At 50.3% G+C, this 136,766-nt stretch overlaps 41 protein-coding genes across 41 annotated transcripts; 24 read left to right on the forward strand and 17 right to left on the reverse strand.

Annotated features, from left to right (window-relative positions):
• Positions 1-1,421: 1,421 nt before the first annotated feature.
• Positions 1,422-2,525, reverse strand: ABOM_003553 (ribokinase; the record flags this gene model as incomplete). Its single annotated transcript, XM_022530683.1, has 1 exon — positions 1,422-2,525. One exon carries the CDS (start codon positions 2,523-2,525, stop codon positions 1,422-1,424), a length of 1,104 nt encoding a protein of 367 aa, XP_022393050.1.
• Positions 2,526-3,721: 1,196 nt separating this feature from the next.
• Positions 3,722-4,223, forward strand: ABOM_003554 (uncharacterized protein; the record flags this gene model as incomplete). The annotated part of the gene is made up of 2 exons (XM_022530684.1): positions 3,722-3,932; positions 3,994-4,223. Coding segments are annotated over 2 exons (441 nt in total), but the record flags the coding sequence as incomplete, so codon positions are not given.
• A 413-nt stretch (positions 4,224-4,636) lies between these two features.
• ABOM_003555 (ribonuclease H family protein) lies at positions 4,637-5,770 on the forward strand (the record flags this gene model as incomplete). Its single annotated transcript, XM_022530685.1, has 1 exon — positions 4,637-5,770. The coding sequence occupies one exon, from the start codon at positions 4,637-4,639 to the stop codon at positions 5,768-5,770; it is 1,134 nt and encodes a 377-aa protein (XP_022393142.1).
• Positions 5,771-6,100: 330 nt separating this feature from the next.
• ABOM_003556 (MCM DNA helicase complex subunit MCM5) lies at positions 6,101-8,436 on the reverse strand (the record flags this gene model as incomplete). The annotated part of the gene is made up of 4 exons (XM_022530686.1): positions 6,101-6,593; positions 6,656-8,058; positions 8,120-8,246; positions 8,300-8,436. The coding sequence occupies 4 exons, from the start codon at positions 8,434-8,436 to the stop codon at positions 6,101-6,103; spliced, it is 2,160 nt and encodes a 719-aa protein (XP_022393143.1).
• A 532-nt stretch (positions 8,437-8,968) lies between these two features.
• Positions 8,969-12,335, forward strand: ABOM_003557 (vacuolar protein sorting-associated protein 54; the record flags this gene model as incomplete). The annotated part of the gene is made up of 3 exons (XM_022530687.1): positions 8,969-9,188; positions 9,237-12,090; positions 12,143-12,335. 3 exons carry the CDS (start codon positions 8,969-8,971, stop codon positions 12,333-12,335), a joined length of 3,267 nt encoding a protein of 1,088 aa, XP_022393144.1.
• A 429-nt stretch (positions 12,336-12,764) lies between these two features.
• On the reverse strand, positions 12,765-13,127 carry ABOM_003558 (uncharacterized protein; the record flags this gene model as incomplete). The annotated part of the gene is made up of 2 exons (XM_022530688.1): positions 12,765-12,935; positions 13,035-13,127. 2 exons carry the CDS (start codon positions 13,125-13,127, stop codon positions 12,765-12,767), a joined length of 264 nt encoding a protein of 87 aa, XP_022393045.1.
• An 807-nt stretch (positions 13,128-13,934) lies between these two features.
• ABOM_003559 (zinc-binding alcohol dehydrogenase family protein) lies at positions 13,935-14,921 on the forward strand (the record flags this gene model as incomplete). Its single annotated transcript, XM_022530689.1, has 1 exon — positions 13,935-14,921. One exon carries the CDS (start codon positions 13,935-13,937, stop codon positions 14,919-14,921), a length of 987 nt encoding a protein of 328 aa, XP_022393141.1.
• A 1,783-nt stretch (positions 14,922-16,704) lies between these two features.
• ABOM_003560 (glycogen [starch] synthase) lies at positions 16,705-19,064 on the forward strand (the record flags this gene model as incomplete). The annotated part of the gene is made up of 4 exons (XM_022530690.1): positions 16,705-17,187; positions 17,246-18,608; positions 18,677-18,872; positions 18,944-19,064. Coding segments are annotated over 4 exons (2,163 nt in total), but the record flags the coding sequence as incomplete, so codon positions are not given.
• A 1,408-nt stretch (positions 19,065-20,472) lies between these two features.
• ABOM_003561 (NMT1/THI5 family protein) lies at positions 20,473-21,697 on the forward strand (the record flags this gene model as incomplete). The annotated part of the gene is made up of 4 exons (XM_022530691.1): positions 20,473-20,507; positions 20,602-20,773; positions 20,829-20,978; positions 21,026-21,697. The coding sequence occupies 4 exons, from the start codon at positions 20,473-20,475 to the stop codon at positions 21,695-21,697; spliced, it is 1,029 nt and encodes a 342-aa protein (XP_022393078.1).
• Positions 21,698-22,319: 622 nt separating this feature from the next.
• Positions 22,320-24,261, reverse strand: ABOM_003562 (arylsulfotransferase family protein; the record flags this gene model as incomplete). Its single annotated transcript, XM_022530692.1, has 2 exons — positions 22,320-23,762; positions 23,857-24,261. 2 exons carry the CDS (start codon positions 24,259-24,261, stop codon positions 22,320-22,322), a joined length of 1,848 nt encoding a protein of 615 aa, XP_022393063.1.
• A 1,224-nt stretch (positions 24,262-25,485) lies between these two features.
• erg20 (bifunctional (2E,6E)-farnesyl diphosphate synthase/dimethylallyltranstransferase) lies at positions 25,486-26,702 on the reverse strand (the record flags this gene model as incomplete). Its single annotated transcript, XM_022530693.1, has 2 exons — positions 25,486-26,409; positions 26,487-26,702. Coding segments are annotated over 2 exons (1,140 nt in total), but the record flags the coding sequence as incomplete, so codon positions are not given.
• Positions 26,703-27,105: 403 nt separating this feature from the next.
• Positions 27,106-29,322, forward strand: ABOM_003564 (anaphase promoting complex subunit CDC23; the record flags this gene model as incomplete). The annotated part of the gene is made up of 4 exons (XM_022530694.1): positions 27,106-27,209; positions 27,274-27,991; positions 28,049-28,232; positions 28,286-29,322. 4 exons carry the CDS (start codon positions 27,106-27,108, stop codon positions 29,320-29,322), a joined length of 2,043 nt encoding a protein of 680 aa, XP_022393065.1.
• A 299-nt stretch (positions 29,323-29,621) lies between these two features.
• Positions 29,622-34,845, reverse strand: ABOM_003565 (ATP dependent DNA ligase domain protein; the record flags this gene model as incomplete). Its single annotated transcript, XM_022530695.1, has 6 exons — positions 29,622-31,539; positions 31,593-31,743; positions 31,807-32,676; positions 33,141-33,258; positions 33,307-34,698; positions 34,756-34,845. 6 exons carry the CDS (start codon positions 34,843-34,845, stop codon positions 29,622-29,624), a joined length of 4,539 nt encoding a protein of 1,512 aa, XP_022393064.1.
• A 256-nt stretch (positions 34,846-35,101) lies between these two features.
• ABOM_003566 (ATP-dependent RNA helicase eIF4A) lies at positions 35,102-36,429 on the forward strand (the record flags this gene model as incomplete). Its single annotated transcript, XM_022530696.1, has 3 exons — positions 35,102-35,132; positions 35,192-36,340; positions 36,410-36,429. 3 exons carry the CDS (start codon positions 35,102-35,104, stop codon positions 36,427-36,429), a joined length of 1,200 nt encoding a protein of 399 aa, XP_022393067.1.
• Positions 36,430-37,604: 1,175 nt separating this feature from the next.
• ABOM_003567 (catabolite degradation protein) lies at positions 37,605-41,394 on the reverse strand (the record flags this gene model as incomplete). The annotated part of the gene is made up of 7 exons (XM_022530697.1): positions 37,605-37,716; positions 37,769-37,916; positions 37,971-38,451; positions 38,501-38,904; positions 38,969-39,063; positions 39,130-40,151; positions 41,344-41,394. 7 exons carry the CDS (start codon positions 41,392-41,394, stop codon positions 37,605-37,607), a joined length of 2,313 nt encoding a protein of 770 aa, XP_022393066.1.
• Positions 41,395-42,705: 1,311 nt separating this feature from the next.
• ABOM_003568 (Auxin Efflux Carrier superfamily) lies at positions 42,706-46,183 on the reverse strand (the record flags this gene model as incomplete). The annotated part of the gene is made up of 7 exons (XM_022530698.1): positions 42,706-42,798; positions 42,850-43,030; positions 43,085-44,177; positions 44,699-44,858; positions 44,940-45,666; positions 45,719-45,747; positions 45,806-46,183. 7 exons carry the CDS (start codon positions 46,181-46,183, stop codon positions 42,706-42,708), a joined length of 2,661 nt encoding a protein of 886 aa, XP_022393069.1.
• An 834-nt stretch (positions 46,184-47,017) lies between these two features.
• Positions 47,018-49,490, forward strand: ABOM_003569 (H(+)-transporting V1 sector ATPase subunit A; the record flags this gene model as incomplete). The annotated part of the gene is made up of 6 exons (XM_022530699.1): positions 47,018-47,482; positions 47,595-47,679; positions 47,746-47,811; positions 47,871-48,412; positions 48,482-49,378; positions 49,434-49,490. Coding segments are annotated over 6 exons (2,112 nt in total), but the record flags the coding sequence as incomplete, so codon positions are not given.
• A 634-nt stretch (positions 49,491-50,124) lies between these two features.
• On the forward strand, positions 50,125-52,628 carry ABOM_003570 (dynamin-like GTPase vpsA; the record flags this gene model as incomplete). Its single annotated transcript, XM_022530700.1, has 9 exons — positions 50,125-50,141; positions 50,209-50,278; positions 50,356-50,450; positions 50,517-51,261; positions 51,314-51,955; positions 52,015-52,026; positions 52,083-52,275; positions 52,325-52,409; positions 52,460-52,628. The coding sequence occupies 9 exons, from the start codon at positions 50,125-50,127 to the stop codon at positions 52,626-52,628; spliced, it is 2,028 nt and encodes a 675-aa protein (XP_022393149.1).
• Positions 52,629-53,035: 407 nt separating this feature from the next.
• On the reverse strand, positions 53,036-54,238 carry ABOM_003571 (carbon-nitrogen hydrolase family protein; the record flags this gene model as incomplete). The annotated part of the gene is made up of 4 exons (XM_022530701.1): positions 53,036-53,373; positions 53,519-53,955; positions 54,052-54,140; positions 54,194-54,238. 4 exons carry the CDS (start codon positions 54,236-54,238, stop codon positions 53,036-53,038), a joined length of 909 nt encoding a protein of 302 aa, XP_022393150.1.
• Positions 54,239-54,783: 545 nt separating this feature from the next.
• Positions 54,784-55,399, forward strand: ABOM_003572 (uncharacterized protein; the record flags this gene model as incomplete). The annotated part of the gene is made up of 3 exons (XM_022530702.1): positions 54,784-55,114; positions 55,196-55,335; positions 55,391-55,399. 3 exons carry the CDS (start codon positions 54,784-54,786, stop codon positions 55,397-55,399), a joined length of 480 nt encoding a protein of 159 aa, XP_022393148.1.
• A 1,196-nt stretch (positions 55,400-56,595) lies between these two features.
• Positions 56,596-57,728, forward strand: ABOM_003573 (alpha/beta fold hydrolase; the record flags this gene model as incomplete). The annotated part of the gene is made up of 2 exons (XM_022530703.1): positions 56,596-56,808; positions 56,874-57,728. The coding sequence occupies 2 exons, from the start codon at positions 56,596-56,598 to the stop codon at positions 57,726-57,728; spliced, it is 1,068 nt and encodes a 355-aa protein (XP_022393108.1).
• Positions 57,729-58,101: 373 nt separating this feature from the next.
• ABOM_003574 (putative peroxidase) lies at positions 58,102-58,815 on the forward strand (the record flags this gene model as incomplete). The annotated part of the gene is made up of 1 exon (XM_022530704.1): positions 58,102-58,815. One exon carries the CDS (start codon positions 58,102-58,104, stop codon positions 58,813-58,815), a length of 714 nt encoding a protein of 237 aa, XP_022393107.1.
• Positions 58,816-60,908: 2,093 nt separating this feature from the next.
• On the forward strand, positions 60,909-63,374 carry ABOM_003575 (potassium ion transporter; the record flags this gene model as incomplete). Its single annotated transcript, XM_022530705.1, has 1 exon — positions 60,909-63,374. The coding sequence occupies one exon, from the start codon at positions 60,909-60,911 to the stop codon at positions 63,372-63,374; it is 2,466 nt and encodes an 821-aa protein (XP_022393147.1).
• A 2,107-nt stretch (positions 63,375-65,481) lies between these two features.
• ABOM_003576 (uncharacterized protein) lies at positions 65,482-65,844 on the forward strand (the record flags this gene model as incomplete). Its single annotated transcript, XM_022530706.1, has 2 exons — positions 65,482-65,592; positions 65,674-65,844. The coding sequence occupies 2 exons, from the start codon at positions 65,482-65,484 to the stop codon at positions 65,842-65,844; spliced, it is 282 nt and encodes a 93-aa protein (XP_022393145.1).
• A 1,066-nt stretch (positions 65,845-66,910) lies between these two features.
• On the forward strand, positions 66,911-68,208 carry ABOM_003577 (glycoside hydrolase family 16 protein; the record flags this gene model as incomplete). Its single annotated transcript, XM_022530707.1, has 3 exons — positions 66,911-67,299; positions 67,360-67,813; positions 67,864-68,208. The coding sequence occupies 3 exons, from the start codon at positions 66,911-66,913 to the stop codon at positions 68,206-68,208; spliced, it is 1,188 nt and encodes a 395-aa protein (XP_022393146.1).
• A 1,593-nt stretch (positions 68,209-69,801) lies between these two features.
• Positions 69,802-71,110, forward strand: ABOM_003578 (kinase domain-containing protein; the record flags this gene model as incomplete). The annotated part of the gene is made up of 3 exons (XM_022530708.1): positions 69,802-69,949; positions 70,023-70,376; positions 70,440-71,110. 3 exons carry the CDS (start codon positions 69,802-69,804, stop codon positions 71,108-71,110), a joined length of 1,173 nt encoding a protein of 390 aa, XP_022393151.1.
• Positions 71,111-71,393: 283 nt separating this feature from the next.
• On the reverse strand, positions 71,394-72,927 carry ABOM_003579 (uncharacterized protein; the record flags this gene model as incomplete). The annotated part of the gene is made up of 2 exons (XM_022530709.1): positions 71,394-72,187; positions 72,234-72,927. 2 exons carry the CDS (start codon positions 72,925-72,927, stop codon positions 71,394-71,396), a joined length of 1,488 nt encoding a protein of 495 aa, XP_022393152.1.
• A 522-nt stretch (positions 72,928-73,449) lies between these two features.
• Positions 73,450-75,120, reverse strand: ABOM_003580 (glycoside hydrolase family 72 protein; the record flags this gene model as incomplete). Its single annotated transcript, XM_022530710.1, has 3 exons — positions 73,450-74,918; positions 74,975-75,000; positions 75,053-75,120. 3 exons carry the CDS (start codon positions 75,118-75,120, stop codon positions 73,450-73,452), a joined length of 1,563 nt encoding a protein of 520 aa, XP_022393040.1.
• Positions 75,121-76,718: 1,598 nt separating this feature from the next.
• On the reverse strand, positions 76,719-78,255 carry ABOM_003581 (acyl-CoA desaturase; the record flags this gene model as incomplete). The annotated part of the gene is made up of 2 exons (XM_022530711.1): positions 76,719-77,857; positions 77,907-78,255. Coding segments are annotated over 2 exons (1,488 nt in total), but the record flags the coding sequence as incomplete, so codon positions are not given.
• A 1,146-nt stretch (positions 78,256-79,401) lies between these two features.
• Positions 79,402-95,726, reverse strand: ABOM_003582 (uncharacterized protein; the record flags this gene model as incomplete). The annotated part of the gene is made up of 4 exons (XM_022530712.1): positions 79,402-81,969; positions 82,038-82,955; positions 83,105-89,653; positions 89,778-95,726. 4 exons carry the CDS (start codon positions 95,724-95,726, stop codon positions 79,402-79,404), a joined length of 15,984 nt encoding a protein of 5,327 aa, XP_022393038.1.
• A 1,220-nt stretch (positions 95,727-96,946) lies between these two features.
• On the forward strand, positions 96,947-101,394 carry ABOM_003583 (ABC transporter ATP-binding protein; the record flags this gene model as incomplete). Its single annotated transcript, XM_022530713.1, has 10 exons — positions 96,947-97,063; positions 97,119-97,199; positions 97,278-97,357; positions 97,425-98,081; positions 98,139-98,745; positions 98,804-99,377; positions 99,458-99,630; positions 99,697-100,226; positions 100,305-101,298; positions 101,359-101,394. The coding sequence occupies 10 exons, from the start codon at positions 96,947-96,949 to the stop codon at positions 101,392-101,394; spliced, it is 3,849 nt and encodes a 1,282-aa protein (XP_022393037.1).
• Positions 101,395-102,539: 1,145 nt separating this feature from the next.
• Positions 102,540-103,407, forward strand: ABOM_003584 (phospholipase D precursor; the record flags this gene model as incomplete). Its single annotated transcript, XM_022530714.1, has 2 exons — positions 102,540-102,759; positions 102,968-103,407. 2 exons carry the CDS (start codon positions 102,540-102,542, stop codon positions 103,405-103,407), a joined length of 660 nt encoding a protein of 219 aa, XP_022393044.1.
• Positions 103,408-106,723: 3,316 nt separating this feature from the next.
• On the reverse strand, positions 106,724-108,841 carry ABOM_003585 (uncharacterized protein; the record flags this gene model as incomplete). The annotated part of the gene is made up of 1 exon (XM_022530715.1): positions 106,724-108,841. The coding sequence occupies one exon, from the start codon at positions 108,839-108,841 to the stop codon at positions 106,724-106,726; it is 2,118 nt and encodes a 705-aa protein (XP_022393043.1).
• A 2,126-nt stretch (positions 108,842-110,967) lies between these two features.
• On the forward strand, positions 110,968-111,345 carry ABOM_003586 (uncharacterized protein; the record flags this gene model as incomplete). Its single annotated transcript, XM_022530716.1, has 1 exon — positions 110,968-111,345. The coding sequence occupies one exon, from the start codon at positions 110,968-110,970 to the stop codon at positions 111,343-111,345; it is 378 nt and encodes a 125-aa protein (XP_022393042.1).
• Positions 111,346-113,032: 1,687 nt separating this feature from the next.
• ABOM_003587 (glycoside hydrolase family 140 protein) lies at positions 113,033-114,707 on the reverse strand (the record flags this gene model as incomplete). The annotated part of the gene is made up of 3 exons (XM_022530717.1): positions 113,033-113,527; positions 113,608-114,215; positions 114,275-114,707. The coding sequence occupies 3 exons, from the start codon at positions 114,705-114,707 to the stop codon at positions 113,033-113,035; spliced, it is 1,536 nt and encodes a 511-aa protein (XP_022393041.1).
• Positions 114,708-115,291: 584 nt separating this feature from the next.
• On the forward strand, positions 115,292-117,077 carry ABOM_003588 (xylosidase : arabinofuranosidase; the record flags this gene model as incomplete). The annotated part of the gene is made up of 2 exons (XM_022530718.1): positions 115,292-116,360; positions 116,479-117,077. 2 exons carry the CDS (start codon positions 115,292-115,294, stop codon positions 117,075-117,077), a joined length of 1,668 nt encoding a protein of 555 aa, XP_022393123.1.
• A 113-nt stretch (positions 117,078-117,190) lies between these two features.
• Positions 117,191-119,719, reverse strand: ABOM_003589 (uncharacterized protein; the record flags this gene model as incomplete). The annotated part of the gene is made up of 5 exons (XM_022530719.1): positions 117,191-118,103; positions 118,172-118,794; positions 118,865-118,945; positions 118,993-119,288; positions 119,347-119,719. 5 exons carry the CDS (start codon positions 119,717-119,719, stop codon positions 117,191-117,193), a joined length of 2,286 nt encoding a protein of 761 aa, XP_022393036.1.
• Positions 119,720-120,262: 543 nt separating this feature from the next.
• Positions 120,263-122,261, forward strand: ABOM_003590 (cytochrome P450; the record flags this gene model as incomplete). Its single annotated transcript, XM_022530720.1, has 7 exons — positions 120,263-120,659; positions 120,723-120,905; positions 120,968-121,302; positions 121,363-121,484; positions 121,548-121,831; positions 121,889-121,990; positions 122,074-122,261. 7 exons carry the CDS (start codon positions 120,263-120,265, stop codon positions 122,259-122,261), a joined length of 1,611 nt encoding a protein of 536 aa, XP_022393089.1.
• A 5,454-nt stretch (positions 122,262-127,715) lies between these two features.
• ABOM_003591 (protein kinase domain protein) lies at positions 127,716-129,190 on the forward strand (the record flags this gene model as incomplete). Its single annotated transcript, XM_022530721.1, has 5 exons — positions 127,716-127,957; positions 128,005-128,351; positions 128,410-128,723; positions 128,779-128,950; positions 129,003-129,190. The coding sequence occupies 5 exons, from the start codon at positions 127,716-127,718 to the stop codon at positions 129,188-129,190; spliced, it is 1,263 nt and encodes a 420-aa protein (XP_022393090.1).
• A 525-nt stretch (positions 129,191-129,715) lies between these two features.
• ABOM_003592 (NAD(P)-dependent alcohol dehydrogenase) lies at positions 129,716-131,226 on the forward strand (the record flags this gene model as incomplete). The annotated part of the gene is made up of 6 exons (XM_022530722.1): positions 129,716-129,926; positions 130,028-130,455; positions 130,516-130,818; positions 130,891-130,941; positions 131,003-131,074; positions 131,149-131,226. The coding sequence occupies 6 exons, from the start codon at positions 129,716-129,718 to the stop codon at positions 131,224-131,226; spliced, it is 1,143 nt and encodes a 380-aa protein (XP_022393091.1).
• A 340-nt stretch (positions 131,227-131,566) lies between these two features.
• Positions 131,567-133,018, reverse strand: ABOM_003593 (phosphatidylserine decarboxylase family protein; the record flags this gene model as incomplete). Its single annotated transcript, XM_022530723.1, has 1 exon — positions 131,567-133,018. One exon carries the CDS (start codon positions 133,016-133,018, stop codon positions 131,567-131,569), a length of 1,452 nt encoding a protein of 483 aa, XP_022393092.1.
• Positions 133,019-136,766: the final 3,748 nt, after the last annotated feature.

A 136,766-nucleotide genomic window follows, 5' to 3' on the forward strand; every position in this document is an offset into this window, starting at 1 on the left:
TGACTCCCAATTGACCGAGTTATTGCCACACTCGTAAGTGGTACAGTACACGATGTAGATCGTCGATGGTAGATAATCATGTAACCTTACCGATCTAATCAGCAATGCGGTAATTTTTATTTCCCCACCTGATACACGCTAATCTTTCGTGTTGCGCCTCCCAGACACGGGGTTCGTCCACAACACGTCTACAACATGGAGGGATGTACTGTACCTACGAACTTCTTCTACCTTGACTCAAGAAGGGTAGATAGAAGAAAAGATTCTGCAGAGAACTGAGCAACCAGGGAATTACAGGTATACCCGCCGACACAGATGAGTACACAAGGTTTGAGCTGGCCGTAGCAGTAGAACTATACTCCGTATATTATAACCGTATATACACTGCCTGGAATATTTAGCGTTCAATAATACTGTATACCAGCGTTAGTAGCCTGGTCAAAAAACTTTGAGATGTCATCATCTGAGGTATAAATATCTTTAATCGTGATGGGAATTGCAAATCCTGAGCTTATCTCGATACCAGCCCTAATACATTACCTACGGTACTCCGTACACGAAGTACTATACGGAGACCATTATGACACCATCCCTGTAACGCGTCTCATCACGACCCTTAAACTCAAAGGCCTCGATTCAAGCTCACCATGCAACTTGACCAAGTCTTGTGTCTTGTCGCGTAGGATCATATTCTCATAGTCTCCCAGCGTCGAACACGTATCCCAACCCTGTTTCATGAACGACGCCACCCATTCCCGCCTGCGCGTTACGACGGCGGCTACAAGGAAACCATGTTATACAGAGTACGAACCGAAGAAGCAAGTAACTTTAATTAACTTAACCGTAGCGCCCATTCTATAAGTAGAAATCGATCGGCCGGCTCTAATTCCAATTTAAGGTTTCTTGGGACTCGGCACGGCTTTGCTCAGCCTGTGTTTCACTGTCACTGTAGCTACCTTGAAACACCGCGAGGGTTCGCGCCGTTTGTCGTTCCATGGTGATTAGGACCTTGGAACTTCGAGACGGCGATCTGCATGCGACTGACGCGCCGAGATTGATCGATGGCGCATGATGTTAGGGTTCCGGGCTGGCATCGCGGGAATGAAATGCCGGGCGCCTGTCAGATGTGAGGTCCAGTATGGGGGGGAGGTTATCCCGTGCACATTCCATACTTCACGCTAACTCGCAGTCCTCGAGGCTTTAAGACATATTTGACGCCATGTTCGTCAACGGGCGAGGCGCTTTCTTATCTATTTTATTTCCGACAATGCTCCATTCCAACTTGTTTCCCTTTACCGTTTCCTGCATACTGGTCGTCCCAATACGAGTGGACAATCGCATCGCCTAAGCTCGTCTATGATAAATCCCTTGGATGTTCTGCAGTAATGTACATTTCATTTTCTCTTCGCTTCCGTTCCTGATTAGATCTCGTCCTCCCACGGAATGCTGTCCATGGCTCCTTGTCGCTCCACGCAGCGTGCTGAGGCCTGTGTCGCCAATCCCAAGGCGTCATCCATGACCTTCTGATATCGAATAGGCTTCTCCTCGCTTGTTAAGTCTTGTCCGGCCTTGCCATCCGCCCGCCGTTGTTCGCGCCACCGGGCCACCGCGACCGCGTATGCGCCGACAAAGGTATCTCCCGCCGCAGTGGTATCCAGCACCCGGGTGACCTTAGCAGCGGGGATCTGATTGGTAAAGCGGTTGACTCTGTCCGCCGGCCCAGACGTCCCGGCATCAGTAGCACTGTACCAGACACCCTTAGACCCCAGCGTAACCAGGACGTACGTCACGCCCAACTGATGGAAATACCGAGCCACCTTGTCGTCACCGCTCAGTCCCTCCGCATCGGGAACCACCTTGAGCAGCTGCTCCGCCGGTGGAGTCATCAATTCGGCCTCCGTCTCGTTCACGATAAAGTGGTCCACCGCCGCGTACACGTCCTCTGGCAATCCTCCCGGTGGGGCAGGCGCAGGGTTAAACATGACATCAGGACCGGCCTCAATACCTCGCTTACCCTCCGCCCGGTTCTTAGCTTTCCAAGCCCCAATGTCTCGGAGTATCCCGACGACACTCTCAACAGGGATCTCTCCCTGCATCACAATCACATCCGGTACTGGGGCTGCCATTGCCATTCCCAACACTGACGGCTCAGGCTGCATCCCTTGATAATTCGCTCCAGGCGAGAAGAGAATGCGGTTTTCCCCGCCAGCCGATGAGTCCACAATGATCACCGCCACTCCCGTATATGCATCATTGAGGATCTTGACTCGCGATGTATCGACACCGGATTTCTCGAGAGTGGGCTTTAATAATGCATCGAAGTGGCCGTCCAATCCCCCGACAGCGCCAACCATCTCCACTTTCACGGAACCCTTGCCCGAAGACGTAGACGAGGCTGATTGTGCACGAGATAGCCGCCCGCAGGCAACCGCCTGGTTCGCGCCCTTGCCTCCAGCGCTAATAAAGTATGATGAGGAGGTGATCGTCTCACCGGCTTCAGGAAAGCGAGGTGTCACCGACACCATGTCGGCGTGAGAGAGCCGACAACGCGAATTGTAGGGGCCATGATGGCTGAACCGGACGATTTGTGACTTCGCGTAGAGGTAGGAGGGGTTTGGGAAATCGCGGGGTGCGGGGAACTGTCCGTAAAAATGTCGTACTCTATTGCAGCAAGCTGGTTCCGCCTCGCTTGCTTGCTAGGAAATTACTGCGTTATTCTGTAGGTCGTTAACGTAATGGCGTAGATATTATTGATCTCGACGTTGTGTTGTAGTGTGGATGTGGTATGAAAAGAGTTGACGTCGGGATCGCGGGGTTCGGTGGGGAGTCTTCCGACTGGAACCATTCACTGCCCTTCGTGATACTGTGGTAGCAATTCCGTAGCTTATGACTTAGGAGCAGCAATGCTTGGGTATTTTCTAGCACCTACTCGTATTTTACAAACCATGAGTTCATGACCAAGATGAGCAAGGTTGAATGTAATGGGATATGTTTGAGTTTGGTACAGCTTATACGTCCCAACTCAAGTGATATATAAAGTCTACTCTATCTAGATCGTCACAGACCTATTTGTAAGACAATCCATTATAGGACAGTCATAATAATTCGTTATTCCGGAAGGCGATATACGCAAAAAGAATCTCAAATAATCTTGAAATACGTGCAACTAAAGTCGAAATGACCCCAATTTGCAGCCCGCCTTGAGGTTAGACTTGCCCGTAGGCTAGACTTGCCGTCAGCTTGGACTTGCCATACGAAGGTGGCTATACTGCCCACGGCCTACCACAAGCATGGAAAATGAACCCAAGGTCCCAATTAGGGCTCTCCTCGCGCACCACCCTTATCAAAACCAACCCAATCCCAAGTAAACTCACCTTGACCCATGGCCCAAGCTTCATTTAACTCCGTGGTCTCCACTCCACTTCACCAACTGGAGCATTTATAATACAGCAGTGCCGAATGCCGGCCCAACTGAAGACTCAGCTTTAACCTCACCTCCCACTTCTGAACATAGAAGTTGTCTGTCCAGAAAACAGAACCTAGGGTAGTTATAACATACAATGTTATACGAAGGCCATTGCATATGCGGACGTATCCGCGTCCTGCTGGAACAGCAGCCTCCAAGCTCACTCGTTTGCCACTGGTATGCCCTACTAGCAGTTGTCTGAGTTTTAGTAGTCAAGTCCATATACTGATCCAGCCACAGTCGCAATTGTAGTAGATCGGGAGGTGGTCAGTCCTCCACCACCCAAAGCATCAGTTTAACCTATTGACAATATTTACCCCCCCAGGCTCCTCTATCAACTATGTCCTCCGCAATGAAGAAGTCACAATCCAAGACCCCCAATCCAGTCTAAAGGTATACGAAGATACGAACACAGTTAGTGGAAATCACATTCAGGTACGACTATCTCTTCCCACCCCCCCCCCTCGTTTTTACCCCATGAACTTATTCTGAACATGACACTAATATATGGATACTGATTGCCGCAGCGCAAATTCTGCTCAAACTGCGGCAGGTTGGTTCCCCCGTCCCCCCTCTTCTTTGTTTGCAGTTGGCTGAGCACAAGCATAGTCCGATTATAACAGAGACCCCCAGCTTTCCGGGGAAGGCTATTGTGAAGGCTTCTTTGTTCGATGTCATCTCTCAGCCTGATAAGGAGGTATTCACGGCTCGAAGACAGGCATGGGAGGGGCCTGTGGAGGGGGCAAAGCAGGAATAGTGTATTGTTAGGTTTAGCGGGGTGGTGTTAGGTGCAGTGTTGGGGTTGATATTTTTGAGATGAAAAGCAGGTTTCTAGAATACAGATATCACAGAATACTGATATACTGTTGCATAAGTAAATTGCTGATCTAGTCATCCGCTACTCTCGGCTTCCTTGTCTACATAGATGATATACTACATATTCAAAGTAACTGTAGTTTCTTGGTTCTAGATATGTAATGATGACCGTGATTCTAGGTAACTCCCTGACTTAAACCCTACGTATATATTCCAAGATCATGGACACCTAACAGGTAAGCAGCCGCCTGATCTCTCACTGTCATTCACTCACTATCCAAACAACCAGCCTCACAGAAAACCTCTCAACCAGTGAATGAAAGACCCAAACAGAAAATCTCCAGCACAAACACCATGCGCGGAATACTCTCCCCCTCACATAGAACATCCGCAACAGGAGTTCTACAGAGCAGCCAGCTCACTATACACTGTTCAGGCATTCGCAAAAAGCACAAAAGTCCAGCCAAAGCCAAGATGATATCCCTGGAGCTTCTGATGGCTTTCATCCGCGACTATATCATCGACCACTCTGCCGCGGTCTCTGAGAACCAGCACCGTGAACAAGAGCAGACTCTCACACCCAACCCCACACAGAATGCTACTGCCACTGCCGCAACCACTATCGTAACTACTGTTGCAACCACCGAATATGAACCCTCCGAATCAGCTGTGAACAAAAGAAAGACACACCCAATAGCCTCACCCCTGACGGCCGCGCAGCAAAAGAGCCTGAAACAAGACCTCCGACTCGAAGCCAAACGGCGCAAAGTCGCCAACCACAAAATCTACCATCACGAGCTCGAGAATGGTTTCTACGGCGACCTCATCTCCCTGCATTACGAAGACGCAATCGCAACTGCGCAGCACGCACACACCCTCCCCCTAACTGAGGGCAAGTATCATTTCCACAATTTCTGGGTCGACGCAAGCGGGTGCCAGGGCTCTGCCGGCGCGGCAATTGCATACAAGGATCCCCAGGACGGAGAGGAGTGGATGGACTTGGGATATGCGATCGCAGACCTTAAGGGTGAGAAGCGGGTGGAGATGTCGGAGCTGTTTGCTATTGGGGCTGCGTTGAAGCTTGCGCTGGCACGGATCGGGAAGAGGATTGCTGTTGCGGAGGGTATGGAGGAGCATGCTGTTACTGTGTTTTCGGATTCAATGTCTGCGCTGGGCATGATTCGGCGGTGGGCGAATTGGTGGTCCCAGGGTGAGGCTGATAGGTCGGCGTTTGGGGAGATTGCGAAAGATGTTTGTGGGCTTTCGAGGCAGCTGTTTGACTTGGGGGTTAAGGTGAGGGTTTATTGGGTGCCGGCGCACTGTGGAGTTTGTATTGCTGGGCATAAGAGGGCTGATGTGCTGTCTAAGGCGGCGGCGAGACATGTTAAACTGCTCGAGCAGCGGGATGCGATGTTTAGTGCTGATGGGGTTGTTCAGTTGGTTGATTCGGGGTTCTTGAAAACTCTTCACCTGCTTGCTGATGAGTGAGATATCTTGGGTGAAGGACGAGTCTGGAGTGTGTGCGTTTGCTACACTACCACTTCTGTTACGGGGCGTTGGTGATGGATATCGTGGCGTGGGTTACCGGGAACTGATGGAATTATGATAAGTTGGCTTCAATTCCGACCTGTGGATCTGTGTATCTTAAAATAAATGCAACGCCGTACACCGTGTTCAACCGCTGTGCCCGAGTCCAGTTTCTATTAAGACATGATATCAGGTAATGCATGCTCCCCGTAGTCAAAAACCATTATTGCCCATAGCCCATACACACTCCATGCGAGCATCAGTCATCAAATTAACAAAGATGAAAGAGAACTATACTCCGTGACGGTACACCTGGGATCCGCCAGAGCGAATGCGAACAGTATCTCTGCGCTGCAAGACCATCAAGGCCCGGTTGAGAGCCTGCTCAGTGTAGCCTCGTCCGTCAACGAACTCGCGGCGGAGAGTGGCGAGACTGGTGCTCCAGCCAATGGGAAGTCTGCGCTTCAGTTCATCTTCGATCTTGCTGACTTCTTCCATCATCTCCTTGCTGCCCTGGCCCTCGCCCTGCGTGATTGCGTCCATTGTTGAGGCTAGGAAGAGACGGATGGCCTCGTCGACGTGTGCCTCCGTAGCAATCGGCGATAAGCTGAGCTTGGCAAGGGACTCGGTGATACGGACGATGGCCTCCAGTTGACGGACCGTGATAGGGATAGAAGAACGTGCGTTGGCGTCGAGCTCTGCGCGGTGAACTTGCTTTCTAATAGAGACGAAATGAGATGAGAGTTTCTCTGCGGCTTCAGGGGATAGACGCGGGGCGCAACGACTGTAGGCGATATGTTAGTGATGCTTTAAAAATTTTAAGTAGCTAGACGGCCAGGAACTCACGTGCGGCAATAGCTGATATAACGCTTCATCTTGTCCAGCGGAATCTCGGCCTCAACTTGCTCTTCAATACCTCGGCCACCCATATGAACGCCCATGACGTGACGTGCGATGTTCTCGTCACGGTTGCGGTCGTGGTCATCACGGACAATGAAAATCATATCGAAACGAGACAGAATGGTTGTCTGGAAATCAATGTTCTCTCCAGGAGTCTTCAGGTCATCGTACCGACCGAAGATAGGGTTTGCGGCGGCCAAAACTGAGGTTCTGGAATTGAGGATGGTGGTAATACCGGCTTTGGCAATCGAAATAGTCTGCTGTTCCATAGCTTCGTGGATGGCGACACGATCTTCATCTCTCATCTTGTCGAATTCATCAATACACACAACACCACCATCAGCAAGAACCATTGCACCACCTTCAAGATAGAACTCGCGTGTCGCTTGGTCTCGCTGTACTGATGCTGTCAGACCGGCTGCAGATGAACCTTTACCGGAAGTATAGATGGCAATCGGTGACACCTTCTCTGTGAATTTAAGCAGCTGAGACTTGGCCGTACCGGGGTCACCAAGAAGCATCACGTTGATATCTCCACGCAGTTTCATGCCGTCGGGTAGAATTTTCTTCGAACCACCCATGAGCAGGCAGACAATAGCCTTTTTGATATCAAAGTTGCCATAGATCGAGGGAGCAATGCTCCTGGCGAGGGCATCGTATAGATCAGGTCGACGGCTGAGCTCTAGGAATTCCTGTTCCTCCTCTTCCGAAAAAATGGCACTACCCTTGACGGTTTGGTCCAGATCAGTGCTGATGCCCACCGCCCTCATATAAGGGTTACGAATGGCAGGAGCACCATCCTTCTTGCCGCCTTTGGATTGATAGATGGAGAAGATACCCATAACTGTGCAGCGGGAACCAGGTACAACGCGATTTGCCAGATAGCGGTCGGCTGAAACGAGAACATGTCTGGGCAGCTCACCCACTGGGACCTGGTCGGGTGCTTCCTGGAGCTTGAGAACTTGCTGATCGACGAATTGGCACTTCTCGTGAGAAACGACGTAAGGATCTAGAGGGCACTGTTCACCAGGGGCATCACCGGGTTGCTGCTGACGGCCGCATCTCCGGGGCAACGAGAGACCTGAGAATCCGCCTTCGACTCGAATGTTTTCGCTATGATCGCAGTTCTTGCAGCGGATGTGAACAACTGTTGCTTTTGATGAGATTGTTGAAGCACCGATCACAATGCCAGGAATGCGAACAAGATGGGAGATGTTTGTCGCATTAAGATCACGAATGGAGATATGTGCTGCAGATGAGTGAAGTAGAAGCTGATGGGATGGGAGCACTATGTCCCTTTGAGAGGGGTAAACGATTCTCTGAGTGCATTGTTGGAGAGCATTCTCGAACTGAATATAGGTGTGATGGTCAGAACCAGTCTGATCGATGCCCAATAGTCGGATTACTCACAAGGGGGATGATGTCTGCAGGTTCAGTGGTGAGCTTGTACGCCAGCTCTTCATTATAAGAGACCAAGTGGGCAATGTCAATGTCACAGTAATATTGCTTCACGAGGACATTTTGCCGAAGTTGGTCGCTGTAGATTAAGTCAGCTTCACAACAGACTTGTTGGTTGTCATGGCGGCATACCGATAAATAAACGCATTATCCAACTGGAATTCCAAAACAAAATCTCGTAGCCTCTGCTGAATTTGTGTGCGGGACTCGTCTGCACCATCTGTGCTAGGAGCAAGAACACTCAGAGTATAAGGTGTACGCCTGTCCATGATGAAGACAGCAATTGGGGAGGGGTGGGTTGAGGGAGAGCGAGGGGGCAATGTGTGGATTGTTGACTATCACCACCGAAGGAGGTGCAAATAACTTTTGCAGGGACACGAATGGTGCGCGTCGCGTCTGCTACACGCGTTAAGTGGTTTTGGCCTTAGGCATCTAGTGTGTGGGTGCTTCGTCCCCAGAAGTGCGGAAAAATAGTAGCACCGTTTCCTCCCAACTGGGACTAGACCCCCTCTTGGGGGCCTGGAGCCTTACCCGATTGGGCCGGCTGTCATGCTGAGGTCCCGAAAGCACGCTCCCCAAGGTTGGATTACTTGTGCTTGCGCATTTGGTGACGTTGCATGTTAAGCGACTCCTGTTTGAAGTCTCGCTCGGGTATCAAAATCGTGATAGCGGGAAATCATTGGAGGAACTCTTGCTCCCGGTCCCACCTGGACTATTCTACAGTTGTCCTCTTGTCATGTTGAGATAACGACGTCTAGCATAGCACGGTGGCCGTCGGAGTCGCCAACTTGGCATCACGAGATGTCCTCTGCGAGCCCACGGAAGTCGATCGACAGCTTAGCTTCGGGTGCATCCACACCTTCGCTATCTCAGTATTCACTCAACCAGCTCGAATCGCCCCGCGTTCCGCCCCAGAGATACCCCCTGAGACGAGGGTCAACTGCAAGCTCAATCGCGAGCATTGGAGGGATTCTCGACTCCTCAAATCGGCATGGATCAATAGCAGAGTCAGGACAGAATGGTACGTTATGACTTGTTACGTCAATTGCTGGTACGCTAATTCACCTAGCCATCTCTACCCTCCTTCAACCTCCGATTGTCCGCACCGGTCTTGTGCCCCATACCGCTGTACCGTCTAGTGGATATAAGCCGCCAAGCTCCCGCGATATCCCTCCAGTTACCCTGACAAATATACCGCGTGTGGACGCCGCTGTATTTGACCCGTACCTATCGCAGGTTGGGTCCTTGTACGATGTGTTCCAACAAGCGAAAGAAAGTGCTGGTGATCAGGAATCGCAGCTGGCACGGGACGGAGGAAAGGCCTCGCCTAAGCCAGATGATAATGAATTCTTGTCGTCACAATGGTCTGCGGAGCGGCGGCCCTCAACATTATCGGTCAATTCCCGCGCGAGCTCGCCTTTCGATACTCGCGGACGGAGACGGTCGTCTGCTCGAGGCCGAGGACATGCAGTGACGCCTCTTTCTACCATCCCTCAGGTATATTTTGATGATGATTTTCATCTCGAGAACCCGCGGACATTCGATGTGGTATCAGAGAAGTCTGAAGTTGTTACCCCGCCGAAGACACCGGGCAAGGATGGTAGATTTGAAAACGGAGCCGTTACCGGACCGTCACCAACGGGAAGAAAGGCACTTGCTACAAATGCGATATTGCAAGAAAAGCTTTCCTGGTATATGGATACGGTGGAAATCCATCTGATTTCATCAATCTCAACGGCATCCAAATCATTCTTCACTGCCCTCGGCTCACTCCGTGAGCTGCATTCGGAGGCTGCTGACTCTGTAAAGCGGATTCAAGTGCTGCGGAAAGATCTCCAGAAGATTGACTGCGAAATGGCCCTAGGTGGCTTGAAGATCGTTAATCTACGGCGCCGGAGGGAAAATGTCCGGTTGCTAGCAGATGCTGTATCTCAACTGCGGGAAGTAGTCCAGTCAGTTTCCCGGTGCGAGGAACTGGTTGAAAATGGAGATATTGAAGAAGCTGCAGATAGCCTTGAAGAGGTGGAGAGACTGATGGCCGGAGAAACTGTGTCTGGTAGCCCAGCAGGCGTGGATCCGCAGGAGCATCCGAAAAAAGCTATTGATTTGAGGAGGCTTAAAGCCCTTGAAGGTGCATCTGATGACTTAGCCCAGTTAAGGACTCGAATTGGCATGGGATATGAGTCCCGCTTTCTGAATGATCTTCTTGAAGACCTGAGACAACATGTGGAAAATGTACCATTGGAAGTGACGCTTCAGCGCTGGGGCTCTTCATTTCAGCGACAACGTGGAGTGCAACGCTCAGGCGTTACTGTTTCCCCGGCGTATATGACCTTCGATGACCAGCTGAGATCGAGACTGCACACACAACTGACAGGCCTTGCACGGGCACACCATACAACCGCAGCAGCGACTTCTTTCAAGACGGCAGTCTTACGAGAAATGAAGAGTTTGATCCGCAAACACATGCCTAGCTCGAGCGATGATGATAATGAGTCAATGGTGTCCGTGTCCACTCATCGATCCTCCCAGCTCAGTCAGCAAGAGAAGTCCTCGATTCTTGCTCGGAACCTGCGTGCTTTAGACGCGGAAGATGCCTACGCTATGCTCGCCCGCGTATATACCGGCATCAGTGAGTCCTTACGGAGACTTAGTGTCCAGGTCAAGGTCCTTCTTGATCTTGCTAGTGGACTAGGGAATAACTCAGTTCTAAAATCTCCAAGGAGTCCCCGTTCACCTAACATGGATAATGCAGCCCTGTCTGGGGCAAGCCCGCAGCCAGCGGCAACAATAATGGCTCAGGACGAAATTTTACAAGTTCTAGACATGTCTAGTCTCCTCGGTCAGGCGGTCGATATTGCTCAGTCGCAGGTGAACAAAGTACTGAAAGTTCGGTCCGAGCAGACCTCTCACCTGCCTAAGGAGGAATTCTTGAAATACTTTACCCTCAACCGACTCTTTGCGGATGAGTGCGAAGCAATTTCGGGTAGAAGTGGCACGGCTCTGAAAACTCTTGTAGGCAATCAGATCCGTGATTACATCGCCAAATTTGGCGATAAACAGCGACATCGTATTGTTGAAGTCATGGATGCGGACCGATGGGATGCAAGGGACTTCGGTGAGACAGAAAATACGACTCTGAGCCGGATTCTCGATGCTAGTACTAAGGATATCGAGGCTTGGGTGGACGCCTCAAAGATTTGGCTGCCTCAAGACAAAGCTGAAGGCAATACGTCGGAAAGTACGACCAACGGATCTGGAAAAGACAAGGTGCGCTCTGCGGTGATTGATGAGCAGAAATACATTCTATCGGAATCTGCGGTAGCCATGATGAGGAGCATAGAAGAATTCCAGTTCCTTATGGCCAACATTCCCAGCATGATTCAGGATATTGCACCGGGTCTTTTGGAGTCGCTGAAGTTATTTAATTCTCGCTCCTCTCAACTCATCCTTGGTGCCGGAGCCACACGTAGCGCCGGTCTGAAAAATATCACTACGAAGCATCTCGCACTGTCCTCGCAGGCCTTGAGCTTCATCATCGCGCTGGTACCTTACATCCGCGAATTTGTCCGCCGCCACTCACCTTCTAGTCCGTTGATGGGCGAGTTTGACAAGGTGAAGAGGCTGTATCAGGAGCATCAATCTGGTATCCACGAGAAATTGGTCGACATCATGAGTGGGCGGTCTTCTGTGCACGTAAATGCCATGAAGAAGATTGATTGGGACGCCTCAGGATCTAGTACGGTTAATCCGTACATGGAGACTCTTGCAAAGGAGACCGGCACACTGCATCGCGTGCTCAGCAAACATTTACCAGATATGACCGTGTCGATGATCATGGATCCCGTGTTCAACAGCTATCGGGAACAGTGGACCAAAGCATTCGATGAGGTGACCATTCATACTGAGCATGGAAAGCAAAGGTAAGAAAAGATCTTTTTCACAGCATACAAGCAAACATCTAACATCGCGTAGGTTACAACGGGATGCGGAGTTCTTCCAATCGAAGCTCAGCAAAATAGACGGCTTTGGAGACCTAGGAGAGCGTCTTCTGGAGCTGGTGAAACGAAAGACCCCAATAGCTGAGGCCAAGGAGAACGGCTCGAACGAAGCCAATACAAACAGCTCCTCCGATACAAGCAACGGCAAGAAGAGTCCTCAAGCATAAAACCATGGTTAGAGATGCGAGGTTTACGGATGTCTCGGCCTTGACGAAAACATTGTATACATTCTTCTCGCTTGGATGTACCTGAGATACCATCATGTTAAGGCCAAAGAATTGTACAGCGATTTAGCGGTGTTTACCCTTTCTAAATACTTGTTTATTTCCCCGGATAGCACAGCATCCGATTTATATCCTTCTATATAGACTTAATCAAGACATTCGTTTACCAATTTCTTACAACAATACCCGGAAAACAAAATGCAGAATAATACAGATATATCATCTTCATATATCATTAAATAGATAATGATAGATAATAAACACGAGCCCCTGTACCGTAGCAGAAGCCCAACCCGAATCATACAAACGGTTTATTTATTTAACCCGCGATCAAACTCCCAGAGAAAAAAGGGAAAAAGCTCATAACCTCATTCAAGCCTTATGGGCGCCCAGACCCTTATGCTCTCCCAAAGACTTCGGCTCATGGCCTCCCTTTCCACTCGAGTGGCCAGCACTGCCGCCAAAGCTCGTCGCGTTGCCAGAAAGCTCTTTAGCAGCCTCCGGGAACTCGGCAGTTCTGAACACGCGGCCCATTTGGGCGTTCTGTATATCATCATCGTTAGCCTTGAGATAGTCACTTGCGCAGTATATCGGAGGTAGAAAGGGAATTGAACTGAAATGGAGATAAGAACGGGTACATACAGAGTCGCCGGCACCGTGGACCTTCGTCTGGCCTGCTTCGACAGCGTTGTCGCTGTGGGGGACGCCGTCGTCGTATTCTGCGCCGCGGGGCATTTTGGGTTTAAATTATTTGTGATATGAAGGCTATTTGGCGTTGTTAGGTTTGCTGGTTTTTTGAAGTATAGATAGATGGTGTAAGGACATACCTTTAGAAGAATTAGTACGTTAAAGGTTGAGATAAGATATCTATGGCGATATATGCAATTAATTTATCTTGTAATTGTTGATTTAGATGTCAACTTCAAAGTAGAATCTGAACTCCTTTATATGTTGTTCTTCGCATCTAGTCCGTTCTATGATAACATCGACAACCCGCCAAGAACGGGCTTTCGTGACAGCATCGTGAAGTCATTGTGGAGACGGGTATGACTTCATCTGGCTTGCGCGGTCTCGACCGGTTGGGATGGGTAGGGTTGTTTGGTTTAGGGGTTTCTGTGTATTTATGGATTTTATACGTTTATTATAGTACTGGGATAACTTGGGGGGGTTTGGTTGTTGGTCCATGTTCAGGTACATACAGTTCTTTGCCGGTGTTCGTTGTGATGGGACAAACAGTGCAAACAGCGCAAACTAGTGTTGGTGTAGATGGTGTCGTATGTGAGGGGAGTTTGGTGTGTTTGTTCGAGGGGGGTTGAGGGAGTTTGATTTAGATGATTTGTTGGTTTTTGTTGGGGCTTATCGTGGTGTCGTGATATATCTTTTCAATTGTTGTGTACTGTGTTGTCTGTGTTGTCTGTGTTGCCTGTGTTGTTTGCGAGTGAATAGTCTGATTTGACAAGAGTAAATTGTTGATTTATTCATTTATCTGACGATAACTACTCTTCTTACTGTTTTAAAGCGTACTTACGGAGGTTAAGTATCATGTCTACTATGCGAGCAGTCGTCGCGCATACGGCTGGACCTCCCGACGTCCTTCGAGTCATCCAATATCCCATTCCTCAACCCAGTCCTGGACAAATCCGGATCAAAGTCAAGGCATTCGGACTTAATCGCTCCGAGATGTTCACTCGGCAGGGTCACTCTGGTTCTGCGGTTCAGTTTCCCCGCATTCTCGGCATTGAAGCCGTGGGTATAGTCGACGCCGCTCCAGGACTGGAAGATAGGTTTCCGCTCGGAGCTACCGTGGCCACAGCCATGGGTGGGATGGGCCGAGCCTTCGATGGGGGATATGCAGAGTACACATGTGTACCGGCAAAGCAGGTACAGGTACTGAAGACGAAGCTGCCTTGGGACGTGCTGGGGGCGCTGCCAGAGATGCTGCAGACGGCTTGGGGGTCATTGATCAGGTCACTCACCTTGAGACCCAAAGATAGGTTGTTGATTCGCGGGGGAACGTCCTCGGTGGGCCTAGCAGCAGCGGCCATTGCTAAGAAACATGGGGCGTTTGTGGCGTCGACGACCAGGAACAAGGAAAGGGAGGTGTTATTACGGGATTACGGAGTGGACGAGGTGTGGATTGATAACGGGGCCATTGCTCAACAGATTGCCGAAACATCGGGCCAATGTTTCGACAAGGTGCTAGAGCTTGTGGGAACGGCGACGTTGGCTGATTCACTGCGTTGCGTGAAGAAGGGAGGCGTTGTTTCTATGACAGGGATTTTGGGGAACGAGTGGCACCTGGAGAAAATCAATCCAATGGAATTGATCCCAAGTGAGTCGAAATTGACGGTATATTCTGGAGGGGATGAGGACTTCATGGGAACGCCTCTGAGAGACCTGGTCAAGATGGTTGAGGAGGGGAAGCTCCAGATCCGGGTGGGACGCGTATTTAAAATGGAGGACATTGCGGAGGCTCATCGGTGTATGGAAGAAAGTGAGGTGGGAGGGAAGATTGTAGTGATTCCATAGCCCCATTGCCCCCCTCTGGATTTTACTTAGTAGCTTGTCCACATACCTCATGGCCGTTAGACTTGATCTTGAAATGGACGAAGCAATTGGCCCAAAACCGACCAGAGCCAGGGGTGGTTGAAGAAACATTGCCCGATCTGGACAGGGCTGACCATGTCAAGGCGTCTAATGGCGTCCAGCAGGCGACTCCATTTGTCGCCGATCGATAGCCCCTGTGACACAACATCACGCCGTGTATCCCGGCATTCCGACAATCCTCGAACTCGGGCGGATTGTAAATTGAAAATATGAAGGTAGCATTGCAGATGCTAAGCAATTATACACAGTTTGCGAGATTTTCCCTGAGATTGTTGAGGGGGTGAGGTCTGGAGCGGTCTCCGAGGTGCACGGTGGTTGGGTGGGGACCGAGTACTAAGTAGATTGTAGTAAGGTAAGTTGGGAGTATACGGGCTCCGGTGTGCCTAGATGTCGAACCCGAGACTCGGGATGGGGGTCCGAGGAGTTGTTTTAATCCCACCGTGACGGTGTCCAGAAAATGCCCGTTGCCACAGTTTGGCTTACCGGCCGCAGATAAAGAAATTACCACCAGGGGGTACCGCATGTGGTTGCAAAGAAAGAAGAAACCTGGAAAAGAACCATGGATTCCCGTTGAACCGATCCCAGGGCACATGACCCTCGACCAATCAGAGCGAGACTGCCTCTCCTGCGTGAGCCGTGACGTAATGCTTCACCTGGGGTTCCCCGGATTCGGAATGGAGAAGTGGGGGATTCTTGCGAAGGGAAAAGAGAATTGAAGATAAGGAGATTCCTTGATGGATCGACTAATATGTAGTAGTCAGTCTGATCGCCTGGTTGATATGCTAGTCGGATTCCATGGTTGAGAGCTGGACTTTCTTTAGTTATGTATATCGGTCCTCTTATTCTGATGATTGCAAACGGAGGTGGACACTGACAGACTTCGAGTCAGACAGTACGACATGTACCATAAAAATAGACGGAAGAGAGGAGAGATAGAAAAAAACAAAAAAAAAATTGAAAAGAAATTGAAAAAAAAAGGTATACTGCGGCACAAACAAAACCAGTTCAATTCCTGCACGAGATTGAATGACGAGCATCATCATCTGGTCGGATGATCTTGGGGTTGACAGGGGTTACGATTCGCTGACCAGGTCTCGCCCCGTTAGGAGCAAATACTATAGTGAGCACGAGTCCGTGCCACGGCAGTAGCTCTGTTTAGACGTAATTTGAGGAGATCCAAATCGCCCTACTGCCCTCTTCCCTTCGTTTCATTTTTCTCTGTTTTCATGAATCTATTCTACTGAAAAAGGCCTAGAAAGAAAAGAAAACCCCCCCCCCCCCCCCCCCTTCTTATCGACTCAAATCGCCCTTTCCAAGGGAACACAGGTTCCACTGGATCCGTTCCTAGCTGTTTTGTGTCTGCTACTACCTTGTTCTGTACCTTATTTATACTAACAGTTTAAGTACCTCACTAGCCTGGGCCCTGCCAACCTTCCGCGCAGTTCGAGCTTAGGCTTCCCCCGCCACCCCCATTCAGCTTTCTATCCCCCGCACGCACCTCCTCTGTGACCGGAGGGAGGATAAAAAGACCTGTGCGTGGAAGCTAGCTGGGCGAGCTTTAGCTTGGACGGCATCGGCTCTCGAACTCTTTTCATTTTCATTTTCTTGCTTCCTTTGTCTAACCTCAAAACTTTCTTCCTTTTTCCTCACGCCTGTTGTCCCTCGTTCCCTCTCAAGTGCCTATACCTTTATCTCGCCTGGATAGCGCTCGCAAGGAATCACAATGGCCAGTGAGGAAACTGGCGCTGAACCCCCCAAGCGGGATGTCCGCAACCATATGCTTTTCGAAATTGCGACGGAGGTGGCTAATAGAGTGGGTGGAATTTACTCCGTCCTCAAGTCCAAAGCGCCCGTGACGACCGCCGAATATGGCGAGCGATACACTCTGATCGGGCCATTGAACCGTGCTTCGGCAGCGGTGGAGGTGGAAGAATTGACTCCATCCAATCCCTGCATGATCCAGACGATCAAGTCGATGAAAGAGCGTGGCATCGACGTGATCTACGGTCGCTGGCTGATTGAAGGCGCTCCCCGGGTGCTTTTGATCGACACAGGAACGGGATATAAGTTCCTGGACGAGTGGAAAGGAGACCTATGGAACACAGCGGGGATCCCATCGCCGGCGGCAGATACCGAAACCAATGAAGCGATTGTCTTCGGATACCTGGTAGCATGGTTCCTGGGTGAAGTACGTTTGATAGACAGCACGATCGTTACATGTGGAGTCCGCTAATGAGGGTAACTAGTTCATCGCTCATGAGAGACGGGTTGCGGTGGTCGCCCATTTCCACGAATGGCTTGCTGGGGTAGCCCTGCCGCTGACCAAGAAGCGACATATGGATCTCACCACAATCTTTACCACTCATGCAACCTTACTCGGTCGCTATCTCTGTGCGGGGTCGGTGGACTTTTATAACCACCTGCAGCACTTCGATGTGGATGCAGAGGCCGGCAAACGTGGCATCTATCACCGGTACTGCATTGAGCGAGCCGCAGCGCACACGGCAGATGTCTTCACCACCGTCTCCCATATCACCGCTTTCGAGAGCGAACATCTCCTCAAAAGAAAGCCAGATGGGGTTCTGCCGAATGGACTCAATGTCAAGAAATTCTCCGCAGTGCATGAGTTCCAGAATTTACACTCGCAGTCGAAAGAGAAGATCAATGACTTCGTTCGGGGCCATTTCTATGGCCATAACGATTTCGACCTGGACAATACACTCTACCTTTTCACGGCGGGACGCTATGAATTCCGGAACAAGGGCGTTGATATGTTCATCGAAGGTTTGGCTCGTCTGAACCATCGCCTAAAAGCCAGCGGCTCCAAAACTACCATAGTTGCTTTCATCATCATGCCAGCCCAGACCACGTCTCTTACGGTCGAAGCTCTCAAGGGGCAGGCTGTGGTCAAGTCCCTACGTGACACAATCGAGATGATTGAAAAGGGTATTGGAAAGCGAATGTATGAGCGTTGCCTTGCATGGAGGGAAGGCGACAACATGCCAGATGAGAAGGACCTAATGGCCAGTCAAGATCGCGTGCTGTTGCGACGCAGGTTGTTTGCCATGAAGAGGCACTCCTTACCCCCGATCGTCACTCACAACATGAACAATGACCACGAAGACCCAATTTTGAACCAGATACGTCGTGTCCAGCTGTTCAACGATCCAACCGACCGCGTTAAGGTAATCTTTCACCCAGAGTTTCTCAACTCTTCGAACCCCGTGCTGCCGCTCGATTACGATGACTTTGTCCGTGGTACGCATCTTGGAGTCTTCCCGTCATACTATGAGCCTTGGGGTTACACACCCGCTGAATGCACTGTGATGGGTGTCCCCAGTATCACAACCAACCTGTCCGGTTTCGGTTGTTATATGGAGGAGTTAATCGAGAACTCATCCGACTACGGTATTTACATAGTAGATCGCCGAATGAAGGGGGTTGACGATTCCGTCAATCAGCTTACTGATTTCATGTTCAACTTTGCTTTGAAGAGTCGTCGCCAACGGATCAATCAGCGTAACCGCACTGAGCGGCTGAGCGATCTGCTGGACTGGAAACGTATGGGATTAGAGTATGTCAAAGCTCGGCAGCTGGCTCTCCGGAGAGGTGCGTGTTCTCCATAACCTCCATATAGATTCCATATTGTTCACTAACGCATGGATCATGATCTACAGCCTACCCATCTTCATTTGGCAGCGGCGAAGACTTCTATGATATTATTGGAGGAACAGAACAGAAGATCTCACGACCGTTGTCCGTCCCTGGGTCACCAAAGGATCGCTCGGGGATGATGACCCCTGGCGATTTTGCGTCCCTGCAAGAAGTCAAGGAAGGACTGAGTACTGAGGACTATATTGCATGGCGGCTGCCGTAAGTTATCCTCTTGGCTACATACATTATCGACACCTTTGGGCAAATGTGGTGCTAAATTCGCTATCCAGTGGTACAACCGATGATGATGAACCAGACGACCAATACTTCCCACTGACACTACGAACGAAAAAGACATCTGATCGACCCGCCTCGCCGCTGGACCGGATATCAGTCAATGGTGGAAACTGATTGACAGGCGCATACCTTCCTGGAGATTTACTGCCTAGCGTTCCGTTCGGTATACGATCTCAAACCCCCCGCGTGGTGCTGTTGGCTGGATCGAATCCCTTTCCTTGTGTGCCCCTGTGCCATAGCCTTCTACATTTGTCATTTTTATTTACTTCAATTGCATGTTTATTGATATTCTTTGGAGAGAAACAGAGTGACCCCCTTTCCGGGCCCAGGACTGTTAAGGCTCCCTGGATATATAGCTTCACGTCTTCATACTTTGTTTGTACTGGTGCATCCATGTCGTTTTCCTCTTGTGTGAGCTTGCCAGCATCGGGATTGTTGTTTTACGAGCGTGGATAAATTCATTGCATGATGTGCGAGATGCCATAAATTCTTTTTACGCAATTGCCTGACATCATATCTTAAGGGTTGTTGAGAGACTAGTGAGGGGTTGATCGTAGTCCCACTACAACCCGGGCCCCATCAGGATTGACCGGACCACCGTGCTCCAGTACGTAGTAAGTAGCCTAGTGTCTATATTTTGGCATCAACAGATCGCAGGAACGCGCCCGGTATGTGACAAGGATAGTCCATGCTGAATTACTACCCATGTGTCATTCCTTCTCACACGGTCCGTAAACTGTGCGGGCTTTGGGTCGGAATTCATCGTCGTGGGGGATCGGACGAGAGGGTGTTAATCCCGTTGAACTGGCCACGACAAGGGATCGCCGCGTGATCCAATGGGACCAGGTAACAGTTTTCGTCTTCGGGAGGATCCCGGTGAAGGTAGAAGCAGGAAATAGAGACGAGTAATATAGGAGTGACTAGTAGAGATCCAGTAGGTGGGGTTGGATTTCATGTGACTCAAAGCCTATTATTTATTGTATTCCTTGACCCCTCCTCGAGTTTACCTTTTCGCTTCTTACTACCATCCCCAATCTCAATTCCACCAACTCCTCTTTCACTATCGCTGCAACTCGCTCGGTACGGCTCACCATGAGGCCGCGCAGCCAGAATGACCTTCTGGGTCGTTTCGCTATGGTTTAATTAAACCACACGGGTCAAGGTATCGTACATAGTATGACAGTCATAGCTCGCGCATGACAGGTGTTCGTCTTGGACCTGCCCTGGTTATCCTGGTTATCCTTCTACTCCATGCTGTCCCGGCGTGTCTGTCTCTCTTTGAAGGATGTTTCCCTCAAAAGGAGACGCGAGACAAAGGGCGAAAGCTGAGTGGATGGGTACCGGGTGTACGAGGCAGAGTCCGGTCGTTCTGAGATTATACTGTCATAACTTGATCTAGATAATACTAGCGAAAGGACATGCGTGGCATTGATTGTTCCCCTTTATTCTGCTGTCACAGAAGAGGGACTCCGGTCCCCAGTACTAACAAGTTTCAGAGCTCTTGACCTAAAACTGTGCCAAGATGTCTACTGACAAGATTACCTTCCTCACCAACTGGTATGACATGCCGCGGGTGCTGTTTCTATCTGTGTCCTCCCTGTTTCTTCTGCTACGTTCATGAACTGTTACTAAGTGGTTGTGTGTTATAAAGGCACGCGACCCCGTACCACGCCCCCCTGTACCTCGCTCAGAGCAAGGGTTACTTCAAGGAAGAAGGCCTGAAGGTTGCTCTGCTGGAGCCCAATGACCCCTCCGATGTCACTGAGATCATTGGAAGTGGCAAGGTGGACATGGGCTTCAAGGCCATGATCCATACTCTGGCCGTATGTATCACCTCTTTAGGGTCTCTTGAACGGATACATCTAACTTCCGAACCAGGCCAAGGCCCGTAACTTCCCCGTCACCTCGATTGGCTCTCTTCTTGACGAACCCTTCACCGGTGTAGTGTACCTCAAGGATAGCGGAATCACCGAGGACTTCCGCTCCCTGAAGGGCAAGAAGATTGGATACGTTGGAGAGTTCGGAAAGGTATGTACTATTGTGTCGTTGGATGAGCTGAGATTAATGTGTTCCAGATTCAAATCGACGAGCTCACCAAGTACTATGGCATGACTGCGGACGACTACACTGCCGTCCGTTGCGGCATGAACGTTACCAAGGCCATCATCCGTGGTGACATTGATGCCGGCATTGGCCTGGAGAATGTGCAGATGGTCGAACTGGCCGAGTGGCTGGCATCCCAGAACCGTCCCCGTGACGACGTTCAGATGCTGCGTATCGACCAGCTCGCCGAGCTTGGCTGCTGCTGCTTCTGCTCTATCCTCTACATTGCCAACGATGCCTTCCTGGCCGCCAACCCCGAGAAGGTTCAGAAGTTCATGCGTGCTGTCAAGCGTGCGACCGACTACGTCCTCGCGGAGCCTGCTGCGGCTTTCGAAGAATATGTTGATATGAAGCCCATCATGGGCACCCCTGTCAACCGTAAGATCTTCGAGCGGTCTTTCGCTTACTTCAGCCGTGACCTGAAGAACGTCAGCCGTGACTGGGCTAAGGTTACCAACTACGGAAAGCGTCTGGATATCCTTGACGCTGACTTCCAGCCTAACTACACCAACCAGTACCTTTCCTGGACCTTGGATGCGGATTCGACCGACCCTCTGGGTGACCAGAAGCGTATGGCGGAACTGCAGAAGCAGGTTGCTTGTGAGGGTGGCTTCAAGCGTCTGCAGGTGGCTTCTACCGCATAGGTAGCTGCGACCACGTCTCGAGGCCTGGTTGGCAAGCTTATGCGTTGTTAACGTACGATTCTATGCAATATGAATGACTTATTGAGTCTAAACACCCTTTCTCTTGAATTCTACCTCGCAGCGCCCATGGCGTACCTGTAGAGTGTATGTAAGCTGTCTATGTAGACCCACGTATCCATCGAACATACGAACCACCAGGACAAACGAGCCATGCCCCAACCAGACTGTCGGCGCATTGTGATGTTCTAATTGATGAGACAAAACATGATAGCTCAAGTCCTCTCTATGCTCGTGAGGCCCAAAGAATGCTAGCCGCTCTGCTAGTCGCCCGACATCACCTTCCATGTCACAGTCCAATAAATCTTGAGCCACGCAATGTCCGCATACACCAATGTGTAGCTAGTGAGAATGATTTCCCAATACACCTGGCACAAAGCTGCACTGATCCTATAGATCATATCGCCAGCGAGACCACCTATAGCTCTAAGCCGGAGAGACCAATCGGTTTGTAGAGGGTGGTTCTTTCATTTTATGTACAATGGATTAGAAATTCTATGCATATAAGTACTGGGAATAAGTAACGATAAAGGAAAACGCTCGTTTATATCCACCAACCTAAACATCATTGCCTTTCCCACGCATCGTCATCGTCTTCTCCAGGAAAACCCTCAGACCTCTGGCCCCCCAACAGCGCAAACTCAACATCATCCATCTCTCCCTCACTCAAGCTCTCATCCCCGTTAAACCTATCCAGCGGCTGCCAGGCGCCCCGTTCTTTGTCCTCCGGACTCTGCGCACCTGCCCTTGACTTAAGCCGCCAGTATATAAACCAGCTAGCAAAAGCAAGGACTAAAGCCGATGCAAACCCCCCAAAAAAGAAAAGCAGTGACCGGACAGGCGAATCCCCATCACTCTCCTCATCATGCCGTCCCACAACTGCCTCATCGGACTCTGGATCCCAGGGGACCAATTTCGTGGTTCCCAGGATATGGCCCGTGGAGTTTAGGCCATGAGCACGGATATACGTTGATTCTGTATCCGCGGGAATGGGAATGAGGGTCTCAAAGCCGGATTTGGGCACCGCGGTTAAGAATGTGTATGTCATGGGGTTGGGTGAGTCCGCACCTTCGAGAGCCCAGGTTACGACTTCGGTGGCGCCGTTCCAGCTCGCTGCGACCGTGTAGTGGTACGCAGAGATGTCGGGGGATGTCGTTGGGTGGCCGGTCCAGGGGTATTTGAGGACGCGGTAGGACATGATGTTGCCGTCGCCGGAGGCGGCGCCGAAATGCGTGTTGCAGAGCACGGTGCCGTCGGAGGCGTACTCAGTCCATGTTGGGATGTGGCCGTAGCCTACGAGGACCTTTGTACTTTCGTCGTTAGAGCTGAGGAGCTGGACGGAGCCTTGCGATTGGCTGCTGATGGGGTTTGGGTTCCAGTATTCGTGGCGGACTTTGACAGTCATGTTTTCCGGATCGATGTCGAGGTAGAGGCCGCGGCTGGGTAGTTCGGGGGCGCCTGCGCCGCGGGAGGCATTGTCGAAGACGGTGATGGCCGTGCCGTTGTCGCGGAAGCGGGCGTGATGCTGCCAGGTGAAGTTTGTGGCTGCACTGTCCGAAAGGTCTGTGAAGTCGTTGTTTTTGCCGCCGAGGCGCCAGATGATGTCGCCTGTGCGGCCATCGATGTAGGTGAGGCAGCTGGCGTAGCGGGATGAGATCAGGTAGTTGCCCTTGGTATCTTTGTCTACACTGTTGATGTGGAAGAAGTCCCATGGGTGGGCTTCAGAGTCGCCGTTACCTTCGCGGTCCCGGTACATGTCGGTGAAGTTGAAGTGCTCGGATGCTCGCCATTGGAAGAGAGTTTTCCCGGTCTCGATGTCGAGTTCTTGGAACGTGCCGTCCCAGATCCAGCCTTCTTCGAGACCGCCGACTACTGTTAAGTCTGCAGGGATAACATCATAAATGGTGATCAATGCAGTGTCGTCCTGCGTGATATGGAACTCATGAAGATCGCCTGGGAGATGATTGGCTGCGTTGATTTTGTATACTTCTCGGTAGGAGGAGTCTAGCTTTTGGTGGATTTAGAATATTATAACTCGAAAGGCATGTGGAGATGGATTTTATTGCGCTTCGCATAGATAGGAAGGGGGAGATAAGCCCTACCATATAATATGCTCCCTCTCCATGTCCCCCAACACCATCATTGCCCATCCAGAAGGTTAAATAATCTTGTCCTTTGAACGTGTAAACATTCAGATTATATGACTGCCCATAGAGCTTCGTCCAGACAAGATGTCCATCCTGATCAAGGATCATCGGTCCTGGGTTCGCTACTTTATTTCCTCGGGGGGCGATGAATGTGTAAAGCCCATCCTTGCACTCATCGCTATACTGTAGATAATTCAATGCTGGGCCGATGATCGACGACGATCGATATGTCTCGGTAGGCCATTCGCCGAATTTCCCTTCATCATAAGCAACAGACTGGAAATAGGGACCATAATCCGCTTGTACGCGAGTAATCACAAGCGCTAGAAGAATCAACACCCCGTTTAACATGATCATCATCAACGGGAGGCCGACGAAGAAGCGCCCAACGTATACGTATGGACAAACAACACTAGCTACTAGAAGTCCCGGGGATGGACGCCGTTTAAATTCAAATTAATAGTGTCCATCGTCAAGGTATGGAGTAAAAAAAAAAAAAGGATTCGTCAGCTGAATCGGCAGATAGATTTTCGTTCATATATGCGCAGAATAGTCTTGCTTTCCGGTGGAGCTGCAGCCCTAATACTTCGTAGACAGGCATTCCATCGTCGGCTTTTGCGCCGTGAGATCCACATTTAGCGCCCCATTTTTTCGTGGTTGACGAACCACTGGGAATTGGGTTGCCAATCGCTGATGTTCTTCATATCTGGGGCTCCACCTGTAAAGGGAGACTTGAACAACATGAATGCGATGCGCAACCCCTTATTGTTTTTCGCTGGCTGATTCTCTGTGCACGCACGGGGCATTATGTTGAAGTGGAGGGAGTGACTGTCTTGGCAGGAGAACTTTGGGGTGGAGAACAATAAACTCCCTACTGGGGTTGTAGGGTTTGGTCTCTGGGATTGATTGATCAATTGATGCGATTGAAGTAGACTATGCTATGCGCCAGTACGCAGTGAGGCCCACTTGACCGCGTTGGCTTTCCGTTGTAGCCGGGTTCGCTCGTCTTATATCCGAGCTGGTGGTTGGCCGAGTGGGAATTATGATGGTTAGTAGTTGGATCAGATCCTTGGCGCCATGGATGTAGTAGAAAACATGACTTAGTGGTCGAAATTGAGAAGAAATGAAGTATCTTGGTGGTGTTTGGGATGATACTTTGCATGGGGTTGAACGCATTGAAAGCGATCAACAGGGGCACGTGCTCTCAGCTATCTCTCGTGGGCTACACTTTTGACCTTCTCTTCCGCGCTACCAGAACATTTGATATACTGTACCTACAGGGCTGCCAAGACTACTGCCAATGTTGGCTGGGTAGAGGTAGTACCAATATGGGTCTCTGCATTCTTGGCTGCTCAGTTGAAAGGCTCGCATAAATGCCGTACCACTGTTGTCACACCCGAGGAGGCTCCCAGAATCAATATGTACTACGTTTATCTTGTACCCATAAGGGTGTCACATCATTAATGTATATTCTTTATATCAAATGCTGGCTAATCTATGGCGTGGCAGAAAGCGTGTAATTACAAGACATAGAAGGGGTATCGTTCTAATTCACCCAGAACCAACGATCAGCCGTGAGAGCGTTTATTTGGAGCGCTTGTAGATCTTGCCGAGGAAGGCATTGAAGACGTCCTTCTTCAGTCCCTCAGACTCATCCACGGCGGCAATCTTCTCCTTCAGCTCGCCGACGATCCTCTCCTCATACTCTTGGTAGACCTTCTCGAGATCCAGCTCCTTGTAGAGGGCCTTGACCTTGGCCTCAAGCGCGTCATCCTTACGTCCGTAGGCCTCGTCGAGGACCTTGCGCTGCTCAGCATTGCAGCGCTGGAGAGCCTGGTTGACGAGCCAAGAGCACTTGTTATCCTTGATATCGGTACCGATTTTACCAATGACCTCGGGGTTTCCATAGGCATCGAGGTAGTCATCCTGAACCTGGAAGTACTGGCCCAGAGGGATGAGGATATCGTGGGCCTGGCGGAGGTTGCTGGGGGTAGCAAGCTGGAGGTAGAGCAGAGCCAGGGCGACAGGGAGGTAGAAGCTGTAGTAGGCGGTCTTGTAGGTGACAATGAACATATACTTCTCCATGGAGAAGTTGTCGAGGTCGACCTTGTCCTCAGGGGCGGTGATCAGGTCACAGAGCTGACCCAGCTCAGTCTGCCAGGTAGTCTCGTGGAAGAGATCGATGAAGTCGGCGTAGGCGGGGTGCGAGCGGAAGTGCTTCTTGAGAATGATATAGATGGAAGATTCGAGCAGGAAGGCATCATTAATGGCGATCAAACCGACGCCCTCGTGGCGGTACCAACATGGCTGACCACGACGAGTGATCGAGCCGTCCATAATGTCGTCGCTGACCAGGAAGAAAGCCTGGAGAAGCTCGGTGAGCCATCCCAAAATGCTGAGGTGCTTGAACTGCTCCTCGGTCAGGGGCTTCTCCAGAAGAGCCAGACCGGTGTCAGGACAGGAAAGACCACGGTTCAGCTTTCCACCGGGGACGTTGACATTGAGGGCCTGTTGTAAATAGCATGAGTAGTCAATACATGTTCTCCGTAGCGAATTGCGCAAACAAGCCGGGGGATTGACTATACCTTCTCGAACCACTGCAGGGCATTTTGGGGCAGGTTCGACTCCTTCGCATAGGCCAGAATATCTTCGGCCAAGGAGGGGAAGATCTCCTGGAAAGCGGCGCGGTCAGTGGCAGGCATCCCGACGTAAAATGGATCGGATCTGTAGGTTAATGGTGGAGAGAAGGAGAGAGGGGCAAGGGGAAAAGTCGGGGTGGGAAATTGATACCTCAGGTAGCAATCTAATATACCCCAATCGGTAAAGCCCCTCTACACTTTGTTTGCCCTGTTTGCCCTCCCCGCCCATCCGCCAATCAGGAGCTCAGCCCTCCCGGAACTGTACTCGGGTTCAACTGGATGCTTGTTGATGTTGATGCCTTTCTGATTCTTTTTCCTTGTACCCACCCGCTGACATTCGCGATCATTTAGCGCCTCCGTCGGCGACTGGAACTGTGGGGATTGATCCGTCAGCTGTCTCACTCAGAAGTTACCAGGAAAGAACGGAACAGCCTTGTTTCGCGCGAGTGTCCCCCACCATCCAAACAATCGCGCATGGACATGATTGGCGCGAAAGCTCGTTCTTGACTGACCACCATAACTACGAATATCTGAAAAAACCGAATCCAAAATATTACTCGTCACCATGGCGGCGCAATTCACCGAAGAAAACGTACAGGAGCTCAAGTTCCGGCTCGAGGACGCCACCATAAAATGTTCCGAACGCTGTTTATACCAGTCTGCCAAATGGTACGACGCGCAGGCCTTCCCCCAGCCCTTTTGAATGGAGTTAGATGTTGATCGGATAGAATAGGGCGGCTGAAATGCTTGACGCCATTGTACCGATTGACCAATATGACACAGACCCCGAATCGCCAATGGACATTCCCGATACACCCTCGACTCGCCCAAACCCCTACCTCCGAACCCAAGATCCTGTCGAAGCTTCTCTTGAAGCCCAGGAGTCCTACAAATACCTCCTGGCAAAGTCCTACTTTGATACGCGCGAGTACGATCGCTGCGCAGCGGTGTTTCTGCCGCCTACGATACCCCCCGTTGCGCTTTCTACGTCGTCGCCGAACCAAAAGAAGAGACAGTCGCTAACCCCACAGAAGGGCAAGCCGAAGCCATCCCAGTATGCAGGAGGGAAGGATAGCAACGTGTCCAGGAATCCATATCCCAGGTTGAGTCAGAAGTCATTGTTCCTGGCGCTGTACGCCAAATACCTAGCGGGAGAGAAACGGAAAGACGAGGAGACTGAGATGGTGCTGGGACCGGCCGATGGGGGTGCGACAGTTAATCGAGAATTACCGGATCTTGCGCGAGGGCTAGAAGGATGGCTAACAGAGCGTCGGGAGAAGGACATGGAAGATCGCAATCAGGGATGGCTAGAATACCTCTACGGGGTCATTCTTCTCAAAGGGCGGAACGAGGAGGAGGCCAAGAAGTGGCTCATAAGGAGCGTTCACTTGAACCCATTCCATTGGGGTGCCTGGCAGGAGTTGAATGACCTTCTCTCGAGCACAGAAGATGTATGTGGCTGTTCCTTGATGCGCATCTATGCTGGTCGGATGCTAACTATTAATCAGTTGAAACAAGTTGTCGACCTGCTCCCGCAGAACATCATGACACTTCTCTTCCACGTATACTGTAGCCAAGAACTATATCAAGCCACTGAAGATACGTATCAAGCGCTCTCAGAGCTTGAAACAATCTTTCCCAACAGCGCCTTTCTCATGACCCAGAGAGCCCTCCTCTACTACCATTCGAAAGGTATACAGCATTTCATACACTTGGTGCAGGTCCAAATGCTAACATTCTCGTAGACTTCGAAGAAGCATCACGTATATTCACCGAGATCTTGATTGCATCTCCTCACCGACTCGACAGCCTCGATCATTACTCCAATATACTATACGTGATGGGCGCGCGTCCCCAGCTCGCCTTCGTCGCCCAAGTTGCAACAGCAACAGACAAGTTCCGACCCGAAACCTGCTGCGTCGTCGGAAATTACTACTCACTCAAGTCCGAACACGAAAAAGCCGTAATGTACTTTCGTCGCGCCCTAACACTAGACCGTAATTTCCTCTCAGCCTGGACCCTGATGGGCCACGAATACATCGAGATGAAGAACACGCACGCAGCGATTGAATCCTACCGCCGCGCCGTGGACGTCAACCGGAAAGACTACCGAGCCTGGTACGGCCTCGGCCAGGCATACGAAGTCCTCGACATGTCCTTCTACGCTTTGTTCTACTACCAACGTGCCGCCGCACTGCGACCGTACGACCCGAAAATGTGGCAAGCCGTCGGATCCTGCTACGCCAAAATGGGCCGTGTTCCGCAGAGTATCAAAGCCCTCAAACGCGCCCTCGTAGCCGGCTCCTACTACGCCGAAGACCCATCCCAAATGGGAGGCTCAGGCCGCAAGATCCTCGACCCAGAAACCCTCCACCAAATCGCAACACTCTACGAACGCCTCGGCGATGATGAAGAAGCAGCCGCCTACATGGAACTCACCCTGCAGCAAGAATCAGGACAAATGCCGGTGGAAGAAGACGCGTCTTCCGACAACGAAAACGATGATGACCGGTCCGAGGCCGGAGCAAAACAATCCTCACGCCGAGCCCATCAATCCTCGTCGTATAACCAAAACGACGACGATGATGACTCTTGGCACGGTACAGGGCCGACAGTCACGACCTCGAAAGCGCGGTTGTGGCTCGCGCGGTGGGCTTTGCGAAATGGTGATCTCGAACGCGCAGATCAGTTGGCAGGTGAACTGTGCCAGGATGGAGTCGAGGTCGAGGAAGCAAAGGCGTTGATGAGAGATGTGAGGGCTAGAAGGGAAGGCGATGAGTAGTCTGCTCTATTTGGGCTGTCCACTCTGTATTGTTATGTTTTGCCTTGAACAGGCTTTCATTCCTACGGTAGCGAGGCGTTTGTGCTGGGTGTGCTTGCGACCTGATGTTTTCATCTTTGGGCTGGGAGGGGTGTTTATGACGGTTATATAGAGATGTACTACGGGTTATTTATTGAAAATATGAGTACAGCTTATAGAAGCAATCAATTAATCACTATCCTTGTTAATCCTCTTTAATAGGATGTTACAAATTACGCATTATAACAATCATCATAAAGAGTTCTGATAGTCGACTACCATCATCCATTCCCCAAAGTCGCAACCGACTCCAAAACACCCATAACTCGCCTATCAAACTCAACAGAAACCCTTATCCTCTGATTCAGAGTCCCCTTAGGACCCCCATCCATAGGCGTACAAGGAATCATCTCAACCCCACCCTTCAAACCCCACGAAACACAAGCATAAAAATACTTCCTCCCGATATCCTCCCATAACATCCGCACACCGGATCTGGGGTTTATCACGTCTGCGCCCAAGTCCAGGAAGGACGAATGGAGGATAAATACACGCCCGCTTTGTAAGTGGTTGTTGGAATGGGAGGGCGTTTGAAGTCTCTTGTAGAGACCGGTGGTTAGATCGAGGAGGGTTTGGCCTAGGGGGGTTTGCGCGGGGTTTAGAAGGAGAAGGGCTTGGGTTGGGGTGGTTTGTGGCTGTCTTTTGAGTGATCTTGATAGGAGGGATTCGATGAAGATGTTGAGATTCGGGCTGAGGGTTAAGGGGAGGGTACTGGTGGATTGCTCTTGGATGGATGCGTTGCTGTGGATGAGGTGGATTGGGAGGGTTGTTAATGGATATTTGGTGGCATTTTGAGGGGTGGACTGCTTTGCCATAGCTTCGGGGTCTTGCTTAGAGGTATTAGTCAGTGTAGATGGTATGGTTGAGTGGAGTTTTGTATTGCTGTTCTCGGGCTCGTCGGTTGACTTGCTTTGCTTGGACCCCGTAGGGTTGGTGGTAGAGGACCTGCTCTTCTGTTGGCGGGAGTCCTGGTGCGATGAGAGATTCTCGTTGCTTGTCAGGAAATTGCCATGGATATCTGAAATCTCAGACGAGGACGTTGATGCCATGATCTCGTCAATATAGATAGGGATTGTATGTGTGGTTTCTGGGGCTCGCTCGCTGCCTCTTTCCACGGAGCTGTTTGAATTTTGTATACATGCCTCATCTACGGGTGTGCTTGCAGGTCCGTTTACTAGACGCCCTTTCACTGGACTCTGGGTCAATCCAGAAGAGTTTGTCAAGCTCTGGGGTCGATTGACTATGTACTCCGATGAGCCGTTGCCCAGCTTCAGACGTTTATTCCATTCGGTTTCTTCTTCCACCAACTCTTCTGACGGGACTTCTCGGGCGTCTTCAGCGAGAAGCTGTAGCTCTGAGAATGATGCTGCATCCTCAAATGATCTATCCCAATGGATCTTCACGATCCTTGGGAAGCGAAGCGTATAATATCTGGCACCTGATGGTTTCTCAAACCCGCTACCTAGCATCTCGACCACAAACGGAGTCCTGAAAACGACGTCTATACCGGGTATATTGCCCGTTCCATACTCTATGTCAAACCCATGCCCGGAATCAATGCTGCAGGCAGTATATTCTCCAAATTGGTTGAGGATCTGCATGTTCTTCGCACTCATGTTATGTCGATTGATTACACCAACCACCCGAAATTTGGGCTTGGACTGCAGAATATCCTCTTTATTGAGGAGACAGCCAATGAAGAAATGTGTCCATGATAACTTGCGGATCTGCTGTAAGCCAGCGGCGTCTCGAGAATCATATTTCCCGCCGACGATGGCAAGATCTACCGTATCGCCTAGACCTGGGATGTAGTCTTTCTTAAGCTTAATCCAACGGCCCAAAGAACCATTTGCCTGGCTGGGAAAGGTGGTGAAGTACGGGTCTTCGCAGCCCTTTAAGACAAACCCTTCCCATCGCTCAGCGACGCCCTTGGCGAAGATATTTTCTAGCTGCAACTGACTCCCAGGTCGACAGAAGTCTAAGATTCGTTGTTGGGAGATGTCTGCAAAGCCTTCAATTACTTGTACTACGTTTTTCAATAGCAACCGTCGCTCTCGGTGTGGCTTTTTCAAGCAAATGTCGTCGTCAAGGAGTAGGATATCGAAAAACACGATCATCAAATGCTCATAAGGTTGTGGCCTAACTAGAGTCAGATTACGTTGCTCCAAGCAACTTGAATTTAATACACTCACGGGGAATCATTCTCCGTCCCGATAAAAGTGCCAGAACGGGTGATGAACTTGCGCAGCTTATGGAAATCCATAATTTTGCCGTGTCGATCGCTCCAGACAAGTAGCTCACCTTCCATAATACACCGGCGAGAGAAGCTGCATCCCGGCCTTCCTATTCTCAGAGAATCTCTGACAACTTGATGGATCCCTGACCGATCCTCAGTAGAATTCTTACCACTTTTCGAGAATATCTGAATAGGCCTAGAAGGCTTCGAGAGATCAACGTGTATTTGGCAATATTCACCATCATACTTCCTCTCTATACTCATCCGACGCCGGCCGATCATCTGACAGCAGTGCTTGATACTCCGAGCCTTGCAGTAGTCAGGTCTTCCGATCTTAACACCAACCACCGGATTCAAATGCTGCATCGCGATTATCCCCAAGCCCTTAGCTAGCCCTGGCTCTGGATGTGGTGGAAAATGACGGATTGGCTCCAACGCCAACATATTCAGCGTCGCCTCAAAGGAGTCTTGAAAAAGCAGAAGATGCGGGAGCAAGAAATGAAGGCTTCTGAGCGTCAAATCGCGCGGTAAAGTCACAGGAGCGTAATTTTTGAGTATTATGCGAGTCAGCCATTTGGCATCTCTACTACTCAACCGTCGGTAGAGAGGAGACAGGGCCTCATCGACATCAACCGCAGCCCTTTGTCTACGCACACGGGGCCCGGAGAATCTGCACCGAGACGCAACACTGTTCAAGGCATCATCAATCTCTTCGACAGTTACCTCCTGGCCTTCGGGGATGTGGTTTTCGGCCTCTCGCATAACGTTCTCCACGCATTGCGCCAGATCTATGCCCCCGGAAACGCGCCATCGCTCCAGCTCCTCCCGCCGCGATGACCCGAGAAGAAGACATCGACCTATTACCCTTGCGAGGGATGTGTCCTGTAGCCAGTAAACTCTGTCTGTCCGCTTCTCTGGAAACATGCACGAGAGGAGGGCCAACTGGTCGGTGTCTTTATCGTGGAGCTGTCTGCCATGCTGCTTGAACCACCGAGTTACCGTCTGGACATCTGGGTCATGGTTCCTTGCTTCGGTAGTAGCTTTCAAGGTTTGATTATTCTCGAGAGAGGAAAGTAGGTCACACAAATGGGGAAATTTGAAGCCCATCTATGAATGCCTCTGCAGGCAGATGCTTTCAAGCCACAGAAAAAGCTTTGGGCATTAATACTGCAGAATTAGACAGCCCACTCAAGTCAACGGTGTCATTCCTACCAAAGGCAGTGTATATTTAGCACAATGGCACGGGAAGCAGGACGCAACCTGAGCAACAGACTTGACGCGAAATCTCAGGGAACCCACACGGGACCGCGTCCATGGATCGCGAAAGCACGTGCTAGGTGCTAGATTGTTACACCATCGTTACTGAAAACAGGGAAAGAATTGAGAGATAGTCTTATCTTGTTGATGATAGCAAAGTCTTATGTAGAATACATGAGGCGCGTAAGGCCATGCACTGATAAAGCTATTGTTCCCAGCCAGACAACCCAATGGTATGAGACCCTACGGAAATGAAGAAAACAACCGTCAAACTCCAGGCTTTTAAACGTAAGATATGTGGATATAGGAGAATATACGTAATGCGCAGAGGGGGCCGCGGCTACAGGATGCCCTGCTTTTGCAGACTGGTAGACGTTAGCACAATTCAAGCCCCATGGTAAGAGAGGGGAAACATACTCCAAGTAGATCCGTTCTGGCATCACGTTGCCCTCTGCGTCCTCCATCTGCACCACATTGTCGCGGCTGTCCTTATCCTTCTTGCGGTCGTGCTCGAGCTTTTCCCACAATCGAAGGGCGTCGTCGATCCTGGTAATTTCGCGGAAAAGGTTTGTATTCGAGGTGATACCCAAACACTTCAGGCCCCAGATATGCAACCCTTCCGAGAAGTGCTTGTCGAAAGCGCGACGGCCCATGTACACAAAGTTACCGCAAACCTCACAAGGGTACTCAACACCCAAGCCGTGCAGCTTGTACAGCCAGTAAGGAATAGGCTTTCCATCCCAAGCAAGCGGCAGCTTAAGGGGGTTATAGATCCGGTCATCTCCATCATCGTCGGATTGATCGCCGGCGCGATCGCCGCCAGCAGTCTCAGATTCTGCAAGCAGCGCCTCGAGTTCCATCTGACGTTCTCTCTCCGTCATACCCTGTTTCCGCTCAACGTTGACCCGCGTGGCTTGACGCTCGGCATCCAGCACCTTCGCCAACGACCGAACACGATGCTCACGCTCTGCCACAGCGCGTTCCTTCAAGCGAGAGGCAACGGCCGAAACGCCATTTGCTGTTGCTGGCTTCTCGCCAGAGTCACCGGAGGCCTTTTTAGCCTCAGCGGCGCGAATATGTTTCTTGCCTGTCAAGTGATTCTTGTACACGTTCTCGTTCTTAAACTCCTTCCCACAAGCAGCGCACCAAATGCCCTCTCCGGATCCTTCAGTTTGTGGACCCTGAGGACCATTCTGAGCCGCCTCATCCGACCATCCAGGAACCTCATTAGCCGCCCACTGTGTCTCAAACTCCTCATCAAAGCTACCAAAAAGCTTATCCGAGTCCTGCAAGGGCCTAATCTTCTTGACAAATCCCTCCAGATATGCCGCAAGGTCTCCAACATACTGGAAGTACTTATCGGACAGCTTATTGGGCCGCTTGATAAGCATCTGCGGGGGCGTGAAAGCATCAAACACCTCGAGGTACTGAACGTACGTTAACCTCTTCACACCAGGCAGGTTCAGGTAATCCTCGTGCGCTTTCGTAAGGTCCAAGAACTGCCCGAAGCTTTCTTCACCCGTAAACAAGTTATCGATGTCCATTCCGATCGGCTCGCCCTCATGGCGCTTGTATGCTCGCTCCAGGTTCTCCACGGGCTCATTGGGATAGCGCTTGTGAAAATCTTTGATCTCGTCTAGTTGCTTGTAGAACTCCTCGAATTGGTCGCCGGTCGAGATCGCCTGGATTTCCTTCTCGCGTGCGCCGTCCGCGTCTTTGTAGAGGTCTAGTAGTCTCTTCGACTGTTCGTCTATACGGTCCAGGAACTGAGCGATTTCATGGTCGCGGGCTAAGCGATCTTTAATCTGTGAACACGGTCATTAGCTTAAGATATAACGGGTGGAAACGAAGTGCAAACGTACGTTACGAGGCTCATCGGCAACGCGATCCGCAACCGCCTGCTCTAGCCTCTCGAGATCCTCGTGGATGAATCTCTGGTCTTCGAGAAGCATGGTGAATGTACAGTCTCAACAACGACTGTTCCCGGGGAAAATATGTGATTCTCCAAGTTTCGTAATGATATCGGCAACTCGTCGCTGTCCATGAGAAGCTTTGCGGCGAGTAGTTATCACGTGATGCGGGCGGTGGCGCTCCAGGAAAAGTCGCGGTAGAAGCTGATCGAGACCTCACATTGACTCGAGCGGCCACCACTATCGCGCGAATTGATATTATTTTTTCTCAATCTATAGTGGAACCAGTGAATCTAAAATGGCGGACGGCATTGACAGACGGGCAGATGGTATGGAACACAGCTACAGATCACAAAATACATGTATACTGATAAAGGCGCAAACTCAGACCGGATGGAGTTCAACACCTCCAAGGAGGTGACGGTTGCTCCGACCTTCGAGGACATGCACTTGAAGGAGAGCCTCCTGCGCGGTATCTACGCTTACGGTTACGAGTCTCCGTCGGCGGTGCAATCGCGAGCCATCGTGCAGATCTGCAAAGGCCGCGACACGATCGCCCAGGCGCAGTCCGGTACGGGTAAAACGGCCACCTTCTCGATCAGTATCCTGCAGGTCATCGACACTGTTGTACGCGAGAGCCAAGCGCTTGTGCTATCCCCGACCCGCGAACTTGCCACGCAGATCCAGTCCGTCATCATGGCGCTCGGCGACTACATGAACGTGCAATGCCACGCTTGTATCGGAGGCACGAATATTGGCGAGGACATCCGGAAGCTGGACTACGGACAGCACGTCGTCTCTGGTACACCCGGGCGTGTGGCTGATATGATCCGTCGGCGCCATCTGCGCACCCGTCACATCAAGATGCTGGTGCTGGACGAAGCCGACGAGCTGCTCAACCGCGGTTTCCGCGAACAGATTTACGACGTCTACCGCTACCTGCCCCCGGCCACGCAGGTGGTGGTCGTCTCTGCGACTCTCCCCTATGACGTCCTGGACATGACGACGAAGTTCATGACCGACCCCGTGCGCGTGCTGGTCAAGCGTGACGAGTTGACCTTGGAAGGCATCAAGCAGTACTTCATTGCCGTGGAGAAGGAAGAATGGAAATTCGACACCCTCTGCGATCTCTACGACACACTCACCATCACCCAGGCCGTGATCTTCTGCAACACGCGCCGCAAGGTCGACTGGCTGACCGACAAGATGCGCGAGGCCAACTTTACCGTGTCCAGCATGCACGGCGAGATGCCCCAGAAGGAACGTGACAGTATCATGCAGGACTTCCGTCAGGGTAACTCGCGAGTGCTCATCTCGACCGACGTCTGGGCTCGTGGTATCGATGTCCAACAGGTCTCCCTGGTCATCAACTATGATCTCCCCACCAACCGTGAAAACTACATCCACCGTATCGGTCGAAGCGGTCGTTTCGGAAGGAAGGGTGTCGCCATCAACTTCGTTACCAGCGATGACGTGCGGATCCTCCGTGATATCGAATTGTACTACTCCACACAGATCGATGAGATGCCTATGAACGGTAAGCCTTTCTAATCAAGTTACTCCGCCCCCAGGCCCAAATCAAGATCTAACAAAAATAAACCTGCAGTTGCCGATCTCCTTTCATAAACCTGATAACCATCCTCATCTATACCACCAATCAAATCCACTCTCAACCCACGGGCCAATTACTACTAGTACCATACCTACAATCCCAAGTGCCAGCCCTGTAATCCGCAAAAAGAGAAAGAGAGAAAGGAAAATACCAACACCAGCGTGGAGGAAAAGGGAACATACCCAAATTGGTGAGCCTCAAGAACCATTTCGTATGACATCCATGGATAATGCTCACTAATGCATTCCAGATGCACTTCAAATACACCAAAATATAAGATCGGCAGAGAATCCAACCGATAACGTCTCTTCCCTTCCCCCCTTACGTCTGTTTTCATTTTGAAAAAGGAGTTATAGCTATGCGGGATATTTATCATTCATGATTATTGAAATTGGGGATTTGCTGCCTCCATTTAGGTGATTCTATTTATTTCAAAATACTCAATTGATCACTTTGTTCTTCTGATATGATCAGTGTCTTTGAGGGTGTGGCCCTGTAGACTCCCTGGGTCCTGGCGGGAATGGCCATATCTCGGCGCTCTCCGCGAGATGAAAGGGGCTGTGAAAAAAACATGTCATCAAGCAGACCAAGCTAACTTTATTTATATATATAAAGCACCTATGATGCAGACTCTACCAATCGAGAGTGGAATCAAAGTAACATGGGTGTGTGCTGAAACCAACAAATTGTGAAGGAGGCAGGTGAGATAGATAAAGAGAAGAAAGGAGGAACAACCAAACAAATCCCACTCACACCAGCCCAATCCCGCATGTTGTCCGAACCTTCCAGATCACCCAACCCAGAAGTAAAAAAGCGAACCATGAGAAGCACCGTGTAACCCGTGTATGTGATGAGAAATAAAAAAGGAAACCATATGTGATGTGCCGTCCCTGACGCATCAATGCAAGGCAGGGGCAATTAATTATTGCTCAGTAAGCGCAAAATGGAGAACACGTATCAATCAGTAATGCCAAAATGGGAGCGCCAGCTACCTTTATCGAACGGACCACCAAGGACCAGGAAATGTGTATATGCAGAAAGGTTCGGGAAAGATTGAAAGGGCAGGAACTAAAGGCATAACAAAGAAAAGCCTGTCTTTCGAGTCCAAAAGCTCCCGGTACATCCCATAATATGCACAAATAATCAATCTTCAGATTGGGTAACAATAGGCTTCTTCCGCGGGAGTTCATTAGAAGCTCGATGTTGATCGCAGAGCACTCGTGCGGGCGAAACCGCTTGCCGATGTCGCTCGGTGTGTACGGGCCGTAGCATGAGGGTTCGCGTCGCGCTCCCGGGTCCAACTGAAAATCATTAGTCTCGAGGCTGCAAAGGCGAAGAGTGATTAAGACATACATTCTGACCAAGCAATCATCTCCCGCGGAAGCGAACAATCCTGGATTTGTAGGGTTCCAGGAGATTGCGTTTACACACCCAGCAATATGGCCCTCCAGCGTTTCTACCAGAGTCCCATTTTCTTTGTGCCACACATAAACTCGAGAGTCTTTGAAACGGTTAGCGAAGAATCATTGGCAAGGATTGGCTCAACATCACTTACCTTCGCTTCCACTGACTACGAAATTCTCTGCAGCTCCTCCAAAGGCACTCCGGATGACAAAAGAACCCTGTTTCTGTCCTTGGAAACGCCGGATAACATCGGTCGTGTCAATATCGATGAGTTGTATTTGACCTTCTGACAAGTTCACAAGCATGTGGCGGGAATCTTTACTGACTGCAACCGATGTGGGCTTGCTTTTCAACGCCAGACAATACTCCTCCTCGTGGGTGAGGAAGTTATAGACGTGGATCTTTTCTTCAACATCGGCAGCAATTAGGCGTCGCCCATCGGGCGTGATGGCACAATCCTGTACACGGAAATTACCCTGCCACATGTGCAGAGCCTGACCGCGCATACTCCAATGGCATAGGTGTGAGGCCTTATCCAGAGAGGATGTCACAAAAGAGTCCCCATCTGCAGCCCAGGCTGCAGCTGTAACCGGCTGTGAGTGGTGAGTTATAGTCAATAGGCATCGCCCGGTCTATAATAGTTAGTGCGAATAGCTCCAGGATGTAACGAGAGAAGCTTACATCCACACTCCACACCCGGGCCTTTTTATCCTGAGAGCAAGTGATGAGTTTAGAGTCATCCGGGCTCCAACAAGCATGCGCAACACCGTCATCATGTTCCATCAACTTATGCAGCACAGCAAAAGTGCTGGTATCGTAGATAATGACACTGTGGTCGCGGCCTGCCGTGACTAATTTCGTGCCATCATGAGAGAATTGACAGTACCAGACCTCATCCGAATGTTGACTTAATTCAATTCCCGGTCGAGACGGGAAGTCCGCCCGATCGCACATGTGATCAGAATATAACGACGGCGGAGTTGCCGTGTTGTGGTACAAGCACTGGTTGATCTGATTTTGCTTGACATGGTCTAGTAATATTGCGAGACGGTTGTCAGGAATCATGACTGACGGTGATATAGATTCTATGTCTACTGTTAGCCCCGGCCATGAGATTATTGGAGCTAGGGATTTCCGGATACAACGTACTTGATAATTCCGATAGCAATCTCTCACGAGAAGAACTTATCGAACCATCCCAGCCAGCTTGATCGTGAAGATGTTCCGGAGGGCACATGAGAAGACTGTCACCAGTGTCAGTCTGAAAGCCTCGAAAAAAAAAGGGGGGGTGTGGTCTTAGGCACACTCACCTAGATAGGGCATGTAGACGCCCGATATCATAATTAAGCGGCGTTAATTCATGCCGAAGAACGGTCAGAGCCGCAGAGAGATTACGAGCCTCTAGCAGTTCCAAAAACTTCTGTTGTCGCAGGTAGAAGAGCATCTCATTCATTTCCGCATTTTCCACCAAAACCAACCTCTCTTTCGTCGGGTGGTCACCGTCGCCGCTCGTCACCCGCCTCGTCCCGTCCGAATAGAACGACTGTACCAAAATTCGCTCCGCCTCCGCCCAACGTCCTGCAAGCACTGCACCTCTAAATGTAGCAACTGCCGGGCTCTCCAATTGATAACCACTCTCCTTGCTCAATAGTGAAGCTGCTCCATTATAACCCAGCTCGTACAAACTTTGAATGAGGATGCGGGTCACTTCTTCGCGGTCATGTCCGAAATAGGATGGAGGGCTGACCGAGGATTTCTGTACTCCATTCGTATGAAGGTCGCCATGAGAGGAAACGTACGAAGCCTGGCCGTTCAAGGAGTGGGAAAGACCCACCTTGTGAGACGGCGAGGCAACGGAGCCGTTAGACACGTGGGAAGGGCCATTTGCACTTGAAACTCCATCGGGACGCATATTTGTCAGGCGCCTGCGCTTGGGGGACGGCGAGTGGCCCTCTGCGGTATTTGTGCGTACGATTCTTTGTTCCGAGATGCCGGCTTCACTGGCCGTATGATCTCTGGTAAGGACTCCTGTTCCCTCGATGTTGGATTCAGATACACCAGGGGTACTCGGGCGGCGACGGCGACGGGTGGACGACAGATAGAAATTCCCAGTAGCGCCGACGGCCGGGTAGGAGCTGTCAACGGAGGGATCTGAGCGGGATGACGACAGGATGCTATCGGAAGCGGCAGCGCTTCTCGGGTAGGACGACGACGACGTAGGTTCAATGGGGATAGGAGGGTCAGGGCGGTCGGGAGCGGCGGAGGAGGGTGTATAGGCGAAGGGATGGTCTGCCAGATCGAAGGCTTGGTAGATCTGCCCTTTCACCTGGCTCTGTAGAAGAACCAGGGGAGCAGACCTATATCAGTGGCGGGTCACTGATACTGCCTCAGGTCAGACCTAGGGTTGGAGCTCGTCACAGGCCGAACGACCGTCAATTCTCGACTTTTGTGAATTCACCAAGGTGGTGTCGGCAGACAGCAGGTCGATATTGCTTTGTTACAGCTTCTGGTGGTGGGTAGAAGGTAAGAATTTCGCAGTATCGACGGGCGGAGGTCTTATCGGGCTTGGGGAGCACTTGGGGGGGTGTGAGGTAAGAGCCGGGGCGGACGGCGCCAAGTTGTGGGAGAAGTCGTGGGGTTTTGATCGTCAAGGCGGAAACGTCTAAAGATACTTGAGAAAGTATCAAAGCACGAAACCGTCAGACAGTTGGGGGGGGGGCGAGAGAAGGGTCTCAGATGTAGTGGATAAAGCGACAGAAGTTGGAGAGTCGAGGTTGAAGAACATCGGCGGCTTCTCTTATTCTAAACTCCGTGGGGCGAGGAAGTCACGACATCCATTGCTTTTGCTTTTTAAATAATTTAAATTCCAATCAAATAGATTAGGTACCGTTTGATGCATTTGTCCACCACACCTCTTATTTATCTATTGTCCACCGTGTAATCTACGCCTTTTCCCACCCCCCGTTATTTTCCAGTCCATAGTACATCCACTAGACCAGGATCCAGCAGGTGACCCTATTTAGTACTGGTGAATTACTGCCGATGTATCTGAGGTGGTAAACATAGTATTCCATGACAGTTTCCAAAAACGATCAGTATACCTGGGAGGATACATTATATTAGTAGATAGAAAGCTTCGCCCCAACTCCCTTTTCTAGTTGAAAAATATTCCTAGAGACTTTAGTAGTGATTTTAGAGCGCAAAGCCAGCGTTTCGAACATCTCCAAGAGCCTAGTAACGGAACCTAAATGCGCGAATTAATCGGATTCTATCCAGATAAGGAGACCATCATCTGAACAACAACTAACTGGTCATGAATCCAGCTGACAAGACTCCCCTTTTTTCCAAACACAAAAGTCAGAACAAGAAAAAGAAAAACAAGGTAGCTCAATCCATCATCTCCAAGACTAAAACCACCCTAAAGAGCGACCGATGTGGAAGCAAGGATGCCAAAGCCTCGATCGCAGGCTAATGAACGGGTAATCAAGGGGACCTTCGAAACGGGCCAACGATCAACGACTTACCAACGCATCACCTGCACCAGGCCCTCTCCGGGATGTTTTGACGCCAGACATGAAAAGGTAAAATGGAGAAAGAAAATCCTGTCAAATGAGTGGCTTGGTTCGCTTCCATGTGCTCTTCCTATCTGAGTAGCATTGCTGAGCTTTTCAGGTGATTGATTCTGTTGCGGGCGTGATCCACTTGGAGTATGCAAACTATAGATGTGCCGTTCAATAAATATATGTATATGCCTTGGGTTCGAAATTATACGTCCGTAGATGTTTCAACCATTCTGCCCCGCAGGATATCGCTCAAACTGCTACCCGATCCCCCAGTCCAGCGGGTTCTGCAACTGTACCTGTAGAGAAAAGAACTCCTGAAACCCACGTCAACGGTGGAGTCCAGCCATCTGGTACCACTGAAGTCGATTCTGGTGGGGACAATCAACGCAGGAGGAAACCCATTTCTCCCGTGGGGGGGAGTCATACTGTGTGAAAGCGGTCAAGTTGATTCCTATCAATCTAGGACAAGCACCGTTGGAACAGGACGTTTCCGGAACGAAGAGTGTGTCTACCATACGGAGTACTCCCGTACTACGAGTGTATCAAACAGGATCTCCGAAACAACCCGATTGTCTCCCCATACTTTACTGCTTGAGTTCCAGACGCGACGTCAGCATACTAACTAATAGTACTAGTAACCCTACAAGCCCATGGTTAATGCGCCACAGATAGGAAACTGAACCTCGGCCGACGCAATGACAGGACCATGTAACTGAAATAGAGCCAATTGTAGGAACTGTTCAACATTGTAAAAAGTATGACACCAAAAATATCATGGTCTCTGACCTCATCATGATGCTGGTTCGGATTTCCCCACATCCTGCCGGGTTATATAAATTGGGCGAACCACGCGAACAACATGAGGTTATTGAAGATCAACGTCACGCTAGAAACCGTGCACATTTACTACATATTACTGCAACTTACATATACAGTCTACAAAGCTACCTGAAACGTCACGATGGGCTGTGATTGCGGAAATACCTGCGGCTGCTCCGGCCCCCAGAGTTGCACTTGTGGCCAGTCCTGCCAGTGCAAGAACTGCGGAGTAAGTATAACTCTAGGTTATCCGATGTTATAGTTACATCACTAATTCTTTGTAAAGAAGTAATTGACTCGCCCGCATGTGATTAAGACGAGGAATCCGACCAAGCTTATGATGTTGAACGAAGGTGATGGAGACGAATTGGAGTACTGCCTAGGCGTGATTTTGAACATGATGTTGGATACTACTTAATACAACTCTCTTTAAACAGTCTACTATATTATGTCCCGTATATATACATATAACTCTAGAATTTGTACAATCCCAAAGCGCCCCATCTATGCGGAGTTCCTCTGCTCCAGTGCCGCTTGAGATGCTTTTAGAGCGCCCGTAATGCTGAAGCATACAAATGGCGATAACACGTACATCGCCTGCACTGATTAGCAAGAACCCTGAGGCGACCCGCACATGTCCTGACTTACAGTCAACGATTTGGCAATAGCCATCTTTTCCAGCTCCGAAATCTGAGCCAACTCGGCCAATCCGGATATCACCAACGCCGGAGGTCCAGCCGGCATGAGCATCAAACTGAACCAGAGAATAGGATCAGTTAACACGATATTAGTCCTCTTAGCCAAGCCATATATCAGGGAGATGCTGAGTCTATATATCATTCGTTAGCATCTCGCAGTCATGCGACCCTCCCAGAGAACCTACGCAGGCCAGATCACCAAACGAACGAGAAAGATCGTCCCAATCGCCTTCAGAGGCATTCGCCCTGAATCGCCACTCGTTTTCATCTTCTCAAAGCTGACACCCAGCTTACACCCCACTACAAAGATCTGGAATGTCGTGAACAACTTGCCAATATTCTTGACACTCGACGTCAGCCAAGCGTTGAAGATCCCGCCGTCCTCGTATTTATTGAAGAACGCTTTATGCAACTGCGGCACAAGACCCAAAACCACACCGATAACGGTACAGCCGATCGCCACATCGGCAAAGGGGGACTCAAACGGGGCCATAAGTCTCTGTCGGATGCGCTTGGGTAACATGGATGAAATGCGCCGGGTTCCGTGCCGAATACTGCTAGAAATGTTGCGGCGGGCTTTTTGCGCTCGCTGGGGAAGAAGGGATGTCTCCTCGTCGACGTGGTCGTGTTCAGTGGTGCCAATTTGTGTCTCAGGATCTGTGTCTGCTTCTTGATTCTCTGTATCGGTGGACTCGTTGCCGTCCTGGAGTAGCTTGGGACCAACGACGTAACCGATCGTTTTACTAACCACAGCGCAGAGAAGAAAGTAGCTCTGGGCACGAGAAATAGCCTCGGACTCGGTGTCGCCGTCTCTAATAATCGGTTTTAGACTGCCCACGCTTTCCAGCGATTGCAGCAAGAGGAGCGGCAGCGATGTCGTGTTGTTGAATGCGCAGGCCGGCGTCACCCAGGGCGGGAGCTTCAATCCTTTGGAGACGAAATATGCTAGGCCGATCGAGGCACAGGTATAAAGAATGGACCAAACTGGCAATGGAGAGGTTATTATCAATTTCCGAGATGGGATTGGGGGAGCAGTACTGAGAACGGGGATGTAGTTCAACGCATTTCCTAATTGCAGCTGTTCGCCTAGATTGATGATGATTAAAGCTGGGAGAAACAGCTTCACGCCTAGCCCAGCCATATCATTGATGGAGGGCTCTTGAATTAACCGTAGCCTTTGCGCTGCGACCCCGTAGCTCATGGTCAGCAGAACGGAGACGCAGGCTTGTAAGGCGCCCACCAACGGCACGACGGTACCATCATCAACCATGATGAGTCCTCAGGTTAGAGTTAACGGATCAGTTGAAATTGAATCCAAATTTTCCTGAAAAGAAACTAATTAGTTTTTGAGATTATTTAATGTTTCTGTCTTCTATGGCGTCATGGTGGCGTAACCCAGCGGAACAAGGACTCCAGAAGTGGGCCATACGCTGAAGATGCTGAAGCTGCTGTCTAGACCATCCTGAAGACTTTCCAGGTTGGTTCCTGGATCTATTAGTAAGGGCTACTATCTCTCCGGGCTCACGAGACCGGTTTCCATATTTAGCGATAAGGTACTGCACGATTGATGGGCTTATAACTACATGCATACTAGTCAATATCATTATCATGAGACGAGACCGGATATAGTCAACACAGTAAATTCCACTCGCCAGAACATTGACCGGATCGTTTTTTTCAATAAACCTCTGGGATGAATGCAGCCGGAACAACAATCGGGGCCAGCAGTCTGAATCCACAAATAGCTCCGCAAAACAGGGCCACTCCAGCGAGGAACACAGTGAGAAGACCTAGCTGACCCAGAGTCTCTACACCGCACCATGCCGGTTGGGATACCCTGCGTTTCCCCAAACGCGTTGTGCGACTGTAAAACGGTACGTATTTGAATTCGAAGAAGCTTTCGCCCCCCAGTCCATCTTTCTCGTCCATAATGAGGCTATAATAGAGCTTGCGACGTAACTAGATATGGTCAATACATGGGTGAATGGGGTCATTTCTGGGACACTTCAACAAACAGAGGATAGTCAATACAAAGCCTACCTTAATGAAAGCGTGATCGAGGATCGGCAACGCTCGAAGTCCATAGCACGCGGCCATAACCATTATACACTGTCCATACACGAGTGCTTGGTAGTATAAAGAGGGACGCGGAAGGTCAAGTCTATCCGATAGCTCGTCACCGTTGAGTTTTCTCGCCATAGCCTCAAGGTATTCCTTCGACGCATATGTAGGGGCTGTGTTTTCAAGACCAATAATGATGTTCTGCGCCAGTATCCTACCGGTATCGGTTGGGTCTAACTCTGACACTGAGATCGACTCCATCATCGCTCGTGCCCGAGCTGTTGTCTCAAAGCACTCGGTTGGTGTACCCATGTAATACGCGACAAGTCTCCAAAGGGCAATATAATCGTCAATTTCCTGGTTCCTCAAAAAGATACCTTGTCGTGGAAGCCCAAGGAAGACTACGCTCGTTGAGAACGTATGGATAGTTCCAATGCAATCCAGGTCGTTAATAGGAATCCCGTATTTCTTGATATCGTAGTATTCGGGTCTGTTTTTGACAAGGCTCAGCACCCTACGACGGACCGATCCATGTAACAACCGGACTCGGACCGAGGAGATATGACCTTTACCTCCAGGCTTTATCGAGTCCAATGATAGGGACACCTGGAGAATGTGTTGCAGAGTTTCCAGCAGCCTGCGCCGTACAACGTCCGCCGAGAAACCTCCAGTCCGGGCTAAGGTCTCAACAACTCGGGGAGAACCCCTACGCTAGCATGTCAGCCCTAACTCACATATTCCATTTTCGGGAGACGAACATGCCACCGAGGAGGCTTTGAAAGCCGAGCTATGAACTCCATAAGTGGGACTACGCGCTAGAACAGTTGAACGATGTACCGACTTACTACATTGAGAATCGGTGTTCCATAGCGGAAGAACACTTCTTGACCCCGTTTGATTTGCTCCCAGTCGACCCAGTCCGGGACGGTGTTGATCTCAGACCACAGTTCGTCGAGCTTTGGATCGTCTTTTGCGTGCTGCTCCAACAGAGAGTACAGGTCTCTCTTCGGTGTTCGAGCGTCGGAGCGCCCTGTGCTCTTTGCACGGGCACTACCTGGGGGCGAGATCTCATCCAGGCGATCTAGGCACTCATCTACAAGTTTGTCATAGTTGAGCATGGTGGAGTGCAACTGCTCCACTGGAGAGTGAAGGCCGTCGATCCATTCGAAAGTATAGCCCCAGCATTTGTAAATTTTTGCATTCGTGCTCTTCTGTTGGGCCATGTTGATTATATCCAGTAACGATGAGATGGTGCTAAACAAACCTCGCGAAGCACACAACATGTATCAAATTCGATGGCAACTCTTAGGTATATATGGGTAGACCAGTTACACCTGCCACAGCCTGCATTTCGGTCTGTTTATAGAGGGGGGTGTACCTACTTTATAAATAAGTGACACCATGAGGTAGTTAGCGGTCATCCCTGAATGAGTATCCTTAATCATGATCTCTAATGCAAGCCTCGGATGCTGCACTTCCCCGCACATCCATGCTCGATGGCGGCCCTATCCCATTACTCGCTCAACCGCCTTCACGTGTCCAGGTAAATTAAGACGTTGAGCCACAAGATAGCCGATGTTGATCCATGAACCCTCGATCCGCTTGCCGACACTTTGTTTGTCTAGCAGAAAGCTTTACAAGGGACATGCATGATGTGTTACAGGTTGGCCAGTACAGATCTGTGGATCACAAATCATCTCTGTACTTAAACGTTGTAGCCATATTAGCACTCGGAAGTTGAGGTTTCCGATTTATAGCTGGCCTCCAGATCAAGTTAGTTACTGTATACCGTCCTTTAGTCCGTGAAGTCGTCAGCATAAATTCTACGTCCCGTGCATAGTTTCTGGGCGGCCAAAAGAATACCCACAGAGAAACTATGACCAACAACTTAAGTTCCGTCCGCTTGATTCATACTCGAGCCCGTGTCGGTGCATATGACCAGTCCGTGAAGGAACAGTAAACCCAGTGAGTACTCCATAACCTATCCATTTATGGAGCCTAGACACGGGATGCTGAGGAACCCTTCACAGCGCCTCATCGATTGATTCGACGGAGCGAGCGAAGTTGGGCGATCGTCAAATAAATCTCACCCTTCCATCAGGCACTTGCATGTAACGCCACAGCACCGCCGAATGTTAGGCTTAGGCGTGCGTCGGTTGAAAACACGGCCCTCCTTGCTGGATCTGATAGAGGCCAGTTGCAGTAGTGGTGGTGGGAGTGACCAACCATTGTTGTTATCGTCGTCATCACCGCCCACGGCCATCGACCAACTGCCACCGCTCCCCGACTCACCCACTTCTTCCCCGTCTTCCAGCTCCAGCTCCAGCTCCAGTTCCTTCCCGATCCCTACCACCACCTTCAATCCTTCTCCCTCCTCCTCATCTGTCCACCCTCCGGCTATTCGCATCATGGCCCCCTCCGGAAAGGGCCCTCAAGATGAGGCCCACCATGGCTCCGTCTTCTCCGTCTCCGGTCCCGTCGTCGTGGCCGAGAACATGATCGGCTGTGCCATGTACGAATTGGTATGTTGTCCACCCCGCCATCCGCATGAACCCTAGTCTCCCTTTTGCGCTGGGTTTTACTTCCCTCGTCGGGGTTGGCTTTCGGTTTTGCTAAGTTGTCCCGTGAATCCAGTGTCGTGTCGGGAAAGATCAGCTCGTCGGTGAAGTTATCCGTCTCGATGGTGATAAGGCCACCATTCAGGTCTACGAGGAAACTGGTACGCTTTCGCATTCATTTTGCGACCCACTCGGATTGACAGTCTAACATCGTTCCAACCCCGCAGATGGTGTGACGGTCGGCGACCCTGTCGAGAGGACGGGTAAGCCCCTAGCGGTGGAACTGGGTCCTGGTTTGATGGAAACGATCTACGATGGTATCCAACGCCCCCTGAAAGCGATCTACCACCAGCCAAAGGAATCTATATCCCCCGTGGTATTACCGTGAACGCGCTGGATCGCGAGAAGAAATGGGACTTCACGCCCGGTCAACATAAGGTGGGCGACCACATCACGGGAGGTGACGTCTGGGGATCCGTGTTCGAGAACAGCTTGATGAGCGACCATAAGATCCTTCTCCCGCCCCGCGCTCGGGGTACTATTACCCGTATCGCAGAGGCTGGAAGCTACACAGTCGAGGAGAAGCTTTTGGAGATCGAATTTGACGGCAAGAAGGCCGAGTTTGGTATGATGCAGACCTGGCCCGTTCGTGTGCCCCGACCTGTCAATGAGAAGGTTCCATCCGACGCACCCTTCATCGTCGGCCAGAGAGTGCTGGACTCTCTGTTCCCTAGTGTGCAGGGTGGTACTGTCTGTATTCCGGGTGCTTTTGGATGTGGTAAGACGGTCATTTCCCAGTCTGTGTCCAAGTTCTCCAACAGTGATATCATCGTCTACGTTGGCTGTGGTGAGCGTGGTAACGAGATGGCTGAAGTGTTGATGGACTTCCCCGAGGTATGCGATTCCACCTCACCTGCTCCCGCCATGATTTATTCGGTGCTGATGTGATCGTCACCTTTAAAGCTTTCGATCGAGATCGATGGTCGCAAAGAGCCTATTATGAAGCGTACGTGTCTTATCGCCAATACATCCAACATGCCTGTCGCCGCGCGTGAGGCCTCCATTTACACCGGTATCACCATTGCGGAGTACTTCCGTGACCAGGGTAAGAACGTGGCTATGATGGCCGATTCCAGTTCTCGTTGGGCCGAGGCGCTTCGTGAACTTTCCGGTCGTCTGGGAGAGATGCCTGCAGACCAGGGTTTCCCCGCCTACCTGGGTGCCAAGCTCGCTTCCTTCTACGAACGTGCTGGAAAGAGTGTTGCTCTGGGAAGCCCCGAGAGAGTTGGCAGTGTCAGTATCGTCGGTGCCGTCAGTCCTCCTGGTGGTGATTTCTCAGACCCTGTCACTACTAGCACCCTCGGTATCGTCCAGGTGTTCTGGGGTCTTGACAAGAAGCTGGCCCAGCGAAAACATTTCCCTTCCGTCAACACTTCGATGTCCTACAGCAAGTATACGACCGTCTTGGACAAGTTCTACGAGAAGGACTACCCCGAGTTCCCCCGCCTTCGTGACCAGATTCGTGAGCTGTTGACCAAGTCCGAAGAACTGGACCAGGTCGTGCAGTTGGTCGGTAAGGCCGCCCTGGGTGATTCGGACAAGATCGCATTGGATGTGGCTGCCATGGTGAAGGATGATTTCCTTCAGCAAAACGGATACAGTGACTACGATCAGTTCTGCCCTCTGTGGAAGACAGAATATATGATGAAGGCATTCATGGGCTACCACGATGAAGCGCAGAAGGCTATTGCTCAGGGTCAAAACTGGTCCAAGGTTCGCGAAGCCACTGCCGACATCCAGGCTGCCCTGCGGAGCATGAAGTTCGAGGTTCCGGAGAACCAACAAGAGGTCTCAGAGAAGGTTCGTAGTCATCTCCCTTGTTCTACCCACATTGGTACTAACTCAGTGACTGCAGTACGAGAAGGTTCTTCAGGCCATGTCAGAGCGATTCGCGTCGGTGTCGGATGAGTAAATGGATGTAGGTGGACATAGAGAGGACGTTGACAGACGGGCCGTATTGTTCGGTTGCCTGTAGCATAACAAATTCCCATGTTCTGTAGTTCGTGCAGTTTATTTCTGTTTTAGCTTTTGTGAGAAATTCATCAGCCACTGAATCAATTGCCTGATCGTAACCGTTGTTCCTTTCCATCACTTAGGCAGCATTGTTTGGCCGCTTTTGGGTGGCCAAAGGCACATGACGCGGCCTTCTCATTGGGTATCGTGACCTCTTTTTGACCTCTGCTTTCTGCGCTGTCATAACCCTGACAATCGGGACAATTTTGATTGAAAAGCCACTCATAAAGCTCACTTCGAACGCCAGAAATTTGCTGTCCCTGACCAAACGTGGGGTGGTTGGGTATACACAACTGGACTTCGGTTCTTATCGCTGGTTATCGTTGGATTTATTGAATTCTGGACCGCAAGCGAAAGTCAACCACTTGGCCGCTCGACCTTCCCGCTCTCTCTTCTTCCCACTTCCACCTCCGCAAGTCGGATAATAGTCTACCTGCCCGATATATTCATTCTTCTCTGTTCTCCTCCTTTTTTTCACTCTCTAGGTTTTTCTCTTCCTTTGGAGCGACTGTCTCTTGCCTTCGCTGCCAGCCATGGCAAGCCCGACCTCGTGCGCAGCCCCCTGGCCCCTCGTGCTCTATATCCGACGGTATGGATTGACTGACGGGTGGAAACAGAATAAATGTCAACGATCCCAACTTGATCTCGCTGGTTAATAAGCTCCAGGATGTCTTCGCGACAGTCGGAGTACGTATTATCAAGCTCTCAGGACGCTTCGGTTCTTTCAACCCCTCGCCGCGACTGACACCGCCTGTTCTGTTTAGGTTCACAACCCCATCGACTTGCCTCAGATTGCTGTCGTCGGTTCACAGTCCAGTGGTAAGAGTTCGGTGTTAGAGAATATTGTCGGACGGGATTTGTAAGTGACTACTACTGTGCTGGTGGGAATTCGACGCAGGTGACTGACGGCTTCACTTCATCTTAGCCTCCCCCGTGGGTCCGGAATTGTCACTCGGAGACCCCTCATTCTTCAGCTTATCAACAAACCTGCAACTCAATCGAATGGCGTGAAGGAGGAGAAATTGGATACGACGGATAGCGCCGCCAATCTGGATGAGTATGGAGAGTTCCTGCACATTCCCGGCCAGAAGTTCTACGATTTCAACAAGATTCGCGAGGAAATTGTGCGCGAAACGGAGTCGAAGGTCGGTCGCAATGCCGGTATCTCCCCTGCGCCTATCAATCTCCGCATCTACTCGCCCAACGTCCTGACTCTCACACTGGTCGACTTGCCCGGTTTGACTAAGGTCCCCGTCGGTGACCAGCCCAAGGACATTGAAAAGCAAATCAGGGATATGGTTCTGAAGTACATCAGCAAACCGAACGCGATCATCCTTGCGGTCACCGCGGCCAACCAAGATCTTGCCAACTCCGATGGTTTGAAGCTGGCACGGGAAGTCGACCCGGAGGGTCAGCGTACAATTGGTGTCTTGACCAAGGTCGACCTGATGGACGAGGGAACCGACGTCGTGGATATTCTTGCGGGCAGGATTATCCCGTTGCGCCTGGGTTATGTGCCTGTGGTCAACCGTGGCCAACGTGATATTGAGAACAAGAGACCCATCTCGTACGCTCTGGAGCATGAGAAGAACTTCTTCGAGAGCCACAAGGCCTATCGGAACAAGTCTTCGTACTGCGGCACGCCGTATCTGGCACGGAAGCTGAACTTGGTACGTTCACCCGGTAGGGATGGGGGCGATCCAGCTTGCTAACTCTTCGTAGATCCTCATGATGCACATCAAACAAACCCTGCCCGATATCAAAGCGCGGATTTCGTCCTCCCTTCAGAAGTACTCCGCCGAACTTTCGCAGCTGGGAGACTCGATGCTCGGTAATAGCGCTAACATCATCCTGAACATCATCACAGAGTTCAGCAATGAGTATCGCACGGTGCTGGAGGGTAACAACCAGGAGCTGTCCAGCATTGAGTTGTCGGGCGGTGCTCGTATCAGCTTCGTGTTCCACGAACTTTACTCGAACGGTATCAAGGCGGTGGATCCTTTCGACCAGGTGAAGGATATTGATATCCGGACGATCCTCTACAACTCTTCCGGCTCATCGCCTGCGCTTTTCGTTGGAACCACCGCCTTTGAGTTGATCGTCAAGCAGCAAATCAAGAGGCTCGAGGACCCCAGCACAAAGTGTATCTCCTTGGTCTACGACGAACTGGTCCGCATCCTGGGACAGCTCCTGAACAAGCAGTTGTTCCGCAGGTATCCCATGCTGAAGGAGAAATTCCATGCCGTGGTCATCAGCTTCTTCAAGAAGTGCATGGAGCCGACCAACAAGATTGTTCACGACCTGATCAACATGGAGGCGTGCTACATCAACACCGGTCACCCTGATTTCCTGAACGGACACCGCGTACGTATACTATTTGACTTTGATTACGTGCACTAGTTCTTAGATACTGACTTGAGCAGGCCATGACTATTGTGAATGAGCGCCAAGCCGGCAGTAAGCTACCCAGGTTGACCCGAAGACGGGCAAGCCTCTTCCTCCCCGGGCGAACAGTCCGTCGGTCGATCTCGGCAATACGGAAAGCAGCGGTGGCTCTGGCTTCTTCGGCAGCTTCTGGGCTTCGAAGAACAAGAAGAAGATGGCGGCCATGGAGCCCCCACCGCCAACCCTCAAGGCGTCGGCCTCCTTGTCCGAGCGCGAGAGCACCGAAGTTGAAGTTATCAGTAGGTGTAGTGTCTGATGTACAGGGGAACGAGTACTAATGATGAGCAGAACTTCTTATCACGTCTTACTTTAACATCGTGAAGCGGACCATGATCGACATGGTCCCGAAGGCCATTATGTACATGCTTGTCCAGTATGTGTCTCCGTGCCCTATCCAAGGTCCCTCCGACTAATGTCTTCTAGATTCACCAAGGATGAGATGCAGCGCGAACTCCTCGAGAACATGTACCGCAACAGCGAACTGGACGAGCTCCTCAAGGAAAGCGACTACACGGTGCGGAGGCGCAAGGAGTGCCAACAGATGGTGGAGAGTCTGTCCCGCGCCAGCGAGATTGTCAGCCAAGTCCAGTAATCTTCTCGAATGGTGTCCGATGTGTTCGAGAATCCTGGTTTTAGATACGATTTCAGTCTTTCGTCGGTCTCGCTTCAGCTGGTTCGCCTTTTGGGAGGGATTCCTTTGTCGTTGCTCGCAGCTATGCCCCCATGCCTTATGCTATATGTCCTGATACGAGCGTTTTTGCTACGGAGCCCATTCTCGGATGTCAAGTGGACAAGATTCATCTCACGAATTTGTATTGCCTAATGATTGTTGTTCGTTCTTAGAATACAGAGCAGTTTAGTCTAGTGGGTTGTACGGTATATATATATACAGTTCTACTAAAATCGAATAGAGCTTTCCTGAGGTATCCGACCCTCCTAACCTCCCTCCTACCATAGCTTACCTATGTACATACATACATACCATCGGTATAGAAGAATCTAACCCCTGCCCTGGTGCCGATAAGAATAATACCACCCCTCCCTCCCCAAATCCTCCCTGACCCGATAATTCTCCTCCGCATCGCGAATCAACCCCATATCAACATCCACCACGCAAACGCCTTCCTCCCACCCCAAAGACCCCACGACCCCCACCCCCGGCATCGTCACCCTGGACAATCCCAAAAACCCATCCTCCTCCGTCTCCCCCGCTGCATTCGCAAACACAACCCCACACGTATTCTCAAAACACCTCGCCGTCAGCACCGACTCTAGAAACAGCTTCTCGCAGTCGGGATTCCTCGCCCGGAGCGCAGTTGAGGCATCGTATTTCGTCCCTGTCAAGGTCCATCATTAGCCCAACCACACTTCCACCTCCAAACAAACGGACAACCGACAACCCCAATACCCAAAGAAACAGAAAGGGGGGAGGGAGCGAGCGAGCGAGAGAGAGAGAGAGAGAACGAGAGAGAGAGAACATACAAAACGTAGGAACAACAATCACCTCCGCCCCAGCCGCAATCAACTCCCTGAACGCCTCCGGGAAGGCCAAGTCCCAACAGATGAGCAGCCCGACCTTGCCGATGGGGGTACCGAAGACCACGTGCGGATCCGACGCCGAAGAAGTCAGGTAGGGGCGTTCTGGGTGCCAGATGTTCTTTTTCCGGTAGGAGGCGAGGATGCTGCCATCGTTGGAGATGAAGTAGGCTGTGTTGTAGAGGATGGGGCCTGTGGAAACGGTATTCGTACTGGTACTGGTACTGGTGAGGGAGGATTTTTCGACGATTGTGCCGGGGACGATGCAGATGTTGAGGTCCTTGGCGAGGGCTTGGTAGGATTGAAGGTATTTGGTGGTGGTTTGGGGGTCGGTTTGGGGCAGGTAGAGCGGGTTTGTCGGGGAGAAGGCGTTTAGATGGTATCTTTTGTTTTGGGAGGGAGGTTATGTTAGTTTGGTGGGTTGGTTTAGAGGGGGGTTGTTCGATAAATTGAGTGTGGGGGGGGGGGGGGGGATGTACTCTGGGAGAACGGCTAGTTTGGCGCCTTGGGAGGCAGCTTCGCGGATGTAGCTGCATGCCTTTTGGTGGTTCTCTTCCATAGCCAGGTCCTTTGAAGTTTAGTTATAGGGTTTCTGTTCTTGGTGACGGCGGGGTTCGGTACTTTGATGTGCCATTGGATTACGGCTATGCGGTGGATTGGAGCCATTTTGGTGGATTGGTGATTGGTGTGACGATTAGCGTCTTGCGATGAGGAATCTTGAAGGAGGAGGTGACGATGACAACGAAAATGAAGATGAAGAAGCAGCAGCAGCAGCAGCAGCAGCAACAGAAGAGGTAGTTGATATAAGTTGGGGTCATGATGGAGGGATCTGGACCGGTGGGGTTAGTTGGAGGAGGTTCTCCGAGCAAGTTGGGGTATATCAACCCTATGTTGACTTCATGTATTTTCGCCGTATATAGGGAACCCAGGGAGTTACTACTTGCATCGTCTGTCCCGTCACTTCTTCAATTTCATTATAGAGCTATAATATGTATCTATGATATATGTGGATCAAATTGTTGCCCGTTGCCCTAGTCCGTTTTAACAAAGAAGAGGGCATATATAACAACAGGATGTAGAAGCTTAATGGTGCAACATATCACTAACGGCAGACTGTATAAATAACCCCCTAAGGCCCTAGTATTTTCTATTCACTAGAATCCTTAATCTTCTCTCTCCGCTTGCAGTTCCATCCGCCTCAGTCCAGCGCAATGTATCAGACGCTGATCCTCATAGTCTTGTACCTCTCAGCCCTGGCCGCTGCTCAACCACCGGCAAATCTACAACCAGCACAAGTTGAAACCATAAATCTGCACCGCAGTTGCTCAACCTTATTTATCGAGTACCCATTACGACAGCTGCCAGGTGCCTTTGCGGGTTGGCCTGACAAAAGGGACTCGTCGACCCCGATCGGATCTGCAAGGCGCGCTACTCGACCACCGCCACCGGAGCCATTCCTGGTGGGCAATTGCAGCACTCAGGGTGGCCAGTTCCGGATGACAAATCTGAGCTTGAACAATTGTCTCGGGTGGCGAGACGAGGGTAGGGGTAGTTTGACTGCGGAGAGCAGGTACTATATCTCTTTTATTTTGTGAGCGGTGGCATTGGCTAATACGTCCCTAGGGGATTCGGGTTCGAAAGGGGCGGATGCCGTGACTGTACCTATGCATATGACAGTCATGGATTTTCGGGTTTTCTTGTTTTCCAACTTGGCTGTAGATGCCGTCATTCTTCGCCGCCAGGATATAGGGAGTTCACGACGCGTAAGTTACTCTGTCTCACTGCTTGGACGGATTCCTGTGCTGAAAGACCATATAGCAGGAGTGATAACGTATGATAACGCATCTGGTCGTCTCCGCTGCCATGGTTACTTTGGGACCTGAAGGGTAGTCAGGGGTGGTCAGTCTGTATATTATTTCGGGTTAGGTTTCACGAAGCCGGTGGTATTTTGGATTGCTTTACTCTGGGGTACTAGCTATCCCTGACATTTAAGTCTCGTTTGTATTTGAGATTATTGACTTATTTCGGTTGGTAGTTCCTTGTTGTGTTATATTTGAAGCTCTTCATCAAGCTATAGCGCGAGTCATGTTGCCATGGAAGTGTGGCTTTGGGCAAGGAAAGCCCAAGAGCGACGGTGTGTACATAGCGTCAACTCCTATTTCCCTCTGTGTTATCTGAGGCAGGTGTACTCCGTAGACCGTGCCCGTCGATGGTCTAGAATAGGCTCCGATCTCGCCTTTAACCTGTCGTGTGAAGATGATAGATGCCTGAATCACGGATTCGCGCTCTGGTCGGATGTTGGTCGTTTCACCTGGATAACCACACCGAGTCTTATCAGAGTTGACTCATATCTATCAAAAGTCGGTATGCACATGAACACTTAGGTGTGTAGGGCAAAAAGTACTATTGTTGACCGTTCCATCTGTCCCTGCACGAATATGATTATTTGATGCCCACTATTCTGAAACAGAATCGGGGCAATGCACGGACTCCAGTCTAGATGGTGAGTTGTTCATGTAATGAGGAAGGTGGTTGTGATGAGTCAAGAACTCATTTTCTGCTCGCCATTTCATCTGAGCCCAGCAGGTGACTTGCTGGTCCTTGAAGGAATGGTGGCCTCAGGCTACCATGTCCTTTCAATTGGTCGCAAACGAATGGCCACATAGAATTGAGGAATTCAATAGCAAGAGAAACGCATCGTTCCAAGTAGGAAGCCTTCGACTACTATATTCAAAATTAGTCCCTAGCTGTGACTGTATTAGCTGTGATTGTCGTGGTGTTTAGCATGGACATGCGAATTCCTTGAAAAATGACATCACAGATCGTCAAACCGCATTGTTCTTGTCAGAGAAGAAATGATTAATATCTCGGGGAATGCCATAGGGTAATCTGGAATACCCAAGAAGCAAAGTGCGCCCTATCAGACCGTCAACGAGGACGCCCAGTGACCCACCGACAAGCCTCGGGATCCGCCGCCGAGACGAACGGGCATGTGAGACTGAAGCTCGATCCACCGCTCACACATGACCGTTATCACCACATCGCAGACCTTCAACAACATCGTAGCCATGGCGCCCTTAACTGCCGCGGAGATTGTGAAGCACCCCGCGTATGACTCGGTGGCGTGGAATCTCTCTCCCACCACCTCAGGAACCTGTCCAGTGGCGCAAAACAGACGCGGCGGCCCCCTGAACCTGTACTATGAGATCCACGGCACTGGACCTGCAAAGCTCGTCGTACGTTCGCCGCTCCTTGTACATTCCTCCCCTTTTCTGCACGCAGCACTAAAGATGAACCATAGTGGATCATGGGGCTGAACGCCTCACACGATGATTGGAAGCGGCAGACCAAGTATTTCGGCCACCAGAACGCCTCCAAATACACATGTTTGGTCTTTGACAATCGCGGCGTCGGCCGCTCCGACAAGCCAGTGAATTACTACTCCACGTCGGAGATGGCACAAGATGCCGTCGATCTCCTGAGTCACCTGGGCTGGATCGACCTCTCGGCCCCCGCCACCCGATCGATCCATGTCATCGGCGCCAGTATGGGCGGCATGATCTCCCAGGAAGTCGGCATGCTCATTCCCGACCGTCTGGCTAGTCTTACGCTATGCTGTACGGCCCCGCGACTCGTCCGCACCGCCCCGTTCCTGGAGAACCTCCGCGAGCGCGCGAGCATGTTCATCCCCCGACATGTGGACGTCGAGTTGGCGCGCTTGGGCTACACGCTCTTCGGAGGGGATTTCCTCGACCAGCCGGATACGGAGAACGAGGATCCGAAGAAGAACTTCCCGACCCGGCGCGAGCGGTTCGCGGCGGGCCAGTTGAGGAAGCGGGAGGATCCCGATCGTTTTACGAAGAAGGGCTTCCTGATGCAGATTGTGGCGTGCTACTTTCATCAGAAGTCTCCGCAGCAGCTGAAGGCGCTGGGGGATGCTGTTGGGCGGGAGCGCATTGCTGTTCTGCATGGCACGGAAGACCGCATGCTTACGTTCCGTCATGGGGAAATCTTACATGAGGAGATTGGGAAAGGGATCCTGTGGAAGGTGTACGAGGGCAGTGGCCATGTGTTGATGTGGGAGAATGAAGATGAGGTGAATCAGCTGTTGGCGGAGCTGGTCGAAAGGACTTCCGGATCTGGAACGAATCCTTAGATGTCTGATCATGCTTTATTAATTTATTTGTATACCAACTCTATCCATCCGTATGTACATAAATGCGTGAGCAACCAGAGCGGGATGGGTTAGAAAGCCAAAAGAAAAACAAGAAAAGAAAAGAAAAGAAACAATAAGCAAACATGCACGTTTACCTAATACGGTCTGCAAAGCTGACAGGGCAATTGGAATGTGACCAACCATTCAGCCGCCGATATCATTTGCATTGAACACGAGCTCCAATCAACACCCTGCACATGAAACCAGCGCGTATATAAACATCAGCCTAACCACCATGAAACCCATAATCTAGTTTTCTCTTTTCACCGCCGCCTTTTCTATGACCAACCCTCACCTCCCCCAACATTCCAGCATGTCCAGCGAAAACCACACCCTCTCAGAAGGGCAATACCACCGAGGCGGCGCAGACGACCTGCGCTCGCCATGTCCAATCCTCAACTCCCTCGCCAACCACGGCTACATCGCGCGAGACGGCCGGAACATCACCGGGAGCCAGCTAAAGGCAGGCCTGGAGCACATCGGACTCGGCTTCGACACCGCAGGCGGGCTCGTGAAGATCGCCTTCCAAGACCATGTTGACCCACCCGCAGGTAGCCCACGTACGACAGCCAATTTCGGGCTGCGCGACGCCGGCCAAGTCAACGAAGACGGGGACCCTGTGCTCAACCTCGACCAACTGGGGCGTCCGCACGCCATCGAGCACGACGTTTCCGTCACACGACAGGACCGCGCTTTGGGCGATTACGTCCACCTCAAACCGGACCTGTATCAGCAACTGCTCGCTTCTTCAGGCAACGGGACGTCCTTTTCTATCTCGGATATTGGGAAACTTCGCAAAAAACGGTTCGAGCAGTCGAAGACGGATAACCCGGAGCTTGATCTGGACAAGCGGATGCATTATATCGCGTGCGCGGAGGTCGGCGGCATCATGGGTGTCTTCGGGAAGGGGCTCTACCATGTTCCCAAGGAGTATATCCAGGCGATCTTTGGCGAGGAGCGGTTACCGTTTGACGAGGGATGGCGGCCGCGTTGGACGAAGTTGTATCTACCGGAGCTGGCGCCGTGACTTTGGCTATTTCGCATTATGCATGGCCGTTCTAGGCGGGGTTTGCTATGGCTGGGTGGTGTCACTGGGCGGGGTTTTGCTATTGCTGTTTTTATATGGCATTGAGTACTATGGGACTTCGGTCCCTTCTGATTTTGGGGCGGTCATCTTTGATGGTTCATCTGTGGCTCTATATCAATGTTTAGCGACAGGGTTTATAGATGTGGGTTTCTGCAGGAATTTATTACATCATTAGTATGATAGACACTCAGACTAGGATATGCAAGTTATTGGAATGGATGCGTACATACCTGGTACAGGTGAAGTATCACATTTATATAATGCAAACCCGGAAATAGATTTCCCTACGATACCAGCGCCTATCAGCGATGCTGTGTGAGACATGTGTCAGTTGCGTAGAACCGCGGATCCTACTAGGAGTACGTAGATGTCGGCTGAGCAGGGATGGTGGAGGACCAACGTTCGAGGCCCCTTGGCAAGTTTACATTCGATGGAACCGGATTTCTTTGTCTCGCCTCAGCTGTTCTTTCTTTTCTTCGTCTCAAGAGTGTGAAAGGGCGACCAGATAAATAAATATATATATATGTATGTATGTATAATTCCAGCTAAACGCCTGAGATACAGGATTAGGCATCCTAGTAAGACCCTACTAGGAGGCCCGACATAAAGTTCAGGATAGCGTGGGAAGAGAAGCGTTAAGCTAGTCATGTAGTACTAGTAGTTCACTATGTATATCACATTCCCAAACAAGACCAGTGGGTCTTCTCCGGATTCTTCTGGAAGATAGCTTCCGACGGGATTCGAGGGAAAATAATAAAAATTACATATATTCTCAGATAGGTACTACTACTGTCTAAGTATTACGACTGCGGAGTACGGTACTGGGGTCCTCCGTTCTACCACTAGTGAGGCAATACTACTAGTAGTACTACTAGTAGTAGTATTGACGTGGCTTGCCCACCCACACAGCCAATGATTGTGAATCAAATGAGATCCAATTGTGGCGTATACAAGAAGGTGAATAACGGGGAATTTGAAACGTGTGTCCCTCTACTAGCTTCCATTGGATGACCGGTAGGGTGACAGGTCTGAAGATAAGGATCAGATAGTAGATGAGACGTGATTGATCCCTGTCATGTCGAAAGTTGAACGGAGCAAAAAAAAAAAAAAAACAAAAAACAAAAACAAAAAAAAAGGAAAAGCCAAGAGTGGATGGCAGCCAGGATGATGGAGACCTTTCGACCGCCTTCAGTTAAGGTTAAGATGGACTCAGGCTCGGCGAAAGAGCCAATCCGGGTAAGCGATCTACCGATGTGGCGTATGGCAAAGGTGGAGCCACGAGGAGGTACGGCCACAGAAAAGTGCAGCCGGTTGCGCACTTCCTTCTGCAGCCGCAGGCAGAGAGATTAAAGTACGTCGTCCGGAAGTTGATTAGTAGAACCATTGCGGCGACTTGTCTCCAGTGAGGGATTATTTCATGTTTGCTTTTTTTGCTTCCCTCAAACTAACGCTTTTCATCTCCCCTAGCACTGCCTTGTCCTGCAGCTAAAGTGTCTGGCCTAATTTTTTTCTTTTCAAGCCAAAAAAAAAATAATAATAATAAATAAAATTCCAGACTTTTTCACTTTTTTCCAAAAGAATACTATCTCCCTTTTTCCCCTTTCTACATTCTTTCCCATCGGAATCTCTTGTGAAGGCTCCCGCGGACACCGCTTACGGAGTGGATTTCTTATCGCATGACCAATTCCATTCAATCATGCCCTTGACGCCAACATACCTCCAGCTCGCATGTCGTCTCGCAAGAACTAGACGCTAGCAATACGGGTTGGTTCTGCGGCATGTTCGCGGTTGTGACACCTTTTCCCACGAGAATTTGGATCCGTCGATCGTCTTGCTGACTTCGTGCTGTCATACTCCGTACACTACCCAGAATTGCGCGATAACCTTTGATCTTCATTCCGACAGCCAATTTTGAGAATCCTCCCGCGCATCTGCCACGCGAGAATTCTCCGACGATTTCGTGACTCCCGGACGGGCAACTGTTCCCACCCCCGTCAGGATCACCAAGTGGTGGTACAGCCGTGGTCGTCAAGATGTTCTCCTCTTTCATTCGCGGGGTCTCCTCGGTCAAGTCGCAAGTGCCACTATTAAGGAACCTGAGCCTCAACTACATCTTGATACACTATATTTATATCATTGCGATAGCCATAATCACCTCGATCATTATCTACCCAGGAAACGACCTCGCTTATATCGATGCGCTCTTCTTCGCAGCAGGGGCCGCCACGCAGAGTGGGCTGAATACGGTAGACTTCAACCTGCTAAGAACATATCAGCAGGTGATCCTCTACTGGGTCTCTATGCTGACGACCCCCATTTTCATCAACACCGTTCTCGTCTTTGTCCGACTGTATTGGTTTGAAAAGCGGTTTCAGCACGTGGTTCGTGATGCTCGAGCTTTGCGCCAAACCCGATCCAGAATGCGGACGATTAGCGAAGACAAGGATACCCAAAATCACAGCCGGGAGGAGGCTGGCGTCGGGAGTCGCGCCATTGTGGTGTTGCGCGAGAATCAGGGAGACTCCCAGGACCGTGAGCAACCAGACGCCATCGACAAAACACCGTCGGACAGTGACTCGGGACCCAGTTCGTCGGCTGCTAGAGATGAGAGTGGCCATACCTCCGAGCAAGAAACCGATGTCAACAACAACTTGAGGCGAGAGTTCGGGAGTCTCCGGGTTCCGGCCCAATTGAGCCCCGAACATCACATTGCGTTCTTGGAGAATCAACGGAGGTCCAAGGGTGCCTTGAGGATACCGAGTCCGAGGGAGTATGACCGTGGGGGCGTTCCCGAGGCCCTGGAAGAAGAGGAGGGTGAAGGGGCAGAAGCCGCCAGCAAGACCAGCGATCAATCCGACGACCCACCAAGCCCACGCCATGTGGAGGAGGAGGAGGAGGACCAGGTAGGACCGATGGAGGGGCCGCATATTACCATCAATGAGCCGGATATGATACGGACCCGGACGAGGAATTCCACCTTCCCCCGGTTAGACACCCGTCCTACGGTGCGCGAGACGAGGGACTTGGGTGATCCGTCGCCTCTGGCCCGCACCACCACCCGGAGACCCACGTTCACCGGCGTGTTTCGGTCCCTGACGCAGGAGAGAGACCGGAACACGCTTCCATATCTGAGCTGGAATGCAACGGTCGGTCGTAATTCCCAGTTCGTTGATTTGACCGAGGAGCAACGGGATGAGCTCGGCGGCATCGAATATCGGGCACTCAAAACATTGGCGGTCGTGCTGATCTCGTACTATGTCTTTTTCCACCTACTCGGGATTATCTGCTTGGTGCCATGGATCTTGACGACTCGCTGGGGTGTGGTTGTCACTAGTATTGGGCAAGGACGACCGTGGTGGGCGATCTTCACGGCCGCGTCCTCTTTCAACGACGTGGGGTTCTCCATCACCCCGGATTCTATGATCTCCTTCCAAGAAGCCGTCTTTCCCCTGCTTCTGCTGGCCTTCCTCATCATTATCGGCAACACGGGCTTTCCCTGTATGCTGCGATTGATCATTTGGCTATTGTCCAAGCTGGTGCGAAAAGAATCTTCCTTGTGGGAAGAGTTGAAGTTTCTCTTAGATCATCCTCGTCGCTGCTTCACCCTTCTCTTCCCCCGCAATGCTACCTGGTGGCTGTTCGCCATCTTGGTGGCGTTGAACGGGATTGATTTGATCTTTTTCATTATTCTGGACTTGAAAGATTCGGCGGTCACCTCGCTATCTACCGGTATTAAAATCTTAGACGGTCTTTACCAGGCCGCGTGCACGCGTACTGCAGGCTTTTCTGTTGTCAGCATAGCCGAATTGCATCCCGCGGTCCAGGTATCCTACATGATCATGATGTATATCTCCGTTTTTCCGATCGCCATCTCTCTTCGTCGAACCAATGTCTACGAAGAGAAAAGTCTGGGCGTCTACCCTTCCGAGGAGGACGACAACGAGGAGAACCAGACCGCGCCGAGTTATATTGGCGCTCACTTGCGGCGACAGCTGAGTTTCGACTTGTGGTACGTGTTCTTGGGTTTGTTTATCATCACGATTGTAGAAGGAGGGCGCCTGGAGCGCCAGGATGACTACTCGTTTCAAATCTGGTCGGTTCTTTTCGAGGTCGTCTCCGCCTATGGCACTGTCGGTTTGTCCATGGGGTACCCGGGAGTCAATGCATCGTTCGCGAGTCAGTTCCAAACGTTGTCCAAGTTAGTTATCATCGCCATGCAAGTCCGTGGTCGGCACCGTGGCCTCCCCTACTCCCTGGACCGTGCCATCTTGCTTCCATCCGAGGCTCTGAACCACCATGAAATTGCGGATGCAGAGCGTCGCATGCGCCGCCGTGCCTCTAGTCTCAGCCAGATGTCTACGGATCACCGGCAGTCCCAGGCTCAGGAGAACGGTGTGTCCACGGGGCATGACCCCAGAGACAAAAATACGTCGTGGTTCAGTGGGAGCCCTATCTTGCGTCGCCAGTCTACCCTGCGATCACAGAGATCTCAACGGTAGGACGTTGACTTGCCAAATAGATTAATTTTTTTTTTTCTTGGAAGCTCCTTTTCATTCATTGTGATCCTCACTCCCATGGTTTTAATCTTGCCTGATTGGGTGTAACATTTGCTTTTGGTGTTCTAGACTTTCTGTTGTTGGGATACATTCGTCTTTGAGCGTCATCTCTGCTTTTTAGCGTATCATTGCTCGAGCGTCTACAATGCTCTCCTCCTTAGGGCTGTTTAGTGTGTCTTTGTCCGGCAATTTCGGTGGCTAGTTTTCCCTTCCTGTATATACCCAATTAAAAGCCACGCAGCAGGCTGTGTGTCTGATTTCTCACGATCTTTTTCTGTATTCTAAGAAGCCGCCCGAGTATATATGGCTTATTGAACCACCCCATCCCACCGAAGATAGACATCCAGGCGACTTACTATCTGGGCTACCTGTCCGGCATTCGAAATAGCCATATTTGACACGCCTTCAAAGACTGTAGTTCGGTAATAACATGCCGATCAAAGAACAGCCCAACTACAAGACCACAACCACTGGGCCTTTATTCATAGTAGGATTCAGTTGTAAGGTCTCCCCACCAGCTTTGTAAAATCGATCGAAGGATACTCTTCACCACTTCCTTATTTACCCGATAGATAGACAACCAGCAGTCCAGTGCCCAAAAGACGCATCCTGAAACTAGCCTCGCGACCAAAGCTCCTTTAGACCGGAATAACCACCTGATCCAAGACAGAGATACTAACATGCCATACGCCGATGAATCCTCACAACCGAAAGATCCCACCTTCGAAAGATAACCTCCAATCAACTGTGTCATTTACCAGCAGCACGGCCAAGCTTTTCCCGCCCGGGTTCCCTCACCGGAACGATCATCTTGTCGGTACTCAGCATTAAACCCCGAAAGAAGGGACGATCATGCTTTGCCGACCAGAAGTGCGGGTGCGTGAATATCCGGGTGAAGCTTTTCGGTAGGACGACGGGTAATATGTGGAGCTGGGTTTGAGGGTGGAAGGTTTGTCTTAAGAGTATGCTTTGAGGGAATGGGGTGGGTTTGGTATATACGGAGTAAGTATAGGCCTGGTAGTGGATGTGTTGTTTATGTCTGGTTTAGATGTAGGATCTACCATGCTTTCTTACTGACTGTGTAGCTAGGGTAATATCCCCAAGAAGCTAGTATGTCCTCTCACCCCTTGCCATGAGTTCCATGATCCCTTCCACCAAGTGGATACTAGCATAACAAACAACATATGATATTCCAAACCCCCACGCCATCAACTCACCTCACCCACGATCCCAAATCCCAAATCCACATTAGCCAGCGGTATCGGAAGAAATCCCCAATGTCTAAGACATGCAACCGATCCTTCAAGCTATATCTCCTAAAAGGGAAACAAGCCCAATCCTTCGCCCGCAGGAACGACGCTACCCAGACAAGCATCTTCAGACATGCTTAGTGTCGGTGTCGATCACTACCGGGGATCGTATCAGACCGCTTGTCCGCCGCCACTGACATAACCATAATCTCCGAGATAATGTAGCTGTTTATCTGGACGTGCTAACAGAGTCGATAGACGGGAAGCTAGTGTAGTGACACCTAATATACCCTTCCTATGCACGTCGACCAGGTAGATTGCGGTCTGGAAGTAGTTAACCTCGAGCTGCGACTTCGGTGAATCTTCGGGGGTATAGCGTTAACGTCTCTGGATAAGCAGGTAGGCTATAGTTTTGGATTGATTGCACCGGCTTTTCCTTCCTTAGGCAACAGTAACTAGACTACACTTTTTCTGCAGACGGCCATATCTCTACCAAACACGTGGGTGGAGTCCGAAGGATCTAGTTAGTAGTTACCAAAGTTATACCCTACACATTCCCTCCTCCTCCATCCAGGACAGCTTCCAACCGAATACCGAGAGAGGCACTATTGTTCTTCCTAGATTGCGCTCGGCATTATTGGCCCACCAGGACACTCATCCATGATATACTGCCCGGTGAGTCCTCCTGACCCAATTAGGAAAGCCACTCACCATATAAACTCCCTTTCCCCCATCCTCTTCTTCTCACCAACCCCAAAAGATATACATCTATCCAAACCAACCCAAGAACCTCATCCAAAATGCGCATCCTCTCCATCGGTCTCCTCCTCCTCGCCAGCGCGTTCACAGCGCAGGCCTGCACATACTGCCAATGTGAATTCGAAGACGGCTCGCACTGCTGCGTCTACTCGGTAAGCCATCTAGCCAGCCACCCATGCACTCAGTTCTCGGGTCAGTAGATTGGTTAGAGTGACATGCTGACTCGTATCCAGGACGCAACCCAGGGAAACCTTGATTGTCCCTCTGTGTGCAAGAATGCGCATCGCGCGGACGGAAAGACGAGCGATGATGGCATGCCCGGGACGGCTTGCAATGCCGGCGGGAAGTACAAGTGTGCTTCTGCTTTTACGGCGTTGGATCGTACGCCTTGTTATAAGCAGTAGAGTGCTTTCTTTGTCTTTATTCCTTGGGGGAGGGTGCTAGGTTTATATGTAAGATTGGATGGGGGTAGGGGGTTCGAGGATTGAGGGTTGGGATGGGTTTTATGTATAGACGTGGAATGTCTTTATTTACTACTCAATAAGCAGCTGCTCTAGGCATATATGGAGGGAACAGCATGTCAATGTCTCCCATTTAGCACGTCATTGTATAGACTATCGTAGTGGTAACGGGTATTCTACTAAGTTGTATGCTACTGTCAGCCACGAAGCTATTATTTCAAACAGGGAGTAGACAAAAGACAGGCCCCAAACGAGCAATTCGTAAATTAAAGCCAGGGTTACTCTGTATAGTCCTGCGAACCCTACGATCCACCTCAGTACGGCTGCTCCACTTTAATTGCCATTTTGCCTGCTTGGATGGGCCGTGTTCCTTGGTCTTGGCAGTGCTTATTTCCTCGTCCCTGGCTTTGACCCTGCGCCTAACAGCCATTCTATGGTTCCAGGGGCTGTTTTGATCTGGCTGTATAAAGTTTGGATTAATTTGCGAGAAACTTAACCAGTATTTGTTTATTGAAGCAGTTTTGTTTACCGGCCTCAGGAACCATGGCTCCATTGGGTTTAGCGTGTGTGCCCGAGTCAGGGACGAAACGCAAACAAGTCAAGATGATGCCTGGCCGTGTAATAATAACCAACCATTGAAACTTGGTAGAGCATCGATGTCGATGTGAAATGAATGAATCGCCGAGAGTCTGACGCAATCTCCGATGAGGTATTCGTTGCATGGACAACCACTCGTTTCTTGTTCTGCTCCTTTCCCCACGTCTGATTCATTTCAACTGCATGCAGCACATGGATTTCCTGAACAGGAGATGATCGGAGGCGTCGTTCCACCTCCTGCATTCTGGATGACAACATCCCATCAGCTTCTCTTGCGCAGGACATGATTTCGTGTCTTTCCAGTCCATGGACTTCATTGACACCACCTGCAGAATCCAACACATGCTTCCACACGCCAATCTCGAATCTCCTCCCTTGATCTATATCAGTCAATAAGGCCACCTATTGCAGTATGACGGACAGAGCCCACCACATCCCTGCAGATGACTTGTCGCGATACGGCGGAGCTACAGCGCAGCTCCCCAAGCTCGAAGCCAACGATTTCCAACATGCGGGGCCCCCTCCGGGCCCAGACGCTAAATATACGCCTCCGCCGCCAGGACCCGCCCGGCCGTGGTACAACCCACGCGGGTGGTCGCTGCGCACCAAGCTGATTGCCGGCGTCGTAGGCGTTGCAGTTGTCGTGGCGGTCATCGTGGGAGCCGTCGAGGGCACAAAGGCGAATCGCTATCCGGACTATACGAAACTCAATTACCACCTGGTAGATACGTACTCGGGAACATCTTTTCTCGATCGCTTTGACTATTACCATGATGAGGACCCGACTGAAGGGTTCGTCCAGTATGCGCCCGTCCCTCTTCTACGCTATCTGGGGGTTTTATACTCATTTGCAATATTTAGATATGTAGATCGAGCGGCGGCAAATGCGCTGAATCTTACTTATGCGACGGATTCATCCGTTGTGTTGCGGGTGGATACCTCGAATCAGAATGCGGTCAATGGCCGACAGTCTGTGCGGCTGGAGTCGAAGACCGGCTATGATGACGGCCTGTTCATCTTTGATATTCTTCATACGCCCTATGGGTGCGGCACGTGGCCGGCATTGTGGTTGACAGATACATTCAATTGGCCGGCGAACGGCGAAATCGATGTCCTGGAGACGACCAACAATGCTCCGGAAGGCAATGCCGTCACATTGCACACGACAAGTGGCTGCAATATGAAGGTCAGGCGAAAGCAGACCGGTGACACCGTGTATACAACCTGCGACAACAGCACCAACACCAATGCCGGGTGTGGTGTCCAGGGTTCGCCAGACAGCTACGGTGAGCCTTTTAACAACAATGGCGGAGGTGTAAGTCTAAGACTCTCCATATGACCATCAAGTCATCTAACACAGTCTAGATCTACGCCCTGGAACTGCGAAACGCCGGCATCCGTGCCTGGATGTTCCCACGGGACGCCATCCCAGACGATATCACCAATTCAAGCAGCGCCCCAGACCCATCCACCTGGGGCACGGCGTTGGCCGATTTCCCCAACACCGACTGCGACATCCCATCGCATTTCCGCAATCAAAGCATCATTGCTAACATCGACCTGTGCGGTTCGCTCGGCGCTCAAAAGCAGTTCTACACCGAACAATCCCATTGTCCGGGCACGTGCGACACTTTTGTCGCAAGGAACCCATCGGCCTTTACCGAGGCGTATTGGGAATTCAAAAGTTTCAAAGTCTACCAAGCTCAGTAGATTTCGTCGGTGTTATTTATTCTGGTTATTGAGCCATGTTGTTGTATGTTGGGCGGGTATAATGGACATGAGTTTGCGATTATAAGGGTGGCTGTCTGAGATCTTCGCGCTTGGCTAACATATCATGTTTTACTCATAATGTTAATTGTTATCGTTTGTTGCTCTACGGTTGTGTGCAGACTAGGTCGGTGGGGTGATTCATAGAATGTTGTTAAGCTAAGACACATGAGGGAAGACAGGTTACTGTGCGGGTTACCAGGGGACCTCAGAGTATGGACAACAGAAGCGAGAATAATAAGCCAAAGAGAGCTTACAGGAACCATACTGTGATGCTTTTGGTAGTAATCGCTATTAAACAAACAAAAGGAACGAGAGGGAGAGACAGAGAAAGAAAAGGATGCAAGGGATGAGTAGAGTAACCTGTATTGAAAACCAAACCTCGAGAAATATATAACGGCACAATCATGCTTCAACAAAAGCGATCACCAAGCAGCCCCCACAAAATAGTAGCTGTAGCTATTGAACCAACAACACACCCCCTGTCAACAAAAAAAAAAAAATAAAAATAAAAACAGAAGAACTCTGCAGTCGCAAATGATCCCAAAAAGGGAGTTCCGCAGGAAAGCGCAAAAAAAGAAAGAAACTGGACTTGAAGGGAATTGAACCCTCGACTTCTCGCATGCGAAGCGAGCACTCTACCACTGAGTTACAAGCCCGTTGTATCTTGAAAGATGGCGCTTTATAATGACTCATAGTAGACTCTTTAAACTAACGCAACTGATCTCGAATAGTTGAAGTGAGATAATAGTTATGTATTTTGCAACTGGAAGCTTAGTACTCCGTACGGTGCTTTATTTTTTCTTTGGTGTAATGTCGCAGTATTCTGCCTGTATAGGCTTAAGCTCACAGTCGAATAATTCTGTCTGTCTTTTTTTTTTTTTCAACTTCCTCCCCTGGTGTGTCGATTTGTTGGACTTGTCATGAGGCACTGATGGAGATTCTTTCTTTCTGACTTGCCGTGTGGAGATTGTACTTACTTGCCGATGTTATTGTAGCCTTTGCTAGAAAGCATGGTATAAAGAATTATATGCCAGTATAGCATAGCGATGATTTGTAAAAACAATAGGGAATCAATGGATGGAAAACCAGACGGAAGAATGGAACGACTAGTGTTGGAAGAGAAAAAAGCAAAAAGAAATGCTTCCGATGCGGGGAATCGAACCCCGAGCTGCTGTGTGAGAGACAGCGATGTTAGCCATTACACCACATCGGATAATTGTTGAGTTGTGCTCCCTTTCTAAGCTATAGAAGCCAAAACCCCTTAATCAACAAATTTGCGCTACTCCACTACGCCCTAATGCACTCATTTCTACCATTTAACTGGACCTTTAATGCCACTTCATCACCGAGTACATATGTGTACTTAGGACAAGATTTTTCTCGCACCGATCTCCTCTGTGCTGTATTTCTCACAATAGCTGTAGTATTATCGCGGACTTGGTGATCATACACAAGGCTGCACGAACACTCCCACCTTGCTCCTCGAACCAGCGTAACATCGCCCGTTCTGACAACAACACATACTCATTACGAATGACTGGCACTGGAACACCCCCGAGTAGTGTGCCAACAGCATTCCCGGATCCCAAGGATGATGGAATAGCAGACTTCGGCGACTTTGTGCGCACTGAGGCTGAGGAGCTAGATCTCGAAGAGGTTGTCGAGCCCTGGCATAAGTACAGTAAAAAGGAAACTTCACGTGTCTTCTATCCATATTTGTGTTGGAGAAGTGCTTAATGAAAGGTATCTGGTAGAGCATAAAGTCGGCCATGGAGGCTTCTCTACTGTCTGGATGGCCCGTGATCTTCAGAGCGATAGGGATGTAGCCCTCAAGGTTATGTCTTCGGGAGAATATGGGGAGAATGAAATCCAGATGCAAGACACAATCGTCCAGAATGTGCAGGATACCTCCCATCTTGTGACGTACTTATCGACCTTTCAGCTGCCTGGTGACAAGTGCCATCATAGGGTTCTAGTATTACCCTTGATGGGCCCATGTCTCTACCCTGTTATCCTGAGAACAATGTCCATGGCCAGTCGTATGTCCGCTGCACGGCAATTGCTAGGGGCCTTGGAAAATCTACATAAAGCCGGTATTGTACACCGTGGTGAGTGAGCTCTGCCTTCCACTTTCCTGTTGGTTCGCACTCTAATTAATGGATATTCGGTAGATCTAAACGACAGGAACTGTATGTGGGGGATGGTTCCACTCCATACCCTCAATAGAAGAGCTAAATATGAGGCACTTGGCCGGCCGCTTAAGCAAGCTATACCATTTGTGGAGCTCTGGAAGCAGGGAGAGCTTGTTCGGCCTATTCAAAACCCGGAGGCCTTACGTACAGATGACTTCTATCTTGGGGATTTTGGTCTGGCGATGAAGCTGGGCGATCCCACATATCAACGGGGTTATCCACCTATGCAATTCTGCTCCCCAGACCGACTTCATAAGACAGAACCAAGTTTTGCCTGTGATATGTGGAGTTACATGGTCATCTTCGCAGAGCTTTACCTTGACTATCCGCCTTTCGCCACCTGGATTAAGGGTGGGATTATAGCTGGTATGGTCAGGTGTTTAGGTCCGCTACCGGAGCAATGGAAGGGACTTTACAATCACCCCGGAGGCCTTGATTCCTGGTACGACCAGCATCAAATGCCCGATCCAAATCATGACCATGCGGCGACTATCGCATACTTTCGTCCCGACGTTGATCCAGTTGAGCGAGAACATGTGCACTCTATTATGTCTAAAGTATTTACTTATTGCCCAGAGAAACGTCTCACTGCAACAGAGCCTCTACAGGGTCGTTCATTCAGAGCCATCATGGATACATATGGTTGTTGATGGTCTATTCTCGGGACTTCCTTTGCTGCGTTGTTGTGATGGAATCCATACACGTATCCTGTACTTCTATTGATTGCTTAATGTTGCCTCTACAATGGTCAATTCAGTCACTTATCACAATCTTAGTACAATATTCGAATATGTAGATGGTCTGGCATACTTGTAATCTCTATGGAAAAAGGGAAAAGTAGTTCAATTCTGCTTAGGTGCCTTGAAACTATTCACAGGATTATGCGAGAATATATCTCTTAGGAAGGACAACGATAGGTCCAACCAGGCAGTATTAGGAATCATTGTGCAGATATAATCTACTCCATTGCCTGGCGGCCAACCAACCCTGCAAGAGAATAACTCCTTCCCAACCCAAACGCTCTCTCCACAGCTTCAAAATCTCATCGGGTATCTCCCACTTCGCTGCCCATTGCGACAGTGTATCACGACATCTATCTCCACACGGCACATGGCCTGTCGCAGAATACTCGAAAGAAATTGCATGATCGCCCGTAGGATACACCCCCATCCGAAACTCCAAACCCAACAATCTAGGCATCCTGTTCATAGCCTCAGCCATAGACTTCATCAGTGCATCAAACATCTGAGGATCCGGCTCCGTTCTCCACAGGTGCTGAGGTTCATCGTCATTAAGCACGGCTTCTCCTTGCCCATTGGCCGCTTCGGTATCTTCCGAAATGATGGACGGGTCTGAATCAGAGCCTTCGTCCTCGTCAGTGTCGAATTGAAAGTGAGGATCCACAGAATCAGGATTGCCCGTGTAATACCATCGACCATCGTAGGTTAGCATCGCTGCATCGATATGAAGATCCTGTAAATAGGGGAATGGTGCCGTTCCATTGAAAAGTGCAGGGGAAATTGGCCACCATCCTGTGAGTACGAGACTTTCCAGGGGGGCTGTTTCTGCTAGCCGTCTGAGGGAGAGGTTTAGCACATCTCCATCTGGGTAGACTGGGTCTTCGGCTTGGGTTTCATAGCTGTGGTTGAGGGGGATGCTCTCTTCGAAGGAGATATATAGTTCCTTGAGGTTGCTTAAAGACGGTGAGTCCAGCGCTTTGGCGAGGGCTGAATGGTTAGTGAACCATACTCTTGAGGAACGTTGGAGACTTACCTAGTCGATACTCCTGTAACTCCTTCTTTCTCGGAGCGGGGGCGTTCAGCTTCAGTCTCAGGCTTTCCAACCCAGGTAATGAAGAGATAATCCAAGCGATCACTGAGGGATACAGATACCGTTCTACGTCAGGGATGTACAAGGACCCAATGCATGACAGTTCTGGTAGCTCTGCATTGTCTGAAGAAAGGTAGATGTCCCTCAGAGTCCGGTACCTAGGCCATAGTCCCATGTCTAAGTCTAGTGGTCGATGACCAAGGTCCACGGACGAGGAAGTCGTGATTGCTAGGTAGACACCTTGCTTGTCCCATGTTGCCAACCCGTCAAAGAGGTCTATGAGGCCCTTCTTGAAGGCTTTATCTCTTTCCTTATGTCTCTCCGAACGACTGACTCGATTTGCACTGAAGACCGGTAGATCAATTTCATACTCTAGACGCCGTAGCGTTTGCCTCCTTCGTGGACGAGAAAATATTTCACGGAAGCTGAGGAGATCAGAACTGTGCGTGTGGATATCTGCCATCGTAAAGCGCTCGACTGCGTATTGCCATGAACGGGAGATGACCGCGTATGAGGCGATGTTTAAAATAGGCATTTGTCCCCATCGTGGATCCCATGGCTTCAGTCTAAGAATGGGGGGCTCCTGGCAGAGATGGGGTATGATTAATAGGAGGACTTCTGGACTGAGAGATTCCATCTTGATCCTGGCGATAGGCGTGCGAGGGAGTGTTGGATCGATTCTGTACAACTCCGGGATCCTTGGCTGGCTGGGTTTAGTGTTGATTTGTGTTCGAGTGTGTTTGTTTATGACCCACATTCACTTTGGGAGGTCAGAAACCTGTTGGATTTGAGGAGTTGGAAGGCGTGGAAAGACCCGATTAGAAGAAACACCAGTAACACACCGAAACTCGGGGGCGGTAGGCATACGGAGCAGCTGACCGCAGGTGACCTGAGCAGGTGCCTGACATTTACGCTATATCGCTCTCTTATGTAGACCAGGTTATGATGACTGCTTTCTGTGGTGTTCGAGTTGTGATTGATTCGAGATACAGCGGCTGTAGTACACCCCGTTTGTAATACGAATCTGCTATATATCAAAGAATACTATAACTCACAAAAGTCCGTTTCGCGGAAAGCTGAAGTCAACAATTGTCCTTCACCTTAGAGAGCTATATACCATATACCATACACTCATACGATATGTCCAAACACACCGAGTCTACAGAGAGACCATCAGGAATCCCGCCGCCGCGGCCGCAACAAAGTACGCCACTCCGAACCAACCGCTCACCCGAACAGCAACAGGGCTCACAACACCAGCAGCGGCGCCCTCAGAAGTAGAGGTACTAGCTGCACTGCCGTCACTGGTAGGACGAGAAGTGACCTTGCCTGTGCCCGCAGATCCCGCCTGGCTGACCAAAGACTTGCAGGTGCCAGACAGATCCTTGGCAGACTGGACCGACGCCGCGCCGTCGAAATCACAGGCGGACTGGCGCTTACCTTGGTCTTTGTAGTACTGATCAAAGACAAAGGACAATTGGTCCTTGCTCGAGCAGACGCTGTAGGAACCATAGTCACCAGTCGTGGCGTTGTGAGAGATGCCGTCGCAGATACCTTGGCCATACCCGCAGACTTGGCCGAAGAGCTCGCCGTATTCTTCGGCTTTGACGGAGTCACTGACCACGCAGGACAAGCTGGACACCATGCAGGAGCAAAGGTCCTTGTTCGGAGATGGGGGAAGGGGGCTCGACTTGGCGAGCCACATGTCGTCGACGGTGGGACAGGCGCGAGGGGAGTTGGTGGGGGAGTAGCTGGCGCTGTTGATACCGGTAGGTGTGGCAGACTGGATCTGCTTGGAGTAGTATCCAAAGTCTGCTTCGGTCTTGACGGAGTTGTCATCGACTGAGACTAAACCGTAGTCGTTTTCAGTTTCGAAGTACATGTAGACGATCCCACCGCTCCAGACGTCCTCCATCTGGGGACCAAAAAGCACAGGGACATCACTGAATTTACGGGGCTGCTCGTCATTGCATCCATATTCAGAGAAGAAGATGGGAATGGAATAGTCTTTGTATTCATCCGTTCGGTTTTCATATCCCGAGGTCTGGAAGGTCTTATCACCGCACCACTCATAGATATTGTAGCCGAAGAAATCGACAGACTCGGACTGGTCGCCGCAGTTGAGGTAATCCGAGATCGACACACGGATGTCTGGATTGTCGGTGGTCGCATATCCGATACCGAGGGACTCCCGGTAGCCCTGGTCCTTGATGTAGGCTTTCATATCTCTTGCGGCGGCCTTGACGAAGGCAGCGCCGGTGGACTCATTCGCCCTGTTGACTACCTCATTTCCGGCGAAGAAACCGATGACATTGTCATACTGGTGGAATGCGTCAATGACGCTAGTGTAGCGAGTGTACTGGTCGACGGTCCACTCGGGGGAGTCCGACGTGATAGACTCCTCGGGAGACGCCAGATCGGTGATGACATAGATACCTGCATCGGCCAGCTTTTGCATACAGTCGTCGTGATCCTGGGTCGGGTCGACGGCGTAGGTTCGGATGACGTTCGTCCGCAATTGCTGAAGATAGGGGATATCACGCTCGCATTTGGACGCGTCTGCCAAGGGGTCGACGTAGCCGTTGCTGGATTGACCATTTCCGCCAGCTCCGCCACCCGTATAATCCTCTACCCACATGAATTAGAGCGGGAATGATTGAGGTAAGACATGACGGTAAACATACCCTGATAGGCCACACCTCGGATGTAACTAGGCTGCTGTGTCAGTGTTTGGATGTCTACAGAAGGAATGTCGATCTCACAATTCAGTTCCGTTGTTGGCGTAGAAAAACTTAGAGCCCTGTATAGTGGGATGGTTAGTCAAGCACATATCTGGAGGGGTATCATTAGGCTTGCCTTGATCTCAATGTGTGGGATACTGGCTAAGGCGGACCCCGACATCAGGCAGACGCCTGTCAGCGTGGAAAATCTCATTGGAACGAGCGTTTCAAGTGACTAGAAGCGAACTCGAACTCGATATAAAGCCTTCGTTCTATGACAAGCAATACTAAGGAGGGACGATAAACGCAGAAACTCCGCCGAGACGAGAGAAACGAGTGAAAATGCCTCACGCCACACAGCGCATACCACAGGGGACGAAGACGACTTAAAAGAACTCGAACAGGTGTGAAATGGGTGGAGGTAGGCAACGCTAGAGTTGAAGCGCCCCCCCGCATCAAAAGATGCCACCGCCGGACTGCACTCTCATCGTGCCTCGTTCATGCTAGTCGGGCTGCTAATGAGAGAGGAGGTGCCTAAAGGCAGTTTTCTCCACCATTGAGGTTGAGGAGACCATAATTTCAGCCCAGCACGGCATTGATACACAACTAATGTGTACTATTGTATATGAGTCACTGCATAGTGCGATGACTAACAAGCAAGTTATTGGATGTAACATGGGGGCGACAAGATGTCGAAGATTGGACTAGCACATTAATGAGCGAAAGGAACTCACTACTTGGCAAGAAAGCTTAGCCGACGATGGCAGGTCCAGGACGATGGAGCCCTAAGAAAGGGACGATTATCAGGGACCACCCCATGAGTGGTTCACAGGGCTTGCTACTGCCCGAGCTAGCTATCATCGCGATTACAAGTGTATTACACGACTCATGCTAGTCATTCATTAGCCCGATGCTAGAAGGCACTTATGTCGTCTCCAGCACTAGCACTGTAGCATTGCAGCTGGACAATAGCGTCTAGTGTGATAGTGGTGTATTGTCCTCGCCTAGGAAATACTAACCTGGAGAATAATCTAACTAGGTTCACGCGAATGGTTATCTAGTCAGGCAACGTTTTGAAGTCCGAGTGTTCGCATTCATTTGGATTGAGGGACCTCCGTGGACATCCGGTATCTATACCCAAGCTCAAGCCCCACAGTCATTTCCGAGAGCGCTAAAATGGGCCCTACTCGACCAAAAAGACTAGGTGTTCGGCAATTTCCCGGAGAGTAACGGCCGTGCGAGGCAACGGTGCTGAATTACGCCAGTTACCACGGGTGGAATCCTTGGGTCGCCAGCTCGACAACGTCGACGGAGCATATTGATAGTAATTTAACAGATCAAAACCACTGGATGGTGGGTCTTCTTCTACATAGGCTCTCACTTTCGTTCCTCTGCGCGCTAGATAAGCCACTCGGTGGATACCAATCCACTGTCAGACCCCGGCGAACCCCTTTGATAGACCGTCTGGTATCCATTAACTTATGGGACATGCTTCACTGGTTACGCTCGTAAAATACCCCAGACTATTCTCCTTATTATGCTTGGCCTTTGGCTCTACAAAGAGTCCGGAGTCGGTTATATAGATCCAGGCGACACAAGCACATACGCGAGATATATATACTTGCAATAGAGTAGGGTAGAAAATTTATTAGTCATACTATTCATGCAGCATTCTCAGAATTGAAACAAAGAAACAAAAACCCGTGTCTTATCTAGCCTCCGCACTCGCCATAGGCACTGGTTGCGCAGTCCTGGTAACCTGATCTCCAGCCCGCACGATGCGCTGACCAGTTGAATCCGTCAGCATCGGGGCCTTACCATCCGGCAAGGAATGCTTCCAGATTTCCACCTCGCATCCGCCACGAAGAACCGCGACCCGCATAGTAGACAGCAAGTTATGGGCCGCATTGGAATGGTTATAGACCCCACCGTTGAAGATAGCAGTAGCGTCTTTACCAACGGCCGACGAGATGAATGCCTTGCCGCCGGGATGCTCCTTGATAAAACCCGTGATATCATGAATAACGCCTCCGATAGTAACAAGCGCCCTGCCATTCTTGGCCTCGGCAACGAAATCATCCCAATCCATGACGGGGAGCTGGTCGAGGGGAATGCCCCAGTCGAGGGTAGAGCGCTTTTGGTCGAGCTTCTTCTGCAGCTGTTGGATGCGCCCTTTCTCGATTTCATTCTGGCGGAACTGTTTGAGGTCGTAGGCGAGGCCGAGCTGCTTCCAGACCCAGATGGACCATTTTGTGGGGTCGTACTGCCACCACTCGATGGCGTTACGGTAGTCTGACGGGAACTCGTGGTGGAAGTTATGGTATCCCTCACCGAGGGTTATGAAGGCGGTTATGATATGGTCTCTTGGGGAGTTGCGATCATCGAAGGGTTGTTCGCCGATCCAATGGGCAAGCGAATTGACGCAGAAGGTGGCCTGTTGAATGAAGAACACGCGCAGGATGCCACCGTAGACGAATCCACCAAGCCAATCGCCCCAACCTAGGCCACAGACTACAGTCGGAAACACGAGACACATGAACAGGGCTGACTTGATATAGTTGGTATGCTGCCACACGACCACGGCATCGGCGTCGAGATCCGTGACGTCCGTGCGACCGATCCGCTTCGGGTTCTGCTTCATGACCATCCAACCAATATGCGAGTACCAGAATCCCTTTTGGACCGAGTATGGATCCTTCTCGGTATCGGTGTACCGGTGATGGGAACGGTGGCCGCGGGACCACCATCGGATCGAGCCTTGTCCTGCACCGGCTCCTGCGGCGGCTAGGTAGATCCTTAATGGGAGGGTCGCTTTGTAGCATCTGTGCGCCCAGCAGCGGTGGTATCCTACCGATGGTCAGACCATGAATGGGAACTCGAGGGAAAGGAATCATACCGGCCGTGATGCCAAGACCTGCGTTGAAGTAGTATACAACGGCGAAGATGCCCGTATAGAGCTGAAGAGGTGTCCAGTATGCCCCAACACAGCCAAGGAAGGGGATGAAGAGAATGAAGAAACAGTTCAACCAATTGACATGTTTATACCAGTTGCCCCAAGTGATGGGTTGCTCAGTGATGTGTGGCTCTTTGGAGTTGTTCCTTTTTCTCATGGGGACGTAGTCTGTAGTGCCATCGTTTAGAGTTGTAGCTGCTGGTGATTTTGTGTCGAGCGCCATCTTGGGCTCTTTGACATTCGAGGTCAAGTATGATAGCCTAGAATCTTGTATGTATGATGGTCTAGAATACTGCGAGCGAAGAACGAAGTTTTACCGGGCGAGAGTGTGTAACCCGACACACCAGCAGTTGGCTATTATGTATATGAACACTATCTACATATTTCCAGTGGCATGATTCAAGTTCATGTCAAATACCCGCTCAACAATTGGGTCCATAGAGAAATTCAAGGGAGTGAATCTGTACGGATGTTGTCAGAGAAGACGTTGGGGCTAAATTGTTGGGAACGGGTGGCATGTTGCCTGAGTCAGCCCTAGGAAAATTCGAAACAGTTGACGACCGGGGTTGAACTCAACCCTAGGTCAATGACATAAAATATCTTAACATCCAAGTGTTGCCCAGAATCATAACCCCCCAACCTTCCATATTTACCTCGGCCATCGCCGTCACATGCACCTCTGGCATGGGTACAGGTGGAGGTGTTTGGGCGTGGCGATCAGGACGTTGATGGGCTGTAAGCTTCACATGTTGACCATAGAAGCTGGACCGTACCAAAGAACTGAAATACTGATCCACTAGTCAGGTAGATCAGCTATGACACAAGCAACTAGGCCTCAGACTAGGTAATACGAAGACTGAGCCGCTGGGTATAGATGCAGGACTTCAACTCGTTCATTCTCACGAGATTAAACCATAGCACTGCTTCTAGACGATGGATCCCCACGTCTGTTAGTTATGATCTATGCATATGATGATGCTTTTTTCCTTGGTTGAGAGCTATTATGAGAAAGGCACGACGCATTTGCACATAGGTGTGCATCATGATAGGGAGTAGTGGATCAAATATATGTCTGCACATAGTAGCCGGCCACAATATTTTGCCACGGTTGTAAGGCAGAAAAGCACAAATCACTTTGAAAAGGTTTGAATTCATCGGCTTGTATATATAGTGCAGACAAAAACAGAACTAGTACTAATTATACATTACTGAACGGGCGGTAAGTCCGCGTCGAAGTGATCTCAGGATCCTTACATATCTGCCCATTGCTACAGGTCCCAAAATATAGCCCCGTAGACCACTCCACAGAATCTAAACTAGTCACCAAGACTAGATGGTTTCAATGTTGCCATAATGAGTCAAAAGACTTCAAAGCGCTTCTTGAACATGACCACGACATTCCTTCTTGGCGTCGGTAATTACGTTTCCAGTCCTGCGATTATCCGCACTCTGCTGACGACAATAGATTAGGAAACGACGGAGATAACCCCATGCTCACGCTGACGGGGTCTACCCTGTCCGGTTCAATCTCAGTCAAGTGACGATGAGGAAACTGACAGAACAGTTCAATGGCTTCCGATAACCGATCTGCCATCCACTCGACGCGAGTCTGATCGAGGACATTTGTAGGACTGGCGATGACCAGATCAAGAGAGTCGTGACGCTCAATCGAGATCACATCGATCTGGCCAGCCGGCGGCCGAGAGCCGGCCCAGGTGATATTCGAATATGAACTCAGGCCACCTAGCTCCAACGGCTGATTTGCGGATTGAAGGGGTTGATGATGCACAAGGCATCCGAACTTGGCATCTTCAGGCCAGTTAGTGCATCGCCGAACGATATCCCGGAGGGCTACTGAGTCGTGCGGCACGGTTGCAACTTGCTGGGCTTGAGTGTGGCGCAAGAGATCGGATACCGTCCAATTGGGATCGATAGTGACGCGAATTGGTAGGAATGTGAGGCAAGGTCCAAAGACCTTGTCAATGTTCGGAAGGTCAGACCCGCGCCCATGGACAACCTGGCCGAGGATGATATCATGTTGTGATTGATATCGTGCAAAAAGCCACGCTAAAGCTGCCTTGATCAGTGTCGCGACCGTTGCTCCGGCCATAGGCACTGGCTGGCGTATCTCTCTCCGGGCGGTAGTAGGTGACAGTATGTCTCCAGGTGGATCGGATAGTGAAGTAATACCCAGTGGATCGAGGGCAGTGAAGGAAGCTCCTCGGAGGTAGTCAGCCCAAAATGATATACTGCGAGGATGCTCGTTCCCGAGCCGGTGGTGAACAACGTCGGTTAATTCAGTGGCAGCGGGGAGTGGTTCCTCGTTGTACGCAGACTTGATCGCATTCCAGAGGATTGGGAGGCAGGCACCGTCATACTGAGCATGGGAGATCCGCACAATAAAGGCGTACTTGGAGGAAGATGTGCTCGTCAGTACTGAGAAGCTTACAGGGACGGTTCCAAGTGGCGTAAACGGAGTCGCTTGTCGCTTCGTTTCCAACTGTAAGTATGCTTCTGGGTCCTCGACTTCCAGTTCAGTGAACTCGGGCTCAAGGCTCCGTAGGATCACCTGGAAGAATTGGTGGTCCACGGTGACAAAAACCGTCCGCAAAATGCTGTATTGGGATACCACAGTGCAGCATGCCTGCCGCAGACGATTGGTATTAAGAGACGTTGGGAATAGTTCCGCGAAGTTCACGATAGATGAGGAATCCAGATAGTAAGATTGACTATCTAGTACGGGCAGAATGCTCTGGACGTTGTCGTGACAGAAGGGAGGCGCTTTGTTGAAGAAAACTCGCAGGACTTCTGCCGAATGAGAGTCCGCAACGAGCGATATATTCGTGCTCTGGTGTGTAACAGAGATTGGGGGATGCTTTCCATCGACTGCAGACGCCCAGCCCCGAATAGTAGGATCTCGAAGGACCTTATGAGGGGTGATATCAAGGCCGTTCGCCTGAGCATGGGCGGCAATCTTCATAGCGACGATCGAATCGCCGCCGAGGTGAAAGAGGCTGTCATCGACACCGATCTTGTGCAGAGGGATTTTGAGAAGCTGACTGACAATCGCCTGGAACTTCTTTTCAGTGGCGGTTTGAAGTGACTCTTGGCTTGGTTTTATCATGGACGAAGCAGATGCGCGATCCTTGGAGCGGAGGGCTACTATTGCCTCTCGCAGACGTCGACGATCTGTCTTGCCTGATTTTTGGCGTGGCACATAGACCATGGGTAAGAACAAATCGGGGACCATAAAACTGGGGAGGACCTCTCGAAGCCGTTGGGCTGCGATCGCTGCATCGTCGTCGAATTCCCGACTTGGGGTGTTTAGTACGCCACACTCTAGCGACGAATCCGACGTTGACTGCTCAGAGAGGCGCTTCCCGTGGATGCAGGCGATGATTCGAGGGTGCACCGAGGACTCAACACCCGCAGCTGTTTCTGAATCCTGTGGCAGCAGGATCTGCTCGACAACTACGTCTGCTGCGCCAGGAAAGCATTGGGCTGTATGATACTCGATATCCTCGAGCTCCACGCGCTGCCCACGTACCTTAATCTGCCGGTCTTTGCGGCCCTCATATCGCAAGGTACCATTTGATATGTCGTATCGGACCAAGTCACCAGTCTTGTACAGGCGCCAGGATGATATGTCTTTCGGGAAGAAGGATTGTAACCAACTAGGGGGCGCAATGAAGGCTTCGGCGGTCCTCTTGGGATCATTGATGTAGCCCTTAGCGACAGGCGGACCGCTGATAACCAACTCTCCAATGGCACCGATGGGGAGCAGTCGATGGTGGTCGTTCTGGTCCACCACCCAGAAGTGGACCCCTAGGGCGTAGCCATATCCTTCGGATCGCAACCGGGGACAATGCGGGATGTTGCGGTATTCAAGACAGAACATTCGGTTGGGCCGTAAGCATTCATCAGATGACAGACATTGGCCCATTGTTGGATATGCGAGGTAGACATGGGCTCGCCCAGGAGGACAAGAGTTTCTACCCATGATGCTCTGCTGGCGTCAAGCATCCCAGCAATGGACGGCGTCACAAACGCGTGGGTAACTGTTATCGGACACACCCCATCCAGCAGCATGCGACTCCGTTCTGACTCGGAAATGACGCACACTGTGCCTCCCGCCATCAACGTCGTGAGGACTTCCATCACAGACACATCAAACGCGTATGACGAGAATTGTAATACGCGGGACCCGTAGCCAATGGAGAACGCTCGTATCTGCTCCCGAGCAGCAGCGATGAACGATATGTGTGGGACCATGACTCCTTTGGGAGACCCAGTAGTCCCTGATGTAAAGAGTACATACGCTGGTTGTTCAGAATCAACAACTGCTGGTAGGTCTGCCGCTCTCTCACGGTGGTCATAGCTCCTATCCCCAACCACAATGACGTCGCCCGCTAACGTGGGACCCATATTTGCTTGAGCCACTGAAGTAAGGACCAAGCGAGCATGTACCCGCCGACAAAGCTCCTGAAGCCTGGTGATAGGGTGTGTTGGGTCTAATGGCACGAAGGTACCGCCGGCCTTCATGACGGCCAGCATCGCCACCGCGGTCCACCGGGACTTTTCGAAACAAAGGGGAACGTATGCCGTTGGTGTGACTCCTCGGGCGACCAGACACGCAGCCAGTTGTGTGCTCTGACTCTCCAACTCACCATAGCTGAAAGACCCATCGAATCCACAGACAGCTAGAGCGTTCGGCTGTCGCCGGGCACATTGTGTGACTGCCTGATGCACGCATTGGGGTTGTGGCTCACGAAGTGCAGTGTTCCAGTGCAACAATCGTTTATGGTCATTGGCACTCAGCCGGTGTAAGTCGCCGATCGTTGCACGGGGATGGCGAAGGATAAGCGAGATTCCCTCCGAAAAGTAGTCTGCTAATTGCGTAGCCAAGACGGCTGAGACTCGGGAGGGGCGATAAGACATAGAGACTCGGACACCTCCATGTTGGTCTATCAAGGCATAGAGCATAATGTCTTGCTATTGATTGTGTCTCGCGTTAGTAAAAGTCTTGACTAGCCACGATGTGAGGATGCGGGAATGAAACACTTCTCTGTAGTTCCATGTCCGCTTTTACGTGGAATGAATACTGCAACACAAATTGATCGATAAAGGAAGAGACTACTCACCGAGGTTGGATCAAGTCCACCGATTGGTTCAAACGTGAGAGAGGATTTGCATTGTTCTGAACCGGAATCAGGAAGGGCATATTGAACGCTGATAGCCGTGGAGGCCAGCTCTTGCACCGTTACACCTGCCACTCGTGCGATCTCCGATAATGGGAAGGTCTGATAGGATAGGACGTGGCCATAGTTTTCTTGCAGAGAAAGAGCAGCCTGATCAAGGGATAGATGCGGTATCAGACGTACTCGACACACTGCCATGTTGGCTATCTGTCCAACAGTGTACTGAATGTTGTGTACTGGGACATGGCGGCCCTCGGTCAGTGTCCCAAAGCAAACATCGTCCGATCCGGAGAAGGCGCCGAGGGCCATAGCCCAAGCAAAATGGAGGAGGTTTGCAGCCGTCCAGTCTGTCCGCCGACAGAACGTGTTAATAACCGACCCACTGCAGGCCAGAGGAACCTCCAGCCGCTCCAGGGGTTTGCTAGTCCTGTCATCCGCCGCCCAGGGATATGGGAGGGCCGAGGGCTGCATTCCCATCAGATAGGAGCTCCAGTATGCGCGCGCGGGCTCTTGGGGCTGCTTGTGGACGAAACGAAGATATTCACGATATGCATCCTGCGCGCCGTAGGGGAGAACCTGGCCATCGTAAAGGGACATTAGGTCCTGAACCAGCAATGAGACGGACGTCGCATCAACAATGGCATGGTTAATGTCTAGCCGGCAGAACACGACCCCATTCGCCAAGCGGCAAATGGTGAATTGGTGTGGGATGTCACGATCTTGTCGGACGTCTTCTTGAGTCAGGCAGACAGGCACACCCTTGCTGTCTACTGGTGACTCAGGAAGAATGTAAATAGGTGCATCGATGTGAGGGAATAACCGTAAATGGAAGCCATCGCCATCGACCCGCGTATCATTCTCGAATACGACTCTCAGTGCGCAATGTCGGGCCACAGCCTGTTGCCATACTCCTGCCAGACGATCAACATCGACCGGGGCGTCAGAGTGACCCTGAATCTTCCAAATGAAATGGGGCGCATAGCTGAGGGGGTCTTGCATTTGGGTCAGCAGAATTCCCCGCTGCACAGGTGTACAAGGTAATAGCTCCTCGGCCTTGTCAGTCGAAGTTGCTTCAGCACCGGCACCGACATCCTCCGCTTGACGGTCCTGCTCGGCTGCTCGGCGCCCAGTCGCCTGATGGACAGGGATGAATTGGGCGAATTTCTCCACGATACGGCTGATAGACTTCCACTGGAAGAGGTCTGCCACGGCGTGTTCAATGCCCGCTGCACGAGCTTGACTCGTGGCCTGCATGGCAGATATGGAATCCCCGCCGAGTCGGAAGAAGCTGTCTTCTGCCCCGATATTCTCGGGCGCAATCCCAAGAGCTCGTGCCCAGATCGACTGTAAAAGACGTTCTGTGTCGGACGATATGGTCCTCTTCCTTCCTGGAGCAGTGCCAATACTCTCCCGTGCCAGCTGCTGATGGGTCATTGATGAAGCTGCCTGTCTCAGTCCTCGACGGTCGACTTTGCCGCCGACAGTACGGGGCATTTGCCGCACGGGGACAAAGAGACTGGGCACCATATAGTCCGGGAGGCTCTCTGCCATTTTGGATTCAGTCGTTTTGACATATTCCGGAAAGTTGGGGACTGCAACAATGCCAAGTGGGTGTTCACCAAGCTCGAAGGACCTTCCGGTGTCCTGTCCTTTTCCTCCAACGGCGAGAAAAGCAGCCAAACAAGGGGCTCCCCGGACATCCATGGGCGTCACGATTTCAGCGACGACGTCAGTCAGTATGCCTGGGAAAGATCGCTGGATCTGTTCTTCAACCTCCTGAAGTTCTAAGCGCTGGCCTCGGAGTTTTGCCTGTGTGTCCTTCCGTCCATGGTACACCAGCGAGCCGTCATCCTCGTAGCAGACCAGATCACCAGTGCGATACATCATAGATCGACTCCCGTTGCCCTCTAGGCCAAACCCATCTAACCATGCCGGTGCCCTGAAGAATGCGGCGGCCGTTTGGTCTGGGTCGTTCAGGTATCCCCGACCAAGTAGAGGGCCCTGCAAAACCAGCTCGCCTACAGCACCGATGGGAGCCAGTTGATAAGGGTTCCGTGGATCCGTGATCCATCCAATGCTAGCGACGGGATGTCCGATGCTGGCGGGTGTGGTCTCCAGGGTGCAATTAGATTGCATGCTTGACAAGATGGTGCATTCTGCGGGCCCGTAGAGATTCATCAAGCGAACCTTCCCCATCCATTTGACGAAGTCATCGCGCCGAGCAGCTTCTCCGACTAGCATTAAGGTAGACACAGAGCCTAAGGCATCTTGCGGTAACGCACGCGCCAGCGACGGCGTTAGTAACGCATGGGAGGGCCGAAGGTCTTGTACTGCTTCTGCGAATCGCTCTTTGCGCCCTGCCTCTGATGGGATGCAGACACAAGCCCCGGCGATGAGTGTGCTCAGCGTTTCCAGAATACTAACATCAAAAGCATATGATCCATAATGCAGAATTCGGGCACCCCGCGTTATTCTTGCCCGCCGCGCGTACTCTTGACTCATTGTGACAAAGGGTCCATGGTTGATAATGATGCCTTTCGGCTTACCAGTTGAGCCGGATGTAAAGACACAATACACGGCGTCGCTCGGACTCGGACACCATGCAGGAGTATCAGTTGTGATACTCGGGGAACTGTCTCCCAGTCCCTCATCAACCACCAGTGTATTTGCGACCAGTGCTTGTGCCTCCTTCGAATTTTGCGCCGTGGTCAATATGATCGCGGCCTGTATGTCGTTGCAAATATGGCGCAGGCGGGCGAAAGCGTGTGACGGCTCTAGCAAGACAAAGGCTGCTCCTGCTTTGATAATGCCTAGCATAGCCACCATTACCCACCGGGACCGGTCCATAAGCACGGGAACTAGACTTTTTGGATGGACGTTATGGCGTTGTAGAAGGGTGGCGACCCGATTAGACCATCTATCAAGATCGCGATACGTGAAGCTGCCGTCCCATGCACAAACTGCAGGAGCAAATGGCTGCCGTGAGCACTGTTGTCGTATAGCCCCAGGCACCGTTTCATGCATCATGCCTGGGATTGCGACATTCCAGGTCTTCAATTGCTGTATACTGGACGGATTAAGCTCCCCGAGAATGTCGCTTACCAGCGACTGCGGTCTTCGGTAAATGCTTTGCAGGATATGGCTGAACTGGCTAATGATATGTCCCATCTTCCAACGGGAGATAACTTGATCGTCGAACGAAGCTGTAACTGTGATAGAATCTGTCTGCAGCACACAGTTGAGCACAACAGCATATGATGCAAAGGCTCCCTCCTTGGCTTTAACACCGATAGCATCAAACAAATTCTTATATGCAGGGCCGCTAGCAAAGTCTTCTGCGGGTTCAACATTTAGTAATGTTTGGAAGGAGCAGGCACGCATTGCTTCCGGTCCCAGTTTCGCGATCTGCTGCAAACCAACATGTTCAAAACAGGCGAATTGAGCAGTTCGAGTTTGGAGATCCTTCAGTGCCTTGCAAATCTGCTCGTTCGCATCGATGCTAACTCGCAGGGGGAATGCACATAATGTCGGGCCACTTATTGCCTCGACACCTGGAATAGGAGCTGTTCGCCCTGAGGAAACAACCCCGTAAACAATATCTGACTTGCTCTGGTACTGTGCTTGCACCAATGCCCATGCGAGCCGAACAGCAGCGGCGCGTGTGACACTAGTCTCTTTGACTGTCTCAATGCGTATGGAATGCTCAACCTGGCTTACTGCCTTGGCTCGATACGATATGGACGGAGCCATGGGAAACGGCTCAACGTCCAGACCGTTGAATTCGGTCCGCCAGTGGGCCAGTGAATCTTCGACCTGCGAGCAAGTGTATGCAATAAAGCGTTGAAAAGGAACCGGGTCAGCTGGAAGGTACTCATCGGAAACGTAGGCCATGTGGGCGCAGTGCAGAAACTGTGGCAGTGCCCACGCGTCGTATACCGCATGATGCATTGTGAGAGTCAGCTTGCAACTATGCCCTCTACTGACCCGTACATGAAACAACGGAACACCAAAGATTCCATCGTTACGGTCGCTGATAGCATCCAGCCCTCCCAGGGCAAAATCTTCCTTTTCCTTGCTCCATGATTCGCTCCATCCTAATCCCTGGTTCCGGACAACAACTTGCCAGCAAGTAAGATCCGTAGTCTGGATGAGACGAGTGCGAAGGATAGGATGGTGAGTTGCCACCTTCTCCCACGCATATCGTAAACGCACGAGATTGATGTCTGATGGAATGTTATACTCATGGTGGGCAACATACGCTCCCGCTCGCTCAGCTGTCAGGGCTGCCATCCCGGCCTGCATCGCCGTGCAGGGGTAGATATCTTCTATATCTACCTGCTCAAGACTGCATTGTATACTAGCCTGGTTTTGGATTTCTGCTTCGCGGCCGCTTGGAATGAGCGAAAATGGGGTCACGAGTGGTCTGGTTGGTTCGTATCCATGTGGCTCCTCGCTATGGCCAGTGACAGAACGGGCGAGCTCACGTAGCTGGGAATGCGCAAATACATCGGCCACAGCAATATGGAGACCTCGTGCACGAGCTGCAGACACTAGTTTCATCGCTGTAATTGAATCACCTCCTAGGGAGAAGAAGTCATCCGCGGGTCCAATAGCTCCCGCCCGGCAATGCAGCAACTGGGACCACAGCTCGCGCAGTGCTTGCTCTTCTGGACTTAGGTCTATTGCTTTCCAATCTTCTTCAACGCTATTGCATTCATCCCGCTGCTTCTGTATCAAGCCTATGCCCTGCTGTCGTATGCGCAACCTATCTACCTTTCCACTCGGTAGTCGCGGCACCTCCTGGAGGCGAAGCAAAAATGACGGACGCATGAATGGAGGTACAGTTTGTTGCAACTGGTTCTCTGCGATTGACACAGCAGACGCAAATTCATGCTCATCTTGGGTGGGCTGCCAGACCGCTGCAATCAAGTATGCCTGGTCCGCATCATGACTCGCCACGACATCGGCGAAGACATCAGGCATGCCAGGAAAACATTGTCGTACATGATATTCGACTTCAGCTAGCTCAATTCGCTGTCCACGAAGCTTGACCTGACGATCCTTGCGTCCCATGTATATCAATGTTCCATCAGTGAGCATTCTGACAAGGTCTCCGGTCTTGTAAAGAGGTTTGCCGTGTGAACCGGATACGCGCTTCAGCCAGGGCATGTCATAAACGAAGGCGGCGGCCGTAAGCTCCGGTCGACCTACATAGCCCTGACCCACAATGGGGCCCTCAATGAGCAGTTCGCCTACGGCGCCGACAGGGACCAACCGGTCAGAAATACATCGGTCGGTTATCCAAGCTCGTGCGCCGGTGGGGCGGCCAATATTGGTGGGTTCATACATCAAGGTCGTTGCAGAGCCCTGTACAGTCGCAATAACGGAGCATTCAGAAGGTCCGTAGGCACTCATCAACTTCACATGTGGGGACCATTTTTGCACATCAGCGGGCGACAGACTTTCACCACCCAGGGCAAGGGTCTCTAGAGATGTTGCCTGCTTGGGGTCAAGAGTTCGTGCGACGGAGGGGGTGAGCAATGCCCAATTGACCTGGGCGTCCCGTATGAAGTCAAGTAGCCTCTCCTGCCGGTCCTTATCGGAGGGTATACAGATGCAACCGCCCGCCATGAGAGTAGTTAGTATCTCCATGACTGAGGCATCGAAGGCAAATGATGCGAACTGAAGCACTCGAGAGCCTTCGGCCAGGCCGAGCACTTTACTGTGTGCTCTTGCACCCGTGACATAAGATTCGTGCCCCACGACACTCGCTTTCGGCTTTCCTGAGGAGCCAGAGGTAAAGACTGCATATGCCGCCGTAGCTGGGCACACGCGCGCCAAGGTTGAAGGTGTGCAACGCATCCTTGGATGGCCCTCCTTGCCAAGCCCTTCAAGCACAATTACAGTATCTGCAATTGACCCTGCTAGGGACGCGAGCCTTGCACAAGTGAGAATGAGCTGGCTGTGGATGTCACTCACTATCTCTCGCAGCCGCTCCATAGGGTGGCACGGATCCAATAACGCGAATGCGCCACCAGCTTTCAGGACTCCCAGTACCCCAACAACTACCCATCGAGACTTATCTGCATATAACGGCACGAAGATGCCAGGGCCAACTCCATGCTGGGAAAGGCGCTCTGCCAGTATGGTAGAAAATCGGTCTAACTCCGCATAGGTCAGGGATCCATCGGACGCAAGCACTGCAGGCGACGCAGGGTTCTTGATGGCAAACCGTCCTATTTCATCATGAATGCAGCTTCGCAAACTAACCGGGGCTTGCTTATTCCAGTCCATGATGCAATCCTGATTCAACTGACTGACCAGGTCGAGCTGACCTAGCTGATTCAACACTCCGGATACAAGCTGCGAGACGATATGTTGAAATGTGGAAGTGATTAGCTCTGCTTGCAATTCCGTCAACACATACGACCAGTAGCTCAAATCTGCCTCTACCGTGTTCTCTCCCTCCAATAAATTGAGTGTCAAATCGTACTGTCTCCAATGTTAGTCTGTGTTCTGGCTCTGATGCATCTGTGATGAGATATATTTCTCCAAACCTAAAGAACCATGGGATACCCGTAGAGATACGTAAGGAATGTTTCTTAGATTGACTCACCTCCGTTGCATCACAGCCACCCCGCTTTCTGATCACCGTACTAGGTGATGCCGACATTGTTTTATCGTTTGCTTTCTGCAGCGATAGTGCCGTGTTGAACAGGGGTCGACCTGTCAGGCCAAGAGAGTGTATAATATCTGGTAGGGAGCTATGCCTGTTATCCAGACCACGCCCATATGCGACCTGGCTATTTGAAAGTGTCGAAGAGACCAATTCTTCTTGATCAAAAGCAAGTCTACAAACGAGAAGATTTATTATCGGGCCTGCAATCTCCTGGATGTTAGGGAGAGGTATATCTCGGGCCGACACCAAGAAGCCAAAGCACACATTGTCTGACCCTGTATATGCTTGCAGCAGAAGGCCCCAGGCTACCTGGAAAAGATTAGGAATCGTGGTCGCATGGTGTTGACAGAAGTGTCGTAAGCACTGGGCATTATCCAATGTAAAACTCACGGAGCGGAGCGCTTGCTGGTCAGACGGACGAGAAACACTCAGCCGAGGAAAGAGACATGCTTGGACCCCATCTAGATACCGTTGCCAATATGCTTTTGATTCTATCTCGGGCTGGCCATGGATATAGGTGATGTAATCACTGTATGGAGTAGCGGCAGGCTCAAGCCCTAGGTCATCATACGCCCTTTGAAGGTCCTTTAGAAAGATCTGTTGCGTGCAACCGTCGACCAGCATATGGCTAATAATAAGTTCACAGCTGACACTCGTATCTGGCATTGCGTGGACTTTGAGTCGGTGAGCAGGACTCATGTTAGATTCGCCGCAGTGATCAACAAGCAAAGGGAGCATTCCACCCTCTGGTTCCCATGTTTCCACTTCGCAGTCCTCTATATCTGCCTTGACCGTTTTGAGAATTACTTGTAAAGGCTCACACCCTAGACTCGGATCGATAAAGAATACGGTCCGAAGAATAGGATGGAGGTTGACCACCTTTTGCCATGCTTGTTTGACCTGAGTAATACTCACGGGCGTACAGGGGTCGCTGGATGGATAGAGTGACCATTGTAGTCGTGACCAATATTTTTGGGGATCTCTGGATTGACTTAGCCACATGCCAGTCTGAGCAGGCGAGCATGGGTAGATATCTTCAATGTCGGAAAGATGGACTCGATGGCCGATCTCAAGCATCAATTTCTCGAATTGCCCATCGTTTCCTAGTGACAAGAGTGGAAAGTCGGAAGGCGCAAGTTGCCGATGCCCTCTGAGCGCTTTTGGCAGGTCCTCGAATGCCCTCTCACATTCATAGAACCATTTTTCAAGCTTTGCCTCGTGACGCATGTGTCGATTATACATAATTGAGATATTAAGTTGGGCATTCATTACCACTGCAGACACATCGATGAGGGCGAAACGAGGCATGTCCTCTGGCATCTCAATAATCCCGTGGTCGGGGATTGCAGCAAGCTCCAGAAGTGCATCTGGACGCTCTAACTGCTGAAACAGTCCTGTATAATTAAACAGGATCTCCATGGGCGATTGTCCCTGATGGCAGTGGCGGCCTTGCGGGTGTAGGTAGCGCGAGGAAAAGTATGCCCACCCATTGGCTGGAATGGCACGACGAGCCTCTTTCACGCGCCGCACAAATGTGGATATGTCTTCGTCCCTGCTCACTGGGGCCCATACGGGAGCCATGGTTGTGAACCAACCGACTGTACGGGAGAGGTCGATGTGCGAATCCCATGGCTCACGACCATGGCCCTCTGTAAATACAGCTGGTGGTGGTCGATCGTCGAATATTTGGAGGAAGGAATACAGCAGGGCAGAGTGTATCAATTCGACCGGGCGAGTGCGAAAGGCATCATTGGCATGGCCCAAGATTGCCTGCGTCACCTGCTGTGAGAGAGTGAAAGAGTGCTGCTTTGCCTCTGCCCAGGTGTTCCTGTCTACCAAGGACTGCCCACCCCAATAAGACAGTGGTGCCGGTGGCACCTGGATCGGCAATGCTTTTCGCGGGTCAAGGTATTCTGTAACATACTCCTCTTGAAGATGGCACCATTGGTGAAAGGTCAGAGGGATCGGACCCGTTAAGGCACCTGCGGCTAAGAAGTCTTCCAGATCTTGCAGGAGGACACGCCAAGACACGAGGTCTATCACCAGATGATGTGCCATCAATGAGATGTATTGCTCTCCGGTGGGCGTTGTTATGAAATCAACAACAAGTAGTCTCCCAGCCGCGATGTCGAGCAAGCTTTGACTCTGCAAGAGAATGTCTTGTATACCAATGTCGAGGCGCTGCAACGTATGTTCCCGAAAGATAAAGCAGTCCCCAGTATATTTACGTATTCGTTGCTCCCAAGACCCAACAGAGGGTCTACGGAACTGAGCCCGTAGCATTGAATGTCGAAGCACAAGTGCTTCTATTGCCTTCCAGATACGAGTGCGGTCCTGCGATCTTGAAAGGCGGAGTAGGAATTGTTGGGTAAACCGATTATGCCCATCTGGACATGCATCGAAGAACAATTGTTGAATGGGAGAAAGCCTAAACCAGGTATCCTCTGGGAGATCTTTGGTGACATTGGGATGATAGCTGCTGACCGGTTTCATATTGTGTGCCAATTGAGCTATGGTGGGAAATTGAAATATGTCGGCGACACTGACCGTATAGCCAGCGGTTTGGCAGTTGGCACCAACTTGCATGGCACTCACTGAATCCCCACCGAGGCTGAAGAAGCTCTCAGTTACGCCAACATCGTCTGCGCTCTTGTTCAGGACCTGTGCCCAGATGCTTTGCAGGAGAACCTCCTCGGGAGTGGAGGGAGGCTGTAATGAGCACGGCGCCGCCCGGTAAGATTTCCTGGTGTCAGCAGAGAGTGTGCCGGCGTCTGTTCGTAGCTGACGACGGTCTAGTTTTCCACTAGGTGTTAACGGCATTTGAAGGACCGGAAGAAACAGCTTGGGGACCATGAACGACGGCAGCAAATTCGATAATCGGGACTCGGCAATCGTACATGCGTGGCGGAAGGCGTCGTTAGGAGCAAGGAAAGCACTGTCATCCAGCTCTTGATCATTCGTAACATCTGGCGCGGCTGGCCAACAAATAAATGCAGTAAGTGTGTCTATACGAGGGTGGACATTGTTGTGTTGTACGATTTCCACAACAACTTGTGGAGTATCGGTAAACGCAATGGATTGCAAAAGGTGCTCTATTTCACCTAATTCGATGCGCTGTCCATGGAGCTTCACTTGGGTGTCCTTGCGCCCTAAATACCGGAAGCTGCCAGTATCTGTGGTCTGTACCAGGTCGCCTGTCTTGTACATGCGGCCACGGACGTCGCCAAACTGCTGCCTCCACTTCGGGGGATAGATGAAGTTCTGAGCTGTTAGCACAGGGTTGGAGAGATATCCGGGTCCAACAACTGGGCCTTCAATCAGCAGCTCGCCAGTACTACCCACTGGCATCAGGACCTCAGAGTCGTCAGGGTGTACAACCCATCCGACGCCGCCCGTCGGGAAACCGATATTCTTCGGATCGTGCTCGGTTAAACTTGGTTGAACGCTGAATACCGCGGAGCATTCTGCTGGACCATATGCATTCCGCAGATGAACGAATGGCTCCCACCGTGCGATGTCGCCATCAAGGACAGGCTCTCCGACAAGGGCAAGGTCCTGAAGTGTAGGAAGATCTTCCGGTGAAAGAATCCGTGCTACAGATGGTGTGAGGCAAGCGTTGTTCACACTGTATTTATTGATTGTGTGCGCCAGGCGGCTGTGGCACTCATGACCATTTGGAACACAGACGCATCCACCCTTCATAAGCGTACTAATATGTTCAATGATACATGAATCAAACCCCGGGGAGGCGAATTGCAGAACACGGGAGTGTGGTGTGAAGTTGTATTGTTCTGCATGGGCCGTAGCACTCGTCGCATACCCTCCTTGTTCAACCACCACACCTTTGGGGGCTCCTGTCGAGCCGGAGGTGAAGGTAGCATACATAGGGTCCTCGGTAGAGCAGCTGACTATAGAGTGATTAAAATCACAGCTCAGTACCTGTTGAAGAAGCAATTGAGGATCTTCCTCGTCGATCAGTAGAATCCGTGGTCCGAGTCGTGATGCGATGTTACGGGTGTCACTCGTGCAGGCTATTAAAGATGATTTAACAGCCTCACACATCTGACGAAGCCTGCTTACAGGATACGATGGATCGAGTAAGACAAAGGCCCCGCCGGCCTTCATGACTGCTATCATCGAAAGTCCCATCCACATTGACTTCTCCAGACAGAGCGGGACGAAAACGCCCGGCGCGACGCCATGCTTCTTGAATCGAGTCATAAGAGCATGTGAGAGGCGATCAAGCTGGTCATAAGTGAGAATGCCGTCCCAGCTACAGATTGCTGCCTCTTGGGGTTGTTTGAGAGCCATCTCATGAATCAGCTCGGGCACTGTGTTCATTGTCACCGAGGGAACTGGCAGATTCCAGGCAGAGAGACTCTGCCGATCTTTAGGGCTGAGTATGTCGACTTCGGACAATTTCAGGTCGGGTTGCCCCTCCAATTGACAGTACATATGTGCCAGCTGATGCAAAATACGGTCCGCCTGCTGCAGGTCTAGTATCGCCGGATCGAACGTCGCTTGAATAGTCAGGGACCGGGACGATGGTCGGCACCGCAAAATCAACGGGTACGTATCATACGTCCTCTGGATCTCCCAACTATGTTTGAACATCGAGGGGACTGGGTCACTATGCTCTGGCTCCACAGCGAGCAACGTGTTGAAGCGACACCCTGCGGCTGTATTAGGGCCAAGGTGCATCAGGTGCTGAAGCCCGATATGCGCAAACTCCATTGTATCAGCATACTGGCACTGAATCGCTTTAAGTGCGTCTGCGATGGTCTGCTGCGGCTGAAGTTGGACTCGTACTGGGACACAGACCAAGGCCGGCCCGCTGAGCTCATCAATGCCTTTCAAGGGAATGCCGCGACCAGTATCGATTGCTCCAAAGAGCACATCGCTTGAGCGCGTATACAAAGACTGTAGTATGGCCCAGGCCAGTCGCACCTTGGCGCTTACGGGGAACGCTAGCCTGCGCTCATTACTGCAGGGGAAGGTTTGTGTCAATTCCTGTGACAAGATAGGGGTATATCCAGGGACTGGCAGAGATGGGAAGGCTTTCATCTCGCTCTGGTGCGCATTGTCAAACTGCTCTCTCCAGAATGCTGCAGACATCTCTTTCGATTGCTCAATGTACTCGATCAATGGTCGAAACGGTCGGGGTACCAATGCCTGCCCGTGGTATGCCGCATCCACGTCTTGCAGCAAAAGCCTCATTGACCAGTCATCGCAGAGTGCATGGTGCATTAATGCCGTCAGGATATGCGCTGAGGGATCCCATATCAGCCTTGCGAGCGGAGACCCTGGCTGCCATATGGTACGTGACTGGTCCTTTGTGTTTCCGTCTGAACTTCGTGTATCCACGTCTTCGTCACGGGCATTATACCCTTTGCACACTATCCAGGGAATTGGCTCCTGGAGCACCACTTGCACACAACCGCTGTGCTGGGTGGGAACTATCCGTGTTCGTAGGATCGGGTTCACTTGGGCAGCTTGATCCCAGGCTGACCTCAAACGATCAATGTCGATGCTGTGTGGCAAGTGATACTTGTACATCACTGTGTATGCGGTAGAGTCCTTAAGTGTGAGCGCCATCATTCCTTCTTGAAGAGGGGTACATGGGTATATATCTTCAATGTCGTTCACCGTGCAATGGCATTGGCCTGCTATTATGGACGCCTGCTCCAACCATTCTCCAGGGACGGCATGCTTATATTTCTCGCCATTGGCCGTTGCAAATGAATTCTTCCAGGGTGTGTTAGATTTGTGGGTTTCTTTCTCATTAGCGGAAGGTGTGCCATCAAGTGGCAGTAGGGCAGGTTTCATGGCCCCGGGCTTTTGTGCTAGAAGGGGGACGAAATGCGGGTTAGAATCTCCGGAGCCCATCTTCTTACCGGATAAGGGCTATTTGAGTTATAAATGCTAGTATTAATTAATTAATCTTCTCTCTTTTTTCTTCTTTCCTACCTTTCTCCTTTCACTTCTCTTGGCTTTATTTGATCTTCTTTAAGGTGTAAAACACAGATGTTTCCTTAAGCGTACCTCGAGGTACCTACCTTTGAGGGGAGGAGTAGAACAAATGACTTAAGAACTGTAGCGAATTTAATCCAGAAGAAAGCAATTTGAAAGCCGGCCAAGCTCATTCACATTGAAGAAAGTATTAAAGCTATTCCATACGGTACTCGTTATCCTAGCCCTCATCCTGTACGGCTTTTTATACACGCGTTTTGGGACTCATCTAGGGCAGCTACCTGCAGAATACAATCGCGCCAAGTCCATGAGCCCGAGTAAGGAGCTCGACGACCGGTCTCGAACGATTCAGACCTTCATCCTCGTATATTCATCTCAATCAATGAGCTCGTCGACTGGTCTCGAACGATGTAGACCTCCATGATTGTATGTTCCCCTCGGTCAACGAGCTCGATGGCTGGTCTCCTAGTTGAGATCTTTATCCTTCTATGTTTATTTCAGCCAATGGCTGATCTCGAATGATTGGGACCTTCATGCTTGTATATTTACCTCGTGATGCATAATGGTAGTATGCCATGTAACCGGCTAGTCCAGACCATGGCAGTGGATATATTAGCCGGGTGATACGAGAATAAAGATCAAAGTTTTCTGGCAAGCTCTAGCCACAATAGCATGTCAGGAGACTGCTATTGTGCTTTTGTGTGTTGCTACTGGCTGGATTTATCAGCCGTCAGAAGTGTCCCTTGGTACTATCTAATCAAGGTTGCTGGGAACCATGGGATGGCGACGATCCCGCACACTACTAAGCTTACATCGCTCTACTTTTCTAGAGCCGGAAAAGGAAGGAAGAATATCTATTAAAAGCTAGGATGCTAATGTAACAGCCGTGAAAATCTGGATTGAGGAGGGCGGGAAAAGCCGAATATCAATCTTTGGAAAAGACTAATGTACGTTCTGTAGTTTGTAGTAGGTCTAGACTTGTCGATTAGGACCTCAGGTGATCCAAGCTGCCTGGCGGAGCTTCTCTTCTTGTGTCTTTATGCTTATTTCTGAAGGATCATCGGTTCTCCTGGCTCATTTCTCTTTCTCACAATATTGTCCATGGTATCCGGGAATCTCCAATACACATCCTCAGCATGGAGTCCTCGTCCTCTTTGCCCGCAAATTCTAATGTTGGGGGGGATAACATTGACCGCCGGCCGCAGCCCCCGGTAGATGGTGGGAAACATTCATCCTCTCTAAAGAGCTATATAGTATGTATCAAGCAATTCCCACATGAGAAGGAGTACCCCCTAACAGAGCTACCAGAGGATACTCTCGTATGGTGCTAGAGGGGGTGGCCTTGGTCCCATGGTGCTTGGCCTGTTGTGTGCAATGGGCTCCGGAGTGGTATGTTGGTCCCAGGTACCCCTAGAAGCAGCCTGCCACTAACTCAGCGCGACAAGGCCTTGCCATTAATGAACATAGTATTTGGCAACCTCACCGGCGAATTTAATCGCTATTTCACATCTAGTGACTCGCTCAATGAAGACGCCTTCAGAGCATCTGTGAATAAGAACAGGCAAGTTCAACTCTCTACACCGCATCTTGCAATCACTAACATAGTACACGCAGTCTTTACATTGTATATCTCTTCATTGGGAAGTTTGTGCTTACATATCTTTCTATGCTCTGCTTCCGTGTCATCAGCCTCCGGGCCTCAGCAGCGCTACGCCTGGAATATATGGAGGCGCTTTTCTCCCAGCCCGTCCGCAAGCTGGACGAGACATCCGTCGGGACGGTGACCAATGCTATCACAGGGTTGTCAAACACGATCCAGCAGAGTGTATCTGATCGCTTGGCAATCCTGTTCCAGTCCCTCGCTCTCTTGGTGGCTGCCTATGCTGTGGCCTTCCGGTTCTCGTGGGCATTGACCTTAGTCGTTAGCTCTGCTATTCTGTTTGTGCTTTTGGCTTTCAGTATTACAGTTCCCATCATTGTCAAGGCACAGCAAATGGTGGATCGTGCCGACGAAAAGCAAGCCGCCGTTGCAGCGGAGGTTTTCAGCGCGATCCGAACTGTTCTGGCTCTTGGGGCCGAGGTCCCACTCTCTCATAAATACTCATCCTGGGTGAACGAGGCTCGTAAACGTGCCGCCAAGATGTGTCCTGTTACTGGAATACATCTAGCTCTGCTTTTCTTCGCTATGTACTGCAGTTATGCCTTGGCCTTTTGGTTTGGGTTGAAGCTATATCGCGAGGGAAACATCGCAAACGTCAACACTGTTATTGTGTACGCGGAACCTTTTCCATGGTGCTCGCCATTCAGAGTAGTCTGACATGTTGTTAGGGTCTTTTTCTCCGTTCTGTTAGTGGTCACTGTGCTTGGTGGAATCGCGTCCCCCCTAATGGCGATCACCAAGGCCACGAGTGCCTCAGGCCCATTTTTCGACGTAATTGATGCCGATCGCGTTACGACGACAGGGCTCCAAAGCCCGGATGTTTCCAGCCAGGAGGATATTTGCTTCGATTCAGTTACCTTTGCCTATCCGACTCGTCCTGATACACAGGTACTACGGAACTTTACGGCCCATTTTCAGCGAGGCAGTACGACTGCCCTTGTAGGCCCTTCAGGTTGCGGAAAAAGCACCGTGGTAGCTCTCATCGAGCGTTGGTATCAGGTTCGGGGCACAGCCTGTTCAGAGAGTCAAACGGGCGAGGGCCGAATCCTTGTGGGTAAGCATAACCTGAACGATCTGGACATAAAATGGTGGAGGTCACAGATTGGCCTGGTCGAGCAGGAACCCGTTTTATTCAATGAAACGGTCTTTACCAATGTGGCCTTTGGGCTGATAGGAACCCCATGGGAGCACGAGCCAGGGTCTGTGAAGATGGACTTGGTGGTCAACGCATGCCGCGACGCCTTTGCCAACGAATTTATAGACAGACTCCCTTTGGTAAGCCGGCCTTCCAGTCCCTCAGTCATACAATTATTGTCACTAACCGGGGCTGTAGAGATACGATACTGTGGTGGGCGAGGGCGGTATCACATTGAGTGGAGGACAGCGTCAACGTTTAGCCATCGCTCGAAGCATTGTCTCTAACCCATCAATTCTGATCCTCGATGAGGCCACGAGCTCAATCGATATACGAGCTGAACAGGTTGTTCAGGCGGCCCTCGACCGGGTGTCCAAAGACCGAACAACTATTATGATTGCTCACCGTCTTTCTACTGTCATTCGGGCGGATCATATAATTGTGATCAAGGATGGCTCCAAAGCGGAAGAGGGCACACATCAAACATTGATGGACCATGGTGGAGTGTACTACAGCCTCGTGCATGCACAGCAACTGGAGATTGTGTCCTCGAATGCTACTGCAGCAATCGAAGAGCTTTCCTACACTCTTCCTGAGGAGACCAAAATTGAAGCTTACGCAGCGGACGGTTACGAGGTTACTGAAAGTGAGGCGGTCATCAAGAAAAAGAAGGAGCAGGGCGCATTCCGTACCCTATGGAATATCATACGCGAGCAAAGAGCGCACTGGCCTCTATTCGCTCTGACCGTCATCGGAACGATGGGTGCTGGGTGTAAGAGTCCCTTTGCCAAATCCCTCTCAACAGACCTATCGTTGTCGATACACTAACTAACATACGTCGTATTGATATAGCTGCCTTTCCGTTCCAGAGCTGGCTTTTCGCAAAGCTCGTTCAGGTCTTTCAGTTTACAGGCGACAAGTTAAAAGAAGCGGCGAACTTTTGGTCTCTAATGTTTTTTGTTCTTGCCCTCGCGATAGGCGCATTCTATTTCGACTTAGGCTATGCTTCCACATCAATGTCAGTGGTAGGTGACATCTATCTTTCGAGCCAGACGGCGTCCTCAGAGAAGAGCTAACATGACAAAAAATAGCATATTGCGGCAAACTATCGCCAAGACTACTTTCAGAGCATCTTACACAAGCCCGTATCATATTATGACCAGCAAGAAAATTCCTCCGGTACTCTCATGGGCAGGCTGTCAACGGACCCAAAGCAGCTCCAGGAGCTGTTTGGCGTTAATGGCATTTTCCCACTCATCTCGATTTGGAGTCTCATAGGATGCGTTGCTATCTCCTTCAGCTTCGGCTGGAAATTAGCTGCAGTAGCCTTCTTCGCTGCTTTGCCCTTCATCTTGGTGGCTTCGTATCTTCGCATTCAATATGAAGTCCAATTTGAGGGCATGAATGCGGAGGTGTACGCCGAAAGCTCCAAGTTCGCCACGGAGGCCATTCGCGCCTTTCGAACAGTTACTGCACTCACGATGGAAGACACCATCCTGCAACGATACACTAATCTGCTGTCACAACAAAGAGTCAGGGCTATTCGCAAGGCATGGCTTGCGACGGTCGTGGTTGCATTTTCTGATAGCATTGACCTTTGCGCTATGGCGCTTACCTTCTGGTCAGTAACCGAATTTTCTGCTGTTTCCCTCTCATTATCTGCCGAATGTTAGGCTAATGTGATCAACCCGGCTTTCAGGTACGGTGGGCAGCTCCTTGCCTCTCGAGAATATGACCCCGTGGCATTTTTTGTGGTTTACATAGCTATTATCCAAGGGGGCCAGGCTGCAGGCCAGTTTCTTAGCTTTGGTCCTAATATGGCGCAGACGACAGCATCTGCACGCCGCATACTGGGGACAAGATCTAGCTCTGATGAGCCAAACAATGATCGGACTCAGTGTCTAGAACCGATGCCTGGTATTCCGTCCTTCCACCAGGCCGATGTGTGCTGCCGAGATCTCACCTTCCAGTATCCCTCTCGGGGTGGACCTGTCTTTACAGGAATGAACTTCAGCATTCACAGTGGCCAGTATGTGGCGATTGTTGGCCCATCTGGATGTGGAAAATCTACCATCGTCTCTCTTTTGGAGCGATTTTACAACCCTACCAAGGGGAGCATAGAGTTCGCAGGGCGGGATATCCGATCCTACCCACTTGCCGCCTATCGCGGAGCATTATCCCTGGTCTCTCAAGAGCCCAAGCTATTTGAAGGCACGATTCGCGAAAACCTTCTCCTGGGCCTCGAACCGGGGGATAATGGGGAGTTTCCAGCGTCGATGGAAGCCCGGATGATAGAAGCGTGCAAAGATGCTGAACTTCATGACTTCATCATATCTCTTCCTGAGAGCTATTCCACGTCCCTGGGCATCAACGCGCAGTTATCCCTCAGCGGTGGCCAAAAGCAACGACTATGTATTGCGCGTGCACTCATCCGTAAACCGCGGCTACTGCTTCTAGATGAGGCAACGTCCAGTCTCGATTCACAGTCCGAGAGGCTTATACAGAAGGCCCTAGAGCGACTGGCAGAGAGGAAAACGATGACAATAATTGCTGTCGCTCACCGACTAGCCACCATTCAGAAGGCTGACTTGATACTTGTTTTCGGGGAAGGGGAGCCTGGCCAGGGTTCGGGTATCGTTGAGCGTGGTACTCATGCTGAACTATTGCAGAGAAGGGGTATATATTGGCAGATGGTAAGACCCGTGGTTAAGATTTCAACAACTCTCAATAAACTAACATTTGTCTTCCTTCAGTGCCAGGTTCAAGCTCTGGATAGCCATACCAATTAATATCGCGACACAAGGGGCGGCCACAATATCCAGACAGCAGCTAACGGTCATGTCTAAGAGAGGCCTTTTGCACATGTGCTCGCGAGTACACTTGTATGAGTATTTTATTCCTTCAAACACATGAAAAATTGGGGGTATTCTGTCATCTAATACTAAAATTGAGTTCCTTTGGGTAAAAAATAATGTTGGGTGAATGCCCTTGTAGAATGGAATATATATATATACTTGTAATTGCCCGTGCTTTTGTAACTGAGGTTTACCAAGGGTGGAGCTTCAACAGAGGCTTCCTACTGTCTTCCGATTTATATATTTTCACAGAGATGGAGCGAATCCTCCACGATCTGGCTAGAATACCCTGTACGTACCTAAGGTAGTCCGGCCGACTAGGCGAACAGCCGTCGGCGACCCGGGAAGGGCCCCAGTTGGGGCTGCATTCGGGTATTCTTACAGTGTTAGTGCAGTATAGGGTTCACCAGGAATGCTTTGAGACCGATGGGCGCGTCCATATCTCTTTGCTTCTCCTAAAGATTTCCCCCATGGTATAATAGGAATAGGAGTACGGATATGTAGTGATATCCGGCGGTAATACGGAGTAGCCCCCCGAGCTCTTGCTTCTCCACCAGCGCTTTTCGCGCCCTACCACAGACGGAATAGATTTGCGGATCCGTTGGATTAGCACGAACATGCCAAGAGCAGGATCAATGCGGTCGCCCCAATTAGGTAGGGCATTTCACACCACTAGTTCGGAAGCAACACATTGGATACTAGTGTAGCGGGTACTACTATAGGCAGGGGATATTGTGGAGGGTTTGTGCATTCTGGGTGGTTTGGCTTGGGTAAGACGCGGACGGAGGCGCATGGAAGCACCCCGACATCAGCCTTAACTCGGATATTAATGCACACGGATTGCCCTGGCTATGCCTTGGTACCCAAACAAAGAGACTGCCCTGCTCTTTGAGTCTGCTAAGGTTTTAATCTGACTCCATGGATTTGCTGCATTCGCTCGAAGACCGACAGTACAATTCCCGTTGGGTGTGGACAATCAGACCTCAAGCTGCTAGACGTTGGATATAATGACTATACCCAGCCTCTAGCCTTATCATTCAGGACCCCTCCACATGCGTGATTCCCCTGTCTATTCAATTATGCAATTTCAGTCGGCACTTGTTGGTGTTCTGTGTGCCCTCCACTTACTCAACCAGACACTCGCCTCCGCAACCCAACGACCGATCTACGCGGTCGCACACCGAGTCCTACGAAACGAAGCAGTCACCGCTGCACTGTCTCACGGTGCCAACGCATTAGAGGTTGACCTTACAGCCTGGTACTTCGACTGGTGGGCAGACCACGACGGGAAGCTATTCAGTGCGGGCGCTACAGCGCGAGACCTCTTCCGGTTCATCGCGGAGAAACGGTGGACGAACAACTACAATATTTCCTTCGTATGGCTGGACATTAAAAACCCTGATTTTTGCCGCACAAACCGCGCCTGTCTATCGAAGCCTGCGGGATTTAGCTCGGGAGATCCTCGAACCAGTCGGGATACGGGTACTATATGGCTTTTTCGAAACAGCGGAGAGTCGCGGGTTTACGGTGATCAGGGACTGTCTGAACGCAAATGAAGCGGTCGTTTTGAGTGGCGAGACGAATACTGTCCTCCACTTGTACAGTAGCACGGGGAATGGTATACCGGTCAAGCAGATGGTTATGGATTTTGGTGATTCGTGGCTGGGAAAAGGCGTCGACATCTATCCACAGCTTCGGTATGGAAGTTGGAAGCGCGACCAAGGGAAACTTGGAAAGGTCTTTAGCTGGACTAGCGCCGAAGGCGATACTGAAATGGTGAGGTATCTACTGGGTGAAGCTGGTATTGATGGGCTGATTTATGGATATCAAACCGAGGAGTATAACGATAAGAGTGGCCCGAAGTCTGCCCTGAAGGATATTGTCGACTTCGTCGAGACTCATTCGGATACTCATCGAATGGCCACTGAGGATGATACGCCTTGGTAGTCCAAAAGCTATTATATATATCTCCTCTGGTTGGCTCCTTTCCTTGTTGCATTGTAGTGGTTTCTCGTATCAATGAATGGATGATTTGCTAAAGGCCATACTGACAAGTTAGGGGTATGCTCAGTTCACAATCTCTAGTATTTCAGAGTTGGGTATGTACAGGGTCCACTCTGTCGTGTATGAGTATAATCCAGTGCGATTACTTGAGGCATTTCCATGGTCAGACTGTCCTAATAACGTTTCTGTCTCACCCATGGCACGCCGCTTTACCTGAGCCACCAACAGCATACGTGGACGCAGGTTAGTAACCTCCACTTCATGCAGTCAGAATGGCTAGGGGATGCAATAGTGACATTATCGGGACCACTAACAGATAGTACACGGTGCGGCGCAGCGCAGGTGTCGCAGGAGAGCAGGGGTAGCCTGGACTAACCGAGAAATAGCCGAAGGCCCAATAATTAATATACTCTGGAAATAAATAGCGCTAGGCCACAACAAGCGTGCATACAAAGATTGGGCTGTATACAGACCTATGCGAATGCTTTTCCATATTTCTAGTCTGGCTAAGCTCAGAGTAAAGTAGCCAAGGCATAGCCTCCAAAAAGCTTCCTTGCACGTTGGTCATGTAATTGACAGAGACCACTCACGTTAAGTGCATGGGACCCTTGTATTCACACTATGTAGTCCATTAGATATCCTCGGCGATGCGAGGCGCAGTACTAACAGTATAGAAACAATCCCCGTCACCATGCCTGACTAGAATCTTTTTTTTTTTTTGGCCGAGGCACGACGTTTGCCTGGTCGCGAGACCCTCAAGGGTCGAAAGTGTGGGTCTCTCTTGGTTTTATCCACTAGAAATATACAAATTAGCAATCACTATACCTAAGTCTGGACGAAGCGCTCTAGAACCCTAGGACATTATATTCAGTCATATCCAACTCAATATCTTTCCTAAATCTGTGAGTAAGTAGCAGGTCAAGGAGGAATCTGTGCTAATATAGTTAGTGGTGTGGTCTCGGACGCCAAGTCCGTTCCCTATAGAGACATAGTGGTCTTCCCTATCTGTATAGAACAGTGGAACCTACAAGGATCATTAGACTAGTCTCCCACCTAGGGGTAAAACGACTTAGTTGACAGGGTTGTCGCTGATCCCAATTTCCATGGACGACGTACAGAGCAGGAATCGGCGATCGGCGACTATAGGCCTTGTCCCTTAAATTTTTCGCCGAAGGGAGATCGGCCAATTTGCCCTATGCGACATGATGCACTCACTAATTACCTAACTAGGTATGTGGACTCAGTGACATCTTATATTCTACACATAGAGCTTACTTTGTATCCCAGACGCTATGATTAAAAAAGTCGTGTCATGGATAAGTGTTTTCTGAATATAGAGCACATGGTCAGCAAATAGGGGTGAATCAATCAAGGCCAATGCAACGTTTTATTATGATGGTACAAGATGTATGGCGCCCATTTCCAACCTAGTTAACAATCGGATGCATCAGTGCCCCGGTTTCTTTTCGATAACTGGGGCGGGCACCCGCAAGTCAGTCCTAGAACCAATCCTGTTTGTTTGTTGAATCACCCAATATTGAGAGAGAGAGAGCGGAGCTGCTCGAACAGGAGCCTATGGGAAAGATGTCCTAGTCCCACGTTGAACAGGGGTATCTCAACGACGTAACCTAGCATGCCTGGGAGTTGCCACCCTTTCACTTGGGTAGAATACCACAGACACGACGCTGCTTTGGATGCCTACAGGAATGTCAATCTCCATATCAGCACCTCACTTGTATCTTGTATCATGGTCCTTGTTAGATAGTAATTTCCGCCGAGATAATTATGAATTGTAGTCTCCTGTGAGCAAGGTAAAGGTTTCATCCTCCAACCTTAGAGAGTCATCCGTAAAAGTCCATGAGGCTGAGACATGCAGGGTCTAGGAATCCTCCCGTTCCGCCGGAGGTCCAGGTGTGTGAACCAGTGCTTGAGACCCTCGGCCGCTCGGGTTAGAGTGTTGATCGTGAGATACAGTTGATATAACATAGGGAAACAGATCCTGTCTCCTTGGACAAGGGACACAAGTACCCTATGGATCGGTATTCCCTTGTGATACATGCCTGAAGCAGCAGTGGGCAAGCTTATGCCTGGTTGCTTCCAGAACGGCAGTGCAAGCTATATTACATGGCAATGACAGCAAATTTAGGATATTATATGATTCCCACACTACAGAATCCCGGTAACTAGCTATATGCTAGTGTCCTCTTTCGCTGTGAGCCTCCTGGTGGCTTTATTCCTGCATCCCCCGACCCGTCATGCCTACGGTAAGATACTACGCATGTATCTAAGCAAGCTAGTGTTCAGGGATCACAACCTCTAAGTCAATCTAGAGTGTGTAAGCCCTGCTATGAATGGTATCTTCCAATCGGCCCCTGGAGTCCGTGGCATTTGTTGGTTGTCAGACTCTTAACTAATTTAGTTGAATGACTTAAGCACCTGGGGTTGGCTTGTCGCGTACTGTCAAAAGACCAAGACAGCCTATAGAAAGAATACATATATATAGTGCTTCCTCCCGCTTATACCTAGGAGTAACCCTTTCTACCTCCTTAGAACATCTACACTTCTTATTCCTTCGATAGACTGATCTTTAAGCATATGTATGTAATTCTCTCATCAGTACAATGATTCTTACTGATGACTACAAGCCAGCAGCAATGAAGCTCGACATCGGTCTCCTCCTTGTCACCGCTTTACCTAGCACCGTGCTTGCTCGTGTTGTTCCCAGAGGCGACGAAATTGCGGACGATACCCCAGCTGCGAAGCAATTGGCCAACGTCTTTGCTGCCCAGAAATGCTGGACTCAATCCCCATACGGTTGTTCAAAGGATAGGTGGTGCTGGCAACGATGCAATGGCAATGGTCAATGGTGCTGGCTGGCCCATAAGGGAGGAACTGGTCCTTGGACTTCTTGTACTACTGCCGAAGATTGTATGCCAGGGGTAGGAGATTCCGATTGTGCTATGACGGGTTGTAAGGCTTGTGGGTGCAGTTGCTAAAGGATGGGAAATCTCGGCCCCATCTCTATGCAGAGGATGCACTCTGTATTGAGATAGATAAACCTTTTGTATGAATTTAGCTTTTGATATCTCAGAGTGGATCTATCGTTGCGAAGCATGCGGGCGTTATCCTAACGAATGACTATCTACTTATTGTCAGGGATATTGAATATTATCTCAGGGTTTTCGAAGCCTCCACGACGAATGGCATTTCTAGGGACAACAGGACCATGAAATAAACGAACGTAGATGATATATAGTCTTCATATCCCCGCCTTAAAACCCTCAACCTTCGCACCCCACCTCTGGGGAAAATGCATTCCTTCCTTACCATCCCACCCCCCAGCCATCATCGCAATGGCAAGCAACAAGGCTGACGAGGCTGGGAAATACGGGGTTGGAACCACTGTTCCCACAGGATTACCCACATCATCAAACTGGAAGTTCGGGTGTAGTAAGTACTCAATAGCTTGGGCAACATTTTCCAACCGGAGCGATGTCATTGCTAGCATCGGAAAGTCCCACCCATAAGAGGCAGTGAAGTTCCAGGTCTGGGCAATGAGATTCATGGTAGCGTTCACAGTTAATGGATCTACACCCGTGGTTGGCGGTAGGAGCCCATAAACGGCAATCTGGCTGGGATGATCTGATGTATAGCTGCTCCTATTCCACATATCCGGCAGATCAGCACAGATAGAATATGCACCATGAACTATAGGAAGTGACGCAAGGTTATTGAGCACTCGAGTCCAAGACTCAGGGACAGATATGCCCTGCCGAGTCTTCCAGTCTGAGGCAATTTTCAAACCAAACCGCCAATACGCCAGCTCGAAGGCCGGATTGTATGTTGAATTAGGACTCGTATTCTCCGATGATGGATACATTGGCGGACCGAGGTCATACACTTGTGTGGACGCATTCCACCACGCATAAGAAACCATCCACGTCGCGAGCTCATCCAGAAGACGATCCCACTTGTCCAAGGTTTCCACGCTCGGCGACGCGCGATACTCTAGCTCAGCAAAATACATCGGATGCGGTTGCTGCCAGATAAGGAGCGCGTTTTGCGACCCAGGAGCCGATGCCCCCGACGGATCACTCATCTTGCCCAGTCGCGCACCAGCGTATCCTTGCCTTTCGGCACGTTCGATAGACGAGGGGAGAAACCGGTCATACACACCCAGGCTACGATTCAGTATATCCCATTTATTGGATCGCGCCCAGTGGCCCAGATGCCAGAAAACCATCTCCAGGTGGAATTTGCCGTACCAGCCATTGTTCTGGAGACCGGACTCTTGCGGGGGATCTTTGCCGGCACTGTTCACGGCGAGCAGGTACTGGGAGAGAATAATGCGTCGCTGCAGTTCCTCTGCGTCTGAAGACCCCGACTCCGTCAGATCCACGAATGACCCGGATTCCCAGTACTGAGCCCACCACTGTGTGGAGGCCTTCTTGACAGCTGCGAATGGCTTGATCCTGGTTCTGGTGGATGCTGAAAACTCTGTACTAAAAGTGAACTGATTCGTCCCTCCAGTGGGTTGGAGTAGATATCGGTGTGTCCCCTTGAACGGACCGGTTATATTGCCCGTCTGTTCCCATTGAATGGTGTTATAATACGTTGCACCCCCCAGCGAGTGACTAATGACACACCCTTTTGCTGTAATGTTATTCAAGACCGTTGTATGCTCCGATACTACCGTCCAGTTGCCCACAAATGGGGCCTCGAACTTATTGGCTCCGGTGGTCAATGGGTAGTCGAAAAAGACACCCAAGCTTCCATCCCATAACAGCGACGATTGCACATGAACAGCGACGATATCAGAGGATGGGTCAGCAGCAGTAGTAACCGAAACCCTTTGTCCATGTAGAGTGAACTCCGAAGTCAAGATTCCGCTATACAGGTCAAGACTCTGACTCACTCCAGTGACATCATCAATAGAGATACTGTCTCCTTTGTATAGGAACCCAGCCCGGCCAAGGTTGACCCGATGGGGATTGGCAATTAGCCACTGCGAGATCTCTGCCTCGGCCGGGTTCGGGATATCATAATTCACAAGGCGACCATGCGTCCACCAGTCCAGACCGGTAAAGTCTGACGGTTCCGTTTGGCCGGGGGTTCTTGGTAGAGAGTCGTTGCACCAACACCAGGAAGAGAGTATGTTAAATGGGAGCAATGTCTGCAGACCCGTGATGTCGGCCCCGAATGCGAAGTTGCCGTTGCCGACCTGCATGGGGGTTGTGGTAGATAGGTTCGTACGGATGGGGTTATATCGACGGACGACATTTTGGCGATTGATTACTGGTTTGCTTGCTGCAGCTGCATGGACAGTAGTCGCCACGACCAGTATGACAGTTCCCAAGATGTTCAAAATGAATCCCATAGTGCAGGTTCTGGTGAGTCTCGCTGCCGTGGTGGCATTGAGGTGGCATCGCCAGCTCCTTGGTGACTGTTTATCCAGTACATCATTCCACTTCTGAATAATGCGGGGAAATGTAGCCCACAATCGTTCTTTTGCGGGGAATACTAAGAGTACTTAGTTTAAAACCTTCATGCTAAATTGACGGACAACGCTGCTCTCGGGTGTCGGGTTAAACACGCCCGAACAGCAGCATATAGCCTAAACGTATGTACTAGTATACAAGCCCTAGGTTAAATATAACATCATTGGTGGAACAATATTGGCCAGCAGTTGGCAGGGAACAAGCAACGGAAAGTTAGAGCAGACATTATTGTATAACACAATTGCATAGCGCCAAGAGCTACAATACATTTCACAACAGGAGGGAAGGAGGAAATAGTGATCCAATGTCAGCTGTACAATCCTATCTGAATATCCGTCATACCTGGCAAGCTCACTTCCAGTTCCGGACACGCTGAAGTAGCTACTGGCTGATCCCAACGAGGCGATCCTTGGTACCCACACACGGGAAGATGTGGCCATCGATTCAGTGTAGAACGCCTTCTCGATCTCTAGGTTCATCGCTGTCTGGTACGAACCGGCAGGTCCCATGGTTCGGGATTCGCGATGTGGAAGGTGTTCTTTAACCAAGATGGCTCCACATGGTAGGGCTCGTATTGGCCCGCTTTACATCATTTCATCGTGTACATGCCTTTGTACCCATCGAGCAGTCTGCGCTGCTTCAACTCGCATGCTCGGTACTATCCTTGTCTGGTATACCGTTATTTAGCATTCATTCGGATTACGTGACTTTGATGCGTTCCGCGGGGTGTGTAACGGCGGTCACAATGGAAGCAGTAACGGCTGCAATGAGGCCAATAAAGACAGTAGAGTGCTTCTTGTATTGAACGGAGATGCTTACAAGTGGTAGTCTGGGGTAGAACATTCTCTTCTTTTTGTCAACCTTTTACGTACAGGCTTCCTGGATCAAATGAATGATCAAGAGGAAGAATTGGGTACCCTCGTGAATGCAATCGCATTGTAGTAACGTTGTATGCTTGAGAGCTAGCTCAGCATTGAGTTTTGTCGGCGATCTACGAAGCCGTGCTTGCCACCATAGAGGGGTTCATTTGCTGCGATATTGCACTAATCGGATGAGTAGGCATTCAAATGATTTGACACCGAGCTATGGAGTCTCCACGAAGTATGTCAGTGCCCTTCCAGCCAAACCCAGATTGAAGAGGAATGCTACGGTGCCATCAGAAGAGGTCTGCTACCAAGGGAAGAGATGTTGCCATAGCTTTAGCTGTATCAGTGAGCCTCTGAGCTTGTTATATACCGTTTTTGCGGAGTCACGTACCATGCCCGATCAAGGGACACCAGGCCTTATGGATACATAGCTGGTACGTCATTTGATCGCTATATGGGCAAGCATCAAGGTCGAACTGACAATCAGAGTTCATTGTCACAGTTGCATGGTTTGCCAGGATACAGATGAGAGTGAAGTGACGACACCATACACGGCCATGACACAGAAGGCGAGTTCTTAAGGTAACTTTCATCTCTAGGTAAGGCCAGCTCGTGTGTTTCATGGTTTGCATTATGGACAGGCGAATCTAGAACAAATATCGCCGAGAATACCTGGCTGCCATGAAGCAAAGATTCGAGTCGAGTGATTTGCTTTAACCACTAGAACAGATGTAGATATGGATCGTGCATCATCTGACAAGAGCTATGCGGACCGGATACAATATCCACGGCTTGGCGAGGGAGACCACCAGTAACGACGCATGAACTGCAGCTAAACTGTACCGTTCGTTCGGCGGGAGCCGAGAGGAGGCTATGTCCGCATCCGGCGAGGGCTGGGCGCTCAGTTCGTATTTACAGCTCGCAATCCATGGATCAACTCCACCCGATGACATCGAGCCGAGATCAATTCAAACAGACAATCCCCATTCTTCTCCGGTCTATACAACACGAAAATGTATATAAAGCCGGTGAAAGCTATGCTCAAAATCTACTCCAAACAGTGACCAGAAGCTTTAATCTCAATCAGGATTATCTACTAGATACATCTCACGCCTTTCTCTCCACCTCATACTGCCAAAATGCGGTTTATTCCACTTGCTTTGGGCCTCATGGCCACCACCTCCAGTGTCATCGCTAGCCCTACCGACGTTCAGTCGGTGACCGTTCAGCTCAGCAACGAGCAGTCTGGCGCCAACGCCAACGTTGATATTCCCACCGACGGCAATCAACGCTCCATCCAGAGCCTCTGGGGCCATACCGATGTGACCGTCAAAGGCGTTGTTACTGCCTCGAGTGCCCAGTTCAATAAGTTCCAGCAGACGAGCCACTGCAAGATTGTTCAGCAGCCCGACGTGAATGCCGAGCTCAACGCACAGCAAACCTGGGTCAGCCTTAATCAGGGCAAGTTGGTTCAGCTCAGTCACGGGCACATTCGCTGCTGGGAATCCAAGAATTAATATCCATCGCAAGTCAATACTGCTGAAATGGTGTGTCCGGGGATATCTCGAGGAGGCCAATCCTGTATCTCCAAAACTGTAATTCACGGTGGAACCGGGGCTGGGATATGTGTGGGCTTAGTCGTAATTGTTGATAAAGTTACCAATATTATATAATGTGAATTTTTCTGGAATACGCGAGAAACCTGCGTGGCAATTTATTTGATACTCGGAATGACCGGAGTTGATGTCAATGGCAGGGGTAGGTCGTATCGACAAGTAGTAGCCTCGGTGGCAACTGAACACAGTCATGGAGAATAGTAGCAATGCGTGCAACATGAGGCATCGTATTTCCATGGCTAATCGTTACTTTGAATTAGATTAATAGCCTTGAGGCTTCGCTGGGTCGGGTTGGATTCTATTGTCTGACTCTGTGTTGTGTATCTGGCTCAAGCCCTGTCTCATGATGTGGGATTCCACACAGGAAGACACACAGTCGAGGTATAAAAGGAACAGGAGGGTACCATCTCCTGTCGCCTATAGAACGAGCACCCACTGCAGACACCGAACTATGCGTCAGGTAACATGCGCATTACGTAGAAATAAGAATGACTGTAGCTTGATAGGGTCCCGCTACCTTATATTCCCAGCACAGATGCAGCCTCCGCACAATTCTAGCCTACTCAGCAGTACCAAGCTTTTAGGTTGAGATCCTAAGGCCCCGTTTCACTTGCCGGACAGTCACTCAGGGCCACACACTGGTCGCGCTATAATTTCAGGGGAAATTAGTCTGTTGTGTTTGATATCTAACCATCCCGTGATACTCACTTCGTTGAGTACATAGCCCTTTTTACACTGACAGCCTATAATACATTGCATTGTACAAATCTCGTCAGGAGGTGAGCTGCAAGTAGGAGGATAAGCGGTCCCACAATCCGTAAATTCTTGGTTCTATAAATTTCAGAAACTCGAGTTAGCATTTGAATCCGAGACTTGCTTGTCAGTGTAGAGTCTTACATCCCCAGGACACGATTCGGGATCAGCAGCTGAAGCCCCCACAAGAAGGATAGCAAGAACTGTCCATGCGAATTTCATCCTGTGTGCGGTTAAGCTTGTTATAAATATCCTTATGTAATCGATAGAAATTGTATTGAGGAGGGAAAGATCAGTAGTGAAAGCACGGTTGTAAGCAACGGTCAGCAGCAGGGAGTTCAATAGAAAGCACTACCTACCCAAGGGCGATGTAAGCCTTAAGTACTCTGACGACGAGCCCCTGCCGAGCATACTTCAGAGCATTCCTTGCGGGTTAGTTCGATCGACCCGCAGTGGGTTACTTGACACCCAGCTGCCGAAGATCTATAAATAGTGAGGCGATTTAAATAACGTAGAGAGAAAGAGAGAAATTGATAAACATCATAGATCTATAGTACACGGTAACAGAGTTAGCTGTATACAACATGGTAGTATCTGACCTAGTGGCGATAAAGATGATATACGAGCTCGACGACTTCTCATTGGCTTAAACGCCTTGAGCTTGAGGCTATGCCTTTCTATTGCTGGCTGCGAGATGTAGGACTATTGCACAGAGCGCACAAAGCCAAGAATTTCATATCCAACAGTCGCAGAAAGATCTGGGAAACTGCATATACTCCGTTCACAACATGGTGAGGATTAAAGCTGAGATCGCTCAACGAAGCCACGCCGTCAACTAGTGGACTACTTCTAGGACGAGCACCCAGTCTGCATGTTCTCCTGTGGTAGGCGGCGTAAACGGCTGGACAGTCGCGCTTCCTCCACACTGTATATAACCCAGTCTGCTATACGTGCCACGTAACGGATCATACCAGCTGGCCTGCACGTTGCAAGAGCCCAGACTCTTCGTCTCAACCTGGAACGGCTTCCCCGTGGGGGTGTACACCATGATCCAGGCACCACCACTATCCCTTGTCGCTGTGACCCGTTTATCGTCCGAACCAGCATTTCCCACGATGATGTCTTGTGCTGGCACACGCCTGAAGAACGTCGTATTCCCTCTATCCAACATTGCCTTCTTGATCCACTGCATCTGGCTGGATCCCGGTAAAACTAGATCCTCCAGCCAGGTCTCACTTGGCCCACTGCCATCGGATGCGAAACGTTCAGGAATCGCACACTGCTGGATGGCATTCGCCCCATAAGTTAAGCCCACTGCGCCCGAGAAGACCTATTCTTTCGTCAGTGCTGCTTTCTGTCGTCCCCGACGACAACAAGATCAGATTTCCGTTCGGTAGGTGTGAGGCATACCGCTTGCCAGCTTCCGATTCGCACATCGCTTGCATTCCAAACAGGCTTACTGCTATTGCCATTATTATATCGGTTCTCGTAATGCGCCTCATTATCAATGACCGGCCGCACGCGGCCCCCAGGTACCGATCCCGCCGCGTACATGAGCTCGACGGGCTCCCAGCCGCGTCGACAATTCCACCAAGGGATCGGAGGGTTTGGCGGGTAGTCTGCATGACCAGATTGGCTGGCGTCCAAGGTGAGCCATGCCCGGTCTCCGAAGAACGCGTGTGCGAGCGCGAGTGGCCCGCCCGTGAACCATTGGTTTGTCGGGTGGATCGACATCAGTGGCCACCAAGTCGTGGCATTCTGGGTAGATGTCTCTGCGATAGCCTGTCGCTCGCCAGCGACAATGCCATTGGCCAAGTCATCGTAAACTGGCGACCAGTCAATGACCTCGTAAGTGGGAGGAGCACCGCCGTTTGTATAGTCTGCCTTTACGGCTGTTTTGTTTAGCCAGTAGGGGTTTGTGTCGCCGACAAGGGTCTTGGGAAGGTAGGGATATCGCTGGCCGATGAATCTGCCAAAGGTGAATGCGGTGTTCGTGTTAAGTACACTGCCCGAATTGTCTAGTGCGGGTTAGATCAAGCTATGCTGTGTTGTAAAGACCTTGTGGCTGAGGACGCACCGTTACCGTGCACATATTTACCCCATGCAGGGACCATGCAGATTCGGATGCCTTTACTCCATGCCAGCTCGACAATGGAGTCGACGTAAACCCAGTAGGCCTCGTTGGGCTTTGTGACGTCTTCGTCTATAAATGGCAGGTCGCCATTGCGGTTGGGACTGTCGATACCTGCCTGGGTGAAGCCAACGGCTAGAACCATCGTGAACCCCTTGCTCGCTCGGTCCGACAGGTATAGGTCAGCCTCGCTGAAGTTGAGGCGATGGAATAACAGCCATGCCGTGTCCGCCTGCCAGAAGAATGGTTTTCCATGAAGTTCCTGTAGGAACCGGCCATTGGAGGACGGAGCTATGGCATATTCCTCGGGTACTTGCCATGCTACGACCGCTTGCAAGATCGGGAGGGCGATGTATAACAGAGCAGAATTGAGCTTCATAGTTGGTGTTCACCAAATGACCAGAACTATTGCAATACATCGCCATAGTCGTGCAAGGCCTTCGGGCTGTTGGGCCTTTTAGCAGCTATTCTACGAGGGGAGATGGCGCCTAGAAAGCGAAGCGAACGGCACTTGCAGCCCTTCTTCCTGCATTAGTACCAGAGGCTACGGGCAGGAAATCCCACGAATAGTATATGTTCCAGTAACCTTCCATGATTGAGCTTGTTCCTGCCGAAAAGAATGATCAGATCGCTCAATGCGGGGTCTGGATAAATGCACATCTACCCCGCAGTTCTGTTGGACATGGAGGGATAGGGCTAACTTGACCATGCAAGTCTTAGGGCCTGGAAGCCAGAATAGGAAACGCGAAGCACCGCTGGTCTCGATATAGCCTCTAGAGCCAACCATGGTGCACGGCCTCACACAATAGACCTCTGCTCGGGAGCCTGGAGCCCTTGACCGACTCTTAAGATAGTCCACCAACCACAAAGTAGAAGGGAGATTCACCTAGGGGACTTGCATATTTTTCAACCCTTGTCCCATGGAATCTACACCATCTGTCATAATCCCCATCGCACCTTAACATGGCAGAAACATTCGTTGCATTCGTGCTGATGGGCAGTCTGGCCTTGGGCCATGTCAATCACCAGAACAGCACTTACAGCAACCCAATTCTTCCAGGGTTCCATCCCGATCCCAGCTGCATACTCGTTCCATCCTGGGATAATACCTACTTCTGTGCCTCGAGCAGCTTCAATGCCTTTCCCGGGATACCAATCCACGCCTCGAAAGACTTGCGGAACTGGAAGCTGATTGGAAATGCTATCTCGAGGCCCGAGATGCTGCCGAAGCTGGCGGAGACCATCAAGGACACCAGTGGGATATGGGCACCCACACTTAGGTACCGTGGAGAAGAGAGCGGCAATAAGAACAATGGAAGTGGACATGGGGGAGGTCGATTTTGGATTAGTACGACGCTGGTGTTTGATGATTTGCCGTCTGACGATGAATCGCGTTGGGACAATTTTGTGATAAGCACAGATGATCCCTTTGATTCAGATAGTTGGACGGACCCCGTACATTTTGACTTTGGGGGTTACGATACCTCGTTGTTTTGGGATGATGATGGGCAGGTCTATGTAACAGGAAGTCATGAATATAAGGTCTGGCCTGGGATCCAAACTGCCACGATTAACCTACAGACAGGCGACACAGGACCTTGGACAAACCCATGGAATGGCACGGGGGGCTTGGCACCAGAGGGTCCGCATCTGTATAAGAAGGACGACTACTACTACCTAATGTTAGCCGAAGGTGGCACAGGAGAAGGACACATGGTGACCATGGCGCGGTCCAGAAATATCAACGGACCCTATGAGCCCGCGCCTCACAATCCCGTACTCACCAACGCGAATACCACGGCTTTTTTTCAAGCAGTGGGACACGCTGATCTGTTCCAGGATACCCAGGGCAGCTGGTGGGCAGTCGCGCTGTCAACACGCTCTGGACCTGATTTCGAAAATTATCCAATGGGAAGGGAAACAGCTCTGACCCCCGTTACGTGGGAAAAGGGCGAGTGGCCGATCCTTCAGAATGTACACGGTATCACCAGCGGATGGGAACTCGCTTCGGACCCCGTCCTTGTCTCCGACGGTAAGCCCTTATGTCGACAGCCCTGATCATCTTACCTTCCCGCCGAACTCGACATTGCCGTTGCATTTGATACATTGGCGACTGCCAACGCCGGATACCTATCTCGTATCGCCGCCAGGGTATGAGAACGCACTGGTACTTCGTTCGTCCGTGTTCAATCTGACCTCTACCGATGGACGATCCACCGGCGGTAAGGGCCAGACATTCATCGGCCGACGTCAAACAGACAGTCTCTTCACGTATCTCCTAGACATTAACACTTCCACTCTGCGTGATAAGGAGGATGAGGTGGGCATCAGCGTATTCTTGACGGAGGCATATCATTTTGACCTGGGAATCGCTCTCCTTCCACAGGGAGACAAGACCGAGACTGCCGGTGAACTTGCACCCTTTTTTCGTTTTCGTGGGATGTCGGGGAATTCTGTCCCGGAGACGGTGTTCCGGTTCCCATCGTATATGTCTATCGACACACCGGTGACTCTGGAAATTAAAGCGTTTAACTGGACACACTACTCATTCGCTGCGGGGCCACAGGGTGCTACACATCTCCTGCAGACATACGGGGTCGCGCGTGGAGACCAGCTGAGTGCGGGCTTTACGGGGACGTTAGTAGGTCCTTATGCAACGACAAATGGCCGAGAGGGAAGTGTGAATGGGGAGTTTGAGGTGTCGGTTGGAAATTGGACGTATTTACCACAAGGGCAGATTATTAATTAGGCTTCTGAAGTCTTGTTTTGTCGGGATTGCTACCAGTGTCAGCCGGAGCTGTGTTGTGTGGAGTAAACATTCACATTGGCAACCAGGAAATAGATACTAATGCACATTCTTCGCTACTCCCCACATAAACCTAGATCGCGCCATATACTATCAGTACAAATCGGATCTTCATCAGGAAACGGCAGATCATCCATCTGTACTCCCTCCTTATCAGAGGCCATCACTGCGGCACTCGCAGTTGAGCCTGGGATTAACCACATTCCGTCTAACGAGATTGAGTCCCACGCTTCTGATACCTCCTCATCCAAATTTTCCATATCCGGCCACGGTAGAGGGTGTTCAGCCAGGGGTTGCTCGGCGGCCAACTCTGCGACAGGCAAGGACAGCGGCAGGTTAGGCTCCTGATATAGAGGCAGGCATTGGATAGACGGAAGGACAGGAAAGGCACTGGGGGCTTCAAAGGCCCCGCGGCCGGTTGACATAAAATAGTCTACAATAGCAACAAGCTCAAAATAGACAGACGGTTGACGACTGAGGAGTTCAGACAGTCCACCCTTCGAACATCGATTCGCGGTAGCCATTGCTGACTGAGATGGTGTATCGACCGGCGGGTTTCGCTGTCTCAAGAGTTCCAAGCCCCCGTGGGATATACGAAAGTCAAAAACACGGACTATATGTCGGATCCAGGAGGAGACATATGCGACATCGTAGCGTATGTTGTAAAGGCGAGAGATCTCGGTGTAAAACCGAAGAGGCTGCTCTTGACGTTGTCTCTCGATGTCGTTCCGACAGAGCCGGAGGTTGATGTTGAGCAGTATCTGCGGGGCAACGGTGTATGCGACAACGCCAATGGGTAATTGACCTGCTGTGCCGTCGATCACAAACCTTTTGACTCTCTCATTCATCGTTGTCAAAGCGTCCATTAAGTCGAGGTCCGGGTCTTCAAGACCCTGGGCAGTGGGCTCCGGGTTCTTCTGAGCGAAATGGCAAAAGGATATATAATGATACAGTACGAGGCGAGCGGATCTGGTAGGAACGGAGAGAATATATATTAGCGAACCAACCCGCGTTACCATGGCATCTGTAGCACTTACTGATAGTATAAAGAGGTTAATTGACAATAGAAGACAACTGCGTGGTGCGACTGCCCGTCGGATGGATCGACCTGAATCATGTGGTTTGATTCCCAGAATTGGAGGCGCTCTTTAAGATCATCAGTTCGAGCTGGGATTAGATCTAAGCCTTGTCCAACGTTTTCGTGGTCACCTGGAGGGTAGACCGTCATCAGTAGCAAGGTCATCGTTTCAGCTAACTGGCACTGGCTCGTTACGATTTCGATCAGTCTTTTTTTAGTAGCAGCGTCGTAGACCTCCGAGGCTTGGACTTCATCTTCCAAGTCTTCATACATGAGAGGAGAATGTGATGATACGTCAAAGTGACATGGGAGGATCTGGAGCGCTCGTCGCACTCCCAAAGAGAGTAACCTATCCCGCAAAATTAAACACCACCATAGACGTTTCAGCGTAACGCACACAGCTCTTTCATTGGCAGGGTAACGGTGATAGACATGGGCCTTCACTGCACGGGCATGCTGGATCCCAAGTGCGAGCCATGTCGTATTGCTAAGGCGATCTGTGCTGGAGCACCGATACGTGAGCAGAATTGCAGCTTGACAAAGCCGAGCTTGATCGTTCTCGAGTTCGAAATCGTAAATCAACTGGTCATGCTTTTAGACCTTCCTTCCAGGGCAAGCCGTGAGGGCATGAGAGTTCAGTGGGTGCCAGTACCTTCGCGCGCCTATAGAAAGTATCCCGGAGAGCAATTATTGATTGCGCACCGCTTCTATTCACATATTCGACGGGGAGATACTGGACTATTGTCAGTTGCGGTATATGTGGTTTGGAGGAAGACATACGCTACTTGCGACAAATAACATCGCCTGGAATACCAGCAAGGAAAAGGTTTTGCCTCGTTCTCGCTGTCGAAATACAGGCCAGAACTCAGCTTCATTAATAACGGGCAAGCAAGGATGCACATAGAGAAAGTAGTGCGAAATAAGTGTCTCGAGAAATTCACCGAACGGTACACTGAAGCACTTCTGGGAGTCCAGGAAGGTAATATCAGATGGTGGAAGACGATGCAGGTTGGGGGCAATTAGGTAGGGGTAGTATGCATAGGGGACTAATGTCGAGGAGATTGAATCACTGCCACCTGCGATGGGTGAGCGACTAGGATACAACAACGATGAATTCGGGCAAGTAGACTATACCGGAGCCTCGAATATGACGTGGCGCCTGCTTCAAACCGGCTGTGTTATTATCCTCCCCCTGTTCCCTAGTGTCGTTTACATCCTGGGCCCCGTCGTCAAGCCTGGCCGTAGTTGGGTGACTGCTGTCACCTCCTCGCCTTGGTTTAAGGCACTGAGGCAATCTTCTTGGGGGAAGGACACAGGCAAAGCCGTCCAGGCGGCAATTGACACACGGTGCGCCTTCTATCGCCAGATTACAGCGTACCTTCCTACGTCGACAATGCTGGCATGCAAGGGGCGCCCGGCGCGATCGCCGCGTACTTTGTCCGTGGAGAACATTTGAAGACGCGCTGAGTATCTCATGACGGGCATTAGGTGGTAAGTGTGCACTCATTGTCAAGAATATATCTTCTGTGCATCTTGTTGCCCATGCGAGCACAGTGCAGATAATGGCGATATTCAAAAGGCTCCGATGGATTTCCTTCTTCCCCGCAGTTCCGGTGGTCTAACTTAAAAAAAAAATAATGTTCCAATGTGGGGTAAAAGAAATTACTACTTCATGCGAATTGGCTGGGCTGGGGAAGAGACGCTCGGTGGACCATCCAAACAGAATAGGTTATAAACGATGCTGATCATTGGTGCGCATGCCACCCGGTCCGGCCGAGCCAAGGAGAAGCTACAGAACAAGTGCACAATCTGACGAAAGGACTGGCTGCCCGCACTTGATGCCGTGGGCCGGGCCTCGGCTATCCACAACCTTTGAAAAGCAGCTTCTCATTCGTTGAAAGGCCAGAGGCCATGTTGCAGCATGGCATGGGAAATAGCCGCCACGATCATAGCTTGTAGCCTTAATAAAGACAGGGAATAGGAAGCGCAAAGCGCGAAGTAGGAATGTTCCTTTCACCTACAGGTTTGGTTTGACCCATCTATTGTGCCAATGGACACCCTGTGGGTTTGGGCAGCCGTGAGCGGCGTGGCCACCCACCTTCTTCTCTATCGATCTGGCGAGTGGGATGTAAAGGCGCCTAGTATTGTGAAAGTATATATCCTATTGAGCGCAGCTCTCATCTATCTGGAACATTCTGCTTTACTGGATGGTTTCGCGACTGGCACGCGTCCAAAATGGGCAATAGCAGCCACAGGATATCATATCCTCGGAGTCTACGCCAGCATGCTCTTTTATCGTGCTTTCTGGCATCGTCTTGGCGGATATCCCGGTCCATTCCTCGCCCGGCTTTCGAATTTCTACGTCACCTCACTCTCAGCCAAGAGTCTACATCTCTACGAAGAGGTTCGTAAGCTGCATCAGCAATATGGCGACTATGTTCGATTAGGTGATTCTCCTTCTGCCTGGATTCTCATCCGCCATTGAACACCATTTCCTGATCTGTTCATAGGCCCTACCGAGCTCTCAATTGCCGACCCTAGGGCCGTCAAAGCACTCTACAGCGGCCAGGCGAAAGTGAGCAAAGGACCATGGTATACCGTGCTGGAACCCAGAGTATCTCTCCAAATGTCCCGAGACAAGAAAGAACACGCTCGCCGTAGGAAGGTGTGGGATCAAGGTTTTAGTTCGAAGGGTGAGCCGATATATCGTTTTACCTTGATGTTCCCCTGTGTTCTAACCGCGGGGGTAATACAGCCTTACGCGATTATGAACCTCGCGTTTCGCATTACGCAGAGCAGCTTCTCGACGCTATCCGCAAGAACGTCGGCAAGCCGATGGATATGGCGAAGTGGTTCAACTACTATAGCTTCGACGTCATGGGTGATCTGTCTTTTGGTAAATCCTTTAACATGCTCGTAGGCGGGCAAGATACATATTTCTCGACTCAGCTGCATGCGGATATGAAGAGCATCGGTTTGTTTAGCCACCTGACATGGCTATTTCCGTTTTTCAAAAGAATCCCTATTCTTAACTCTGACTACCTCAAATTTTGGAATTGGGTTGGTGGCAGAGTTGAAGAAAGAATCAAGGTATGGACAGGCTCTTTGATTTAACTTCTGGAACAGGCGAAAAATGCTAACATGCTACAGAATAACCCAGATTGTCCCGACGTGTTTTCATGGATCCTTGATGCTTTTCAAAAGGGCCCAAAGACGAAGCAGGATCACCTTGACCTACACGGTGACGCATACCTGATTATTGTTGCAGGAAGGTAAGAGGGCTTTATCACACACGTGACAGCCTTGATCATTGTGCAGTGGACTAACATCTGTAGTGATACTACTGCTGCCACATTGACTAATCTGTTTTTCCATCTCGCTGCTGACCGCACCTGGCAAACAAAACTCCAGACAGAACTAGACGCTTTGCCTGACTTGTCCCAGGAGAAGCTGACTAGTGTCAAGATACTTGACGCACTTATAAATGAAACCTTGCGTCTCCATCCCGCTGTACCCTCAGGTACCCAACGAATGACTCCGCCAGAGGGTCTCCAGATCGGTGATAGGTATATTCCTGGTGACGTGATGGTGTGTATTCCAACACACACATTGTTTCGAGGTATGGCGTTGCCCTCATATCTACCTACCTACTGAAAAGGGATGCTCACACATGTAGATGAACGAGCGTTTGTCCGGCCCGAAGAGTTTCTTCCAGAGAGGTGGATGACGCAGCCAGAGCTGGTAAAAGACGCATCCGTCTTCATTCCATTCAATGCGGGTATGTTTGATAGATTCAGGTTGATTATCAACCCATTTGTTAATAGAAGTATCCTCCTGTACGATACTGATACATATCCATAGGCCCCTATTCCTGCGTTGGGAAGCAACTTGCTCTGATGGAGCTCCGTCGTGTGACTGCCGAGGTTCTTACGAGATATAATGTCGACTTTAGCCAAGAGCAGACGGTTGACGCGTTCCTGGATGGTAAAAGAGATACGTTTACCTTGGTGACTGCTCCTCTGAAATTGGTGTTTCATGAAAGGAGATAGGGAGATTGTTTCTGGAAGATGGCACACAATTTCGTCTAGTATTGCTTGACAATGGAAGTATTTCTTTACCATAGAGTTATTGCGCATTTCTCGAACTCCTCAAGTTTTCGTAAGCCAATCTGTTTGCATTAGCTCTCCTTCCAAGCCTCGCCAGATCATGAAATGCGGAAATGTGCGAGGCTGGAAGTCTTCTAGCGCGATGATAGAAGGTGCAGGAAATTGCAGGAAACCATGCTCATTTATTGCGCTGTTTGGTACCGTCGTTGCGGATGCCCTAGTTCATTCGGCCTCTACTGGCATACTATTTGTATTGGATTGGACGGCGTCCCGGACAAGGTTCTGCCTTGGGAGCACTTGCATAGCAAGTCATTCAATGGATAAGCCCTAACAGGTAATGGGGTTGTGATCGATTGCGCGATTGATTGATACCCTCGTTGATTCCTCAGCAGGTCTTCGAATTTCCATGTCACCTCACTCTCAGCTCCTCTGAATCGCTCCGTTAGTAAAGGCCGTAAAGCGGCACGCACTAGGAAAGATTGGATGGGTGGTTCTGTAGGTAATGTCACACGCAAGAACATGCATCCCAGCACAGATGCCCACAGCAATCTTAACTATGTTACATAAACAGATGTGGATTAACATATCACTTACCTGACTTGATCTAACCCTCTTCTTCACAGCCGACACCAGTCATAGGAAACTTTCAGCTGAAGAGCCATAATTACCGTAGCTCATAGAGTGGGGTATCAAGAGTTCATGATCTACGCGGTAGACAGCCACTACCTCTAAGCTGACATCGACGAGCCTTTTGATTCCGAGAGACTAATGACGTGTTACGATTTGATAGGTGGTTAAATTCCGCTATGTGGGCTGATTGATAGCTATCAAATAGCAAGCCCTTCCCAACAGTCCCACTTTCAGCCGAGGACAACGAACAGTGGGTCCTTATGAGAAGGTGCGGTGTATTCGACTGCTGTGAACAGAGATCACATCGAGACAGATGCATTGATCCTGAATTGCTGGGCTATCATTTTTGTTGTGACACCCGATGGTTGGCTGAGAGGCGATTGTCAGAGTAACCATTACCTTCCGGAGGGATGTGGCTCTAATGCATAATAGATATTCTCCTCGCTCTACTGTTGGGTGTACGGTCCAGTGACTGTAGTAGCTTGCTTCAAGGCAGCCTTTTGTAATATTGTGTCGTGAATTTTCCAGAACCACAGCAGTTTTAAGGTCGAGAGCTATTCCGCTTAGGCAGCTCGTGTAGGTGAACTCAACGATGATCTATGCACCCTCATAATTCTGGGCTCGTTGTTCAGCCCAACCCCCACTCCACCGGCACGATTACCCCGGAGTTGTCCAATGGTCCATAAAAGTAAGCTCAATTCGCTTTGCAATGGCCTAGGTATATTGCATCTCCCATAAGGCTGGCTATTCCATTTTTGGTATATATATATATCTGTTCGTCATTGTAGTTATATAGGTGACGGGATATAGTTGATGCAGCAGTATCAAAGAACCCTATAGTCTGTAAAGCTGGATAATAGGATCAAATAATGCAAAGCTACTATCATAGTGGAGACTGACGTGGCAAGTGCTAACGCTATTCAAACCACCCGACTGTATCCTTTGCTGTTTATATACAGAGTGCATGCAATGGGTGGAGCCTACGTCTTGGCCCAAGAAAGTAAGATACCGACCAGGGGAGGCAAATCTTATGCAGAAAGAGCAATGATTTGCATAGCCAAACATAATATTGCTAGAATTGGTTGCAGATCCCATGCAAGTCTGGGTGGCTCCAACGTAGTGCGTGGGTCCAGTTAACTGTTCACGATAGGAGCCCGCCGGTGGGGGTATCGGCTGTAGGAATTGTCGGCTACATGCCGGACGTGCTCCCTAGGCTAATAACGTGATGGGTTGTCTCATGCGTGGATGACATTATATAAACCCCATTCAACGGCCCTGATTAATCCGGAGACTCCCAGCGATTTACTTTCGGGTGTCCGTGACGTGTTTGCCAGCTATCGTGTATACCACACAGAGATTTATCTAGATTGTTGCCTAATATGCTCGTTGTGGATAGCCTCACCCTCCCTGTTGGTGCCCCGCCCCAAGAGACGCACCGACGAGACCAGGAACCCGTGAATTTACGGCCTGCTCTAGATGATGAGAAAGCAGGTACTGATGTCGAGTCAGAGGCGGAGGACGAGGAGAAAAATGATACGAAAGCAGAAGGCGAAGGAGACCCAACGATGAAACATCAAATGACAGATAATGGGACAACACCCGACTTGCAAACATTGGTGTTTCTTGTCGTCACTGGTGACCAGAAGAGTGAAGAGGCATTCTTGATGAAAATTGCGAAGAAGGATATCAGCGAAAATTCACTGAAAAGTCTTCATGACCGTATCAAAAACAGCAGCCACAAAGAATAGTGGGTTTCCGACAGTCGCTGAGCCATTTAAGATGAGACTAATAGTCAATTAGCTGCAAGCTGCCATTCTGCACTGCGCAGGGAGGATCTATCACCGACCTTGATCAGTGGAAGATTGAGGCATACCTTCATTATGTGAATGTAAGCCACATGGCCCACAAGCAAGAGAAATGCTCAGTTAACCTATGCAACATAGAAAGATAGCCCAGCGAGCACGCCTTCCTCGAACGTTTACCTGAGACGAAAGCAGAAGGCTCAGGTGGAGGACATCCCGAAGGCTAACATCAGTTTACCGGTGAGCGATATACAATTAAAGAACGCCAGTTCCGAATTTACTTGTCATTAACTGGTATAAGGCACCTTTAGAGTACCTTCCGGCCCAAAAGGCCCCTACACTGTCGTCATCCATAAACAAAGCAGATTGGAGAGCTGTAAATAGCATTGAGACGTATGTCATCCTCTGTCTCCACCCCCCGGCTCTTGGCGGTACTACTAATCTAACAGCGATATATAGGAAGCCACAAGAACTAGATCAAGAAAGCTGGAAAACGGTTACAATTAATAACTCACTTTGCTACGGTCTTTGCGTGCTTCGGCAGGACAATGGTCATGGAAAGAGCACGCCGATAGGCTTGATTCGAGCTCCGTACCCAGGTAGGCCTTTTGGTTGTTGATATATACCATTTAAGGTCTGTCTAACTACTGGACCGGTCATCTATAGCGTTCAGGATAAAGGAACGAAGAGTCTATGATGAAGAAGACGTCAACGAGGTGAGGGCGAGGCAACTTTCATCCTGTGACCAACATTTGACTCTGGATAGCCCAAGGTTCGAGTACCGGACTACTTCGTTGATGACCAATCATATGTCTCAATATATGAGACAAAGACGCAATTTCAATCCTCCCTTTCGAAGTCCGCTATTGACGAGGTTGATATCTCCATGTCGGGGTACGGGCCTGCTACCCCCTGTGCCCCCAGTATATGTTTTCTAACCTGGACCAAGTGGATTGCCAGCCTTCGGGGGGGTTTTAGGGTTTAGCGGCGGAACCAAAACATCAAATGCCAACCAAACGACAACGGACGAGTCTGGAGAATCTAGCCAAATGAACATCTCCTATAATGTTTGTGAACTTCGTTGTAGATCTGGATACTGGCTGACGATTATAGTTCCCTCGCGTCACGGTTCGATTAGACGAATACAGCCTTGAGGTCACCAAGAGATGCAAAAAGGAACTAGCCAAAGGTCCTACAAATGAAACAGCGGATCATTTTATAAAGCTGTTCGGTGAGACTTCGGAAAACAAGTATTTTTCTTGCAATTGAACGCTATGATCTGACTACATGCAGGCGAATACTTCAGTACCCAAGTTCAACTCGGTGGGCGCCTGTTCGCTTCCGAGGAATTTGATTCTCACACTGAATCAAGTGCGAAGGATACCAAATTCTCTATGAAAGCGCAAGCTGCAGCCTCGTTCAAAACTCCAATGGGCGCCGGGGGCTCGACAAGCGTTGCATACGGACGGGCCCGTGGAGAGGCTGAGAATAACTCCAATAGCAACCTAACGAGCACCCTGCAGTGGCAGGCAAATGGGGGAAACACACTGCTATGCAATAGGTATACCCTCCTTATTATAGGAAAACCTCGTTTTATATGCAACGGGCTGACAGATCCTATCAGCCCCCCTGACTGGTGCCACACCGTGGCCGAATACCAGAATTGGAGAATCATTAAGGTGTGAAGACTTTCATGCACAAATAACGAGCCGAACTGACACAACAATGTAGAGAGCCGGCAACCGCCACATTTTAAATCTACTCGCCCAGTTCGGAGACAGTGAGATCCACAAGAATGTCGAAAAATTCCTGACGAAGGACGTAACGGATCCGAAACTTCCTGTCCAGATCCAGCCAATACTACAATCGCGACCGGGTCGAAAGTTCTACCTGCGTACATCTACCAAAGGTAGTTACGGTTGGTACAAGTACCTCACAGCTTTCCATAAAGCAGATTGGTCACACGGTTAGTCCATAGGTGCTCTCTATAGGATCGTTGTATTAACTGCCCTGTCCCATTTAGACGATATCGAGGGACTGGGGAAAACGTCGGGTACGATCCCGGCCAGGGGTGCTACCGTCGGGCTACACGAGAGCGTGGACGAGTGCAACAAGCATGGCATTTACCTGGAATGCAAAACTCCTGAAGGGCATGGAGTGACGAAGGTATGCTACCTCACTATTGCGTAAAGAAGTGACCTGATCCATTTAGATTATGTACGGTCAACCATACATTTTAAGGAACCCTTCGACCGAGCTCTACCTCTACCTTGAAGGTGGAAATGGGCAAAACGACGATAAATTCCCGGTTGCACTGCCTGAGCCCGAGGGCGCTTTCTCTGATTATTGGTTTATCAGAGGCGTCGATGGTACCGATTGTGGAGAAGTAAAACAGGACACACCGGTGACCATTCGATATGGAAGTGCGGCTTCGGGTACAAATCGCTCGATGCTCACGATATTCCATGAAACTAAGTACAACGGGCTTCTCAAAGTAGGCAAGAGCGTGGCGGATGATGATGAGGTGACGTTCAGCATGATGTACAAGGATATATACGAGGGCAAAGCCTAAGCCATAGGAGACCCAGAACGGGGCTGTGAGGATAGCAAGCTATATAAAAATAGTTGCCAATAACAGTCATGTGCCACTTGTGCTGTCTTTTCTGTTGAGTTCTAGATTTGATTCTTTTCGAGACTCTGGATAGGTAGGATTGTTAGCATAATAATTGTAGTCATAAAAGAATTTACTATATATTCTTCAACCAAGCTTGATTTATGAGCCACAGTCATGCAACTTGGTGAAATTTCATCCCTAGCATCCGAGCCATGTTGGATTGGCGTCCCATACGGGCTGACGCTCTGCGTTAACCGGATTCTTGGCAAATAATAGCAGCTCCTCTGACTTTGGAACGGAATGTCTGCGAACATCAACTTGGGCACAGCTGTCACGCGTTATCCGTCCCCAATGCATGCTTACCATCGACCTCCTGGGAAATTATCGCGCCTTATTCCATCAGTTCCCAGTTTCAGATTGGTTTCTCGAGCCACGTCTCCCGTCATGCGAGAGGAGAATGACAACCCGGAGTATGATCGTAAGAAATATTATCCCGCTCGTATTGGAGAGACCCTCGCTAGACGATACCGCATCATCTCAAAGCTCGGCTGGGGTGCCAATTCCACCGTCTGGCTCGCCAAAGACACAGCTCGGTCAGTTCGCTTACCCATTACTGCTTGTTTTAATAACACCGTCAAAGTTGGGCGTGGCAGTCAAACCGATATGTGACGGTAAAAATTACCAACTGCGGCAAAGAAGAGCAAAGATCGGCCACGGAAGAATTGGAAATGTCGCGATATATCTCGCAGTTGCGATCGAGTCATGAAGGTCGGGCATACGTCCGGCTGGTCCATGAGTCCTTTGGCCTCCGAGGCGCGCAGGGAGAGCATTTATGCTTGGTATATGAACCATTAAGGGAACCACTGTGGCTTTTGGGGAAGCACCTTGGAAGCAACGGCGTGCCTCCCGCTGTCCTCAAGCCGTTTTTGAAATTATTGCTCCAGGGCCTTGACTTTCTGCACTCTGAGTGCCATATTATACATACCGGTAGGCTTCTTCTAAGTTGCTGCGGATCTGGGCATCCTCTCTCTAATGATAGCAAAAGATCTCAAGGCAGATAACTTTCTCGTGGGATTCGAAGACCGTGATGTTCTTGAGAATTATGCTCGCGAACAAGAACGCAATCCTGCTCCGTGTTGGGATCATGATGGTCATCCTGTATTTCAGTCTCGTTCAGACTTCGGGCATCTGAGGAAAGGGATGGGACTAGTTCAAATTAGCGACTTCAGTGCTGCTGTTTTTGGCAACACCTCTGAGGCTCATAATCATGATATTCAGCCTCAACCCTTTTGTGCACCAGAGGTACTTTTAAAGGCAACCCGGACATATAGTGCCGATATTTGGAACCTGGGAACCATGGTATGGCCCGTGTGAAGATACCTGTACCAGTCACTGACATCGTGCTCCTATAAAGCTATGGGAGCTTCTTGCAGATGATATTCTTTTCGATGGACTGGACTCTAGCAGCAACACATATTCCCGAGCAAAGCACATAGCCCAAATGATACGCGTACTTGGTCCACCTCCACTGCAAGTACTAGCAAGGGCAGACCAAGGCATTTGTTCAGCCCTCTTCTCCAGTCATGGTATAATGTCTGCTACTTTAATCCCTCGAGCGATAACTAACTCTTTAGTTAGGAGAGTTCAAATTTCCAGGTATAGTCCCACCTGACGAGTTCAACCTTTCCAACAGTACGCCATTTCTCCACGGAGAAGACAAAAGGCTTTTTCTTGAATTTGTGGGGAAAATGCTCCGCTGGGAGCCAGCTGATCGGGCAACGGCTGGGGAGCTGTACAATGACCCCTGGCTCAGCTTTAAGCCTTAATTCGGACAACCTGAATCTTTTTCAATTCGTCCTTCCTCCTTTATGAAATTCTTTCATGGAATGCCAACTTGCCCCGGTCAACTGCCTTGTTTCTTTTCTATGTTTGGGAATCCTTGGGTTATGCTACAGCTGTGGGAAGCACCACCACCTGTTCCTTCTTCAGATGCCATTTGTGAAACATGCGGTACCTGCCATAAGGCATAGTAACTCCTAAAATCGAGCAAGCATAAAAAATATATATATTTACAGAAATGGTTTGGGTGGATATATCTCTAAGTTCTAACCTAGGCATCGGCCCGAGGCAGAAGGAAAGATAAGCTGCTTCAACACTTCCCATTTATATCAGTGCGGGGGAAATGAATAATGATTCGCCGAAAAAAAAAAGAACCCAAAACCGTATTTTTACCTGCGACGCAACACGCTGCATTTATAAGACAATTATCCCCGCCGTGCTCAAATCCAACACGCAAGCCATCAGATGCCCCTGGATCGCTCATTCCGGCCAGAGAACCGTTCATGACAACCATGATTACTACCACCGCCATCGTTGCTCGTGAGCCCGAGCAGCCACAGACCATAAACTGGGCGATGGAGGAGGTTGAGGTGTGTACACCTGGCGAGGGCGAAATTCTGGTTGAAATGCGTGCGACAGGCATCTGCCATACGGATATAGTTCTGTCATCGGTACCGGCTGGAAGAATTGGCATCCAGTATCCCAAGGTATTGGGGCATGAAGGTATTTGCGAATATGTCGATTTCTGGCGTTGAATACACGGGGCCATGAATCAGATGGATGGAGACATGAGACACCATTCTATCTATACTAACCGGTCACAGGCGCCGGTATTGTACGCGCACTGGGCTCAAATGTGAAGTCCGTCGAGGTCGGGGATCCAGTCCTACTCTCCTACTACTCTTGTTCATCGTGTGAAGCGTGTCAAACCTTGCATCCCGCATATTGCGACGTGTTCGCTGAGGAGAATTACGTTGGACGCCAAGGAGGAATGAAAATCCAGAAAGCCGGGGAGGAACCCTGGTCGAAATTCTTTGGTCAGTCGAGCTTTGCCAGACATAGTGTAGTCAGCGAGGCTAGCGTTGTCAACGTCAAAGATTTCCTCATGAGCGAAGACGAGCTCAGGCTCTTTGCGCCACTGGGATGTGGATTCCAAACTGGGATGGGCGCCGTTTTGAACACTTCTGATGCTGGCCCGGATGATGTCGTGATGATCTTGGGCTTGGGTGCTGTTGGAATGGGCGCACTTATGGTATGGCTTGGATCCGGGCTGCTTGGAGTGGCAATGTAGAACTGACCACAGGATTCACAGACAGCCAATATTCGTGAATGTAAGGCGATCATTGCTGTCGATAAGGTTGCGACACGCCTCGAACAGGCCAAGAGACTGGGGGCATCACATACTATCAACACAGGCACCCTTCATGGAACAAGCCTGAAGGATGCTGTTTCCGAATTCTCTTTCCCTGGGGTCACGGTGGTGATTGACACCACAGGCGTTCCGACTCTCATCGAAGAGGGCCTCCAGGCTACACAGAAAAGAGGCAAACTGGTCCTTGTAGGAGTGCCTCCATTGGGATATGGTCTTAATATTGACGTCGTGCAACACATCAATGTGAGTCACAACGGGCCGATGTCCACATCCCTTGGAGAGAGGATTAACTATTTCTTCTTTCGGACATGATAGTCCGGTCGGTCGATAATAGGATGTATTGAAGGCGATAGCATTCCCGGCAAGGTTTGAAAGCCCTCCCTTTACACAATTCCAAGATCCTATCTCAACACTTACAACAACAAAGGCCATTCCGCAAATGATTCAATGGTATCGTGAAGGACGATTCCCAGTCGACCAGTTAGTTCAGTATTTCGATGTTTGTGGTCCCAATTCTTCTCATTCTGGAGCAACACTTCTGGTACTTACTGACACGGCGTTTTCAATTCATAGGCCGCTGAATTTGAGCAAGCGGTAAAGAGTATGAAGGACGGAACCACAGTCAAACCTGTTTTAATGTGGGAACACTAATGGCGTAATTACATGATCGAAATGCCGCTGTCGCCAGCATGCCTACGGAACTGGAATATATCACCGGACTGAACATAGCTGTTCGTCGCCAGATCTGTATATATATAAAACACCACTGATTGTGATGCTCGATTCGTTACGCAACTATCTAAGGTCCCAAAGGTATTGTGCCAGTATCTATTGACACTCGGCAACCTGTCAGGCTAGGGTTTGCAGGAATGAAATTGGTAGCTCTGTTCTCGCATGGATCATGCCATTAGCCCAACAAAAGCTACAAACAGAATCACGTCTCCCACGCGACAGCAGATAGCGCACACCAATGCGAGTAAAGTTAAATATCTCAAGAGGTGAGCTTAGCCAACTCACTATTGACAGCCAGGTTGGTCGTGGCAATCTCAGGGTACTGGGCTTTAGGGATGAATTCCAACTTCTTCACAGCGTCACGCTGGAAGATAAGGCAGTGTGTGGATCCACCACTATGGAAAGCCCCAATGACATCTCCCTGAGTGATAGTCTTGCCTACTTCCGTACCCGGGTACCAGTCACAGGTTGATACCTCGGACATCCCAACGGGTACAAATCCAACCAGCCCAATGTTTGCGCCGCCCGGGACGTTGGTGTCGACGATGAGGACACCGCGGGCAGCTATGTGAGTAATATACCGCTGGGATACATCTGGGCCAGCAGGGTCAGGACCGCTCGACCCTCCGAATCCTGCCGCAGCTGTTTCGGCGAAGTAAGTTCCATCGATCAAGCTGCGATATTTGACCTCACCGGTAACCGGGGCATTCCAGCAGTGGTAAGAATCGGCACTCAAGAAAGCCTGATACACCGAGCCGCCGACGAAGCTGTCAACGTAGGACGAAACATTGGCATTCTGTGTAGCTCCGAGCATGTCATGGAGCGAGTATGGTGTGCCCTTGAGCCAGAAAGTGTTGCGGCGCGAGACATCCGTGTCGAATGACAGAGGGAATGATTCACAAGCATTGACGACGGCCGCCTTCGCTACGGGACGGACACTTTCCTTGAACTTGCGAGTAAAGAAGTCATCCCAGCAGGCATAGTTGTAGAACGTCGCCTGGGTGCCTCCAGCGGGATATTGGAATAGTTTGTCGAACGTCTTTGGCGTCTCATTGGGGGTAGACTCATTGGCTTTGTCTTGCAGCTGCCGGATCGCCTCGTCGGAGCTCCATCCAGCATTGATGAGAGCCTGGTTGCCACCCTTGTCACCCCTGCCCCCCGCTGTCGGGTCTTTCAGGAAGGCATTCCATTTGTTGAGAATCTTCTTAAGACATATGTTCACTCTCTCATCCAAGAAGAATTGGCGGCCGCTTGGCGTCCCCATGGGCCAGTCAACGATAATGTTGAATGGAAATCCAATGAGACCGCTGGGTACGTTCGGATTGTCTCTTAAGAAGTATTCTGGGACCTCGGTAAGAAGTGTATTGAAGAGGTATAGCATGGTCTTGTAGTTCCGGACTTGCTTCCTCAGAGTGGTCGGGTCCCTATCGTACGGAGCCTTTTCGGGGATTTCCTCGAACATGGAACTGGCCAGCATGTAAAGGGTTGAGTTGTCCTCGATCAGCTTTCGGAACGTCTCAACGGGGTTCTCCTCATTGCGCAGCTTTTTAGGGATTTCTGCTTTCGTCTTGTCGAGTAAGCTTGCAAGCCAGGCTCGACGGAGCTCGACGTTCTCGGGCATCCAATGGCCATGGCTGTGAAGGGAGCTTCCCGTGGCCGGGGCTCCAGGCGCAGGTTGGATATAGGTAGGTATGTACCTGATAGGCTGCATAACGTCGAGGATTGCTATGGATATACGGCTCAATGCTGACTGTTCAGTTCGAGGGCTGTGAAGATTAGCAGATTGAGGAGTTTGTGGGTTCGGTTCGGTGAGTACTTATATTCACGTTCCCTTCGTGGGCAGCCAAGAAATGTATCACTTCCATCTTCCACTCTCTCTCATTATCAAGGTATGCTCGATGACGTTAACCAGCCCTCAAAATATGAGGGGTTTTCATCAAGTCATACCATGATTGACGCGGCCCTCGGGCATATGCATACCTGGTGTGCACTCCATGATCTGCATCAAGATAGCAAGCCAATCGACGTGCAACCAGAGCGAGGTTCCGTGAGTTCCGAATCGTGGGCTTCTTCCCCGCTCAAGGCAATAAAGGTCTAGATGGTCGAGAGCCTGGTTTCCCGTATTGGATTTGTGGCATGTCCTCATATCTTCAGCCAAGGGCAACCGGAGGAACGAGCGCTCCACAAAGTAGGTCGCCAATCCCGCCTCGTGGTGGGATGTGGCTTCTGTGTTGTAGCTATCACTTTGGTTCCAGATCCCATGGGATGCTCGACAGTTCCGCAGTGGGAATGACTTGCGTACGACTAAGTCAGGTCTCACATACCCAATCTAGCGATCGTCACCCATCATTGCAGCCAACTGGTGGGTGTGGGTGTAGGTAGGGAACAGTAGCAATCAAGTCATAGCTCGGACGGCAAGGTATGGGTCTGGATGTGGACATATGCATAAAGCAAATGCCTCTCTGCCTTCCCTTCAAAATATCGAATGATGGGAATTTCCCCACTTACCAAACTTCAGCTGAGAAGCACTGCGTGAGACATGGTACTTTTGTCAGTGCAACGCTACCAGCAACAGAATACGGGGCCCAACCCCTCAATATGCAAGACATTGAGAGCTTCCCAGGAAGCCAATAATGCAATGCAGCTCTCCGCCGAATAATCTGACGGTTGCTTCACGCTTTCAGCCCGACCAGCCATTAAAGCAAGGAGTGATCTGTCGCATGCATATATGCCCGCCAAGGAATGTTTGATTGGGCGCTGTAATGCTGCTCTTGACCGGGTACGCCACACCAACGGAATGCACATAACCTGATTGGCATCTGTGTGATGACATGGCCATGCATGGCTGCATTTTGTCGCATTCCAGTGACAAGGAACCTTACTCCTGGTGCCGACCTGTAGGGCATCCTTGTCTGACCCAACGATACAATTCGACAGCGTGTGCCGAGTCGCCTTTCCCTAATAGCGCTTCTCTACGGCCTTCTCTGCATTTACATGGCCATGTCCAAGCTTGGACTATGCACATTTCAGCCATCCTGAGGGGCACATGCGTGTAGGACATCAAAGAATTGTGCACCAGAATGCAATAATCGATAACCATCTGAACAAGAGGGGTTGTGTTAGTAGTGACCATCACACCATTAGATATCACATAACAACCGTCTAGTTGGACCATTGTGCATATTTATTGGTCTGGGCTGGCTAGGGTAGTTCATTGGGGCAGATATCTAACTCAACCTTCTTGCTCGGCAACCGTAAGTCCCTTGCAATTGCACCAGGTAATGACTAAATTAAACGCTTGCGTTAGATGCCCAAGGGTGTTTAATACCCAGGAGTACTCTTCGAAAGACCACAGGATGCTACAGCACTCTGCCGCTCGCTAATGGTGCGCGTTGCCGCCTGCAATATCATTATTCTTATCTATCATGAGACGGCTGCGCCTCTGGGATGTTCACAAAACATTTTAACCTGTTGTCTATATGTTTCTGCGAGCTTTCGTTGAGTGTCATGACTCCTTAACAAAAGTACATATGTCCACAGTGGAGGAATTAGAGCTAGAAAATGGGAGTGTAGATAAAAACGCATGGCTTTAATAGTATGCTTTTGAGACAGGTCACCAGATCTCGAACAAGAGAGTACTCAAGTTGAAAAGTCATGGAACTCAGAGAGCCTCTTATGCTAATTCCTAAGGCAGGCTAGACGAATATTGTCCTGTTGGAGATGGAGTGGCCATTCGAAGATAATCAGGAATCTAGTTATGAATTTGGATCGCATTTGAGCGAACACATAGGCAAATAAAGTACTCTCGCCTCATCGGACGACGGTCCCCGTAACACTCCTCTGATATTGTCCTCCCGGCTCATGTTTTCATTTCAAACCCGTGATGTCGACCCTGGCTACCCCAGGTATTCAAGGAGGGGAATGTGGTACTTAGAGCAGGACTGTTAAATATGGAAAGACGAAAAGAAAAAGGAAGAAGACTGGTAGAACACTAGAAGAAGGCGAGCAAAAGCAAACAATGTGAATAAGAAGAGTAAGATGATGTTAAAGCAAGAAGCCAGATCCCGTGGCGTTTACCTCTGAGAACATCGTGCTAACAAGGGAAGAAATAGGCAAGACAAATATGGTGTATATCATGCAGTATTGATGTAACCATCATGCTCGCCGCGTGGTGGATGTGCCTCTTTCAGTATGCACATCTGTAGCTGGAAGCTCTCCCACCAACCCCGGAAATTTGTCTTTGATGACTCGACTGAACACATTGACGGGTGTTCTGCTTCGAGGGGGCACGGTGTTTTGACGTTCTGCATTCTTTCGTCGACAGACAAACCCGATATAGACGCCTATAGCCAGGAGAAGGATGGCTCCAAATGGGATACCGACAATCATTCCTATCTTGGATGACTCAGAAAGCGTCGAAAAGGTGCAATGGCAGGGGTGACTTGAACAGTCCGAGGGTGCCATAGTAGCGGTGTGTTATGGCTGACGTTGCGTAGGGTTTGCGTAGCGATGTGCGCTGCAAGGCCAAATATATTTGTAAACAAAGAATGCTCATTGATCACGGCATTAGCCTGTCTACCTTGTGTTCTTCAGGACCTAGGTTCATTATCAGTAGAGATAACTACTGTTTCGCGAATCTTGGTATTAGGAACGGAGTAGCCGGTTACCGTTGACGATGTTTTCCACTGAAAAGCGAGATATCTAAACCGAGAATACAATGTCCTGATATACAACACATTGAACGATAAGCGTTTCTACTACTAGCATGCCATGTTATATTTACAGTACTAACACAATCTATCGGTTATTTTTAGAGGTGCGCAGCTGATCCGGACGACATTGTTTGGCGATATGACACAACAGTCTAAATCCTGACTTCGAATTCCTAGCCTCTCATGGCGTCTCATACACGAAACAGGTTAGATCCTGGTCTTACCATCCGGACGTGCATAAGGGTATTGCCTTGGTTCTTGCATTTGACATAACCCCTAATGTCTACGGGGTGGGTGAAAGCGCGCTTTGTGTCTTTCAAGTTTCACACAAAGATTAGTATGCTCTATAAATAAAGAGTAGTTGTAACATAGTTAGGATTGGACTATACCCAAAATACTCGACTTGGCGAGAAGCAGCCGTTGTATATGGTACATTACTGGATGGTGTACACCCATCTTTGTTCCTATTTTGGTGAATTATCTTTCTTTCCCTGTCCATGTATCACCTTAGGCGTCTTTCCCCATTATCGAGGATAACAAGTCTCACAAGGAGTATTTCCCTTACTGCCACTGCTTATTCCGGCGATGAAGGAGGATGTTACTAATTGGCAGACTAGGTATTAATAGAATGTGACATGATTAGTAGTCAGACCAAAGTCTCGTGAATTGTTGCCTTTCATCAATATAAGGCATGACCCATAATTAGCTATAAATATACTCAATTGGCACTTCCCTTGTGTCGATGAT

This window comes from Aspergillus bombycis, assembly GCF_001792695.1.
Source record: "Aspergillus bombycis strain NRRL26010 chromosome Unknown contig00009, whole genome shotgun sequence".
Taxonomy (NCBI): Eukaryota; Fungi; Ascomycota; class Eurotiomycetes; order Eurotiales; family Aspergillaceae; genus Aspergillus; species Aspergillus bombycis.